Source organism: Simochromis diagramma, unplaced genomic scaffold, assembly GCF_900408965.1.
Source record: "Simochromis diagramma unplaced genomic scaffold, fSimDia1.1 OVJJ01000106.1, whole genome shotgun sequence".
Lineage (NCBI taxonomy): Eukaryota > Metazoa > Chordata > Actinopteri > Cichliformes > Cichlidae > Simochromis > Simochromis diagramma.
The window spans coordinates 932,818-1,054,713 of NW_024387121.1; the positions used below are offsets into that span (position 1 = coordinate 932,818).

The 121,896-nt window shown below is 42.0% G+C and overlaps 5 protein-coding genes across 15 annotated transcripts in view; 4 read left to right on the top strand and 1 right to left on the bottom strand.

Annotated features, from left to right (window-relative positions):
• Positions 1-6,127, top strand: part of LOC120743342 (RNA-binding Raly-like protein) — a 59,709-nt gene extending 53,582 nt beyond the window's left edge. Inside the window, exons 6-8 of one of the 3 annotated variants that reach the window (XM_040046955.1) lie at positions 1,592-1,743; positions 3,966-4,011; positions 5,891-6,127. In XM_040046955.1, coding sequence (XP_039902889.1) covers positions 1,592-1,743; positions 3,966-3,998 — 185 coding nt within the window. In that variant the 3' untranslated portion in view covers positions 3,999-4,011; positions 5,891-6,127. The remainder of the gene's footprint in view (positions 1-1,591; positions 1,744-3,965; positions 4,012-5,890) is intronic. The other 2 variants (XM_040046954.1, XM_040046953.1) reach the window with 2 other exon arrangements.
• A 3,200-nt stretch (positions 6,128-9,327) lies between these two features.
• LOC120743344 (5-hydroxyisourate hydrolase-like) lies at positions 9,328-14,250 on the top strand. 5 transcript variants are annotated; one of them, XM_040046961.1, is made up of 4 exons: positions 9,328-9,448; positions 12,591-12,721; positions 12,956-13,091; positions 13,558-14,250. In XM_040046961.1, the coding sequence occupies exons 2-4, from the start codon at positions 12,594-12,596 to the stop codon at positions 13,645-13,647; spliced, it is 354 nt and encodes a 117-aa protein (XP_039902895.1). In that variant the 5' UTR covers positions 9,328-9,448; positions 12,591-12,593; the 3' UTR covers positions 13,648-14,250. The 5 variants fall into 5 exon arrangements, with proteins under 5 accessions (XP_039902895.1, XP_039902892.1, XP_039902893.1 ...); XM_040046958.1 differs by having other exon boundaries at positions 9,330-9,448; positions 12,588-12,721; XM_040046959.1 differs by lacking the exon at positions 9,328-9,448 and adding an exon at positions 10,456-11,083.
• Positions 14,251-17,150: 2,900 nt separating this feature from the next.
• On the top strand, positions 17,151-37,312 carry LOC120743340 (AFG3-like protein 1). Its single transcript, XM_040046951.1, has 16 exons — positions 17,151-17,413; positions 18,945-19,029; positions 19,640-19,725; positions 19,994-20,143; positions 29,944-30,015; positions 32,398-32,522; positions 32,676-32,943; positions 33,821-33,958; positions 34,041-34,194; positions 34,278-34,385; positions 34,713-34,838; positions 34,957-35,067; positions 35,196-35,311; positions 35,435-35,635; positions 35,735-35,929; positions 36,094-37,312. Exons 1-16 carry the CDS (start codon positions 17,282-17,284, stop codon positions 36,319-36,321), a joined length of 2,295 nt encoding a protein of 764 aa, XP_039902885.1. The 5' UTR covers positions 17,151-17,281; the 3' UTR covers positions 36,322-37,312.
• A 1,565-nt stretch (positions 37,313-38,877) lies between these two features.
• Positions 38,878-119,426, bottom strand: LOC120743339 (voltage-dependent calcium channel subunit alpha-2/delta-4-like). Of its 5 annotated transcripts, none has more exons than XM_040046945.1 (40): positions 118,788-119,424; positions 110,676-110,757; positions 105,692-105,808; positions 104,208-104,267; positions 102,132-102,294; positions 101,909-102,040; positions 101,443-101,503; positions 98,209-98,359; positions 97,361-97,435; positions 96,862-96,951; positions 95,853-95,966; positions 95,284-95,362; positions 95,077-95,210; positions 94,857-94,874; positions 93,504-93,581; positions 93,004-93,084; positions 92,846-92,920; positions 92,530-92,616; positions 91,534-91,605; positions 91,375-91,436; positions 90,693-90,760; positions 90,489-90,534; positions 90,207-90,304; positions 89,999-90,089; positions 89,687-89,779; positions 83,487-83,608; positions 83,303-83,371; positions 61,428-61,489; positions 57,666-57,680; positions 57,498-57,542; positions 57,329-57,391; positions 44,254-44,324; positions 44,053-44,128; positions 43,814-43,866; positions 43,014-43,069; positions 41,715-41,735; positions 41,415-41,532; positions 41,157-41,272; positions 40,742-40,824; positions 38,878-39,732 (listed from the first exon to the last, which is right to left on the bottom strand). In XM_040046945.1, the coding sequence occupies exons 1-40, from the start codon at positions 118,913-118,915 to the stop codon at positions 39,637-39,639; spliced, it is 3,321 nt and encodes a 1,106-aa protein (XP_039902879.1). In that variant the 5' UTR covers positions 118,916-119,424; the 3' UTR covers positions 38,878-39,636. The 5 variants fall into 5 exon arrangements, with proteins under 5 accessions (XP_039902879.1, XP_039902884.1, XP_039902882.1 ...); XM_040046950.1 differs by having other exon boundaries at positions 112,006-119,424; XM_040046948.1 differs by lacking the exon at positions 41,715-41,735 and having other exon boundaries at positions 118,788-119,426.
• LOC120743341 (leucine-rich repeat and transmembrane domain-containing protein 2-like) lies at positions 72,199-82,604 on the top strand. Its single transcript, XM_040046952.1, has 4 exons — positions 72,199-72,471; positions 79,918-80,057; positions 80,430-81,095; positions 81,344-82,604. Exons 2-4 carry the CDS (start codon positions 80,012-80,014, stop codon positions 81,811-81,813), a joined length of 1,182 nt encoding a protein of 393 aa, XP_039902886.1. The 5' UTR covers positions 72,199-72,471; positions 79,918-80,011; the 3' UTR covers positions 81,814-82,604.
• Positions 119,427-121,896: the final 2,470 nt, after the last annotated feature.

The window sequence follows — 121,896 nt, forward strand, 5'->3', positions numbered from 1 at the left end:
TTTCATAAGCTCCCCTTCAGCGCTCAGGAGTTATCGTGTCGTCCCTGTGCATGTGTGTGTGTTTGGGTTTTATCTCCTCGGGTTGATAAATAGATGAGGAAATTATCCGATGTGACACGTTGACGGTCTTCAGTTTTTTGCGATTATTTCCTAGAAATGTGTTCCAACACTCAAATGAGAACTTCTCTCGCACACATTCAGCGAGTCGTCGAAGAGGGAGGTAATACTGCGGGTATTCGAGTTATGAGGGTTCAAATTCATTGCAAAACTGACATTTTTAGAGGTTTGCATTAGATCTGAAAATGTTTCAAATAAAAATTGAAATTACAATATTTTGTTATGACTTGTGATTTTGCTTTAATGAGACCTAAAATCATCCATAACCACGTCTCGACACTGTTGGACGTCCACTTATTTATCGACAGAGAACTGTCACAGTGATTACTTTCTGTATAATAAGGAGAAATTAAAGGCTTAAAGAAAAAAATTGTTAGAAAAGGACTGTATTTAAAAGATGGATGTAGCCACGGCAACGCCCCATTTGGTTTCTGGACTTTGAAGTATCAGTGTTAGCATTTTGACATCCTCCACCAAAAGCGATCGTATGAAATGAGGGATGCTATTGAAACGTGTTCTGTGATGTGACAAATCTGATGGACGAGTCTGGGTTAGGTGAATGGAGAACATTACCTGAAAGACTGTACCAACTATAACGTTTGGTGGAGGAGAGATAACGCTGCGGGGTGTTCTTCTGGAGTTGACCTGGGTCTCTTAGTTTCAGTGAAAGGAAAACGTAATGCCTCCACTTACCGAAACTTTTTGGACAATTCTGTGCTTCTAACTGTGTGTGAACAATTTGGGGATGGACCACCTTTGACTGCCCCAGTGCAAAACAGAGGCTCATAAAGACACACCTTTAGGATCAACTCGAAAATCAGTGTTTGTCTTTTCAAATGTTCTTCTAAATGGGCAAAAGTCCCCACACGCACTTCAAAGTCTTCTCAAAGGAGCGTTGTAGCTGCAAAGGGGAACCAACTCCATATTAATACCCAAGAATAGATGTAGCATTTAGGTGGCATGATATTTTTGTCCGCGCAGTGTAGTGTTTCATTTAAAAAGCTCCAAACAGCACAACAGCACCAAGGCAACATTTAAGGCCCTACCAGCACAGGAGAAAACTGCACACTGACATCCTGAATATGTACAAAAGTGGTAGATGATACAGCTTCAACTCCTGGATCAAACCATGAAATTCTCCCTGCTGCTGCCTTCTCCTGAGAATTGAATCCATCTGGAAACTTTCTTTTTAATCCTTGCCTTCTTTAGAAACATCAGGACCAGGCCATCATAGTTATTATTATTTCCACTCAAAATGTTCCTGTATTCACACACGAACAATTTTGAATTTTGTGTCATTTTCTTTTGCAGAACTTGGTGTTTAAAGCTCTTTACAAAAAGGTTTAGTCTAAACACGCCATAAGAACAACTGTGTGTGTGTGTGTGTGTGTGTGTGTGTGTGTGTGTGTGTGTGTGTGTGTGTGTGTGTGTGTGTGTGTGTGTGTGTGTGTGTGTGTGTGTGTGTGTGTCTAAGAGTGTCCTGAGAGCAGGGAGCCCAGTGTGTCGGATTCCTCTCGCCGAGGTTCAGTCAGCAGTCTGGAGCGAGAGAGTCCGGAGCCAGGGGAGGCCAGTGAGGACGAGCCGCTGCACTACCAGCACTACTACCCCTACAGCTACACCCACAGGGTAAATATATGCCCCTGCTTCCCCACAGCTACACCCATGCTACCATTGACTTACAGAATCAATATCAATCAATTTCACATACAGCCAAATTTTAGCTTTGCCTCCCGATCTTCAAATAGCTCCCAGCTTTCAGACACAGTCTCATGCTGAATAAATAGGAGTTTGTTTTCTTCTTTTAATGATATTAAACAGCTGTGGCATCACACAGCAGCAGGAAGCAGTTAACGCAGGTGTTACGGCAGCAGGGACTCCATCAGTTACTTTCCTGACGTTTCACTGTGGTCTCACAAAACCAGCTTGAACGGGTTTCAGTACAACAGCTGATGTGCTGTGCTTACACACAGCGATTATTCTTCAGTGCGCTAATATTTGCAGTAATGGTGTGACATTGCATTCACTGAACTCATCTAATTGCCTAAGTAAATGAAAATAAGACAGCAGATGGTAAGCCTAATAAAAAGTAATTACAGTAATACATTTGCTCAGTGGTTCTCCAACTTTTTTATTTTTTTTATTCCTTTTTCTTCTGCCTGTAGTCTGCTGGGGAATGTTCCCTTGTCACAAATTCCAAATTAAACCCTTTCCCATGGCACAACAGTACTGGATAAACATATATTACTCACTCAATATACCACCACTCCTACTGTTGCCACTACTGCAGAGCAAATATGGAGTATATGGAGCATAGTTTCAGTACAGACAGTTCACAAAATAAAGCTCAGCCATAATCCTGGCAGATGGAACAATCTCCTACAGACCTGTTGACATTCATTGATTTATAGTGACTTGTTTAGAAAGTCTCAATCCAATCTGCAAGCCTCTTTGCAACCGACCTCCAGATACTCCATTCATGCTCTTCCTAACTTAATCATTTATGGAGCTGTTGTTATGGTTGCCCTCTCTATTCTGTGCTGAGGTCTTGCTGCTCCCCTCAGAGATATACCACCACTATAAATGTCTGCCACTGGTAGCGTCTTTTGACAATAGCGGTCCTGACAATTAATATATAGGCTCCTCCGTGGAATACATATCACTATTACTCACCCATTCTACTACACAGGATAAATACACCCTCACAGGGTAAACACACAGTATGTTTTTCCCTTTCAGTTACTTTATAGGATGAATTCAGCTACCCATAGTGTAATTTTACATGCCTGCTACCATCACTGCTAGTACAGATGTTTTACTACTACTCAAACAAGTTAAAGCCTTTTAATACTCAATCACTATCCCACAGAATGCATAAGTATCCCTATTACACACTAAGCTAGTCAAACAAGACGATGTACCTCCCACAGGGTAACCTCAACAACCTCTGGGGTGCTCAGCTCTGCAATAGCAGCTAATGCAATGCTGCCCTCTTGTGGAGAATTGGCTAACTCTGACTCAGGTGCGTTAACAAAACTGTCAAAACTCTCAGAATTATTTTTCAGTGTTTCACTAGTTATTATGGAGATTATTTTAATAATCAGTCAAACATTTCTTTTGCCAAAGAGAAAGTAAGAAGTAAAAAATAATGTCCGCCACGATTTCCATATATCCAGTTAGAGTTTGAAAAAACAAACAGTTCATCTGTCCCAGTCCATCCCTTCACCTGTCTTCCTAAATCTCTCAGTCATATAGACTTACCAGCAGTAAATCTGTGACTCACCCACACTGCAGAGAGACCATCTGTATAATTCCTGGTGGAAGATGTGTTTACCAGTCGCCTCGCAGGTCTTTTGATTCAGGATCTCACCGGAGTGGAGCAGATCGGCCGAGCGGAGGAGCGATGCTTTCAGTGTTTCTGTTTCTTTACAGGGAAACATAATGACATAGAATTAGCCTGCAGGCTTCCTATACCTGCCTGACAGAGCGAAGCTGCCTCATTAATCTGAGAGGAGGCAGAGAACAGACTGGCCCTTAATCTGTCGCATTGTTCCTCTGACAGGAAGAAGCCGAGTGTACATGAATAAAAGAGTGTTTTAGCAGGCTAATTACCATTTACCTCTCTGTGTGTGTGTGTGTGTGTGTGTGTGTGTGTGTGTGTGTGTGTGTGTGTGTGTGTGTGTGTGAAACACAATGTGTTATTATGAACAGGAAATGAGCATTTACGTGGACTGCGAGGATAAAGGACTTCCGGCTGCACTGAACATGAGGCGATGTGCAAATAGAGGCTAAAGCAGTGTTTTAATTAACCCACTGTCCTGTTAAGAGTAACTTTCTCTTTCTGTTTTCAGATAAAGCCGACTGATCAGGAGGAGGACCTGTGATGCTGCAGTTCAGGTATGAAGGTGGCAAGCTGCCTGGCCTTATACGTTCCTTTGAAATGAACCTGCTTTGCTTTTCTTTGTTTTCTTTCATGTATGTCTATCTAATGTTGGATGCTCAAATTAAACACAAACTGAAAATTGGGTTTGGGTTTGGAGGGCGTTGTGCTTTAATTTATGGCTGTAGACATAACTGAGCTTTCTGTGCATTTTTGAGCATCTTCATTGAAATTATTTGGGAAATAATATTAACTGTGAAGGATTACACCCTTACAGTTTATGAATACAGCTTGTTAACCACTTCAGGCTCAATAATGCTAATGCACTCAGTCCAAAAGTAATGTGTTCTGTAACAGCTGTCTTTTTATTAAGCAGGGCCAAACTTTCAAATAAAGGATCCAGCATTTGTACAAGTATTCCTCATGAGACTTAGTTTTGGACATTTGTTCCTATTCTTCGAGCTGCATCATGTCAAAGATAGAGGTTATCCATAATATCGGTCATCTCAGGCGCACAGCTCTAGCTGTGAGCACAGAAGCCCCGCCTACATACAGTTTAAACCTTCTGTTTCCAAGGAGCAGCCAATCTGAAGGAAGATGGGTTAAAAATAAATAAATAAATCATGCAGAGCTACTCTGGTAGAGTCCATTAATAAAAATGTGCAAACCTACACTTTAATGTTAGGTCAATAAAGAATAAGTGCCGTGTGTACATGTGCATATAAACATACAGATGTTTGCACTCACTGTGCATTAAGCCATGTTTCTAGAAGTTTTTATCAAGATTTGTTCACTGGCTTAGGAGGAGATAGGGGACGTACAAATATAAATACACTACGACCTTTATAGCATGAGATGGAGCTGGAAATGAACAGAATATGTCCTCTTTAATAGGTTTTGGACAAAAATGGAGCTCAGAAGGAAGAGCAGTATGACATAATAATAATATGATATGACATAACTTTAAATATTCTTTTACTGTAGAATCATTTAAACTATTTCCAGATCTGTCCTCTACCGTAACGTAGCACTTACTTTGCTGTGGAAGACTTCAACTAGCTCTTACATCAGTTGATTTTTGCAGTTAACGTGTGTTTGCTCTTTGTTTTTGCTAAAGCAACAAAGAATGCAAAAAACGGACTGTTTCCTGTGTGTTTCTGAGTCTTTGTAAGTTTATCCTCTGTGAAACAAACTAAAGCCAATGACTGTTTGGTGGTAAAACACATGGAAACACATTCGGCAGTGGTCAGCAGTAATTGGAAGTTGGACATTTGCGCATTAAGTATCCAACCCTATAATGAAGATAGATCTGCTTTCTCTTTCCTTTACTGCCCAATACCTACAGCACATAGTTAATGGACTATAAAAGATTATTGTAGACACGGTAATCTCACCCATCAGTTTGACAAATCTTATTTTTGAAGCCTCGTGCTGACTTTTCTCACCATCTTAATTTTTCGAAACAAGACGGTGGTGAGTGGAGCTGAGAAATTGAGGGACAGTTAACACTCAAAAAATAGCAACAAGAATAATAATGGTGGCCAAAATTAACATCATATTGTTTTTAGTAAGACTTCAAATCCAATATTACGACTGTAAACTCAACAGCAAAGTGTTTCACCAAGGTACAAATCCTGGGAACAGATCGCACTTTTTCCTTGTACTGCTATGGAACAGCCATATTTTTGCAGCAAGAGGAGTCGCCCCCTGCTGGTCATTTAGATTTAAGTCACTTCATGATTAGTCATTTTGGTGGATAAGAAGGACACATAAACCTTATTGTAGTTTAAACCAAATCTTTAAAATCATCAGGCTCCACTGATATTGACCTTAAAGTGTATTTCATACCAACTTATGAGTTTTTTGCATGTTTTACTCTCTCTTTGTGTCCTGAAGATCCTTAGAAGTCTTGCTTCAGATTCCTCTCATGTTCACTCCCTTCCAGAAGCAGACGCTCAGATCTGTAACAGCTGGGATGGACGAAGCTTCAAGACGACGCTGGCAACACGACCTGCATTTGGACTGACTCTCCTCCACCCCTGATTTTTGATTTTTTCACATATCTTTGACATTTTTATTATGTTGCTACGGTGGCCCTGAGAGGCCAAACGAACTGCAACTTAAGAAAACACCAGCAATAAGAAAAACGCTGCAAAAGCAAACAAAACAAAACGGAAACAGGAAAAACAAAATATAAATAGGGAAAAGGAAACAGAAATAGGAAAAAAGCCAAGGGAAGTTTCTGGGGAGACAATAACCTAACGCAGTGGTTCCCAAACTTTTTATGCTTGTTTTTTATTCTAATAGTTAGGTTAACACACTTATCTCTCATCTTTTCTTTTGTCACAAAACCAATAGATCCTCAACTTCTTTTAAGTGTCTCCCAGTGCAATCTTAGCATATTTTGGTTCCTGCAACGGGTTATTGTCTCCCCAGAAACACTTCCCTTGTGCTTTTGGAAATCTGTTTTTTCCTATTTCTGTTGTGTTTTGTGTGCTTTTGCAGCATTTTTTGCTAATTGATGGTGTTTTCTTAAGTTGCAATCTGTTTGACCTCTCGGGGCCACCGTATGTTGCACTGCCTTCACCTATGTTTTCCATTCCAGTGATCCACATTCACATGTTGACACATTAGACAATATCTGAACATCATAGAAAAGTTTAATAAAACATACTGATGGTTCTGCAGCTAAATACCTCCTCACAGCAGATTATTTTATTTTGGCCTCTGGGCCAACACCTCTGCACCGCCAGAAAACACTGCATTAGTGGGCTACACAGGCAAGAGCAGACTCATGAGCTTGTTGGATTATTTCCTTAACGTTTGAGTCTGTTTCATCACCCTAACCTTGCTTCTCATGTCAGACTCATCACTGTTATTAAAGTCTGTGTGGCACCAGCTGGCGGCTCCTTATCGCACAGTTTATTTTCATCAGGCCTGTTTTCATTATGTGTAACCAGCTGTGTGACCACATAATGCTTCTGCGGTACAGGCTCAGTGAGCACGGCTTTATGACTTTCTGGGTAAATTTCACTGTTCAGTCCACTCAGGAAATCACTTATAAAGTTATATATAGGCCCAGACAATTTCCTGAAATGAGCATTAGCTCATTAGCTCCATGTAGTAGATACGAATAGGGAAATGTACTTTTTCTATGATCATGAGTGATAGTTGGTTTCATGTGCTTGTTTCAGTTTAGCTTGGGTTAACTGACAAATAAACTGACAAACAGTTTGAGTTCAGTTTATTTCATGGATTAGTTTGGCAGGTGTGGGTAACAATATGCTTCACGTGAACTAAAACTGTTGGGTTCATGTTTGCTAAGATATCTAGCTGAATGAAAAAGCTAAGTTTAACTTACAGTCCTGGTAAAAAAGAAAGCACAGCATCATTCCACAGCGAGAAAGTGGAAAACATTCAAGACAGCTGCCAGACTTCTCAGGAGGAAATATTCCAGCCAATTTACCCCAAAGTCAGATCAATTTAAAAAAGACTGAACAAGTGCGACTATGAAGGGTTCCTAGGAGGCTACTTCTTCCCTAGAAAAACAACATGGCAGCATATGTTAAGTTTGCTTTGTTTCTTCATAATATACAGCAGCACATTTGGAGAAAACCAAACACAGCACATCAGCACAAACACCTTACACCAACTGTCAGCACGGTGGTGGAGGGACGATGATTTGGGAAGCTTGCAGTCACTGAGTCGACCATGAAATCCTCTGTACACCAAACTGCTCTAAAGTCAAACATGCGGCCGTGTGTCCCGCAGCTAAAGCTTTGCCCAAACTGGGTCATGTAACTGGACGATGATCCCACACACAGCAGCAAATCGCCAACAGATTGGCTGAAGAAGCAAAAAAAAAATCAAGGTGCTGCAGTGGCCCAAAGTCTAGACCTCAACTCAACTGAAACGCTGTGGTTGGTTTAAGAGAGCTGTGCATGAATGAATGCTGAAAACATGAATGAACAACAGCAGCGCTGTAATGACGAGTTCCTCCACAATGACGTGAGACACGAGTCGCCCAGAAAACCATTGCTGCAACATTTTGCTCCTAAATTAGGTCCTAAAAGCAACTTAGTAGGGTACATACACTGCTTCTGCAGTTTGGCTTCAATTTTTATCAGTAAATAATGACACGGTGTAATATGTCATATGTTGGTGTTCATCTTAGGTTGTGTTTAAGTCATTTTAAGACCTGATAAGGACCAGATTAATACATGAAACCTAAGAAGTGACAGACACACCTACAGCTACAGAAACTGTACTTTTGATGCTAATAAGAATTTTTGAAAGACTCAACTGGTAATAGAAAAAAAATAGATCACCATACTGAAAAGACATGCTACTGAACATTTGATGACCCATTTTTACAATTTGATATGCCACTGCCAAATAAGACAGACCAGTTACACATAAAATATTCAATATATAACACATTACTGTTGTTCCCACTACAGTGTTGCTGGTTTCTGTTGTGGCTTTCATTTTATGAAATAATGTTTATCATTGGTTTAATGGCGAGCACAGACACCAAACAGTTGCTGAACCTTTTAAAAGGAACAACCGTCAGTGTAAATACGCTCTAAATATTTGTCAGTTTAAAAGGTGACACTTGAACACATTCATGTGTACAGTAGTAGCTCTTTATACTGAAACCTTATTTCAGACTTTAAAAACAAAGTGACACTAAATGTTTTAATAAGAAATCCAGCGAGTTTGGACGCAGACTCATTTTGGAAATCCTTGATTTGACGTCGCCGTAGCTTCTCCTGTCAGTGCTTTTGTGTTTGTTCAGTGCTGAATGTAACCTATTTAACTGTGAGTGTAATAAAGGTATTTTTCATAAACGAGGTGCATTTGGACCTGGTGTGATTCTTTTTTTATGAGTTCATGAATTTTATCTGTAGTAATTCAACATATCAAATCATTTGATATGTTGGAATGCTCTCCTTTGTTTTTAAGTTTACTGTATGGAAATTAGGTCTCCCCTTCAGAGGGCAGGTGAGTGGTCAGGTTTGGGTGGAGATCAGTATTACCATTTAGCCAGCTAAACTCAGAAACAGTTCAACATAGCTGGACAAAACCAGTTGCTCTCTGAATCTGATGCTGCTAATAAACAACCAGAGTACTTGAGGTCAAGTTTAAAAATGAGCTTCATGGAAAATCTTCAGAAAAACGAGGGTAACTGCATAAGTAGAGGCAGAAACATTAAGCGCCACCTACAGGAACTCTTAACAAAAGACAATCATTTTGAACCGCATCACATTAAAATAAAAACAACAAGAATCAAAGGTAAGCACCTCCCACATTTTATCCATAGGGAATAATCCAAACCTTTGGCAGAGTTGGATGAAAGGATATACCATATACCGTATATCATTGGACGAGTCACTGCAGCAATTTAAAAAATGAATCCTTCATCCATGTTAGACACAAAGACAGGTCTGAAAGGTAAAACCATCATGGAAGTGGAATTTAAACCTGCATTCTTCTTCGTGTCCTGCAGGGGGAGACTCTGGTGGTTGTGAAAGGAGCTATGCTCGCTAGCTAGCAACTTGTCAGATCCAGTTTCAAAACAAAAGAAGCAAAAGCTAGAGGTGGGCGAATTGATCCAAATGTCGATAGCATTAATGCCAATGCTGGTATTGGTATTGGGCTGAAACTAGTGCAAAAGGATCAATGAAACTGGGTCTGACAAGTTGCTAGCAGTGTTACCAACTTAGCGACTTTGTTGCTATATTTAGCCAGTTTTCAGACCCCTTAGCTAAAAAAAAAGACGTGAAAGCGTGTATCGCTTTTACTCTCAACAAGCAGCGGGTGCTGTAACGCAGTCAGTTCTTCTTTTACTCTTTTACTCTTATGCTGTTTTGTGGATCACAATGTTTAAAACTACTTATAAACACACACACACAAAGTAACTCCACCAGAGTGCCTATTTCGGGTCACTTTTGCCGGTCCAAGCCCGGGTAAAGGAGCAGGTTTGGAATTGTGACATTAAAAAAAACAATAATTGCTAAAAGAAATTTAATTTGTAGTTCTAAATAAACTCTAAATGCATTTAGGACGTTTTTTACTCACTTTATGTCTCTTCCACGATGTTATTTCTCTCTCCAACAACATAGGTTACAATTAGATTAGCATGACCAATTATGCAAATTAGGTGATGACGTCATTTAGCGACTTCTAGAGACTTTTAGGACAGCCAATAACGATTTTCCTTACTGAGGAGTTGGCAACCCTGGTTGCTAGCTAGCGAGCATATCCTGGACGATCGTAGCTCGTACTGAACTTAGAGGACAGTTTGAAAACACACAGACAGTTGAAAGCTATGATTTGTTGTATTAACTTAAGATTGTGGAGAGTAAAAGTCTCACAGTGATTTTGTGATCATTAAAATGTGTTTAGAATTTGCAAACTGATGATGAATCATCATTTCATACGTGTAAATCATGACGCACTTCATCCTCTAACATGATTTTCCTTTATAGGCTAAAAGAATTGATATCGGCATCGATATTGCCCTGTATGTGATTAGCATCTGATCGATACCAAAACCTGCAGCATTGAACAGCACTTGCAAAAGCCTGCTTTACATCCATCTTTTATGTTGCATGTGGGTAAACACTGTATTCAAACTTGTGAATTTACCCATGCCTCACCCAGTAGCTGTTATTCCTAACCTGCCAGTAACAATAGCAACTAAAGCTTCTGCATTTAATCTCTGCCTGCGAACTAAAATGCTAGCTGGCAGTGGGGATTGCTCCAGTCTCTTCCAGTCAAATGGTATCAGAAGAAATCATAGTCAGAGGTGCATAGTAGGGGATGTCTGACATTACAATGAGCCTAATCATGCAAAACAATCCCAGTGATTAAATGAATCACGTGTTGTTGACTGAAGGAAAGCTGCACTCTCTTGGCTGGTTTTAATGATTTATTAGAATCAGGACAACCTTTGAGACTGGGTCTGTTTAAAGTGCATGGTGGGTAGGTGTATGAGGGAGGAGTGTGCAGTGATACCACAGCTGGTTGGAGGAGTTTGGAATACTGAATGAACTGGCTGCAGCAGAGGGGAGAGCTCTCACACAGGTAAGGCTTCTCCTATTATAGACTACAGCAATGAGGCCTGAGGTGTTTCTGTTTCACACTGATGCACTTCAGTGTTTTAAAGTGTCACCAGTGCATGTATGTGCTGCTCTTGTCTCCACTTAGAAGTGGTATGTGTCCTCTGGTCATCTTATAATGATATGTAAGCTTCATATGTGAACTCTTTAGGCTTATAATATTCTTTATTCCTATTTTGAAGCATATTTATCGTTAATTCCTCAAGAAAGTTTCCAATAATTGTTTGTGTTGAGACCTCTTGATATGGACTCAGTGTCTTAACACACAGAAGGTGTCACATGAAACTTCAAAGACTTATATATTAGTCATTTTTGTTTACATTAAAGTGATCGCTGAGGAAAATAAACATGAGATACATGGTCACATGACTGACAGGTAATATCATGACATCATAATCCTTGTCTTCTGAGTAGTTTATTAAACTTGGAGCACAGAGCTGTAATCTGCAGGTGTCAGACCAGAGTCTATGGCAACATCTGTCCTTATGATCATTTGCTAAGATGGGACATATTGAGAAAATGTAGGTGTGACACTCAAACGTTGGACTGCTACATTAAACACTCTGATGTCGAAGAGCTGAAGTGTAAATTCAGTCTGAATCGCTGTAAATAAAGATGAGAATGTCACAGCTTCTCAAAAGTGAAGCTAAAGCATCTTCAGCTCCCTTTGGTGTCTGGCTGCAGTATAGAAAACGCTGCTTTGTGCTCCAGCCACACTATAAAAATAAGATGGGAGGATTGCTGGGTGATTGATTTCTTTTTTCTTTTTTAAAAAGAATTTTGGTAATCACTGCACACGCAGAGGCTGACCGAGGTAACTGCTTCTGATCGCAAGCCGATTGTGCGCATTGCCTGGTGGGAGCCAACCTGTCTCTGAACAGAAATCCCTCTCGGACAGATCACTAAGTGCAGACTCACTGCTAACAATTCTGCTCTTTCACTCTGTGACCAGTTGCAAACTATTGCATAAGTGGTGGGCAGCGATCATGAAAGCACCTCTGGCTATTTTTTAGAAGTTTTGAAGAGACAAAAAGGTTTTTATCCTTGTACTTTTATTAATCTAAAAAAAACAAGACACAAACAGTTATGTTAGACAGAGGAGGATTCCTGATAGTTTCTTTTTTTAGTTAGCAGACATAATATCATTGACCATATTAATAAAGCTTAAGGTTATTGTTGCATTGCTCTTTTTTCTGTCCTATTTGGTGTCGAGAGGACTGTGATTGCTGTACATGGAGGTGTTAGATGTAGATGAGCATCAGATGACCACCATAGACTGGTATTAAGAGGGAAATCATTGTTTCTATATCTTCACTGGTCACAATTTGCTACTGGGTACTGGCTTGGATCCCCTTTTGCCTTCAGAACGGCCTCACAGATTGAACATTCTTCCATACGATGGTGTCATGACGTCGATTACTGTAACTAAAGGTCCCACATTTAAATCTGACCTGTCCTCTGCCATCCAGCAGATCATGGCGGAGTCCAGTCCTCTGACCACTCACGTGCTGAACGCTACCGACGGCGTCCCGGTAGCCAGGATGGCCCTCAGCCTGCACCGACTGGACTCCAAGCTGATGATCTGGGCCATGCTGAGTGTCGGGTAGGCTTTCATACATTCTTACACGTAGCTTAATCTCCTGTTAACGTGTTTATTATTCAAAGCCTGAAGCCTGATAAAATCAAAAACTGAAAAGGCCAGAAATGGGGGGCGGGGGGGGGGGGGGGTGATTTCTTTTGACAACTAAAGAAATCAGGGAAGAGCTTTTCTTCCAGGTGAGCTGACGAAAACCTGCACATAGAACTAATTAATAATTTATTAATTATTAATTTTTAGGACAACAAACCAAGATGGCCGCTGCCCAGGACTCATCAACCAAGAAGCTTTCACCCCTGGCATGTACAAGCTCCGCTTTGAGACGGGTTCATACTGGGAAGGCCTTGGTCAGCCCTCTTTCTACCCCTATGTGGAGGTGGGTCATGAGGTGTCACTATCCTATATTTGAAAGAAGTAAACTGGTCTGATTTAGGTATATAGTAACGCACACATGTGAATAGATCCTTATAAGTGTCACGAGTAGGACAAGATGTAAAGACAACACATTTATTTGGGAACAGAAACAGTTTGGTAGCAGTTAGTTTGTTCACCACAAGGGGTCGCCAAATCTCCTAAAACACACAAATGTCATTATCGACAAATGAGCAACAGGAAAATTTAAATTTTAAAAACATTCTTACTTACTTATACTTACTTCAACAAAGTGTTTATAATAATGTCACAGCATTATTCACATCTTCATGTCCAATAAAAACTGTGACATCAAAGACAGTGGGGTCTACAACAACCAATGTTTTTGTTGAAATCATTTTTGTATCAAACATTAAAAGGCATTTTTCATCTTGCTGTAATCATTTGTGTGTGCGTTTGTGTGTTTCCAGGTTGTGTTCACCATCAGTGAGCCGGAGCAGAGGTTTCACATCCCTCTACTGATGAGTCGCTTCTCCTACAGCACTTACAGAGGAAGCTGAAAGCTGCAGAGAGATGGATTTCTGCTGTTTTATAGATTCATGACTTAGGTTTCTCTTCTTTTATATTTTACTCAGGTGTTATTGTGTGCTACATTTGTTATTTGTTGAGTTTCACTTCATGAGTGTATTTACACCAATCAAAAACAACATTAAAACCTCCATTACAGTCTGCATTATAGGTCACTTGCCACTCTGTACAAATACCTGATGATTCTCTGCGGGTGTCTCTTCTTCTTATTGTGTGACATGAATGAATTTAATATTTCTTTATCTTTAATATCTCCATGAATAATGTTTAAAGCAATAGTACACACACACTTGCTCTATTTATTATTATTCTTTAAGTGTTCCTTTAGTATAGCGAAAAGTCCATTTCTATTAGGCAATAATTTGAAATTATTTTAAAAGAAGGCAAACAAAACATTTGCTGGCTTTAGTTTTTTCTTTGTATTTGCTGCTTTTCTTAAAATCAGTGGCTAAAGAGCAATATTTGTCCCTTTTTCTAATATTTAATATACCAAACAGTAACTTATTAACACTTTGAATAGCAAGATCAATTAATAGTTAGTTGCAACTTAAACTTAACACTTTTTTCAAATTAACAGAAGCACAGCTTTTTGCTTAAAGTGACCAAATATTTTATTTAGATTGATTTAAAATTAAACAAAACAAAAGTCTAAGACAACTTGAAAAATGGCAAATAAATCTTATTTTGCATGGCTGGCTCTTAACAAGGTTCCAAGTAGAGCTTCAACATGCAATAAGAAGAAATGGGAGAGAGACCGGGTCGGGGATGAGTTCCTGCCCCAAGTGGAGGAGTTCAAGTATCTCGGGGTCTTGTTCGCGAGTGATGGGAGAAGGGAGCCGGAGATCGACAGACGGATTGGGGCTGCAGCTGCAGTAATGCGGACGCTGCACCGGTCCGTCGTGGTGAAGAGGGAGCTGAGTGTAAAAGCGAAGCTCTCAATTTACCGGTCGATCTACGTCCCTACCCTCACCTATGGCCACGAGCTGTGGGTAGTGACCGAAAGAACGAGATCGCGGATACAAGCGGCAGAAATGAGCTTCCTCCGAAGGGTGGCTGGCCTCTCCCTTAGAGATAGGGTGAGAAGTTCGGCCATCCGGGAGGGGCTCAGAGTAGAGCAGCTGCTGCTCCACATCGAAAGGAGCCAGCTGAGGTGGTTCGGGCATCTGACAAGGATGCCCCCTGGGCGCCTCCTGGGTGAGGTGTTCCAGGCATGTCCCACCGGGAGGAGGCCCCGGGGCAGACCCAGGACACGCTGGAGAGATTATATCTCTCGGCTGGCCTGGGAACGCCTTGGTATTCCCCCGGATAAGCTGGAGGAGGTGGCTGGGGAGAGGGAGGTCTGGGCCTCTTTGCTTAGGCTGCTGCCCCCGCGACCCGGCCCCGGACAAAGCGGATGAAGATGGATGGATGGATGGGAGAGAGACCAAACATTTTTTGAGCCTGCAATTTATTGAAAACAATGCTTAAACTGAAACAGGCTGTTTTACAGCTGATCAAAAGTTTAGGACCACACCACCAAAAAAAGCCCTGTAAACGGGTTGCAAGCATGAACTCAGTAATAAGTAGCGCCACTGTTGTTTTTGATCACTTCAATAATTCATTGCGGGATGCTTGTTGCAAGCATTTCCATGAGGTGATTGGGAACATTTTTCCAAGTGGTGATGACGGCCACACGAAGGGCATCTTCTGTCTGGAACTGTTGTCCATTTTTGTGAACTTCCCTTGCCATCCTGCCCCAAAGGTTCTCAATTGTATTTAGATCAGGGGAACAAGCAGGATGGTCCAAAACAGTGATGTTATTCTCCTAGCAGTGTCCCTTGTTCTGCAGGCATTGTGTACTGGCGCATTGTCCTGTTGAAAAACTCAATCGTTACCACACAGACGAGGGCCCTCAGTCATGAGGGATGGTCTCTGCAACATCTGGACATACTCAGCGGCCGTTTGACGCCCCTGCATCTCCTGAAGCTCCATTGTTCCACTGAAAGTAAAAGCACCCCAGACCACTATGGTGCCCCCTCCACCGCTGCGCGTAGAAAACATCTGCCATCAGGACCATCAAGGTTAAATTTCTTCTTATCAGTGAATAAAACTTTCTTCCACAATGGACAACTGTACCCTCAAACACACAATAATAACATGGACTGAACCACCACTCACAACCACCAGCACTTTATATAGCCTCTGTAGAATTATCCACATATCTCACTTATCTTAACTGCACTACTGTATAGCTCTGTAATAATCATTCTGTACATACGATAATTTTTAACCCTACAACTGTTTACAACTTGCATAGTTCCCATTTCTGTATAGCTGTATATCTCAGATTCTGTAAAGTTATTTATTTCATATTCTGTATAGTTTTTCATATTTATATCCTGTTCATATCCTGTACATAGCTTGTACTCACTACAGCCTGTACATACCTATAGTTATAGAATATTCACAACATACTTCATACCGTGTACATTATAACATTCCATAATAGACCCATTTCTGTAATATACTCACATATCTATATTATTGCTAATATTTATTGTAATATATCTATATCACTAAAGCACTTCTGGATGGATGCAAACTGCATTTCGTTGCCCTGTACCTGTGCATGTGCAATGACAATAAAGTTGAATTCTATTCTATTCTATTCCACCTTTCAGTGTCCCATGTTTGGTGCTCTCTTGCAAAGTCCAAACGTGGCGTTCAAGGAGACGACACCTTTGAAGACATTTTTGTTTTTGAAGCCCTTCAGTCTCAGATGCCGTCTGGTGGTTATGGGGATGCAGTCAGCATCAGTAACGGCCTTAATTTGGATCGAGGATCTTCCACTGTCTTCACGGACAGCCAATTGGATCCTCCGGCTCAGTGCTGGTGAACTTTTGGGTCTTCCACTTGATTTTTTTTTGTTCCATAACCCTCAGGATCATTTAAGAAATTGCAAATGACTGTCTTACTGCGTCCCACCTCAGCAGCTATAGCGCGCTGCAAAACACCCCGCTTATGCAGTTCAACAACCCGACCACATTCAAAAAGGGAACTTTTTTTCTCCTTTGCCATCAGTCATGACTCATGACAGTGTGACTACCTGACACAAAATGACAATGAATCCACATTTTGGCTTTTTAAAGGCATGTGGTCCTAAACCTTTGATCGGGACTGTATTAATGAATGTCATGAGGAAAGAAGCGAAGTCATTGCATGTTTTGGTAACAGCACTCGAGCCAGGCTTTCTCTCTAAGCCAATAAGTGACAGGCTGTGCTATGAGGACCTGTATGATGCCTGATTGTAATAAATTTATATTTAACACAAATAAATGTGATTTTGTTGAATAAATTCAAAATAGTAATATTGCTGTAATACATTTGAAAATGAGGAATATGACTATTTCATTATTGCTAAATATATTTCCTTCAGTAACAATTTCTGACAGGCATTTTATGGGAAGCCTCAAGGGCCTTTACATCATCCTCCGGTTGACATCTCACGCTGTTACTTAATAACACTTGCAGGCGTTACATGAAGGATCCCAGGGACAGAAGTAAGACCAACTAAATAAAAAAGTTGTGTTTTGTGGCCTGAAAATCTGGGTACGCGGCACAGCGGGGATGTCTCGGCTACTGAGGCTTCTCTCGGCGGCCGCTCTGCCTTTCTGCCGTGCTGGAGGAGCCCGGGCCAGGCTGTCAGCTGTGACCGCAGGACAGCTCTTCAGAGCCGGATACAGAAACTCCACCGGCCCGGTAAGTGACGGAAGGTGTCTTCGAAAGAGTTTTTAAAATTATCATTTTTTTACAGAAACATAAAAATCCACCAGAAACTTAGTCAACGCAAGTTTCCTTTCTGTGTGTTTTAGAAATTTAATTAACTAAATAAACTCGAGGCACGAGTAGCTACTAGCGAGGACGACTGCCTGCCAAGTTTAGTTGAAACAATTGTTTAAAGTCTTTTTTTTCTTTTTTTGCTTAAAAGCAAATTAGTTCAAGCTTTCATCGTGAAGTCATATTTATTTTATACTTGTACCTTTTTTGTTAGTCCCTGAGAAAATCCATTTCAGCAGCTAAACGTCATATGAGCTCAATGTCTTCTAATTGGCCAACTTCTGGAAGCCTGTGGAGGGGCAACAATCAGCGCTTGTGAGCTCAATTGCCTTACTATGCAGGAGAGAGTAAAGAATAGAAAAGAAAAACTTCATGAGTTTAACATTTTATTCGCTCACGGGCACTTCATTCGGTACATCTTGCTCCCACTGGGTTAGACCTCCCGGGTGAGCTTAAGAAATTAGCATGAGATGGTTTGAGTTTCGTGACGTGGTGCATTTTCCTGCTTGGAAACAGCCGTGAGAAGATGAGTACACGGTGGTCATAAAGCGATGATATGGTCAGCAGCAATACTCAGGCAAAGTTGTTAAGTTGTAGTCAATTGGTACCCAAAGTCTGCCAACAACATATTCTCCACTCTGTTACTCCACCAGCAGCCTGAGTCATTGATACAAGTGAGGATAGATCCAAGCTTTCATGTTGTTTGAATTAGATTCTGGCCCTACCGTCTGAATGTCACAGCAGAAACCGTGGCTCATCGGGCCAGCCAACATTTTTGTAGTCTTCTGTTATCCAGTTTTGGTGAGCCTGTGTGAATTAAATGGTCTGATTCTTATATACTTATTTCTACTCTCCTGGAGTACTCAAAGCAACTATATATACAACATGTCTCATTCACACAAGCACTTCTAAACTCAAGTGCAAACTAATAAACATTCACACTCTGATGAACGAATCTGAGGGCAACTTGGGGTTAGTATCTTTCCCAAGGGTATTTGGCAAGCAGACTGAAGCCAAGGATCGAACCACCAACCTTCCAATCAGAAGGTGATCTGCTCTACCACTTAAGCCACCCCGTAAATCCCGAATTACAGCCCTATTGTTAGACGACAGGAGTGGCATCTGGTGTGGTCTTCTGTTGCTGCGGCTTCAACATGTTGTGCGTTCAGAGATACCCTTCTGCATACTGAATGTTGGTTGTAAAAAGTGGTTATTTGAGTTACTGTTACATTTTCTCCCCAAGAACCAGGAATGTATTAGTTAGCTATAATATATAATACAAATATATAGTATTTGTCCTTGACTCATTCCCTAATGAGTCAAGGATGGACCCACTGAATGAATGTGACCTCCACTGATTAGAGGTTTATAGTTGCTAAAAGCCATTCTTCAGCAGGTTGTTGTTTGTAGATGGTGTCCAGTGTACCAGCGGTGACTGTGTGGTCTTTTTCAGAACATAACTCCGACTCCAGCTAACTTCCTGTCCTGTCGCAGATTCCAGTTAGCTCAGCGGCGACTCTACGCCACAGAGCCCAAAGGTGGGATCTGCTTTTCTGTTTTTCTCAAACATCAATAACTATTTAAAAAAACTCACAAAGTTTGTTTCATTTGATATTATTGTGAATAGTTATTCACAATTTTTTTTTTTATTACCAAGAATGTGAAAAACAAAACTAAATGGCTAAATACACCTGTGGTATAACGCATTTTAAATTATACATTTCAAATGCTGATGTTCAATATGAGGAATCAGCTTCTCGAGACTCACGCAAACCTGTGTCAGCCCTGTGACAGGTTGATGACCTGTACAGGTGTACCCTGCCTCTTGCCTTATGACAGCTGGAATCAACTCCAGCACCCCCTGCTGGTCATTTTCCTTTCCAAGGCCAAAATGTGTTTGGTGGCCATCAGAATTTTTTTTTTTTTTTTTTTTAATATAAATATGAAAAAGCCCTAAAAATTTACCCGAGTAGCTTCCTCAACTTGAGCCAGTGAGCAGGATCCGGGATGGGGCTGTAACTTCAGATCAAATGCATGTCAAACTGAAATAAGTAATCCAGTTTACAAAAGAATATCCTGATATTTCATGGATAAAAACTGAGAAACTAGAAAAGGAACTGTAGCTAAAATGACATTTCTGAATTTCAGATGGAAAAAAAGGACCAACCGGAGGAGGAGGGGGGAAGAGAGGAGGAGGAGGAGGAGGAAAGGACTGGTGGAGGCGAATGCAGAAGGTATGTCGTAAACATTGAAAGAACCATTCAGTTTTTATTTTACAAAATAAGTGTAACAGAATTATGAATACAGCCTCAGTTTTTCAATATATTTATTTTACGTAACGGGCGAGCAGCCCAACGCTGTTCTTACTCATCTCTTATTTCTTGCAGCTGACCAATCTTTCCTCAAATCAGCATCATCCTTTCCTCTTTCATTAGCGTGTCATCGCATTAACAAATGATAACCTGCAGGTAACTTTCCTCCTCTGCCTGTGTTGGTCTGCAGGGCGACTTCCCCTGGGATGAGAAGGATTTCCGTTACGTGGCGATCACGGTGGCCGGACTGAGCTCGGCTCTGCTGTATTTCTACTTCAGAGACACCGGCAGAGAGATCAGCTGGAAGGACTTTGTCCATCGCTACCTGGGCAGAGGCAAGGTGAGGATGTTTGCTCCCAGACTGCAGGGATATTTAGTCCTGATTGTAATGGTTGCTGACAGATGACATGGTACCAGTCAGAGTCACAGAGTGGCTCTAACCAGCCACCAACATGAAGGAAGCTGTTTTTACTCCCGTCCCTTTAACAAAGTGTTCACACAGTGCCCACAGATTGCAAAAATAGCAAAACACACAGACAACATTACATTTCAGTAAACACTGGCCCGTTCAATCCAAAGCAGAGTTTACGTTAAGTTTGAGAGTCAAGTTGAATTTGGTGAACCCCTATTATCAGAGTGCATCTTTGTAAGGTGACTTGGTGCTCAAACTCAAACATTGCCTCCAATCCTCTGTCTGTGTGATGAAATTAAAAGGTGGCTTAATATCAGAAATATTATAATTCTGATCATTTATCAGTACTGACAGTTGTGAGACTTGGAGGTGTAAGCATCACAGCAGATGCCTTTGTGACAAAGTAACTGAGAATAAAACACAGAAAAACAAGGAGATTTTCCTGGCTGGGCTTTTTATGGCAGATGACCTTAAAAATATTCTGCAATTTTGCATAATTTTAGTGTTGAACAGCAGAAATTAGGCTTTTTTTGTCCGAGGTCATTTGAGTAAAAAAAAAAAAAAAGAAAGGAAAGAAAGACAGCGGCCGACAGCGCTGTAAACAACGGCAGACTGGTGGGTAATAAGCAAGTGAATAATGCAGAAAACAGAGATTTGAGACGGGAAACTGTTCTTGAAGTACAGAGAGAGAGAGAGAGCTGTGCATAAATTGTGATTTTTATCGTGGTGGGAGCAGAACAGCAAAGTAAGAGGGGAATTAATGATGACATTTATCAAATGTGAAGCGTAGTTTTGATCTTCTTTTGCTGCTGGTTCAGTGAATTTTGGTTGGAGAGAGATAAAACCTGCAGCTCAGAATCTAGCGCAAAAAAGACTTAAACACAAAGCGCGGACCCGACGCATCAGAATCAGTGAGCTGTCGGCTTTCAGCCACGACGGCGTGTCCGTCTACGGGTTGTCGGGTGAGAAAGCCGAGAAAAAGAAAGCTGATTCTGATGCGTCGGGTCCGCTCTGTGTCTACGTCTTTGTGTGGAATCTGTTACCTGGGGTCCGTTCTTCGTACCTCGCTAAGTAAGTTAGCTGGATTTGATTGTTGACGATTTCGCGTGATCTTGGATCGTTCGGTTCTCCGAAGCTCATCCGGGACTTGCTGTCATAGCAACAGATCCGTAAGCGTAAACCTGCTCAGGAGCAGGCTTACTTTATGTAAACAAGATTAGATCGCGGCCACTCAGGTATGTCCGCTTCATGTATACGAAAGCAACAGCGATATTTTACCACTGTTTTTCCATAAATAAATATTATCAATGTAACTAAAGATAATGCAGCACTTGATCCTTTTATTGATTTCATACAGATACATACAGGTCATTTCCTAAAAAAAGGGAAATGTACTATTAATCATTCTATTTCATGTATTTGATTATTTCAGATGTAATTCATATTTTAGAGTAGTAATAGTAAATTACTTCATGTAATTAAGATGAGAGACCACGGCTATAAAAGCGAAGGTGGATTTGGGAAGTCTGTCGCAGCCATGTCCTGTCCGTATACGCAGCAGCCCATTGCGGAAGGTGCAAGATTGATAAGGAGAGTTTTCAGAATTCAGCGTATATTGCGGGATAGACAGGATCCTTTAGCTCACCGCGACAGTGTGCTCATAGAGAGATATCGATTTTCCCGTGAGGGTATTATTTACTTAACCAACTTGTTGACGAGGGGGTGCAGGACCACCACCTGTCTTTTTTTGCTCTGCCCTTTTCTTGGTTGTTGTTATAAACAAACAAACAGATTATTTCAGGGTCTCTTTCCAAGAGACTAAAAGCAATATAAGTGATAAATATTACCATTCTGTAGAATATTCTTATATTTCACTTTTACTTGTTCCCATGTTCTAGTGGGTCCTGTTGTGGCTCTAATGTGAAAGAGGATATAATGTAATATAATATAATATAATATAATAAATTTACTCTACCGCCTACTGGTGTTGGCCAGAGGGGCCGATGGCGCGATATGGCAGCCTGGCTTCTGTCAGTCTGCCCCAGGGCAGCTGTGGCTACAACTGTAGCTGCCTCCACCAGTGTGTGAATGTGAGAGTGAATGAATAGTGGTATTGTAAAGCGCTTTGGGTGCCTTGAAAAGCTCTATATAAATCCAATTTATTATTATTATTATTATTATTATTATTATTATTATTATTATTAAATTACTTACGAGTTTAATTTGTCAGCAACTTTCTGCCAGCCCTCTCTCCTTGCTTTTGCAGCCTTTGCAGTGTTCCCTTGCGTTTTAATTAAACTCTGAAACTCCTGAAATCCCTCAATCAAGAGTTCTTGCTCTGCTGGCGAAAAATACTGAGCGCGCTCCTTCGACATTTTCGCCGACCAATCAAAGGTGTTAAAAGTCCGCTTGTTCATTGTAACTGTTTATACTACGTTACCCATGATGCACCTCGGTATCTGTACTTCCGGTTGGGAACGTGTTCAGCGCAGTTCTGCACAGATGAGAGGTGTGTCGGAGGATAACGTATTTACTTGCATTCCTGTATGACCACACACACCCATATACACACTCACACCCCCTTTACCTGCATGTGAATACTGTAATGCCTCCCTACCAACGCTGTACATCCTGTTGATGTCATCTGCCACCTCCTTAGTAAAGTTATTTGAACTACCTCACTGTGGAGTACCATTCCTTCTGACCGAGGACGACTCAGTTGAAGCGTGATCGGCAATCAGTGCAAACATACATTACAAGTGGTCCTTCGAGCCGGATTTCGCCTTGGCTGAGTTAATGAGATGGCAAACCCTCAGGATAGAGGTGCATCGAATAGCCCCCGTCCAGCGCGGGAGAAGAAACTTCCGGGACATCTGGTGGACTATGAGCACAACCTAACTGAGCCATCTAGAGCTCCAAGTAGTTCAAGCAGCTCCAACTATGAAGAGGATGAGAGATGGCAGAAGATGGAATCAGTTTGGAGCAGTGTCCTCCAACACATGACTCAACTGCAAGTGTCTATGGAGGAAACTCGTGGGGCATTACTAAAGCGGGTGGAGCGTTTGGAGCAAGCTTCTAAACCTGGCAGTCCTCTTCCCCCAGAAACAGGAGCGTTAGAACAACCCCAACATATTTCCTCCATAACAGAAGTTGCACCACTACAACCTAGCAATGAGGTGTTACATGATACCACAGAGCCACTAACTGTGCTAGTAAGTCCCTCCGAGCAGGGCACCACAACACCTGCAAACATGCCGACGCCAGTGGAAACATCTGCTCCATCACCTCCCCGTAAAGTGAGCCTTCACATTCAGCCAGTGCTGCACCCTGCCACTTATGTAGCCGCATCGACGCCACTCAGGAGACCTGGACGATGCACTGCTGAACCCTTCTCATATCAGCGATCGGAACATCAGCCCCTGATAAACAGGCCAGGTGCAGCTATTACATTCTGCATCCCCAGCTGATCAGCCACTACAACATGCTCATCTTTCAGTGCACCAGCTATCACGGGCTGTGGACCCAATGAGTCTGCAGCAGATGTCACATCCCGCTGCTCCTGTCTTCCAAGTCAGACATCCAGCTAATCCTGTGTACTTGCAGCAACCTTCACGTCCACCAGCGCCTGTGACCCAGCCATCACAATGGACAGAAGCTCATCGCCCTGTGCCCACCATACTGCATCCTGAAGCTTTGCCTGATCCAGCTGGCAAGTACTATGTTCCTTATCCCTCAGGAAGTAACTATTCATCATCTTCCTCTGCTGAACACCATAATCCACAGGTTGCCACAACTTACCCAGCAGGAACGCCTCTACCAAACCTGATGGAGATGATGGTGGCATCTTCATACGGCATCCCAAAGCCTAAGCTGGTGATCTTCCGGTCGGGGAGAGAGAGTGACTTCGCCTTATTGAAGAAAGGGCTGGACAGCACCTTAGGGCCACATTCTCATCTGGGAGAAGATTACAAGTATCAGGTCCTACTAGATCATCTAGAGCATCCCAGCGCCTTACAGGTAGCCAAGCGCTACATTCACGACCGCACTCCCTACACTAGTGCAATGAGGGCGCTAGAGCAGAGGTTTGGACAGCCAAGGCAGTTAGTCCAAAGTGAGTTTAGCACTATATTAAACTGCCCCCCTATTAGAGCCGGAGACTCTCAAGCTATTGAAGACCTCTCCCTGTCGGTGTCCAGCCTGGTCGGGCTTCTCAGTACCATGGATGAAGTAGCAGCCAGCGAGCTTCATTGTGGTTCACATGTGGACAGACTGCTTACCAAGCTCCCTCTGAACTACAGGGACAACTTCATCGAGTACTGTATCACCCGGGGGATCATCCGCAGTGGCAGCAGCCGAACATACAATATGTACGACTTCTCAGAATGGCTCGAACGGAAATCCCAAGTCCTTCAGCTATCCAGACAAGCCTCTCAAATGCCCCCGGACAAGCCACGTCCAGAGAAGAACCTACTCAAAGCCTCAGCAGGGCTCAAGCCACACAACAGATCTGCTTCCATCTACTACGGCCCAAATCCAGCCCAAGCTAAAACAGGAGGGAGAATCTACAGCTCCAGATCCGACAGTCCAACCTAAGAAGAAACAGAAGTTCAAACCTTATTGTCCATACTGCGAAGGGACAGAGCATTATCTGAATGGCTGTGATGGATTCAAAAGGCTAGACCTCAAAGCTATGGCTACCTGGATTACCGAGAAGGCCAAATGCTGGCACTGTGGCCGTAAACATTCTCCAGAGCAGTGTACTCTGAAGAAGCCGTGCAGCACCTGTGGTGACCAGCATTTGTCGGTGCTCCATGACCTGGTTGAGGCCAAGAAGCGGGACCCTAACATACTAACTGAGTACTAGTATGGTCTACCTAGACTATTCAAGTCACTCAGGTCGTGTTATGCTTAAGGTAGTACCAGGTAGTACCCAACTACATCATGGGGGAAAATCACTGGATACATTTGCTGTGCTCGATGACGGCTCAGAGAAGACTGTTGTGCTTCCAGCGGCAGTTACATCTCTAGGTTTGGAACAGGAGGAAGCAACACTCTCACTGAGAACTATCCGTCGAGATGTAATCCAGATGAAGGGAGGCTTTGTCTCATTTCAGGTGTCACCAAGGGCTAAGCCCAAAGTGAGGTACAAAGTAACACATGCCTTCACAGCCCAACAACTGAGCCTAGCTACTCAGTCATGTCCAGCTGAACAGCTAAAGAAGAAGTATCTTCACTTACAGAAAGTCCAGATTAAGGGATTTAACCAGATCCAACCTTTGGTGCTGATTGGCTCAGATAACGCTCATCTCATCACCCCTGTCCGCCCCGTCCTTCGGGGGTCGTCCAAAGGGCCAGTAGCTATCTGCACCAAGCTCGGATGGGCCATCCAGGGGCCGGCCAGTAGTATGCCTACATCTGAGGGGGACCTGCAGTGCCTGAACATGTGCCTTTCTCCTGCAGAGGCCCTGCATCAAGATGTGAAGCGTTTGTGGCAACTAGATGCTCCCCCCTACAGGACAGAGAAGGAGGTCACACGGTCAAAGGAGGACGGAGAGGCGGTAGCTATGTTGGAGACAAAGACCATCAGAGTCCCAGTAGACGGTGTCGAGAGATACGCCACTCCGCTGCTGAGAAGAAGGGACTTTCCACGGATGTGTGTCTCTCCTGAAGCAGTAAAAGGCCTCCTCAGATCCACTGAACGTAAGCTGGCCAAGAATCCTGATCTGACCCTCACATACAGCCAGGAGATCCACAGGTTAGTAGATTCTAGTTATGTTGTTAAGCTGAGCCCAGATGAAACACATAGCTCTTCCGAGTCATGGTATGTACCCCACCACATGGTACATCACAATAATAAGGCTAGGGTGGTCTTCAACTGTTCGAGTTTCAGGGGGCCGTCCTGAACCACTACCTCTTACCAGGACCTCCCTTGGGGCCCACTCTGCTGGGGGTATTACTCCGCTTCCGCCAACACCCTGTAGCTGTGAGTGGAGATATCAAAGCCATGTTTCACCAGATTCGGCTGCTCCCAGAGGATTGTCCTCTGCTACGGTTTCTGTGGAGGGATTGTGAAACTGACCGGCCCCCAGACGTATGAGTGGAGAGTTTTGCCCTTCGGAACGACATGTAGCCCGTTGTGCTATTTTCGCCCTACAGAGACATGCAAGGGAGCACGAAGACACCCACAAGGACATCTGTGACTCTGTCCACACAGCCTTCTATGTGGATAACTGTTTACAGTCCCTGTCCAACCCAGAAGAGGCAAAGCAGCTCATCGACTGAATGAGAGATTTACTCATTCAAGGAGGATTCGAGATACGTCAGTGGGCGAGCAACATGCCCGAAGTAGTTGCTCACCTGCCCGCTTCAGCTAGATCAGAGAGCTGCGAGCTTTGGCTGAACTTCAAAAGTCTCGACCCACAAGAGTCAACATTAGGACTCAGCTGGCACTGCCCGACAGATGTCCTGGGATATAAGCACCGCCCTATAACCTACTCCACGGTCACGCTGCGCAACGTGTACAAGGTACTAGCTACCCAGTATGACCCCCTAGGTTATATTTGTCCCTACACTACAAGGGCCAAGCTGATTGTACAGGCCCTGTGGAGCACAGAGAGAGGATGGGATGAGCCCATCGAAGGGAATCTACTTCAGTCCTGGCTTGAGTGGGAAGGCGAACTGTCACACCTTCAGCATGTCACCATTCCCCGCTGCTACGCCCCTTCTCACAACTCCAGCAATGTGACATACGAGGCTCACATATTCTGTGACGCATCAGAAAAGGCGTATGGGGCTGTGGCTTATCTCCGAGTAATCGAGCAACAACTGCCCATCACCACATCATTCCTGATGGCTCGCTCCAGAGTGGCCCCACGCAAACAGGTGTCAATGCCCCGGCTGGAGCTTTGCGCAGCACTCACAGGAGCCCAATTGGCCAAATTACTCCAGACAGAGCTCACCATTCTCCTGCAATCTATCTACCTGTGGACAGACTCTACAATGGTGCTGCAGTGGATCCAGTCTAGTTCCTGTCGCTATAAGGTATTCGTGGGGACTAGAATCTGTGAAATACAGGAGCTGACATCTCCTGAACAGTGGCGGTATGTGACCTCTGACCTCAATCCCGCTGATGACATCACCAGAGGGAAACATCTTGCTGACCTAACTGTCCGCAATCGTTGGTCACATGGTCCACCCTTTCTGTCACAAACTGCTGACACTTGGCCTAAGTTTCCAACAGAGTTCCCGGCATGCAGTGAGGCAGAGCTCAGGAAGACTGCATTCTGTGGGCACGCTTCTGCATCCCCGACCTTACCGGATCCAACACAGTATGCCACGCTAGATGAGCTGATTGCTGCTACATACCAGACCCAACACGGGGCGGCTGACGCTCCTATTACAGCAGTGGAGCAACTAGAAACCAAGACCATGCTGCTTCGCTTGGCTCAGACTGACAGCTTCCCAGAGGAGGCCCGAGCCCTCCAGATCGGGCACCCAGTCCGCTCAGACAGCCGTCTTAGCGTGCTGTCCCCTGAATATGACAGTCTTACCGGTCTCCTCAGAGTCGGAGGCCGCCTCCGTCGAGCTGCCGACTTAGATCCAGACAGTATTCATCCCATCGTATTAGCAGCTGAACATCCCCTGACCAAGCTCATCATAAAAACTTATGATGACCAGCTCCTTCATCCAGGTGCAGAGAGGCTGTTTGCGGAAATACGGCGCACCTATTGGATTCTCAGAGGACGTCAAGCCATTAAGAAGCATCAGCACCAGTGTGTGGACTGTAGGAGATGGCGCGCCTCACCTTCTACACCCAAAATGGCTGACTTACCTTCATCACGGCTGAGACTCTATAAGCCGCCGTTCTGGTCAACGGGCGTAGACTGTTTTGGGCCATACATGATAAAGATAGGTCGTAGAAGAGAGAAACGCTGGGGAATTATCTACAAGTGTCTTACAACCAGATGCGTGCACCTTGATCTCCTCCCTAGTCTTGACACAGATTCCTTCCTTATGTCATTACGCAGATTTATTGCACGCCAAGGAAAGCCATACGAGATGTGGTCTGATCGAGGGACCAATTTCAGAGGTGGGCACAGAGAACTCCAAACGGCGTTTGAAAACATGGAGCCGGACCTCAAGCAGCAACTGGCCAAGCAGACTATCAACTTCTGCTTCAATCCCCCACACTCTCCTCATTTCGGAGGAGCATGGGAAAGGGAAATCAGAGCAGTGAAGTCAGCTCTGCAAGTAGTCCTGAAGGACCAAGTTGTGGCGGAAGAAGTCCTACTCACTGCTCTCATAGAGGTTGAGGGCATTTTGAACTCAAAGCCGCTCGGCTATGCATCGGCTGACATAGCTGACCCAGATCCCATCACACCAAATCTTCTCTCGATGGGGCGGCATGATTCGGCACTACCCCAGGCAGTTTACGGCCCCTCAGGCACTCTTTCGAACAGAAGATGGAGGCACAGTCAGGTCATCAGCGACCACTTCTGGAAGCGGTTCATACAGAACTACCTCCCAGGACTGCAACTCCGACAGAAATGGAGGAAGTCCACTGACAACATGGCTGTGGGACGAGCTGTTATGATTGTGGACTGTAACTTGCCTAGAGGCCTTTGGCCTGTGGGTACCATTGTCAAAGTTTTCCCAGGGATTGATGGCGTTGTTCGAGCCGCCGAGGTCAAAGTTAAAGATAGTACCTATGTTCGCCCGGTAACTAAGCTGGTGGAACTTCCCAAAGTTCCTGAGGACTCACATGACACTGTTTCAAAGTAGAAGGACTCTAGCGGGAGTGTATTTGCCTACAAATACAGGGGCGGCTGTTAAAAGTCCGCTTGTTCATTGTAACTGTTTATACTACGTTACCCATGATGCACCTCGGTATCTGTACTTCCGGTTGGGAACGTGTTCAGCGCAGTTCTGCACAGATGAGAGGTGTGTCGGAGGATAACGTATTTACTTGCATTCCTATATGACCACACACACCCATATACACACTCACACCCCCTTTACCTGCATGTGAATACTGTAATGCCTCCCTACCAACGCTGTACATCCTGTTGATGTCATCTGCCACCTCCTTAGTAAAGTTATTTGAACTACCTCACTGTGGAGTACCATTCCTTCTGACCGAGGACGACTCAGTTGAAGCGTGATCGGCAATCAGTGCAAACATACATTACAAAAGGGTTGCCGATCAATGTTTCTACTATCGATGCATAGCCCCTGTTAAGCCACCCAGTGATCTCACATTACTTCATCCAGCTATACTAATCGTCAACAACAGGTGTCTTCGGAGAACCGGAATAGCGAGCTCAAAGTTGGCGCGATGATTTGATCTTGGAATGTAGTAAGCGAGGTACAAAGAACGGACCCCAGCTCTCATTTACTGTTTGGTAGTTGTTGAAATAGTTTAACCTGAGTTTCTGGCAAAATACATTTATATTTAAAAGTCGATTCAGGATTTAATGAATCGATATCGCTTTATTCAAGCTACTCACCTCCCTCTTTCTGCCTGCACTTTCAAACGTGACCACACGGAGAGTTTCAGAGTTCTTTTTTTTGGTCGCACCAGTGCGACCTAGGATTTTTTTTTTTTTTTTTTTTTTTTTTTTTTTAGTCACGCCATTGAAAAAATGTGGTCACATTTGCGTCCAAATTGGTCACACTCTGGAGCCCTGTACCAATGTTTCTGCAGGTTAACAGTTTCATGCTCTTTCCAGGTGGATCGACTGGAGGTGGTCAACAAGCAGTACGTCAGAGTCATTCTGATGCCGGGAGCCGACACTGATGCGGTAAGGCAAAGCAAACCAATGCTCAAACTGATTTTGAAATAGATTTTTATCCAGCTGTCACAACCCCTAGTGGCTCTTCAAAGTATTGCTTGTGGTCAGTTAATTAATTTGTTTAATTAACCAAATTCAGTTAAATTTCTTTCCATGTTTACATTAAAAAAACTAAAAGTTTCTTGTTTAAGGATTTTTTTTTTTTTTTTTTTTTTTTTTTTTTTTTTTTTTTTTTTTAAAAAAAAAAAAAAAAAAAACCCTTGTGTGGTGTTCATATTTTTGTTACTCAGCCAGTGTTCATGGGTCTGGTGGACCCGCTAGAGTTTTGGCTTTCCAAATTAACACTACCAAACAATTTTATGTTAAATTACTCAACAGATGTTTACTTCATCCCAATTACAAGCCATATGAACAGCAAACATAGTTATTTTTTTCCCTTTACCTTTGTTAGATCACATTTATGAATTAATGTACTTCCCGTTTTGTTTTGTTTTTTTATAAAATGTTATAAAAAAATAAATCGGTTATAATCAAGTGGAGTGAGTGGAAAGACACAACACATTTACACGTGAAGCAATATGTTTCACAACTAAATGGGATCAGCTGCTCATCAATGGTGACATTAGGCCCAGGGTTGTAAAACAGGGGGAGGTGGTGCACACACTTATCCCACACTGTCCTGATGGCAGCTAGCTTGTCTCTCTGCCGTCGAGCTGGTCTGTTGTCTCGGTTATCAAAACGGATAATCCTGGAAATTTTGTGGAAGTTTTCCAGAGACATTGATGTACGGAAAGGTTCTTGCCGGTTTCTGCATCCCACAGGGATTCTGTGGATTCCCCTTTGGACCTGAAAACTCCTGCAAGGATAAGAACCCCAAAGTAGGCCTGTAGATCAATTTGGTCCATCTCCTTCCACCTCTCTCCAAAAACACAGCTTCCTTCTAGATTACTGCAATCCAGAAAAAATTTCTGGATGGAATCTGGGATGAAAGGCTCAAATGAAGACTTGATGTCCTGCACATGAGTAACTGTCAGCCGTGTTGGCCCTGGCTTATCACAGTAACAGCTCTGCAGGGTGGCTCATTTCTTGGGCAAGAAGACCATTCAATTTCACCAGTTATTGACATCCATATTTCTTCACTTGCTGTCTGGTGGGCTTGTTCTGGTCCTGGAGCTGGCTACAGATGGGGTACTCGTCTTCGTTTTGTTACTAAATGGTGCTCAACCTCATCCTCTTCTTCAAAGTCACTGTCAGACTCTGAATTTTCAGAAATGTGAAATATTCTGAAACCTCTTTGTCAACATCATCATCCGAAGCTCTTCTCTCTTCCAAAATCAATTGGATGGCCCCCGCAGCAGATAATCTTTTGCCATCTTGATCAGTTGTGATAAAGAACCACACTGGCAAAGTCTTATTTATAGTATTATGCCCCTAATTTGCAGGTGGAACAGGGTATGAGAAAATAAAATTTGGATCCCTCAAGAAAGAGGGTAAAATGTGCGGGAATGTAAGAGCAGACGGTGTTAGTTGAATTTTCAACAATGTTGCAACTTTGTGCGGGAGCAGGAGGGGAAGAAAACACTATCAGCAGCACCAGAGAGGAGGAAGACAGAGTGTGGGAACACAGGACCTACACTTTCAACACTTTTATTAGACCTGGGTCCAGTGGACCCGAACACCTTGTATGTAACGTAAATGCGTGGGGGGAAGTACAGCATGAGGTCATTGAAAATTAGTTCGGATTTATGTTCTTCACAGAAAATAAGCCAAAGCCAATGAATTTCAGGTTGAAAAAATAATTAATTGTTTAATTTTTCTTTTGAAAAAAACTGAAAACAGGTCTCACAGACCCAAACACCATACAAGGGTTAAAGGCACAATCTGGGTGTTATGTACATTTAGAGAAAGCCTGAAAGAGTTTGGGCAGCTAGAGAAGTTTAAAAAGTAAAACAAATGTAACCAGAGTAACCATTGACCATTAGTAGTCATGTGAAAACAACCATCAAATTCGCCCCATCATCCGACAGTCCAGTGTAGACCAAAGTGGAGATGTTTGGCACATTTGGAGAAAACTGAACAGAGCATATTCGCACAAAAGCCTCATACTAACTGACAGCACAGTGGAAAGGCTGATGATTTGGGCTTAAAGTGGAATCTTCAGATGTATAAAAAGTGTCACAGTGAGGTGCTGCTACATACAGTACAAGTCAGTATTAATTACTCTGTCAGACATTCCCTGAGGTTTTTTACTCATTAAAAATGTCAAAGTTGCACAAAGACTATTTTTATTTTGCATAGATTAAAAACACAAATGGCCTAGGAACAGGTAAGTCGCACAGTTCAGGCTACCTTTCTCTAGTTGAATGATGCATGAGGTTTTTTGTCCCTCAGAGTTACGTCTGGTTCAACATCGGCAGCGTCGACACATTTGAGAGAAACCTCGAGACGGCAGTTCTGGAACTCGGAATGGAGTCAACGCACCGACCTGCCGTCATCTACAGCTCTGAGAGTGATGGGTGGGTTTGGACACACAAACGCAGCATGCATTATGTCAGCCAGAGACTTTAATCAGGGGTAAAGTCTTTATTAAAAAGGGTCTAACAACCTCAGTTTCTATAATAACATTTGTGAAAAAGTAGCTTTCCTAACGCTGCTTTTTCTTCCTTCAGCTCTTTCCTGTTGAGCATGATCCCGACCATGCTGCTGATTGGCTTCCTGCTCTTCACGCTGCGGCGGGGACCAATGGGAGGAGGCGCTGGAGGTGGTAGGAATCCATTTAGCATGAGCGAGTCAACAGCCAAGATGATGAAGGACAACATCGAAGTGAAGTTCAAGGATGTGGCTGGTTGTGAGGAGGCCAAGCTGGAGATAATGGAGTTTGTGAACTTCCTGAAGAACCCGCAGCAGTACCAGGACCTCGGAGCTAAGATCCCCAAGGTAAAAATCTGAATTTTGCGGACGCGGACTTTTCATCTGGTGGAATAATTTTGTGGTACTGCTGCCTTTTGCAGCACGAGTTTTACAGCATGTTTTGGAAAATATTTTGTTTGACATCCTCCCTGTGAAACTCCCACTATCGCCATATTTTCCCTGTTTATATCTGGTAGTATATAAACATGCATGCTCAGCGCAGTGTGCTGGGTAGGAAATTTTCCGGTTGGGAGGGGCGATTAATGATGCATTTGCAGCGTGTTTGAGAAAAAAAACTCTCAGTGAATTAGGTCTAGACAACTTAATATTTCCATGGCAGCCTTTATTTGATGGTTACAATAAAGTCGTTTTAACCTCTCGATACATCAAGTGTATGCAATAGATCCCCCCCCCCAGTTTCTGCGATACCAATAACTTTGACTGCATTTGATCATCTGTTTTATTTATGTCTTTGCTTACAATCTTGTTTGTGTCTGCATTGCTTTGCTCAGATATGTGTAGAAATGCTTATGAAGAGTTTATTTCACATTGATGAGTCCCTGCTGCACATTTTATTAATAAAGCTTTTACTGTAGTCCATTTTTCAGTTTTGTTCCATTCTGAAGATAAAGCACTTTTATTTGAGCACATTATTAGTGTAAAAACACTGAGCTGTTTTCCCTGCTGTGTGTTGGAAATTCTGGACTCTTAACAGTTTTAATCCTGTAGTAGGATCCGAAAAGAAAAATCCAAAAACGAAACCTGAAATTAAATCAGTCATTATTCGTAAAGATACAGGCTAAAGACGAGGCATTTATAAATTAGTGCCGTTTTTTTGAGGGACAGTTTGTCTTGGATGTGAACTGCTCTCAATCACTTTTAACTGATGCCGTTTTTATCTCAGGGAGCCGTGCTGTCCGGACCTCCTGGTACGGGAAAGACTCTGCTGGCCAAAGCTACAGCTGGAGAGGCCAACGTCCCCTTCATCACCGTCAACGGCTCAGAGTTCCTCGAGATGTTTGTGGGCGTCGGTCCGGCCCGAGTAAGTGAATGAACCCGGAGCAGATCCTGGACCATCTGAGATGACTCTGTTCAGACACTGACTGTTCTCTCTCCTCATGAAGGTGAGGGACATGTTTGCCATGGCGAGGAAGAATGCCCCCTGCATCCTCTTCATTGATGAGATCGACGCAGTGGGGAGGAAGAGAGGAGGGGGGAACTTTGGGGGTCAGAGTGAGCAGGAGAACACCCTGAACCAGCTGCTGGTGGAGATGGATGGTAGGCAATCTGCATTTTTGAAGTGGAACATACTATCCCCCCAGCCCCCCATTAGATTTAAGTGTCATCATCTTTTTCTACAGGTTTTAACACCGCCACGAATGTGGTGGTCCTGGCTGGAACTAACAGACCGGACATCCTGGATCCTGCTCTACTGAGGCCAGGACGCTTCGACAGACAGATCTATATAGGTAAGCAGAGTCTTTACTGCCTTACTGCAGTCTCCACATCTTAAAGTATTGGAATGTGCCCAAATCATTCTCCCACTAACCACAGTGCTGCCAGTTGGTGTGAGGTGTTGATTTGCTCTTGGCATTCTCCGAACATGCCATTTAGAAACCTGATTAAGTGTAAACATGGCAGCGAAATGTACCTACGAGGGATATCTGGGTTTTCCAATGTGATCAGCCTGCTGGAGGACGCATGCTGTGCCCTGTAAAATCATGCTCATGTTGAAGCTCCGCAGAATAAGTTTTGGTTGGAATGCAGAGGAAGAATTCTCTCCTGTCTTCTGTCAGGTCCGCCGGACATCAAAGGCAGGGCGTCCATCTTTAAAGTCCATCTGCGACCAATCAAACTGGATCCCAATCTGGACAAAGACGGTCTTTCAAGGAAGATGGCAGCTTCCACACCGGGATTCACTGGTTTGTAACAGTTGGATCGAATAACAACAATGTAACGGCACTATCGCAAAAATGTTCTTTTATTTTGAATCATTATATTTGATGACTGTTTTTTTTTTTTCCCGTTTGAATGAATCAGGAGCTGACATCGCTAGTGTCTGCAACGAAGCAGCTCTGATCGCAGCCAGGCACCTGAACCCGTCCGTCAACAGCAAACACTTTGAACAAGCCATCGACCGGGTCATTGGAGGTGAGTGTGACATCACCTAGTACGTGACGGCTGTGTACGGTTGTTTCTTGTAATGGTCTTTGTGTGGTAAACGGGACAGTTTGTATCTGACGTCCTTACAGTCTGACTCCTGGGTTGTTTGCTTTCAGGTCTGGAGAAGAAGACTCAAGTCCTGCAGCCCACAGAAAAGAAGACCGTCGCCTACCACGAGGCCGGTCACGCCATCGTCGGGTGGTTCCTGCAGCACGCTGACCCTCTGCTCAAGGTAGGAGCTCTGTCCGTGCTTGGGCTGTGTCGTTTCTGTTATGACTCCAGCTGCTCTGTAAATCTCCACCAGTTACAGGTGTAGATGGAAGCTGTGGGTTAACCACACATGGTTTGTATCCAGGTGTCGATCATCCCGCGGGGGAAGGGTCTGGGTTACGCTCAGTACCTGCCTAGGGAACAGTACCTGTACACCAAAGAGCAGCTGTTCGACAGGATGTGCATGATGCTGGGAGGGCGTGTGGCTGAGCAGGTTTTCTTCGGACGGATCACCACCGGAGCTCAGGACGACCTGAAGAAGGTCACGCAGTCTGCCTACGCTCAGGTACGCACATGTGACTAAAAACACACTCCCTGTTTGATTCCCACCAGCAGAAGAGTGCTGTTTGTGCCGTGACGCATCGCTCTGCACCCTGATTTGCAGGTGGTGCAGTTTGGGATGAGCGAGAAGGTGGGACAGGTGTCGTTTGACCTCCCCCGACAGGGCGAGGTAGTCATGGAGAAGCCGTACAGTGAGGCGACAGCGGAGATCATTGACGAGGAGGTCAGAGAGCTGATAAATCGAGCGTACGAGCGCACCCTGCAGCTCATCCAGGACAAGAAGGACCTGGTGGAGCTGGTGAGACTGTCTAATATGCAAAAACACAACCTCAGATAAACGCAGAGTATTCTTTCCATGATTCATAGTTCAAATAAGGATTAACTGAAGCCCACATGTGGGGCTTCAGTTCATCCTCTGTCTGAAACAAACCAGTTAAGCTCCACCTCTGCTGTGATCCTCAGGTGGGGAAGCGCCTGCTAGAAAGGGAGGTGTTGAACAAGGCTGACATGCTGGAGCTGCTGGGCCCTCGGCCGTTTGAGGAGAAGTCAACGTATGAGGAGTTTGTGGAGGGGACCGGGAGCTTCGAGGAGGACACGAGCCTGCCCCAGGGCCTCCGAGACTGGAACCAGGAGAGAGGAGGGGAGGCGGAAGACAAAAATTCAACTCAGGACAAACGGCAGGCCATGTAGAGTCCAAAAAACACCCAACACGTACCAGCTGCAAAAAAAAAAAAAAAAAGGTCTGACAGAGTCTGGGAGGTCTGGGGGAGGTACTGGGTTTAGGAGGAGCACGTGGCCATTCACCCCGATTTGTTCTACCTTCAAGAAACTTTCTAGTTTAACACGTTTAAGATAAGGTGAAATTAACACGTTCATGAACTTAAACATAAAAATACCAGAATTCACCAGGTGATTTCAATAAAATTGTGCTTTTTATTCAGTCAACATTAACTTTACTTGTCCGTCCTGCAGAGGATCCATACCGCACAATCTGAGACAGCTGCACTGCTCGTTAGTGCTCTGTCTTTAAAATGTAAATAGTTGGTGACCTGTATAACTAATATGAAGCAAAATGAAGGTTGGTGGTTATAATTTCCTACTACTTGTTAAAAATTGTATTTTAATATATAACTGTATTGATATTCTGCTCTGGCATCACGTCCACGCGGATTTGATTTTAATTAGATGCTAAAATAAAGTAAGGAAGTGGGCAAACGGGCAATGTTGGGAGCACCTCAGATACCTCCTCCTCAGATCCACCAGTCTCTGGTCAGTCTCTGCTTGTAGAATTTGTCCAGAGGTTTCTTCTTTCCAACATCTGGACAGGAATTTGCTCCAGAATGCCTTTAAGACTCAAACAGGAGTCTAGAATGTACACGATGCGCATTTAAACAGTGCATACAGACTGACTCTTCCTTTATTTATTCTTCTAAAGGGGAGACCCCTTCCTGACCGATGCCTTGCTGATAATGAGGATTATTTTCTGTGTCCAGACTAAAAACACTGGATCGTTTTTAAACTTTTCTTTTTGTGGACAGCAGTTACTCTTCATACTGACACGAAGAGTCGTCGGACCGAAACACCTCAGCAGCATCCGTCACTTCGGATTTCTTTTTGTACAAACGTTTTGATCATATTGATTTTTGTGTGATGTTAACAGAAAATAAAAAATGAAACATTTTGCGTAAGTTATGCTGATTTAAAGTAAAAATCCCCCTAAAATACTGAAACACAGACCGTCAGTGATGGCTGCAGGCGTCGCATTTCAGCCCCAGCGCGAGCCGTTCCCCTCAGAGTTAAAGGCTCGTCTTATTTTATGTTTTAAATTTTCATCAGCAGCATCCCTGAAGGGACTGAAACTAATTAAACTTATCTCGCTAACGAATACTTTGAAGCCTGTTAGCATCCAAATGAGACGAGCGCCTCCTGGAAGTCTCCCAGCACAGGAGATAGATACTTCATGTCCTGATTTGTGTAAACTGATTTTTCATTTTTAAGATGGATTTGCAGGTTATTAATAAGCATTATGTTGGAAGGTGGAGCCCCTACAGTGTTAGAGGGGGAACTCGTACAGCTCCAGCGAGGAAGAACCCGCTGGTGTCGGGCATATGGAAAGGCAGCCTTATGTATAAACACATGGGGAGTGGATAAGAAGTACTGAGCCTATTGCAATAATAACCAATAATAATGTTGTAGAGTAATAACAAGAATCATAACTTAGATTTATAGAGCACCCTTCAAAGTACCCGAGGTTTCTTTAGACACAGAAAAAAGGCTTCAGTGAGCATGTGACATTTCAGCTGCTTTTTGAGATGGAGGATCACAGATCTCAGAGGGGAGCATGTTTCAGAGTGAAAGCCGCAGCGGTGAAAGCCCTGCTCCCAAAGGACCGCTGTCTGGAGTGCTTGATGGAGAGTGAGCATTTGTACTGAGGAAGGTAGAGTCCAGCGTGGGGAGAAGAATGTCTGATGAGTCCTGGGGAGCAAGAGCACGAAGGGATTTGCATGTGAGGAGGATTTTATAGGATATACGGGCTTTCACTGGGAGCCAGTGGAGGTGCGTAGCTAGGGGATGATTCAGGGTCACCTGATCCAGCCCTAACTACTCTGTCACAGACGAGCCTAATCTTAAAAGTGGGACAGCTGAAGGCTCTGCCTCCCATCCTTTTAAAAACTCAAAGAGTGTAGTGTAATGTAAGCCTGCAGCGTGAGAGCGACGCGCTCTGTCCTGATGATGAGGCGCTCTGAGGTCTTTAAGATGTGAGTCTGATCAGTCAGGACTTTGTATTTGAGGAGAAGGATGTGAAATTCAGAATTTAACAGGGAACCAATGAAGAGAAGCTAACATGAGCGTAACATGATCTCTTGCAGCACTGTTGTGCATTTACACCTGCTTCACATAGCAGCTGATCAGCGGTGCAGAGGTAAGAGAGCAGTGAAGATCATGAGCTCTGTAAGAAAAATAGGAAGGTCTCCGTTTCACCAGTGTTGTTTTAATCAGCAAATCAGTGTTACACCAGTTTTGGGAAGAAGATAAAGGTTGGAATTTCCTGTTAATGACAGAAAATATACAATGACGGTGACTCTGAGAATACAATGTTTGTACGAGCTCAGACAGTCGAGCCCCTGAAGATGAAAACACAAGTTCAATTCAATTTTATTTATAGAGCCAAATCACAACAACAGTCGCCTCAAGGCGCTTTAGTTTTCTTTGTAAATGTGAAAAAACCACAAATATGCTGCTGTGTAAAGTGAAAAATGTTTTTTTTATTGTGTTGACATTCCGAACAGTCCCAGTACATCTTTATCTATAAAAACGAATCCCTGAATGCTGTAGCTTCATTTCCACCTAAAGCCGCGACACCGCTTCTGTCTCAGCCAACAAAATCAGCGAGACTTTCTCTCCATCTTCATCTTTAACAGGCTGGCGTCGCGCTCCTCAGTGAGTCACAGCGTTTCCTTGCATATGGCGTGCGGCATCTTCTGTTAACCTTTGACCCTTAAAGCTGCTGAGAAAGTCTTTGAGTGTTTAAAGTTCAGCTTTTTTTTTTTTTTGCTTTTTTTTTTTTTTTTTTGTCAGAATTTGAGAGTTTTGGTAAATCGAGGCTGTAAAACTCTACATTTACACATCAGTTCTGTATCAAAAAGCTACAAAGGTGCTACATTCTTGTTCGGGTGTAATGGCAACGCGTCTCCACGCACAGGCTGCACTGTCCAGGAGGGGGTCTCCCCCCCTTATCATTTCTCCTCCAGCTGCAGAGCCACTGCAAAGCTGATCCAGAGTCCGTTTAGAGTCTATTACAGGTTTTAAAGAAAACCTAGTGTAGCCCTTTATTTGTGCTGCAAAGTGAGGCCGATCAGCAGCTGAGACAGTTTCTCCGTCCAAGTTTGTCTCTTATTCAAGTAAAAAAAAAAAAAAAAAAAAAAAAGTCCTTTGGCTACCTGCTGGATGTTTAAGTCTCCGCCTCACTGTCATGTTCATCTTGATTAGTGGGTTCATTTTGGTTTAGAACTCAGCGACCAATGAGACGAGCAGAGAGGCAGAGAACAGAGAGAGTGACAGGGAGATGGCTGCCGCCCCGCCGCAGTCCTTAGCGTTCTCCTGTAGGACGAAACAAATGTGATGCTCAGTCCTTTCATAGCAGTTTCTCTGAGTACATCAGCGTTCACCTGTTTCACCACACAATCTTTAGTTAGCTTTACAGAATGAACAGCAGATCATGGATGACTTGATGTATGAACGGTCAATGAAGTTGATTTTTCTGTCCGTACTCTGGACTCATTTTAGCATACATTATATTCTAACTCGTGCATACTTAAAGCGAGTATACCTACAGTATCAGTTTTTCTTTTTTTTTTGCTTTTCTTAGATGCACTCAAACTTTCTATTTACATGGGGCAGCCAATCAAACGACAGCTGGGTTAAAGGGAGGAGGAGCTAAAAACAGCTTACTTCAGACTTGAGTGCTAGAAAATAAGGCAACAGATTTTTGGTTTGGCTTCTTTAGTTCTGAACCAACTGATGATATGAGATATTTAACCCACAGTCTGAGTGTTCTTTTGGAGATCATCCTGAGTGCCCGGAGCTTGTTTCACATAAATGATGCACCACAGTCCAGTGTAAGCCAAATGTAGATTATTACAAGCTATGACCCATCATGCAAAGCTCTTCTAGGGGAGTCCAAGAATAAAAATAAGGAGCTGGAAATGTGCCCAATACATCTGCTTTAAACAGCCATCAAGTGTGACGGGACTGATGTTAGAGATTATACACAAGCTGCAACAACGACTGTTAAATGATTAGTGGAAGGTTTAAAGTGAAGAATTTGAATCCCTTAAAAAAATCACTCTTAACAAAAGAGGTGATGTTCTGCTTTTCAGCTGACTCAAGGATTTGTTGGATGTGCTGCAGGACAGAGGTGCATCAGTACCCGATTGACCCTGAGACCTGCTTCGCCTTTATTTCACACACAGACACACACACCTTATGTGTTGTTGCTAGTTTTCTGTGTGAGATTCTTTATTTGCCTTTAAAATCACCACGTTTGTGTTTGTTAAATAGTCTTGCAGTTCTTTTGAGTTCACAGTCAGCAGTGGGGCTCAGCACTGACCTTTGGGTGGTAGGCGTGGCATGACTCAGGGCGCCGCCGCACCTTCTGGGATTTCATCCTGTTGCACTTCACTGTGGCGTTATGTTCACAGATATTAAGGAAAACTGGAAGCTCGCTGTGAAATAAATATATAATGGGGACGAAATTTTGTAGAAACTACGCATGACGTAAATCTGAAGTTTCAAAGCCTCAGCTAAGAGCAAACAGATGATGTGAGACTGCTCAGATAATCTATTAATGTTCTCATTGGCTGTGGAGTGCCAGTGAACTGCATCACTGATCTGAGGGAAAATAAGGAGATTACAGCACAAATGTGATTTTCCAGGCTGAATGCAGTCTTGCCCTCCCTGCAGTATTTGTGGCTGTAAGCATCCAGCAGGGGGCAGCATTTTGCTGTCGAGTATGTGAAGGATATATTTGATCTCTTTGGGCTCCAGCAGAATGGCTCCATACTGACGGGAGCAGTCACAGTAGGCCTGAGTCACGACCAGAACCAGGTTAGTGTCAGGAATCTGCTGCACCACAAACATCCTGAAACGCAAAGAAGGCCGCAGTCAGTCACTGCCAATCATTCAATTATGCTTAAGATGAAACTTCCTCGATTTAAGACCAGATTAACAAACTATGAATGATGCTTGTTTTGATTTTTAAAGTGTGTGTGTGTGTGTCATACTTCTGGCAGCGTCCACACTTGTTGAGGCTGTTGGCCTCTCTGACAGACGGGTCGTACATGAAGCCTGGGTAAGCTGTGTCGCAGGGCTGCAGCGCGTCCAACTTCTTCTGCTTATGAGCTGTGGAAACCACACACACGCACGCACGCGCGCACACACACACACACACACACACACACACACACACACACACACACACACACACACACACACACACACGCGTTACATAGCATCGCTACACCTGAGATGGCCAGTCCCACTTTTTGATGAGCACAAGATGCCCACAGATGTGCTGTACTCACATGTGTGATAGCCAGCTTTGGCTGAACAGATGAAGATGGATCACAGTGACGACACAGACGGCACACAGAGGTGATGAAGGTGAGGATGGTGATGGAGAGATGATGATGAAGATGAGTAATTTATTAATGAGACCAAAATAAAACAAAACTTTTCTAATCGTTTTCCTTTCATAATTTTGTTCTGTAAAGTTTCAGCCTCTGGAGACACGACACTGACACCTGTGCTCACTAATGTGATAACGATGGAAAGGATCACCAAAGATACTGAGTTCATCCTGAGAGGAGCACGAAAACCTCTTGAATTGCTCTACATATTTATCCAGACAGCTACAGCATGCTGCCACCTACAAATATTCCTCCACTAATATGAGGTGCAATGATAAAGTTACGCACATAACTCTATATAAATAACAGAAAATGTATCCAGCCACCTCCTGTAGCTCTTTGGGGTAAATGCTGAGGTGCTGCTGAGCCAGCTGAGAGACATAGTTCCTCCACTTAGCTGGACACGCTTCCTCAGCCACGAGGCATCCAGGAAAATCCTGGTCAGATGCTGAACCACCTTAATGGACTCAGGTTAATTGGGAGGAGACAGAGCTCTTTACCCCATCTCTAAGGTGGAGCCCAGACACCCATCACATGGATTACTCTTTTGGTCAGGTCATGGTCCTACATGAGAGGATGATTTGCCGTTATGGTGGCGGGGTGGGTAGAGGATTTTTTCTGCTCAAGTAACCCCATGAGCTATGCTGTCTGAGGCAGTTTGGCCCCAGTAAGGTCCAAACTATCGATTGAGCAGGAGATCAGGATGTGATTCCCTATGAAGAGAAAAACAAGGGGCCTGTTCTAACCAAGCAGACTGTATCCGGCCTAACCCAAATGGCCCTGCCTTCCTTTGGCTCCCATGGTCTGCTGTTACTTTCAGGATCAGGCAGCAGTCAGAGGTGGAGCTCATGGTGCTGTGATCCCCAGTTACCAGTACTGGTTGTAGGGATACATTGAGAGTGGTTGTTGTTCCCCTTCACAGGGTTGTGCCGTGTTAGAGCCACTGTAATCAGACTGATCTCTACTGTAATGTCCTGAGCAAGCATTGACCTGTGGGACTGAAAATGAAACCAATATGCTAAAACGTGCAGCTCCACTAATGACCTCTTGAGGCTGCCTCAAAAAAAAAAGAGGCAATCCCAAACCAGCGCTCCTCATAAGATTTAACTTCCCGAGATACAAAGACTTCCCAGATTTGATGGTGATTAAGTGCACTGTCAGAGAACTTGACCAGTCAGGTCAGTCTGAGCTTACCATCCACAAAATAATCAGAGTGCCAGAGACCACAGAGGTTAAAGTCCAGCAGGAACCTGACAGAGACACAAAAACACCTTGTTAAAGACAAAAAAAGCACCTGACATCCAGCAGCAGTAAGTGCTGTGAGGGAAACTGTGAAACAACTGAGGCACAAAGCAAAATTTAACTCTGCAGGTTTCAGTCAGTAAAAGTCTTTTGGTTCGGTGATTTAAAAGTTTGAGTCCAGCGGTCTTTAAGTACCACTATTTGATTTATTTTTAAGCTTTAAAAATCTCTCAGTGGTGGAGGTTCAGTTTGCAGTTAAAATGATTTATGCATATTAAAAATGTGAACCACGCACACTGGCTCATTATCCACACGTTGTATTTCACACCCTGAAGACATGAAGCGGACAGAAGTCTCCCTGGACTTACAGTGTGTTTGCTGTTAACATCATTATGAAGACGTTTCTAATATAATAAGAACAGAAGCACATTAATAGTGACTGAGAGATGTAGATTTTATCCTATGTTATACCTTTACAACACTACAATGAAGTTGGAAACTGTATACAGTACAAAATATACGATAATATATATTTTTTGTCTGTCACAGATTGAGTGACCCCACAGATTTGTGTCCCTATTCTGTCCATTTCCAGCTCCTTCTTTTATTCTTGTACTCTACCAGAGCAGCTTTGCATGATCAAAAGTTCAAAATAATCCTTTATTTGATTCTAAGCATTGATTTACATTTGTTTGCACAATCCCGTCAGCGTAGGACATTGTGATAATGTGATGTTGCTCTTTAGCACTTACATCAGCGCGTTGGAGAAGAACCATCTCATCAAAGCCATGATGACGTAGAATGGCTGCAAAAGGGAAAACAAGAAATGAGAACTTTTGGTAGAATAAAATCTTAAAAACCATCAGAAGATTTCTTTAATCTTCTGATGTTAACCATGTGTTGGTATATAAGAAATTTACAACAGATAATATCAATAGTATAAGAGACAAGCCTCTGTTGTCATCAGTAGCTAAATAGTAATGAGACTCACGCTGAGCAGAGGTCGCGCGCTGCTGGCGTGATGGTGGCCGGTCTTGCACATTGCCTGGTAGTCGAACAACGACACTCTGGAAAAAAGAAAGCTCAGTTTGAATTGTGACAGGAGAAAAGCGTGTTCTATTCTTCATAGTTACCAACTTATTTTACAATAAAAAGAAACATGAGTGGAAAATATGCCTTGAGTTAGTCATACTTTTTAAACATTCCCATCTTGAGCAACGAAGCCATGATGGACCCATCTACCTCGCCAAAGAAGCGACCAATCTGTGAAAGACAACATGAAGCCAGCAGGCTTTTGTTATTAGAATTCAGCAACATGAAAATTAAGGATCATTTACAGTGTGGAGTACTTTTACAGAGCTGTAAAACTAACAGCAAACTGGAATGGGGAGTTCATGGACTAAAACTGGATGGTAATAAAAGTGTCACCCCTGTGCTGAGCACCAGTGATACCTGTGAGGCATCTCTGCAGGACCCAAAGGACACTAAAAGGTAAAACCCACAGCAGCCAGAGCCTGCTCATCTTGCTGCCATTGGTCAAGAAATACAGTTTCTGCTTTATCGCAAAACTTCAGAACAGTTTCTTTCCTCAGGCTGTGAGACCACTGAATCATCTTTCACAATTAGTTTTAATGTTGAGATTCAGTTTTGATTATTTTAGTTTTGATTTTTTTTTGTTAGTTTCATTTGGTGAAACAACACTACCCTGTCTATGTGCAAGCTGCTGTTTCATAATAATAAGTGGTCGTGAATCTCAAACAGCTACATTGGTTTGAAAGAGGAAATGAGAGAACTACAGTCTCTTGACAAGCACCTTTTAAATGACTTTAACTCCATGACAGTTTTTGCTGGAGACAAAATTCTAGCTATTCTGGTAAGAATAGAAATGAAACGTTATGTTTATTTTTATTTTTTTTGTATCCCAGTAGCACAAAACATTCACTGGGTACTGCTGTTTGAACACAGGTAGAAAAATCAGCTCCTCTTAGATTTTGCCATGCCCAGTTCATAGTACCATAACTCCCAGACCACTCTGGGCTGGACAGAAAATAAAAATGGTTCCTAAAAATGAGAATTATTTTGTAATCTTGCAGCCAAAATTACACAATAACTTACTTAGGTGTTAAACGGTAAAGTTATCATGCTGACCCATCCATCCACCCTTCCCTCCTCTGTTACTCCTGTTATTATTACTATAGTCACCAGAGGGCGCTATTGCCATAAAATGAAATTCTTGGTCATATGCTCAGGCCAAATGACTCTACATAAATGTCAACCAGTAGCCATTTAGCTGGTAATCTAAGTGCATGCACATCCTTAAAAAGTAGCCTCAAATTAAATTTCCTACACTCAACTTTCCTGAGTTTGTGGAAAACATTACTCTCTTGGCAGTCTCATCTATTCTAAGATAGCATGTAAATAGAACATGATCAGTCAGCAGGTTTACATGAAGATAAGGAATGTTTCAGACAGATTTAAAGTCACTGCTGCGTTCAGCCTGAGAGTCTGCAGTGTGTCGGCTCTTTCCGGCCCTCAGCAGCAGCAGCAGGACCAGAGTCTCTGAATTATTCAGAGCATTTTGTCTCAGCGGCTCTGTTCACGTTTACAAGCTGCTCTCTGCCCACACTTCATCTCTGTCTGGACGGATTCTCCCAGCAGCCTCGGAGGATTCACAGGTTGCTGAGTGTTGGCAGTTGGATGCTGCTTACACACCAAAGTTGACCCTCTGTTTTCCTGGCAGCAGCAGTTGCAGCAGAGTGTAAACACACTGAACTAAACAAAAGCACAACGAGTGCCAGGAGCTCGGCGGGCGCGCAGCAGCAAAGGCAACCAGGCAGGTTCAGGTTTCCATGCTGCCTCTGAAGGGCTTCAACCAAAACTGGCTCATTATATTTAACAGGCTGAGAAAACATCCACCAGTAAAGATCAGGATTCATGAAATCATTGTCTAAACAAAAAAGCAGAAACTTTGATTTAAAGAAAAACTAAATGTTTTTCAGACAAAATTTTTCTGGAGAACCTGCAAATCTGTGAGTTACAAGTAAGGCGTTCACAATAAGTTAAAAGCGGGCATGGTGTAAGGTTTATTAGAAGAACAACAGCATGCTTGGATCCTAAGTGTGAACCCTGAATGCTTTCAAATATATATATATATATATATATATATATATATATATATATATATATATATGTGTGTGTGTGTGTGTGTGTGTGTGTGTGTGTGTGTGTGTGTGTGTGTGTGTGTGAAAACTAAGGAACAACCTACATGACGAAAAAATGAACCCACTGTGAAAAGTGTCAAAATTGCAGTTCCTCTAATGTCCACTAGAGGCTGGAACATAAACTGAGTCAGTCCCCACAGACTCCCATGTTAAACTGTCCAACTTTGTGGCATTAAAAATCAACACATAAAAACAGTTTAGTTCATAGTTACAGTATAATCACAGTATAATCTCAAATGTATGCTTAGCCTCAGATATTTGGAAGAAAATGTACGGATATATGCGAAGCTTCCAAACATGGTCCAAGAGAGGAAAACACAGGAAGCAGTTAGGAAACCTGCCAAAATGTAACAACATTCAGGAATTTGGAGGCCAAGTCATATGGTGTATGACTTGGCCTCCAAATTCCTTAATCTAATTCGTTATTCAATGCAATCCAGCTTGAGATGGGCTGTAAAAACAAGCCTAGTATCCAATATCTCATATGTCATGTCTTGGTGACCTAATAGGATGATCTGATATCCTTGTGTCGGTGTTGTTCCCACATCATCATAATAAATGTTGTTCCAGGTTCAACATTGCAAGTGACCAATCACATTGTTGTGACGTCATACTTTTGCAAGCCAAGCGATTCATTCATTTATGAAATTCCAATGTTGTAAGGACAATATGTATAATGCTTAACGTTTATTAAAGAACAGTATCCTGAAATGCAAAGAATTCAAATTGCTGGATCGGTGGACAGAGGCGTTTTCTCGCAATTTATGTAGATTTTTTAAGGCGTTTTTTTTCCGGTCGCAAAAGTATGACATCACAACAATGTGATTGGTCACTTGCAATGTTGAACCTGGAACAACATTTATTATGATGATGTGGGAACAACACCGACACAAGGATATCAGATCGTGTGTGACTAATATCCCAGGACCTTTGAGGTCTTCTGAGGTCCTGAGGTACAGTGGGGAAAAAAAGTATTTAGTCAGCCACCGATTGTGCAAGTTCCCCCACTTAAAATGATGACAGAGGTCAGTAATTTGCACCAGAGGTACACTTCAACTGTGAGAGACAGAATGTGAAAAAAAAATCCATGAATTCACATGGTAGGATTTGTAAAGAATTTATTCGTAAATTAGGGTGGAAAATAAGTATTTGGTCACCTCAAACAAGGAAAATCTCTGGCTCTCACAGACCTGTAACGTCTTCTGTAAGACGCTTTTCTGTCCCCCACTCATTACCTGTATGAATGGCACCTGTTTGAACTCATCATCTGTATAAAAGACACCTGTCCACAGCCTCAAACAGTCAGACTCCAAACTCCGCCATGGCCAAGACCAAAGAGCTTTCGAAGGACACCAGGAAAAGTATTGTAGACCTGCACCAGACTGGGACGAGTGAATCTACAATAGGCAAGCAGCTTGGTGTGAAAAAATCAACTGTGGGAGCAATCATCAGAAAATGGAAGACATACAAGACCACTGATAATCTCCCACGATCTGGGGCTCCACGCAAGATCTCATCCCGTGGGGTCAAAATGATCATGAGAACGGTGAGCAAAGATCCCAGAACCACACGGGGGGACCTGGTGAATGACCTGCAGAGAGCTGGGACCAAAGTAACAAAGGTCACCATCAGTAACACACTACAACGGCAGGGAATCAAATCCCGCAGTGCCAGACGTGTTCCGCTGCTGAAGCCAGTGCATGTCCAGGCCCGTCTGAAGTTTGCCAGAGAGCACATGGATGATACAGCAGAGGATTGGGAGAATGTCATGTGGTCAGATGAAACCAAAGTAGAACTTTTTGGTATAAACTCAACTCGTCGTGTTTGGAGGAAGAAGAATACTGAGTTGCATCCCAAGAACACCATACCTACTGTGAAGCATGGGGGTGGAAACATCATGCTATGGGGCTGTTTTTCTGCCAAGGGGACAGGACGACTGATCCGTGTTAAGGACAGAATGAATGGGGCCATGTATCGTGAGATTTTGAGCCAAAACCTCCTTCCATCAGTGAGAACTTTGAAGATGAAACGAGGCTGGGTCTTCCAACATGACAATGATCCAAAACACACCGCCCGGGCAACAAAGGAGTGGCTCCGTAAGAAGCATTTGAAAGTCCTGGAGTGGCCTAGCCAGTCTCCAGACCTCAACCCCATAGAAAATCTGTGGCGGGAGTTGAAAGTCCGTGTTGCTCGGCGACAGCCCCAAAACATCACTGCTCTTGAGAAGATCTGCATGGAGGAATGGGCCAAAATACCAGCTACTGTGTGTGCAAACCTGGTAAAGACCTATAGTAAACGTTTGACCTCTGTTATTGCCAACAAAGGTTATGTTACAAAGTATTGAGTTGTATTTTTGTTATTGATCAAATACTAATTTTCCACCCTGATTTACGAATAAATTCTTTACAAATCCTACCATGTGGATTCATGGATTTTTTTTTCACATTCTGTCTCTCACAGTTGAAGTGTACCTCTGGTGCAAATTACTGACCTCTGTCATCATTTTAGGTGGGGGAACTTGCACAATCGGTGGCTGACTACATACTTTTTTGCCCCACTGTATTTGGGCTGTTTTGGTGTCATAAAGTTTAATTCTGAGAGACTAATGTTCTAAAATGTCCAAAGTATGTACAGTCCAACAGTTTCATTCAGTCAGTTTCTACTTTTTTAGTTGTAAGTAGTTTCCAGTAATTATGTTTCCCCTTACAGGGTCGCTAGCAGGCTACAGACTCCAAGACGTGTTCATTTCATCACATTATCACACCTTATAGTTGTACTTTTCAGTCTAACCTGCTTTCAGCCCCGAGGTTGAACACTGTACTCTCACAGCAGGTTCTCAGACAGGATCATTGATCATCACTCGGACGTTTCCTCCACACATGGCCAGCACCACCCAAAACAAGCCTTCTGTTTTGCTTTGTCACCCTGCTCACTACACCTTCTCTTGCTGACCCATTTCTTATAGTCAGCACTGACTTAATTTCTCTGCTGATTAAATATTTACCATGCCCTGCACAGCGGCTTCGGCATCGGGGTGGATTCGGGGCGTTTCCGCAAACTTCCTGCAAATCCCAGAGCTCAGCAAAACATCGAGGAAGTGCTTCATCATAATATCTGCTTAGTAAGACCACTGGGAATGCAGGAGGCATGCAAATAATGAAGAATGAGCTGATTCTGGCTTTAGGGTTACAGAATATTTTGCTGCTGCATGTAGCTGATGTTTCTCCTTTTAATCATACTTGAACACAGCTCTACTAGAACGTCTAGTTTTCATTTAACAGCAAATATCTCACTGCTACTCATCAGATATTGCACCAGTTGAACAAAAACATCCAGTGGCATTGCATTTGCAACAGCTCAACCTAAAAGCTTCTCACCTCCATGGGCACTTGTTCACTATGTGTTTTAGTAACGTTCTTTTTGTGAGGGACAATCCACAAAAACATTAATCTCATGTTTAGCTTGTAGTCAGCTTCCATCTGCACTTCCTGGACAGGAATGTAGAACAGTATAATACAAATACACACATATACATATACAGAGGGCATTAAACACAAATAGAATGATGTAATAATTAGCCTAACAGCACACTTTAATTTATTATTAACCTTTATTTAACCAGGAAAAGTCCCATTGAGATTAAAAACCTCTTTTTCAAGGGAGTCCTGGCCAAGAGGCGACAACAATAATAATATACATAACATTTAATAAACATAACAAGACAATTTCTCCATCACTGTCCTATCTGAATCCAAACATCACAGGCTGTGTGATATAACCATTTTTAGAGGTTTAGAATTAAACAACAGGGCACATGCTTCCGCCCTCACACTCGCTCTGCATCTCCATTTTGCTTTCAAAGATCTCCTGCAGCATGACCGAGATACCACCTTTATTCTTTGTACAGGCTTTATAAAGACATTATAAGGGAGTGACACACCTTTCAGGTCTGAAAAGTGCAGCCAAGGTGGAAAAGGCATTAAATCTGCATTCTTTCTAATGACCAGCAGTGGCCGACTACTCTGGCTGCAAGAAGACTTACGTCTGTGAGATTACAGGCTCTATTTGTAGATATCTTGCTTCATTAAGAGACTTCACTGACCAATCGTGATCTCACGGTGGCTACGTCAGTCACAGATATCTGGGTCAAGACTTCCCATTTCCTGTCCCCCGGACACCATTTATGAAATCAGATATGTGTTCATACATGGTGAATAGAAATGCAATGCAACTGCTACACAACTACAGACTGCTGAAACATGAAACATTAGAAGCAGCCCTAAAACTCTCATCCCTTGCCTGTAGATTGTTCATGGCCAGTTTGAAGAAATTAATTTTGATAATTTAAGATAAAGTAACTCACTTTGGCTTTTGTACAGATGTTTAAATCAAGTTTCCTGAAGATTTTAAATAGAGTGTCCCAAGGCTTAATTTTAGGCCCCATTTAATTTTTTTTTATTAATAAAATAGGAAATAGGAAATAATATGCCTACAGATAAAAAGAGCACCTTTATGCTGATGACACCATACGCTGCTTAGTTTGCTCTTCTCTGAATTAAACTGCTGAGGAGCTACAAGTTGCCTTTCAGCAGCTGAGGGTATTATTTTGAAATTTAAAATGGGTTCTTAATGGTAATCTTAAGAGCTTGAAAAATGTAGGTGTCTGGACTTCTGAAGCCTTTTAAATGAGAAATGTAACATCTTTCCAAACCTAAAGACATCCAGTCGCCTTCTTTTTTCAAGCCTTTCCAGGGGTGTCGAAGTCCAGGCCTCGAGGGCCGGTGTCCTGCAGGTTTTAGATCTCACCCTGGGTCAACACACCTGAATGAAATGATTAGTTCATTACCAGGCTCCTGGAGAACTTCAAGACATGTTGAGGAGGTAATTTAGCCATTTAAATCAGCTGTGTTGGCTCAAGGACACATCTAACACCTGCAGGACACCGGCCCCCGAGGCCTGGAGTTGCCCACCCCTGACCTACACAGACATATCTACGCAATGCTGACTAAACCAAATGTATGTTGTTTTCCACAAATCACTCCCAGATCTTAGATCTCAGGTTTTCATACCCTTTAAATAGATGTTATGTTCAAGAGTATAATCTTAGAAATATTTGGGTATTTTGAGTGAATATTGAGAAATTAGGGGAAAAGCTGAAGGCTGGATTGGGTTTTTATTATTGAAATATGGTTCGTTTGAATGTATCAGTAGGGAATGTCTTGCAGCGGGGACTCACAGGGTCTGGTGATTACTTAAAGTGTCACCTTTCAGTTTATACATTGATTAATGTAATTTTTAAAATAGAAATATTTAATGAAAAAAATAATAAAAATCAATTTTATGATTTGAATTTATGAAAATGAGTTTAAATTTCTTAAACTTAATAAGACTGATCTGAGAACTGGTGTTTCTAACGAGGGAGCTAGGGTGAAGCTTGTTTGGAGTAGAGACTAAATAAACATAGGTTATGAAATCCTTTTAACATCAGTTGGACTGCTGACTAAGTTACTGAAGTGATCCAAAGACACTGCAAGCTGACTGATCTCATTTAAGTCAAGCCGCTAAAGGTAACCTTAAATTATTTCTCTTATTGCAGCACACATAGAAAATTGTGTCCCCTGTAACCTCAAACTCAAAGTGCTTCTGGCAGCCAGAAGGTCAGCATACATTAAGTACGGATCATCTGGCCTTAAGATCACTAAGACTGTCATGTAACACAAACATCAGGCGTGCCCATGTACAGCTGTACTGGAGGCAAGTTAAAAAGCTGAAATACTTTAAGCGAAGCAGCAGATGTGGGATTGGAACATGGCCGCTCTGTACCAGAGTGTGTATATGTTGAGTTTGTGCATGTATGGAAGTTTGGTAGGTTCAGGATTAATCCTCAGTAATGTGGCTCTTAACAGGCTGGGTTAATCCAGAGTTAACGTGCAGCTGTCAGATGGACAGCAAACTCGCAGTCCTCACATTTCTTTACTGGATGACATCACCTTATGGTGACATGCACTATATTGCCAAAAGTATTGACTCACTCCAAATAATTAAATTCAGGTGTTCCAATATCTTCCATGGCCACAGGTTTTTAAAATCAAGTACCTAGGCAGACTTCTTCTACAAACATTTATGAAATAACTGGTTGCTGTCATTGAATTCCAGGGTGGTACTCGTGCAACGAGTTCAGCTGGGAAATTTCCTTGATGCTAAATATTTCACAGTCAACTTCTAGTGGTATTATAACAAAGTGGTGCTGAAGTGTATAGTGCTCAGCGGTCGCCAACTTTCTGCAGAGCCAGTCACTACAACCCTCCAAACTTCATGAGATTAGTTTAAGAATAGTAAGGATAGAGCTTTATGGAATACCTTTCCATGGCTGACCAGCTGCATCCAAGCCATACATCACCAAGTGCAATGCAAAGTGTTGGATGCAGTGATGTAAAACAGTGTTCTCTGGAGTGAAGAGTCATGCTTCTCCATTTGGCAATCTGATGGACTAGTCTGGGTTTGGTGGTTGCTAGGAGAATGAAACTTATCTGACTGCACTGTGCCAAGTGTACATTTTCATGGAGAGGAGATTATGATGTGGGGTTGTTTTTCAGGAGTGAGGCTCAGCTCCTTGTTCTTTCTAAACAAGTTTTAAAACTTCACTTTCACATAGCAATAAAGTACTGTGCAAAAGTCTTGCCCCTCATTTCTTTATATTTTGCTTCCAAGGAGCCAGACTTCTTGGTACATTTTTGAAATGGTCTTAAGCAATAACTCTGCGAGGAGGAAGCAGGAGTACCTAGAGAGAACCAACACAGACATGTGGAGAACATGCAAACTCCAAACAGAAAGGCTTCAGCCAGGTGATGGATTTGCACCCAGGACCTTCTTACTGTGAGGTAACAGGGCTACCAACCATGCTGCCCAAACTGGTCACCATTCCAGGGAGCAATAAACCTAATTCCTAGTTCCCATTTTCCCAGCAAAAAATAAAGAAATGAGGAGTGGCTTAACAGTAACGCCCACTCACATCTTGGGCCATTTGACCTCAGGAAATGGCCCAGTGGGCTCACCTGAAACCTTGGCTGATTATGACCCACACCCGTTTTCACAACTTGGCTCGTGTGATTAGGTAGAGGATCAATAGGGGGTCCATGACCCCCTTGGAGGACACTCCCATGGGGCTTAAAATCTGGGACTTGCCACCATTTGCTCTTAGACCTGAAGCTTCTCGGATGAAACGTCTTCAAGAAAATTAAAAGAGTCCAGACGCTTTTCTTTCCAAGCTCCTTAGACTACGATGACCTGGATGACTGAGAACCTTCGCAGACATATGTTTCACACAATGTATAACCAAAATACAACCAGAGTTAAGACAGCAATTATTTGTTGCCAATCTATCTGAGACTGATTGCAGTCAGTTCGAGCTGGACTGTGATTGTCGCACGATCTGATATCCTCGTGTTGGTGTTGTTCCCAGATCATCATACTAAATGTTGTTCCAGGATCAACATTGCAAGTGACCAATCAGAATGTTGTGACATCATACTTTTGCGACTTCGGGAAAAACCGGCGTAAAACAAAAAACTGTACTTAAGCTGCGAGAAACCGCCTCTGTCCGCCCATCAACGGACCCTGACCCTAACCCTAACCGTAACCCTTTAATAAACAGTAAGCAGAATTGATATTGTCCTTGCAACATTGGAATTTCATAAATGCACGAATGGCTTGGCGCGCAAAAGAATAACGTCACAACAATGTGATTGGTCACTTGCAATGTTGAACCTGGAACAACATTTTCATGATGGTCTGGGAACAACACCAACACGAGGATATCAGATCATCCGTGATTGTCTGAAGAAAGGTTATTGCCCTCAACCTGTGAAATTGCTGATTGATTAAAAGTGATCACCCAGAGGTTGAGGCTGCTGCACATTCAACTTCTGGGCATTGCAACTACTTGCAATCAGTTTATAACAACAACAAAAATTCATTGCAATCAACGAGCAACCACCAGATTTTCCAAGCTGTAATGAAGTTGCACCAAGATGAGGTCTGCAAATTACCACATCATATCATTATGTAACAGTTCTAATGTTTTGGTTCTGTTATATAAATAAATATTAATGGAAAAAATACTGCTACAGATTTTAAAACTGAAACACAACAAAAAACTATATAAAAAATATAATAAATGTCTGCTGTCTGGCTCTGCCATCAATCTGTGGAGTAATTTTGAAAAAGCTAAAAAAGGCAGCTGTGCTGATGCAGTAACACTGCAGAGGTTCATGAGACTTTCAGCTGTGTGGTTGCAGACTAATCTACTCTTTTTGCATTTCTTAATTTGCTGCATTCTTTGTGTGAATTAGCAGAGCGACTGTTATGTTTTCTTGTGGGATTAGTAGAGATGCTGATTGCATTAGCACTCTGGGTTGTACCATTAATGACGCCATGATGCCGCCAAGTCTTGATGCAGTTTAAAAAATATCAGATTTGAAAAGCAATTCCATACATAAGTTAAGAATCCAATAAAATGACTGGCCATAGGCCTGTCGAGTGGCAAAACGTCCTTCTAAAACTAAACTGTCAACATTAAAAAATAAATCCTTTGTGTTTAATTAAAGTGTTGTCCTTAAAACACAACTGGAGCTGAAATATCTGCAGCACAATCACTCAAGGCAAAGATTGCAGTCATTCTCATTTGAGAAACATGAAGTACAATTTCCAACCCTCCCTTTTCCTCTAATGTTTTTCATCAATACTGTAAATATGTGTGAGTGGCTTACTGTTCCTCTTCTGCAAGTTTTTGATGATGCAAGTGCGCACTCATGGTGCAACCATAAAGGGCTGATCCAAGAGTTTTTCCCACTTACTTTAACACTGGCCTTGATGGAAGTGGAGGTTTGAGTTTTAATGACGTAGGACAGAAAACACAGCGAGCATGCTTCAGGGAAGTAAGTAAGTTTTCCTTGTTTGCAAGAAAATTCTACTTGCAGGGCTTTTCTCTGAGAAGAGATGTGATGGACTTAAACCCACACGTAAACACAAGTGTGATCTCAGCCTGGTGAAGTCAGATCTATCCTGCTTCACAGTCGGTCAGACGAAGGAGGCAGGCGCAGCAGCTGTGATGTTTACTGTTAATGCATCACACACGCACACAGATTAAGACCCAAACTGTCCTCAAATCCTGTGAGGCATCCAGATGTTGTTTATGAGCACATTAAATGGTCCAGAGAGCTGCGTCAGGCTGAGAAATCACCTCCTGACTCTGACTGCAGGTCTGACAGACGGACAACACATCCACGACAATGATCGCATTTTAAAAATTTAAAAATAAAAAATAAACACAACTTCTTGACTCCAAGCAGGTTAAACAGAGGATTCAAAACCCAGTTTTTCTTGGTCAGTTCAATTCAATTTTATTTATATAACTCCAAATCTATAATAATGGTCACCTCAAGGTGCTTTGTAATGTAAAATAAAGACACTACAAAAATAGAGAGAAACTCCAACAATCAAACGACTCAATATTAGCAAGCACTTGGTGACAGTGGGAAGGAAAAACTCCCATTTAACAGCAAGAAACCCCTTGAAGAGCCAGAGCCTTGTTTTTTTTTCACATTTTCCCTTCATACACAACATCAGGATTTAAAGTCAACATTAGAAAAACAAGATAGGAAACAAGGTTTAGAACAAACAAACAAACAAACAAAAATCTGTTTCAAAACATGTCCTTGGGGATTATTTCAAATACTCTTATACCAAACACACTACATATTTACAGCCTCGATAAATTCGGTGTAAAGATACTTTTTGATACTTTTTTCACATACTCATCTTCCTCCCCAAACCTCCAAGCTGTCTGCTGGAGTTTCCTTCCTGTTAAAAAGGAGTTTTTCCTTCCCACTGTTGCCAAGCACTTGCTCACAGGGGGGGGGGGGGGGGGGGGGGGGGGGGGGCATTATTGGGGTTTTCTCTGTATTACTGTAGGGTCTTTACCTAAAAGTATAAAGTGCCTTGGAGCAAATGTTGTGATTTGGTGGTATTTTACCTCCTAGGACCTTGTGTCCACATATGTGGACATCACATTTTTCTCAAAGACAAAAAACAAATCTTGTAATTCTTTGTTTTTACATTTTTTAGGTCCCAATCAGCCCAAATAGCAAAGAAAAATTAAAAATGCATGCCATGAGAGAGCTTGGGTCTTAGGAGGTTAAAAAACAAACAAACCAACACTATACTATACTGAATATCGTACACAACTCAAGCTTCTCGGGCAATGCAGCATTTAGCTGCCCCCAGCGTCCTGTCTTTCACCCTCCCTTTAACTGTCTGTTAACCCGGATGATTTGTCTAATGCTACGTGTTGAGAAGCAGGTAGGCACTATTACTGAGAGAGAGAGAGAGAGAGTACTCGTGCTCCAAACGTCATTGTGAAAGCACACAGTCTATAGGAGAGAGTGACAGTGCATCCTCAGATGTTTGTCAACGCATCCCTGCTATTATAAAGTCACTGCTCGAAATCATCGCAGGCCAAAATGACTCTGCAGTGCAGATCTAAAACTGTAGGCAAGGGCACAGATACAGTTGCTGGGTATATTTAAATTTTAAGCACACAAAATTCTGACTTCAAAATACCCACCAACAATTTTTATATATCCAAACAATGTGTAACAGTCATTTAGAAAACAGGGAACTGATGCGGTCATTTGATATTTTCCATCTTTTTCTGCTGAAGTAAACTGAAGTGTGGATGTGACTTTGTGAAAGGACGTAAAGTTTGGTTGACAGAGCAATCAGAGAAAAGTTCGCGCCATGAAATTCTTCACAAGAAGGTTTATTTTATTTGGATCATAGTTTCTGCTGCTGACGTTTTAGTCTGTGTATTTCTTTGGTGGACTTTGAGCATCACAAAGCAGACTGATGGCTCCTGAACAAAATGATCCAGATGGATAAATAGTCCAAAGGGCCAGAGGAAGAATACAGAGATTTGATTCAGAGGTGAAGTGTCCCTTTAAAACGAACTGCCCCACAAGCATAGTGGTAAAGAGTGGTGGATCTTACCTCTCTCCTCTCTTTGGACAGCATGACAAAGCCGTTGTTGTCGACCAGGTAACAGCTCAGATCCTGAACAGGAAGAAGCAGAAAGAAACGGGTCTCTTTAGGATCTTCTAACACAGAGGATGATTGTTGGTGATGAGCAACAAACAAGAAACAACTGCTGTGCACTTACAGCACTGTCACAGCTGAGAGGACACACACCTTCAATGTCTGAACACTGGAGGAAGGGAAGGAAAAGGAAAGTGTGGAGATTTGAGAGAATTTAGTCTGAATGCTTCTTTTTATGGAAAGTAATAAACCAGTAAAAACAACATAATTAATATAATTAATGTTTACTTACATCTGTGTCGTTGGGCTGCAAGATGAAACAGACAGTGAAAAGAGTGATGCATAAATTAAAATGTAATTATTATAAGAAATTAGAGATAAGAAACATTAAGCAACATTTATGTTGGCATCCTGCAGAAAACTAAAGCTCGGCTGTGAATCCATTTCTGTGATAAACACAGAAAATTTATACGATGCAGGTGAGGACGGATGACAGCAGCTTTCACCCTCACGCTGCTGCAGTTTTTAAATTCAGATTTTTGAATTGAGCTTCCTTAAATGATCCCTTTAATCTGCTTAAACTGTCACAAAGAGCATCTACTTGCATAAGATGTGGTTTTATTTTGGGTCACACACCATCATTTGGTTTAAGAGCACCAACAGCTTCAGTTTCCACTCGCCAGGATCAGTTTTCTGCTATAAAAATGCAAGAAGGCATACTTTTACATCCTGTTTTGAAGACGAGAACCTCTAATCCCCAAACTTTAAACTCCACCGAGGCTGAGAGGTTTTTACTGAAAGGGAATGACACGTTACGAAGCTCAGAAACTGTAAATCAGCTGCAAGAGAATGTAAATGTGTTGAGTCGGTCGGATGAGTTAGTGTCGGCACTGAAGCTATCCTGTAAATACATTAATCCAGCCCGTCACAGCTGTCAGCTCCTATTAATAACATTATCTACATCATCAACCTCCACGGGACATCTGCAGCTCTGCTTCTGCTTCACTTAACTGCAGGGGGGGACATTTGCAAGGTCAAAGACCTGCGGAGAGAGTGTAATACTAGCCGGCCTTCTGGGGACAACTTTTTCAACAGGATCAAAAGTTTGTAGCCAATTTTCAGCTTATTACACAGCAGGAAGGAAACCTGCAGAGCTCAGTTTGCTTCTATTAGATCTTCACCATCAGGGGGAAAAAAATAAAGTCTGTTTCCTAAATTATAAGGGGCTCTTCTTGTGCTCTGCAGTCGTTCCAGTCCATGACAAAAATACCTCTGCTTGGAGTCACTAGGTAGAAATACAGCAGCAATCTTTCCTTCTCTTTATCAGATGGGAAAAAGGTTTTGTAATTAGCACCTTCTTACATCTATTACAGAGACGATCAAGATCAAAACCATTAACTATTAGATAATGTGTGGCTGGGATTTGGTCCTGTTATCTCCTGTAGCTCCTGTTCCTCTGATTGGAGACACTATTCCTCACCATACCAGGTGCTGTCAGGTCAATGTTTTGTGGGGATTTTCTCAAAGCTACAGGATAAATACAGTCAGAAACCAGATGAATAATCAAGTTGAGGAGAAAGCCACTTTTATTTACTTCTGTCACAATCCTGATCTAATCACACCTCGATATTTTACATGAAAAGGCTGCAGCACCTTCAGAGTGCGGTTGGCAAGAAGCAGACTGTGTTGGAGCGCTTTACAGCCCATTTCCACAATGCTAGTTTCTTTGAAACATTTAATGTTCAGTCCTTTTCACAGCTCAGGGAGAGGTTGGAGGGCCAGACTGGAGTTGGGCCTTCATCTCTTGTTTGGTTCAACCATCTGAGGGATCATCTGCACCACAGTTCATTACAACCAAAGCTCATTGTTATAATTTACTTAAGGGTCTTTCTTGAAAAGAAATCAACACTCTGTTTTGTGTTGGGATAAACAGACGTCATTTACGATGGTGGTCTGCTGTAGTACCAACATCACCCACTTTCTGATATTTCTGTGCAAAAGCTTAATAAGTCCAAGAAGAGACACATGGAGAAGGAAATGAGCAAAAATGGGACCTCTTTAGACTAAATGACCCAACAGGACTAACTAAAGAGCACAATCCATTTCTGATGTATTATTAAGAATGAAATCCATTTGCTTCTGATCTTATTGACTTTATTCTATATGCACATTTTGGTTTAATCTTAATGAAAGGTCTGAGAGAATTATCGCCTACACTTAATGATTTTTGCTCTCTAATGAACAAAAAGGAAAATTGAAAAAATGACCTCTGAATCTGGAGGATTATAACTGAACAAGCAAGAATCTCTTCTGTGTCCTTGGAAACTTGGTGACATTTGGTGCTGCTTGTTAACTACCTGGAAGACTCTGGCCCAACTGCAGACGAAGCTGCATCTCCACCACGAAGACGTTTATGATCCCACAGGGGGCGGCGATATAAAACTTGGATGGCTTGATAGCTTATTTACATTTTAGCACCTCTGGCTTTAAATATTCTCAAAAGTCTGCACTGTTTCAGATCAAACCTGCAACAGCAGACAGTTTGTACAAGGTCACAGCCAGAATACAGTTCAGCAGGGAATTAGGATGCTAAAAACAAGCCTCTGTTTGTCCTCTGATACTGTATATTCAGTCAGATCTTAGTTTTTATATCAGAGGACATAGAAAAGTAACACAACTGTGAATCGGTTACTCTTCAATTCTATTCTGCAATGAAGTTATCAGTGCTGTAACATCAATATCCGATCAATGCCAGACTCCCACCAGGTGCATGTTGAGGAAGTCTCTGTGTTCAGGGTCAATTTAGCAGAATTTGACAGAAAACTAGTGCCGTGGTCTTTGAAATCCCAGCTGCTCCATCCATTGAAAATGATGGTGTGAATAAGAGTTCTGTAACAGGAAGTGCATGTTTCATTTCACCAAATCAGGGCAGGAAATAAGAAAGAAACAAAGAAATTAAAATACATCCGCATGTTTTATCCATTCTAGAAAAAAGGCAATTAAAGCCTTTGAGCTAATGCTAACGTCAGCTTGAGTTGAGCTGCTGGGCCCTTAGTCTTGACTGGCAGGTGTTTGTCTTTGCAGTTTGTTGCTCCAGTTCATCTTTCTCATATACACACATTTACAAATACCAGTTTCATAAGCCAACTGTTTTCTTTTTTTAGAGATATTTAATTAATTAATAAAAGTCAAATACAAAGCCCATTCGAAGTCAGAATGCTATGTTAAATATAAAGAGCACTTAACCCTTTATTTAGAAACTGCACAAAAGGAAAAAGTGGGTTGCAAAGACGGTTGTACATGTGCAACAAATAAAGCAGCTAACTATACCAACTACAGTATATCAGATATACCAGTTAAATGTGTGGTAGGATGTGGGCTGGCATGAGACTCAAATATATTTAGCAACTGATTTTAGTGTCTTTTTTCTTTGTCTTTTTCACTCCTCCAATACGCTCTGCTGTCCTCCATGCTCTTATTTTGAAAGTTCCATCTCTGATATTAAGAAATCCTCAGCCCCGGTGTGGCATTTGTCATCCTGCAGTCTGACAGACATCAAATCCACTATCTTGAACTGTTGCAGTTTCTATTTCTGCTCGGAAGAACCACTGCAAGGTGGATGGTCTCTCTAAGCGGACCCTGCATTTGGTTTGAAATTAACTCGTAACTTAAAGTGCTTGATTTGAACAGATGCTGCTGCCTGTCACATTATTCTGACAAATTCATATGGTGACCCCTAACTGAGAGATTATGAGAGAAAATCTCTACATGTAAACAGCAAAGGTTACAAAATAAGGAATTAGAAACATTTCAAAGGTTTTGGTAGAAAGCAAATGCCTGGCTGTGATGTTCTAAGGTACACTTAAAACACAATCTCCACCAACACCTTTAACTGGTTTGTGTTTCTGTAGTCAGCTTCAGCCCACCTTTTAAGGGAAAAGTCACTTAAACTTCCTGTCAACCTCTAGACAATAAACACAGGTCAATGAAATGACCTCAAAAATGAAAGAAATCAGACAATGTGTGTTTGTGTGAAAGTGAGTCCTGCGGTCACCTGCTTGGCGATGGCCCAGAACCGCTTTTCCAGCCAATCCAAGGACATCTGCAGCCCGACAGCTAAAAATAGAAAACACACAGAGACACGCGCAGCATTAAGACAGACGCAGGGTAAGATGGACTCTGCAGAGGCGGCGCTGAACATTTAGCTGTGTTTGTGGAGGAAAGGGAGGTGGACAGGAAATCAATTCGACCCTCGGTTCACCTCTGTCGTGTCCTGACGCCAATGAAGGGATGTAAACACTGATGAGCCTGATGGTGTGTGTGCTCCCTGCAGGCTGGGTAATGACACATCTCTGGGTAATGCTCTGTAGCAGCTTCATTACTGTGAGCATCAGACTGTAGTACACAGCAAGCATTTAGGAGCATGTTGAACGGGGAACAGTTTATATTCTGTTGAGAATCCGTGTCAAGTTAAATCTGGGCTGATGTGTCTAAAGACTTCACTAAAACCCAGTTGACCACTTGCTGAAACCTTCGCCTGAATAACATTGGTTCAATTAGTGTGTACAAACTGTAACTCAAAGCAGATTCATCTAGTGCTTTTCTAGAGTAGCTCTACACGATTCATAGTTTAGATGAATCCTTTATCTTTCAACATGTATATTAAACAAATATGCGAGACTGCTTTCTTTAATTTTTGCAGTATTGCTAAAATTAGAAGCATCCTGTCTCAGAGTGATGCTGAAAAATCATTTCATTTATTTATTACTTCTAGGCTGGACTAATGTAATTCATTGTTATGAGGATGTCCTAAAAACTCCCTGAAAAGCCTTCAGTTAATCCAAAATGCTGCAGCAAGAGTCCTGACAGGGACTAGAAAGAGAGAGCAGATTTCCCCTTCATTGGCTTCCTGTTAAATCCAGAATTCAAAATCCTGCTCCTCACATACAAGGTCTTAAATAATCAGGCCCCATCATATTTTAATGACCTTGTAGTACCATATCACCCTATTAGAGCACTTCGCTCTCACACTGCAGGCCTACTTGTTGTTCCTAGAGTATTTAAAAGTAGAATGGGAGGGAGAGCCTTCAGTTTTCAGGCCCCTCTTCTGTGGATATAATATAACATTCAAGATGATCATGCTCACACTGGATTGGCTGTGTTCAGTGAATGAAGCCTACAGAAGTGTGAGTGAGTTAAAAATGTGCCAACCTGACAGCCAATCACTGATCTTGGACACTGTAGCCATCCCTGTAAGTACATATAAGTACAGTAGTCATATAATGCACTGTAATTTAGTTTGTGTTTGTTTGCTTTTGAGCTGGTTTAAGCTGATGTTTTTTCATTTCTGTCACGCAGTAGAACCAAACCAAAGCATCTAAAGCAGGTAAAGCCTTAGATGGTGTATGTCACATGCTAAATTGTAGGTAGTCTGTGGTAATTTCTTGTTCTTTGGCATCAGTAAAACATCCCTCTAAGGCCTTCAGCTAATCTAAAAGTATGAGGCAATGAACGCATTTTGGACGACACTGCTCTGATTGTTTGTTCCCTGCAGAATTGATTTCAAATATTATTAATTAAGCCCAGAGATTTCTAACCCAAAGTTATTAATCAGATCTGCCTCCTCTCTCAGCACGAGTCTCCAGGATGACTCGTTCCTTTTTGTTTTGAGGTTAAAACTGGTACAAACTGATCTGAAAGGATTCCTTTGTCATGACTGAAGAGATGAAAGTTTCAAACCCTGCCATCACTGAAAACACTTTTAAACCATTCTTTTGAAAAATTATGTTTTGTGAGTCATGACATTTCATATTGCTTTACCCTTCATTCTTTCAGTGCTTTAACTATAGGTTTTTTTTTAAAATACTTTTCCAGGAGTCGTCATTTTTATGGTGAAAGTAAAAGCTGATAACTAAAATTAAAAAGCTGCTTTCATCTGTCTTAAACTCTTGGTCTGTGTTTTAATTACCACCATCCATTTCAAAGGTAAAAGTGCTGTGTGAGAAGAAAAAGCTTGATGGATGAGAACAATTACACAGCTAATGGACAAGGAAAGTGAGAATAAGACTTGAACAAAAACACTATCAACCTGCAAAATATTCTTCTTAGTGCTCTATAACTAACAACAAGGACACTCGAAGGTGTTACCGTCACCATAAATGAGAGTCAGTAAGTGTGCACAGATCTGAATGGATTTAAGCTCACATGCTGGGTTATTGTGAAGATATTTCAAACAAAGTCTAACATTCAACATTCAAGTTCACCGGAGGCGCCGAGAGAGGCACTGCTGAAGGCCTTTAATGAGCAGTAATGAATGAGTGTCTACAAGGTGGACAGGAGGAACACGTTATAGTTGACGGGAACAGATGGACACGGGAAACAAAGGAAATCAATCGAAACAACAACATCGAAAATGAGGAAAAGAAAACTGGATCAACTTCTGCTTTGTTGTCAGAGTGAATGATCTCGTTACCATTCGTGCCAGCACGGGGGATTTCAAAGTAGAATGGGAGGCAGACACCTCTCCTGTGGGGCCAGCTCCCAGCTTGCTTTCAGGAGACACACACCCTCTCTACTCATAAGATCAAAGTTTTCCTTTTTGATACATTTAGGGCTGGATAGGTGGTCCTCAACCCTCCCTTATTTATTCTGATAAATGAGCCCAGTCAATACTGGATTTTGACAAAAATTGAAGCAAGACTCCAACATCCAGTCAGACCTGGCATCTCCGCCCTCCATATATTAATTGGTAACCTCCCCGTTACAGGACCTGTGGGAGTCGTTTCACCTCACAGCAACTTAATATCTGAAACTGTTTTTGTCACTTTCATAATGAAAACTCTTCTTCACGCAGGCAGCTGGTCTGCAGCCTACAGATGAGAGATACGAGGCGGCACGTCAAGCCTCTTGTGTTCTGGTATTATTGGAAAAGCCGAGCAGCCGTAAAAGCTTTTATTTGTGGTCATTGCTTGTTATCGAGCTGCTAGTTATTGAGCCTTCCACCGACTGCAGACTCTGCTCTGATGCTGCAGTATGAAGAAAAAATAATACACTTTTGTCTGTTTGGTTGCTGCAGAGAGTTTCATCTCCATTCCTGCACTTTAGACTAAATTTTAGTCTAGTTTCTGAAGAACAGAGAATACTCAGTACTAATTGGCTGTGCAGAGGCAATGAGGCACCTCGCCGCGCTTTTAATACAGAACCGCAACTCATCATTAACGATCTCTGACACACTGACCTCCAACCTTTTACTTTGAGCCACATTTTTGCTCCTGGTTCTGCTGTGCTGCTGAGAACTGTGCAGTTTGTGATCCAGAGACTCTCTCAGTTTTGTTCGGGTTGATTAAAGATCTTTCAACTTTGAGCTGAAAGATGCTAGTCCATCCTGTGGGAAGAAATGCATTTGCCTCCCTCACAGGAACAGATTGTTTGTTCATTCATTCTCACCTCGTTGAATACAAATACCCAGCATAAAGTACTCTAAGAGCTTCCTAACAATTCAAGAAATATCTGTATAAACCTAAGTGGAAACTGTCTCTGGCAGCATTGGACCTGACAAAGTGTTTTCAGCTCATTTGGTGGTTCTGCTCAGTTTTTAGGCGTGCTATAGTGAGCACATTGATTAGCTGTCTGGACACCATTTTACCCTCATTTTTGCTCTTATTAGTTTCCAGAGTAAGAGGCATAAAAAGCCCCTTTACACTCTCTTGGCAGCCAGAAGTGGAAAGACTAGAATGAAACGAGTATTTTGCAGATAAAAAGCTCATTTAGATATTCCCCACAGAGAGTGGTGGAGACTGAAAACAGAGCTCAAAGAAGTCATGTGCAGGAAGGCTGTTTGGTTTTTCATGTTACAGGTAACGTTGCCAGTGGACTTGCTAAGTATCTTAACTCCAGACTCTGCAGCTGCTGGCAAATGAATCATTGACCTCTTCAGAATAATCTGACTGACAGAAGTATCTTTGGTAGTATGTCTGTGAAGATTCTCAGTCATCCAGGTCATCGTAGTCTAAAGAGCAGTGTTGGGTAAGTTACTTTAAATTAGTAACTTAGTTACATTACTAGTTACTTCTATCAAAAGTAACTCAGTTACTTCAAGTTACTCGTTACTTTCAAAGTAACTAGTTACTAGGGAAAGTAACTTTGGTTTTACTCAGAATTCTCTTGTTAATGTGTTGCTTCCATAACTTTACCAGTCTTCTAGCTTGCTTACTTGCCACAGTGCACTGTGCCACCTACCAATAGAAAGGAAAAGATAATGTGCACATTTCCACGAGAGAAATCCCACGCCTGGACCGTCATTGACCGCTGCCATGATTCTAGCCTACGTCACAGCGTCATGTGCGCCTTTTACATCCAACACGAAAACTGCAGTCGTGGTGCTTTCGATTGTACTCGGAACTCTGAAATTCTGCCTTCTGAATAGGAAGATGTAGGTAACACCAGACTGCAGATGAGCTGCATACAGGGCTGGACTGGGACAGAAAATTGGCCCGGGCATTTTGACTAGGAAAAATCATAAAGCCTTTGAATGAAAATAAACGCTGTTGTGACAGTGATGTTCACTGTTCTGATGGTATATATGTATCAATCTATCAATCGTTTGTTGTAAGATTCAGATAATTATTTTTTAAAAGTGAGACATTTTAAATGAGAATAAGAAAGAAAAGTATTTCTTTGTGCCCCCCACACAGAATAACTCCACCTTTGTGTCTTTTTCATTGTAGCTGAATTACTGGACAAACTGTGTTCCTTTTCAGCTCAATAAGAAACGCTAATATTTTCTCTGAGTACGAGACGATTCTGTTTTTTAAGGGATGGCTGGCATCATAATAATTAACCTTATGAACAAAATAAAGTTCAACATCAGTAACATCAAAGCACCCACCCAGCTGTATAAACTCCGTCATGCTAGCTAGTAGGCAGTACGAGTTATTGTAACTGACTGTAAAAAGTCAGCATAACGAAAATAAACTCCACCTAAACTTGGTTTATATCTGACCCAGATAGACTGCAGGTCATAACTTCTTACCTGAAGTTCAGTTCACACTTGGACCGGCAGCCGCCTCGGGTCTCTCCTCCTCCTGCGTCCTCTTTCCCTCATCCACCTGCTGGCCTCCACCACTTGCTAATGTTACTAAATCTGTGGAAGCTCCGCAATAGCCACCACACGAAGTAACGAATAATGAGCCTATCTAAATCCCAGTAACGACTAACGCGTTCCTGATTTTGGCATATTAACTAGTTACCGTGCTCGTTACCACAATAATAACGTAGTTACTGTAACGCGTTACTTAATAACGCCTTAGTCCCTACACTGCTAAAGAGCTTGGGGAAAAAAGCGTCTGGACTTCTTTAAGTTGCTTGAAGACGTTTCACCTCTCATCCGAGAAGCTTCTTCAGTTTTAGGGTCAAATGGTGGAGAGTCCCAGATTTTAAGCCCTATGGGAGTGTCCCCAAGAGGGTCACGGACCCCCTATTGATCCTCTGCCTAATCAAACAAGCCAAGGTGTGAAAACGGGTGTAGGTCACAATCAGTCAAGGTTTCGGGTGAACCCATTGTGAGACCTAGCCCCCCTCTATCATGTGACTTACTGAGGTCAGATAGCCCAGTATCTGAGTGGGCGGATTATAGATGGCAGACAGTTGGTGTCGTAAACCACCGCCTCCGTTCAAAGACGGTCGCTCACAGTGGACATACAGGGAGTGCAGAATTATTAGGCAAATGAGTATTTTGTCCACATCATCCTCTTCATGCATGTTGTCTTACTCCAAGCTGTATAGGCTCGAAAGCCCACTACCAATTAAGCATATTAGGTGATGTGCATCTCTGTAATGAAAAGGGGTGTGGTCTAATGACATCAACACCCTATATCAGGTGTGCATAATTATTAGGCAACGTCCTTTCCTTTGGCAAAATGGGTCAAAAGAAGGACTTGACAGGCTCAGAAAAGTCAAAAATAGTGAGATATCTTGCAGAGGGATGCAGCAGTCTCAAAATTGCAAAGCTTCTGAAGCATGATCATCGAACAATCAAGCGTTTCATTCAAAATAGTCAACAGGGTCGCAAGAAGTGTGTGGAAAAACCAAGGTGCAAAATAACTGCCCATGAACTGAGAAAAGTCAAGCGTGCAGCTGCCAAGATGCCACTTGCCACCAGTTTGGCCATATTTCAGAGCTGCAACATCACTGGAGTGCCCAAAAGCACAAGGTGTGCAATACTCAGAGACATGGCCAAGGTAAGAAAGGCTGAAAGACGACCACCACTGAACAAGACACACAAGCTGAAACATCAAGACTGGGCCAAGAAATATCTCAAGACTGGTTTTTCTAAGGTTTTATGGACTGATGAAATGAGAGTGAGTCTTGATGGGCCAGATGGATGGGCCCGTGGCTGGATTGGTAAAGGGCAGAGAGCTCCAGTCCGACTCAGACGCCAGCAAGGTGGAGGTGGAGTACTGGTTTGGGACTGGTATCATCAAAGATGAGCTTGTGGGGCCTTTTCGGGTTGAGGATGGAGTCAAGCTCAACTCCCAGTCCTACTGCCAGTTTCTGGAAGACACCTTCTTCAAGCAGTGGTACAGGAAGAAGTCTGCATCCTTCAAGAAAAACATGATTTCCATGCAGGACAATGCTCCATCACACGCGTCCAAGTACTCCACAGCGTGGCTGGCAAGAAAGGGTATAAAAGAAGAAAAACTAATGACATGGCCACCTTGTTCACCTGATCTGAACCCCATTGAGAACCTGTGGTCCATCATCAAATGTGAGATTTACAAGGAGGGGAAAACAGTACACCTCTCTGAACAGTGTCTGGGAGGCTGTGGTTGCTGCTGCACGCAATGTTGATGGTGAACAGATCAAAACACTGACAGAATCCATGGATGGCAGGCTTTTGAGTGTCCTTGCAAAGAAAGGTGGCTATATTGGTCGCTGATTTGTTTTTGTTTTGTTTTTGAATGTCAGAAATGTATATTTGTGAATGTGGAGATGTTATATTGGTTTCACTGGTAAAAATAAATAATTGAAATGGGTATATATTTGTTTTTTGTTAAGTTGCCTAATAATTATGCACAGTAATAGTCACCTGCACACACAGATATCCCCCTAAAATAGCTAAAACTAAAAACAAACTAAAAACTACTTCCAAAAACATTCAGCTTTGATATTAATGAGTTTTTTGGGTTCATTGAGAACATGGTTGTTGTTCAATAATAACATTATTCCTCAAAAATACAACTTGCCTAATAATTCTGCACTCCCTGTAGATGGCTTCTTTCACTCCTCTTTCAAACCATCTGTCTTCTCTGACCTAAATGTGAACATCCGTCCAAAAACAGTGGCAAAAGAGAAGAATTATTGGACGGATGAAGTTGATCTGTCACTGTTGGATGGGGAAACAGGCACCAGCAAGCTAATAATGAACAGAGCCCTGCTGTTAAAGAGAAAATTGCAGATAGGCGTAACGTTAGACTTCATTTAGCCACAGGCTAAACAACAACAGCTCCTAATAGGAACAAGATCATATTTCTTACATGCATTTTACACTAAAATGTCATATTTGGGTAGACAAATATGTGAAAGTATCCATATAAAGGCACAGATGTGAACATAACTGTAATCTTAAGGGATTAAAAGATGATGTCACATCAATATTGTGCCTAAAATTTGTTTCTGCTAGTCCCAAAAAACAATCAGCTTCTGCCAGTTCAAAGGTTGCTGGCTGCAGGTTGATGATGCAGCCTTTGGACAGCAAGGAAATTCTGTCTGTACTTTAAGAGAGTACAGTACTGGGACCCCCCCCCCCGAGCTCAGTGTGTAATAGCAGGCTCGTAGCAGAAGGGGGAAATGTGACACTGCATTTGTGTTTGGGGAGTGTCCTGACCTTTGGGTCTTTTAAACCTCTTAAGGCATCACTCTCAGTCATTCCTCTAAAATAGCCTCTCTGCAGACTCAGTGGTCTGCGGCTTTGCTCTGCCGTTTGATTTCATTTCTCAGTTTTTTTCTCCTTTCCTGTCAGCAGCGTCCTTATCGCCGCCCTTCAGAGCTGCAGCTGAACTGTTTCTGCTGCAGTCTGCAAGGACGGGACAAAACAAGCACCACATTTATTCATGCTTGTTGACATAAAGTAAAAATACACACAAATACTGAGGGATTCATGTAACAGTTATTCTCCCTTTGTCTCTGAGTATTTTAATCTGTAGCTGAAGCCTGTGTTTTATTTTAATAGACCACCAACTTCTCATTTGTGTTGAGTGTGCTGAAAAAGTGAGAGCACCACTCAGAACATAAAAATTTTATGATCCAATTTATTGTCAGCTCTGTTTATAGTGTTAATCTTATTCTTTAATATTCCATATACTTATGCATACCTTTACTGGCCTGTACATATGAATTTCTACCTACATTAGCAATCTTTGAAAATTTCTCTTATTGTTTTTGATAACTGCATTTGTAGTTTCTGGATCGTGCTACAGTGTTGCTGAGGTAAGATGATTTCACCACAGTGATCAATATAGTTTATCTAACCCATTTTTATGAATGTGAAATGCAAATCTGACGATGCAGTAAGAGCCCCGAGTGGCCTGCTCTGTTTTCTTTCTTTATCTTTACTTACATCTGCTATTTAATCTTTCACTGTGCTTCAGTAAGACTCATTATTTTTAGTTCAGTCAGGACCACGTTAGTACAAAGAGGGTGGTTATTTCCTTCTCTTTCCATTTCACTAATTTATACTTGTCAGCATGTGTCTGTTCCGAGACCTCCCTGCTCTTTCACACACATACACGAGCAGAGAGGCAAACCCCCCAACACAGACCACAGCAGGCACTGATAGCAGCAGCAGATATAACACTGATGAAGTCACACAGCTTGAAAAGGGGGAGCTGGGTTGCAAAGCAGGCTGCAGAGTCCCAGTAACAGTCAGGCTATGGCCCGAGACAAACAGAGACAACCAATCAGAGGTGAGACCCGAGTGCCTGACAGGTGGTTCCAGAAGGTTGCTTGCGGGGTGAAATTGGTGGAAAAGAGGTATATGGTGCTGCTCCTTGTGATTGCTTTTATTGCTAACAGGTTGCCGTGGTTGATTGTAGTCTGTATAATGACTCTGACTTTGAAAGTAAAAGTTGTTCCATTTAAAATGCACTAGTTTCAGCTTAAAATTTTATATTAAAAGGTGCACATTCTCAATTTTTGGTTGGTATCACTGTTTTTAAAGTTAATCCTTGGTGGTTAGTTAGCAAGTGCATTTAGACAAGTGCAATCACCAGCACCAACTGGTCGGGTCATACATATTTTCCCTCGCAGAGGTTGGAGATTAACAGAAAACTGACATATTTTTAGAAATGCATATTTCAGCATCTGGCATCGGAGAGCTAACATAGCACGGAGGATGCTAACTGCAAGGATCAACAGTTTGGAGGTATTCCACATCGTCACATACACCAAGAGCTTCTCTCTGACTGTGTACAAAAGCTTTTGACTTAGCTCGTTAACTCATTACGTCCCATGTAACCACAGACAGTCTGTGGGTGGAAACTTTAATTAAGCTGATGTAACAAGTTGTCATCGACACATTATTTTATGCCACCTGTGTCTCTCTGCTCCACTCTGTGTATGATTGTCTAATTATTAAGTAATTTTCCTTTCTTTTCTTTTTTCTTTTACTAACAAAGAGAAATTCAGTACATTTATATTCTTGAATGTGATACACGTTTGGTATACTTTGTTGCTAAGTGAGGAGAGAAGTGTTTAAGTCGAGCCTAACGTTGCCTCAAACATAAGAGGATGAGTCCCAGCATTTTCCTCAAAGTGATAAATAAAGTTTATTCCAGGGATGTCAAACTCACTGCACAGTAAATCCCTGATATATTTAAATTGAAGGAAAAAAAGTGCAATTTCAATAATAAATCTCGTTTTTTTTCCCTACATGACAAAGAAATGCTGCTGTAGTACATTAAAAGTCTGTCAAGCATGACTCTTTGGGCATAAATTGTAAGAAATGAATGTGTAAAATTACAGACAAGGTCCTGTTAGCTCATTGCACATACTTTCTTGTAATTATAAAATGGAACATTTTGATTTTTTTCACAGTCCATTGTCCATTTTTTACTGAAACCACACTGTTAAAATTAGAAATTTATCTTGTAGATTGTGAAAAACAAGAATTTTCTGTCATTTAATTATTCATCTAGTTCTTATTTACTTTGGTGTCAGTGGGGGAGCTCCTTATCAGCAGGAATTGCCATAAAACAGTTAAAAGTTTATGCCCTCACACACATTTCCATAGCCGTCCAGTGGACCAGATTGGGGTCTGCCTTATTAATTTAACACTGATATGGGATCAGTGCTCTGCATCAGCAGTTACCTGAAGTCAAAGTTTTTGTATCGTCTCCATAAATCCATCTGATGTCTCATATAAACACTAATACTTCTGACAAATTAGATTGTTTTAGTCTCTCTAGCACGTTGTAAATTTGCCGCCCTGGCACATGCAGCAGTTAAGGTACCGTGAAGAAATACTACCGATTACTTTCTCTCCGACTCTCTTCATTCAGAGCTCAGCCTGCAGCTGCAACGCACTCTGCTGTTACTATTTCTGTCAAACAGCTTTAATGCACATTACACACTCGATGCAACACAGAGAGGACGGGTGCTCCAGCGCACCAACACACACACACCCACGCGCACACACGCAGCATTAGCAGCAGCATGTGGCTTCCCTAGCCCTCTCTCTCTCCCTCTTTTTTTACACACAGAGGCTCGCCCGTCCTCAGTCGGTGGGCTGGGTGTGTGCTGGACAGAGCGCACAACGATCGGAGGAAGCCAAGACAGCGAGCAACGTGAACGAAGACGAGGAGAACGAATGTGAGCCGTGTTTGATCCGGAATAAAACTCCAGATTCTGGTTTGAACAAAGACTCGAGCCTCTGGCTTTTAAACCGAAACCACTTTGTGCCCTTGAAGAGAGAAAGCTGGTTCAATCAGAATCCAGAAATCGCTGCCTTTAGAGCTGCTCCTTTACCGAATGCTGCAGATGAAGGAGAAAAAGAACAGTTCCTCTCCTCTTTCTCTCTTTGGAGGCTGAAACTGCAGCAGATGGTGAGCGGCTCTTGTGTGTGTGTGTGTGTGTGTGTGTGTGTGTGGGGGGGGGGGGGGGGGTATACTCAATAACATGCCTTTGAAAGTGTGTGTTTTTGTCTATACAACTGTGCATGAGGGTGAACAATAGGTGAGCAGAAATAAGTGGACACTCGTCCACTGTAACTTTAACTTAGTGTTTGTTTCAGCCTGTTTCATCTCTCTGCCAGACCTGCAACTTTTCATTTCATTCATGATGATTATTTCCATTTTTAATCCATTGTGAAACTGGACAAACGTGTCCCACAGATTAAAATAGCATCTTGACTTACTGTTGCAGCTGTAGGGCATGTAATGAGTACTTTGGGTTTCCACAGTTTGCCCCTATTCCTGTTTCAACATGACATCTCCCCCCACGCACCGGGAAATTGCCATAAAGGAATGATTTTTCCAGTGTGGTGTGGAGATCTGCACAGAAACCTGCCTGTGAGCCAGACCTCATCACCATGCATCAGTGTTTGACTTCACAAATTTTTACGAGCTTGAATGGGAAACCGGGCTGTTAGTGACGCCCGTTAATGTCCAGACTTTGGAGTCCCCCGTTCATCCAACACACACGGCTGAAATCTTTGGGTGTCCACATCCTTCAGGCCATGCAGAGTACAAGCTGATGCTTTTAATAGAAAGAGAGTCTAAAAGCGTGTGGGAGTGAGCTTGTGTGTGTGTGTGTGTGTGTGTGTGTGTGTGTGTGCGCGCGTACGCACACGCTTTTGGCATGTATTCAGTGTGTGTATGTGTGCGTGTTGTTTACTTGCTCCCTGTTGTCTCCCTGCCCGCCTCAGTGTGGATGCTGCAGTGTGTTTGTGCTCTCGGCCTTTTGGACCCAACGCTCGGATGCCTCATTCTCAGGCTGTTTGGAGGAAAAGTGCAGCCACGGGGGGGGGGGGGGGGGTGGGGGAGAGACTGCCTGTCAGAGGCCATTAAGCAGCTCGCCGGATGCCAAGTTAGAGCCCAGAAAAGCATGGCGATGCACTGCAGATGAAGCGGGGAACGTCACATGGCAGCACTTCAATGACAAAATCGGAACAGTGGAGTTTTAAATCGAGATAATAACCCTCCACTTTTCCACATAAGTGGAAAGCTGTTTGCTGATTTGTCTTACACCATTTCAGCCTGAGCAGATAATGAAAGGCTTAAAGAGAGAACTTTAAGTGAGAAGGCTGTTGTTAGAATCACTGCACAGTCAATAAAAAGATGATATAAAGAAATAAGAGCAGCATTAACGATTAAGAGGTTTTTGAGGAAATGTTTTTGAAGCCTCAAGGTCTGATTTAATGACCAGAACCACTGCTGGCAGTTACAGCGGGACAAAAACTTAATTTGATCAGAGAGACGTGGAGCTGAGGGGGAAACTCCAGTTCACCTCAATTCAACAACAGATTTTTGGAGCACTGAGTGTCTGTAAGAAACACTGTGGTGTTACAGCTTGGGGATAAGTTAATAACTAAAGGTAAAATGTCACAGAGCCCTGCAGCCTTTTACCTTCAGCAGATGTCAGGAAGGATAACTGAAACATCAATTTCACCCAGTAATTTAGCACATGCATATAACATAATGCTTTCAGTCACTCATTCAAGTGACTTTCATTCATTAATGGTTGAAACAAAGCAAAATCCTCTGAATTATCCCCAATAATTCACACACGTCACCTGCATTGTGAAAACATCGCGGCCTAATTCAAACCTCACTGACGCTCGCTTCTTGAACCCCACTAATCTCAGAGTCGGGGGGAATGGTGTTAAGGTCAGTCCATTAATACAAATGTAACCTGCTAAATGATAAGAAAATATTTATTTTGACGCACTGGAATTAACCTATTAAAGCCCAGGTAGAACTCCAGGGTGTTTACTAGTCACTATTTGTCTGTTTCTTGTTTAAACTAGTGATAAAAAGCAGTTAATTAACCCTCATAATGTCCTCCCGATTGCCATACACCTGTTGTCCTCAGGGGTCAGAAATGACCCCAGGACAGCACATGTGTTAAAACAATGCTAAACTTATTTGAATGTGTTAGCGAGCAGCGATTCACAGCAAAAGACTGGCAGAGGCTACAGTGCTTGTTGCTAATCTACCCCAGGAGCTAACCATGGTACTGAAATAAAGACAAATCCTGTCAAGCATTACACTGTTATTCACCAATATTAAGTAAATATTTGGATTTTTGGGTCATTATTCCCAACAAGCAATTTTACACTAATAAATGGGTGTAAAACTGGTTGTATTACAGCTACCAATCGCCAGTATGTCTGATTAAACTAACCCAACTACAAAGCAACCATTTAGGGTTATAATAACTGAGCTCGTGCATCAACTTAAATAAACCAAGGAACTCACTTCCTTGATAAACACATAGGAAGACCCACTCAGTGTGGAACTTAGACTGCTGCAGAGAAACAACCAACAAGGTGACATTCTCCAAAAAGAAAATCATGGCTGCATGATGCTAGCTGTTACCAGAGTGGCTCAGTGTGTATGAGGAGATCGGCTGTATATTGTTTACCGCTGTGAAAGTGATTTAACTGACAGGCCAAATAAAAACAGCAGATGTGTGTGTGGTAATAGTACGATAATAAAAACCGAGACAGCGCGGGTCAGAGGCTGGTCGGGTCGGGTCGGGTGGGCGGGGTGGGAGGTGGTGTTTTCTGGGATCAGATGTTTAAACAACATCTGGACTCCTGCACAGGCATCTGCCCTGCTCAGGGATTGAAACTGGAGTTCTAATCTGCGACCCCTCGCATCTGTGTGGGTGGCGTCTAATCTGGCTGATGGTGCATTTGACAAGCTGCTTCAACTCAACAGCCGTTTGCTCACAAAACCTCCATAAAGTTGAAACACAGGAGGGACGGAGGAACATTTTGCTTCAGTTTTTATAACTGGGAAAGCTTTTACTGGGACGTTACTGTGGGAGGATCCATGCTGTGTCCTGCAGAATGAGGAGGAATATGGGCTTCTGGGGTGGGAAACGTTTGAACGTTGAAGAGACATAAAACCCACAAAGAATATTACAGTATAGCTCAAACCACAGGAACGCAATTATTTCAAAGACTTCTACAACCCAATATTGTGTGATTAGTAGAGCTGGATATTAAACTTTAGTACTTTATGGCCCCAGAAAATATATACACATATATATCAAAAACATGCTTCTCCGGGCTCGGTGTAGAAGAGCATGCAAAGTGCACTTTTACACTTCTAACCTATCAGAACGCAGGAAAGCACAGGAGAGGATGAAATACTTTCTCTGCAGATCCTCAGAGGCCATACTGGCACTGCAAGTCTCAGTCTCTGGGGCGTCTCCAGGATTTTTTAAATGGTGCGGAAAAGAGAAGGAGACCAAGAACAAGGCAGAGATGTCCCACAGGAAATCAGAATATTTGCTCTGAAGTAAATGCAGTGTAGAAAACTGGCATAGAAGTAGCACTACACCAGAGACTAAAGATTGTAAAATATGGTTTCAATGCCAAACAAAGTGGGGAAACAAATATTTACTCTGTACTTAAGAAAAAGTCATAATAATTCTTAATAAGGAAGATGTTTCAGCATCCTGATAGAATCAGTAGTAGTCATGTGAAAAGGAGGATTTCACAGGACTTTGTACTTTAGCAGCAACAAGTTGCAGAAACTGTTTTCTGTGCGACTTTATCAATCTCTCACATCACTGTGGAGGAATTTGGTCCACTCTTCAGTTCACTGAGGTTTGCCACATTTAGTTATGCACAGCTCTCTGAAGGGTCCACCACAGCATCCGAGATTATTGCCCTGTAGTGTGATCCATTTTGGACAAAGCTTTAGCTGTTGGACAGTTGGCCTCACGTTTAGCTTGAGAACACCTGACTCAGTCAAGGTGCCTGGATCCTGTGGCTGCACAACAAACCCAAATCATCAGGCCCTTATCACCGTGTGGACAGTTAGTATAAGCTGTTTGTGCATTACTGCCAAACAGCTCCACTTTGGTCCAGAGAACATCTTTCCCAAAGTCTTTTCGTTTGTTGAGATGTAGCTTTGCAAACCTAAGCTGTGCTGTCCTTTTTAGAGAGAAGAGTTTTCTCCTGGCAACCTTTCCAAACAAGCCATACTTGTTCAGTCTCTTTCTAACTGTGCTGTCATGAACTTCGACATTTAACATGCTCACTGAGCTAACCTGTAGAGTCTGAGATGGAGCTTTTGGGTTGTTCTCTGACCATTGCACCGGGTGAATTTGCTGAGAATGTGTTAACACAGAACACTTAAATACTTTAAATCAGCAAACTGACAAAACTTGTGCTTTAATAGAGCTGCTCACACTTGCTGATGATCAGTTAATCAAGTAATTTGATTAGCAGCACCTTGCTGCTACTTACCCTCCCACTTCCCATGGAAGAAATAGGGGTGAACTTTATTACACATTCCTGGAACATCAATTTTGATCCATTAATATATTCATCGGTTTAGCATTGTAGCTATAGATGACTTTAACTCATTGTACACTGCTGATTAGTATTTATTTATTTATTTTTTAATATAGAAATCAGCGGTCTCCAACCCCTGGGCCATGGACCAGTACTGGACCATGAGTCGTTTGGTACCGGGCTACAAGATTTGAGGCTCGGGTGTGAAGTTTTTATCGTTATTTTTTAATCGTTTTTATCGTTAACTCGGTTTCCCTGGGTCTTTTCCCGTGTGTTATGAATAAATCTTCCTTTTTTGGTACCAATACTGGTTTCATTTGTTGTATTTATCTGTGACACCTTAAAGGCCGGTCCGTGAATACATCGTCCGACATAAACCGGCCCGTGGCACAAAAAAGGTTGGGGACCGCTGATTTGGAGTTTAAAATCTGCAAAATAACATGCAACTAAAGCTTTATCCTATTTATATTTTAAATATTTGCTTCCATTATATAGACATTTTGATTCATACAATAGACTAACTCAGGTATTTACCAGAGCTAGCATCAAAAGCCTCCATCAGAAAAAAACCAGCAGTCTTTCCTTGACTGTCTCAGAGACTGTATTTTTTTTTATGAATAAACCCACTGGGAAAATTTGATTTTGGACCTAGCGTCCTCGACCTACACCCAGCAGCCTCTGTGCTCTCAGGGGTGTCCTTAAAAGTCCAAAGAAGGAGACGCCAAGTAGGGCAGAGAGGAGGGCGAGCTACAAGGAGCGAACGACTGAGGAGAGAAACAGCAGAAAAGCAGCCAGGAGCAACTTCACAGATTGATAAACAGAAAATGACACACCAGCCCCTACGTTTGTTTTTGGTCCTCGGCTCGCAGCTGCGCATGTGTTTGAGTGTGCAGCGGCGGGCGAGTGTAGAGCACCGAGGGTGCTCACTGGTACTTTAATCCCAAAGTAAAGGGATCTGGATAAAGACATCGAGTTCAGCTCTGCCTGAAGGATTTATACAATGTGAGATTTTGTTCTTTCTACAAATACTTCGGATCCAGCACCAACATCAGAAAGCATCAGAGGTGATTCTGCATGCTCATCCTCTTAAGGGCAACTCTGAAGATCAAATGCAAATGACAGCTGTCCCTCAAAGTCTGGTTGCAGGATTCTCATTTCACTCCCCTTCACAGTGTGCAGAACACAAAAGCCAACACACTGGGGTTACTCTGCCTCTGCTTTGGTTTTGTTGAGGTGACGGCTTCTGATGAGGACAGTCTAATCCTGCAGACACTCTGAGCACCAGTACTTACAGTACATTATCTTCTATTCATACACAGAGGATGTGCCTGTCAATATCATCCTGGGATGAAGGCCCTGATTTTTTCCCCCTGGTCTCTTGATGATGTAAAGTGACGTCAAATATTCTTTGAGGGAGCCATTATCTCGCTTCTATACCTGCATTGTAATTTCCCCTGTTTTCTAATGTCAGTTGTGCCCCGAAGGCGACTTTCTGCCTCACACAGTTCACAGCAGAGTGACGGACATCTTTGTGCCAAGTTAACAAAAGAAGGACCTGCAACAAAAGAAAGACCTTGAGGCAGCGTTTCTCCAGCTCTTTACAGCAGTTAAAGATGGATGGTGGAGTGACAGCACTTTTCTTTTTCCACTGCAGCTTTATCTCCCCCTGCACACTTTCCTCTGCATATCAGAAGTGCCCCAAACATCCAAAGATATCAAGAGAAGTAAAGTCAACGATTTTTTTTTTTTTTTATAAAAAAGAGAGAATCGTCAAAAAATTTAAACAGTTTTCTTGATTGCATGTGTGAAACAATGCTCTACTGTATCCACAGCGTACAGGAACTGCGAGTGGGCGTTAAGAAGACAAAAGTTGGCAATGACTTTTCCTCTGATGTTGGTGGATGAAAACACAGAGGATTATTCCACTTCAGCATGAAGCGCATTGTGCGTTTTCTCTGAGCAAGAAAGGAGAAGAATGAAAAGGATTGAGGGCGTGCAAAAAAGCTGCCCATTACAGCACAAGTCTGCAGTTTTTAATCTGACATACTCCACTTAATCTTCCATACTGAGCTGCACTCTTTGTGATTTAAATTAAAAACAGGCTTGTAGAAAGGAAACAATCAGTTTGAAGCCCTGGACCAGAAGGAAAAGATAGCAGTGAGTGGATAAATGGAAACCTGAATAAAGATAAAGCATCACAAAGATGACCTGTTATTCTAAAAGGGCGGCTTTTCCCCCCAGTTGTCCAAAATTCCCAAATTAAAGTCCAGTTCACCTTCTCGTCTTACCTAACAGACATGGCTAGGACGGTCACTGGACGCTATGAGTATGTCTGTATGTAGTTTCATATTTTCTTTATCTAGTTCCAAAACCACTCATAAATTCTCTTCAAACTATCTGTGTGTGCGGCTGGGAGCCCGAGTAAGTGGAGTGCCGAGTTTGAAGTCATTTGAATGAGTGATTTTCATATTTTGGATAAAATTTGTTCTCCACTCTGTGTGTAGGGGGAGGGGCGCATACACACAGGATACATGAACCTTTTCCTTTCACTCTGAACCCTACATTTGTTTCAGTAGCCTTAGTAATGGTACTATTACAATGCCCATATACTATATATACACAATACTTATACTCCAGTATTTCTTTGCACTTTTACCTTACTTTTGGATGGAAATATCTGACTTTATTTATTTATTTATTTATTGTAAAGGTTTAGTTCATCTTCATGTTTCAGCATTAAAGAAATATACATTCTTATGAACTTAAGTTACGTTAAGTTCTTTAAGTACATTTTGAAACTAAACATTATGGTAGTATTATAACTTTTACTTATACTCTTTGACTCATATCATAAAATATTTTTTTTGTGTTTATGAAACTAATCATGTACCTAATCCTTTAGGCTACAGTCTTGTGCTGATTAATAATATTTGCAACTATTTTTTGTAAAAGATCTCAATAGTAGTTCACAATTTGCAACTCCAATTCATGTTTAGCTCTGCATGTACATTTTTTTCAGGACACTCTCCAAAGCTGAAAGTTTGCGTGACCCAGCCGAGAGAAAGAACAGCTGGATGGCAGCCTGAGGTTTCAGTGGATTTGATGTGGCAGACATGAAGAACCAGCACCAGTATGGACGAAGTCATCTGGAGAGACTGGGTGAGTCCACTTCATATACTATACAAAACCTATATCTTCACCTAAATATAATGTATAGTTTACCTACCAGAAAGCTAAAATTAAGTGTGCCGACAAACCTGAGCGACTCCAGCACTGGTGACTGAGACGTCAACATGAATCACTGCAGGAATTAATCTGCAGTGATCTGCTTATAACAGAGGAAAATCTACTATGATTCATTAAAAAGCTAATTTAGGTGAACTGAGGAAATAGGCTTGCAAGTTTACAACATCAAACTGAATATAGCTTCACAGAGTTAATGCATGAGGTTTAAATGTTTCTAAAATATGTACTGATAGTTTTGGCAGTGTAAAAGACGCTGTTATTCTGTTCGTTTCTCGTGTCTTCCAGTCTGCGTGGCTCTGTCCACTCTGGTGTTGGTTCTGCTGGGACTTCTGGGTTCCGTCACAGGCTGTCCTGGTGTCTGCACCTGCTATGGCAATACGACTGACTGCACTGCTGTTGGACTCCTCTCTCTGACGCCTATCCTTGGGCTGCTCGCCCAGGACTCTCTGGCACTCCACCTACCCCAGAACAATCTCACCTTCCTGGGCAAAGCTGAGCTGTCCAACCTCAGCAGCCTGGAGGTACTGGATCTTTCCCAGAACCACTTTTCAACCGTGCAGCCAGGAGCTTTCCTAGGCCTGAACAGCCTGCGCCGCTTAAACCTGTCCACCAACTACCTCAGTAAACTCAACAGCAGCGCAGCGACAGTCGATGCCTTCAATGGAAGTCAGGGGAGTATTGGATTGAGCAAGGAGGTTTTCAAGGGGCTATGGCAGCTGCAGGAACTCGATCTGTCCTCCAACGGCCTCCTGTGGCTGCCCAAGGGCCTGCTGGATGGGCTTCAGAGACTCACCTGGCTGTCTCTGGCCAGCAACTGGCTTGTCACCCTGGACAGAGTCACATTTGAACCCCTGGTGGGGCTACAGCACCTCCTGCTGGTAGGAAACCCTTGGAAATGCGATTGCAAGCTGAGAGACTTCAAGCACTGGATGGAGTGGTTGATTTACAGGGGTGAGCAGGGCTGTTAGCAGGCCTCTCCATATCTCAAATACTTTAAGACTTTACCGGAGCGAGTCTGGGGTGTATAATCTAAGCAATTAATCTCCGCTCTGCAGGATGGATGTATGCTGAGCAAAGACATCTAAGAGTACATTGACCTCTATATCTTTCAATCCTTCCCTGTCTCTCCTGGTTCCCTTCTTTCTCCCTTCCTCCTTCTTTCCCCTTGTTTTTGTGTCCCCTCTCCATCTGTTTTATAGATGGGCAGGTAGATGTGATGCAGTGCAGCCTCCCGGAGGATTTGAAGGGCAGGGACATCCGCAGCGTGCCAGCAGAGATGTTCAGCTACTGCCTCCAGACTTCAACCAAGGAAGGCGCCACCCGGCCTCCTTGCCCGCCCGGCCGGGTCGGAGGTGCCGATGATTGCATCCGTCAGCGCTACAGACCCGCGAGCGTCCGCCGGGCACAGGGCACGCAGGTAGTTGCGGCCGTTGTGTGCGGCACAGTGTGCGTCATGATGGTGGTGGCAGCGACTTACGGGTGCGTCTACGCCTCGCTGGTAGCCCGCTACCAGAAAGAGATGAAGAGCCGCGGGCAGCCCCTGATGGCTGAGTCTGGAGCTGACACCGACCTGGAAGACGGGCAGACGTCATCCCCGACCTCACTGGAGGAAACGCCGCCCAAAGAGGCCTGCGGCTTCGTGCACAGTTATCGAATCAGCAGTTTCTAACACACTGATTTCTGCCTCTGTACTTCAGCTCTCATCACTGATGAGACGAGGTCTGCAGAGAGAAACCCTGCAGCTCACTGGGCGAAACTCTCCAGGTGGGGACTGATTGTGCAGCTTAATGGAGCGGACTAAATCCAGTGAAGCTGTGATTCTGCAGTACTTCTTTTAATGTATGGATGCTCTGTGAATTGTTATTCCCTGCGCTGCATCCCTCAGCCAGCTTTGAAACTTCTCTCAAGCTGCTGTTTGGCACTTCTGCACCTTGACTTTCCCTTCATGTGTGTTTCTTCTTTAGAAATATGAATCTACATTTAGTTCCCGTCTTTGGATCTAAGCCCAAGAAGCACAAAGTCAAAAAGTACAAACGTCTGTGAATGTGTGACATTTCTCTTGATGTGAGCTGCAAAAAATTACTTTTCTCTTAATCAGCTGTGCGTGTTTTACATTCCCCATTCTGCAGAGTAATTCTTTGTACCTGTGTTAGGTGGATGCCCCCGCTGAATCTCCTCAGAACAACAAACACTTTGAACCACATCAGAGTTCTGCTGCTGTCAGGTAAACGCTGCTTTAAGCTTCATCACAGGTTAACTGCATTCAAACAATACTAGAGCTGTACTGCCACCTAGAGGGCAAGCTTAGAGCTGCAACAGCTTCTAATCCAGCACAACGAAACAGCGATGACTATTATCTCCAACATTGTGAAGTAAAGAAAGAGCGTGAGGAGATCAGCTCACATGTGATAAGCACATGAAATAAATTGAAGTGTAATTGAACTCAAGGACTGTTAATCATGCTGAAGGTAATAAACTCTTTATTTATCTAAACTGGGTATTTTTTCTTTTTAAAGAAGTGTTTTTGGTCCATTTCACAACCTCTAAATCGCTGTTCTTAAATGTGAGTGAGAGGACTACTTCCTTACAGAGTTCTGAGAGTCGTGTTCTCCTTTGCTTTTGACCGGGGAGGAGAAGTTACCTTGAACTTCATTTCCACTGCATGTTACAGTTTAATTAGACGATAGCCGCTGCTGTTGCAGGCAGCGTCACCACATGCTTCATGTCACATGGTGTAAAAATCGCACACAAAGCGATTTGAGTGAGGATTCTTGCTGACCACTGTATGACCTTCAATGTCTTCATCATTATCTTTTGCTCTTGCCCGACTCAAGAAGAACAACTGAAAATGGTCAGCATATGGCCACTGCTGTTCCTCAAAGTGCCACTCGCAGCTGGCTTCTAAAGTGACTCCGCCCACATAGACTCCCATGTTAAAATGTCTTATTTTCCAACAGAAATAAACATGTTTGGTCTCCACAGCTAACTCCAGCTCCCTGTTAGACGCTGATCTGCTTTGGCTGTCACGGATTAATAAAGGAAACAGTAAGCAACTAAAGCAAGAGGAAAACGCGATAATGACAGTGCATGCTGTGTTTTTGTGATGAAGATGAAGAAGGTGAACATCATAGCTCTTCCACCACTTGTTTGAAACTCACCTCCAGCCATGGCCGTCTTTCCCTCGGTTGACACGGTCACTGATGTCGTCGCTATGATGTACTTCACTCCTGAGGGGCAAAACATTTCGCCCAACATTAACTACAGATCACCTTATCAGTTATTCAATGATAACGAGTTACTTTTTGTTCTGCAGACGTGTTCAGGGGTTCGTCACAAACAAACCTTTGTCATTCACTGGGTAGTAGTAGAATTTTCCAGGAGTGTTTTCTACAGCCAGGCGGTACCACAGCGGGAAGTGATCGATGGTGAACAGATTATCTTTATCAGCTGGAGTCAGGAACTTCCTGCAAAGTGAGCAATCATCCTCAGATAACATTTTACTTTGAAATTCACTCCTAGGCTCATTGACTGAACTGGTCAGTGTGCAACTGGAAGCTCTAATTTTACTGTTTATTTCTAATCATCTACTGTTTCAAACACAAACCTGTTCTTTGTGCTACTGATGAACATTTTTTTACTTCACTCACTTCAAAGAACTCACAACGGTTACACACTCTGATAGTCCACAGCAGGAAGCAGCTATAACAACAATTCTTAAACCAGCTGGAGTGTATCAGCTGGGATCGTGCTCTGAAGTGTGACATTATTATTTTTAAAGAAAGAAGGAGGGGGGGGGGGGGGGAGATATGGTTCCAGCAGTTAGTGTTATAACACAGTTTTCTTTATGGTAATTGTACAGATGAATTGTCTAGCTAATAATGAGCACAAACAGTGTTGAAAAGCTGCAGCTAGGAGAGCAACACAAAAGGTGCTGTTCTGAAAGCAGAAAGTATTTCGCCACATAAACCTGAACTCTTTGCAGAGGCACGTAAGATATATTTGCTGTCAGGTCCAGACCACCTGTTGGAGTTACACCGTAACTGTGTCACGTGAGTAAATGTGCACATTGCCAGTCATTTTTTTATTATTTATACCATGTAAAAGGTAAATGGACTGATTTTTATATTGGATTTTTCTTCTCTATATGAGCACTCAAAGATTTACACAACTTGCCTCATTCATCCATTGCACAAGCACTAGAGCAGACAGGAATCGAACCACCAACCTTATGACCTGCTAGGACCTGTTAGGTTTTAATCAGGTGACTGAATGCTCCCTTAGTTACACTACAACAGGTCTGGGCTTCTAGATTTTTCTTCTTCAGTCCCCTTTTCCACTTACACCTCTCTGTATTAAATCATTAGTTGTTATTAATCTCTGTCTCTCTTCCACAGCATGTCTTTTGTCCCGTCTTTCTCCCCTCACCCCTAACCGGTCATGGCAGATGGCTCCGCCCCTCCCTGAGCCTGGTTTTGCTGCAGGTTTCTTCCTGTTAAAAGGGAGTTTTTCCTTCCCACTGTGGCCAAAGCACTTGTTCATAGGGGTCATATGACTGTTTGGGTTTTCTCTGCATTATTGTAGGGTCTCCCTTACCATATAAAGCACCTTGAGGAAACTTTTGTTGTGATTTGGTGCTGTGTAAATAAAATTGAATTGAATGGAATTTAATTATAATGGCTTGAGTTAAACAGATTCTACATCTTATATGCATTTGGTCTCAACCTAAACTACACAGTGAGATATTTCTGTCTTTTCAGCTTAATTTACTTACATTCACATAAACAGTGACACTTATCTGCAGAGTCTGCATAAATGATTAGCATGCTGAACACATAAAATCTGCCCATAACATGGGAATACCTACAGCCCCACATCTACACCTTTCGAAGTAACACCAAATGAAAAAATCTAAACAACACAAGTAATTTTTCAGTTGGCGCTCTTACTTAAATATTCTATGATTTTGTGAGGCATGTCAGATTTCTAATTTTGCCTCAGGATATCAGTGGATCTCATCTCAACTGCTGTTTTTATGTACCTGCCATTCACCACTCTGGTTTGTCCCCACAAATGAGAAAATCCTGTATAACCAAACATTTGCTTCAGCTTCACAATCCACTGTGATTCAAAAATATCTTTATCGAAAGGATCATTTATTCCTACTGCCATTCGATGATCTACACCAGAAGCCAATCATCCTACATCTCTCTTTATCAGCCCACTTCTCCATATACAGCAAATAAACAGCAGCATTTGTATTCAATTTAAGTAGCTCCCTTTAGAAATAAAGCATGAAAAGATTCAATACATGAAATTTCTTCATGGCCTCACACCTCTAGTAAAACCACACGGTGAAACAGATAACAGATAATCCCAAATCTCTAGCTTCAGTTCACACACTATAAAGGGCTTTCCTGGCCTGCCCCACTTGTATCTCAAATCTGGTGGTAAATAATGTTTGGTGTTCTTCTACACATCACACAGGTCAGCTGTTCCACACAGATTTCAGGTTTATCCGGGAGAATAGTTTGTAGTAACGCAGCTCTCCTCTAGATAAATCCAATGCTCCACCTGAGGGGCAGTCCTCAGGACCTCACACAGCAGTTTTTATTAAACGAGTTTTTTAATTTATTTTACTTTTGTTTCTCTTGTTGGAGATAACTGTGATCATTACAGAGCTTGTAAAAAAAGGCTCTGATTAACCTTACAGTTATTATCATTCGAGTTATTGCAGATAAAGTCGATCAATATACAGGGAGTGCAGAATTATTAGGCAAATGAGTATTTTGTCCACATCATCCTCTTCATGCATGTTGTCTTACTCCAAGCTGTATAGGCTCGAAAGCCTACTACCAATTAAGCATATTAGGTGATGTGCATCTCTGTAATGAGAAGGGGTGTGGTCTAATGACATCAACACCCTATATCAGGTGTGCATAATTATTAGGCAACGTCCTTTCCTTTGGCAAAATGGGTCAAAAGAAGGACTTGACAGGCTCAGAAAAGTCAAAAATAGTGAGATATCTTGCAGAGGGATGCAGCGGTCTCAAAATTGCAAAGCTTCTGAAGCGTGATCATCGAACAATCAAGCGTTTCATTCAAAATAGCCAACAGGGTCGCAAGAAGCGTGTGGAACAACCAAGGCGCAAAATAACTGCCCATGAACTGAGAAAAGTCAAGCGTGCAGCTGCCAAGATGCCACTTGCCACCAGTTTGGCCATATTTCAGAGCTGCAACATCACTGGAGTGCCCAAAAGCACAAGGTGTGCAATACTCAGAGACATGGCCAAGGTAAGAAAGGCTGAAAGACGACCACCACTGAACAAGACACACAAGCTGAAACGTCAAGACTGGGCCAAGAAATATCTCAAGACTGGTTTTTCTAAGGGTTTATGGACTGATGAAATGAGACTGAGTCTTGATGGGCCAGATGGATGGGCCCGTGGCTGGATTGGTAAAGGGCAGAGAGCTCCAGTCCGACTCAGACGCCAGCAAGGTGGAGGTGGAGTACTGGTTTGGGCTGGTATCATCAAAGATGAGCTTGTGGGGCCTTTTCGGGTTGAGGATGGAGTCAAGCTCAACTCCCAGTCCTACTGCCAGTTTCTGGAAGACACCTTCTTCAAGCAGTGGTACAGGAAGAAGTCTGCATCCTTCAAGAAAAACATGATTTTCATGCAGGACAATGCTCCATCACACGCGTCCAAGTACTCCACAGCGTGGCTGGCAAGAAAGGGTATAAAAGAAGAAAAACTAATGACATGGCCTCCTTGTTCACCTGATCTGAACCCCATTGAGAACCTGTGGTCCATCATCAAATGTGAGATTTACAAGGAGGGAAAACAGTACACCTCTCTGAACAGTGTCTGGGAGGCTGTGGTTGCTGCTGCACGCAATGTTGATGGTGAACAGATCAAAACACTGACAGAATCCATGGATGGCAGGCTTTTGAGTGTCCTTGCAAAGAAAGGTGGCTATACTGGTCGCTGATTTGTTTTTGTTTTGTTTTTGAATGTCAGAAATGTATATTTGTGAATGTGGAGATGTTATATTGGTGTCACTGGTAAAAATAAATAATTGAAATGGGTATATATTTGTTTTTTGTTAAGTTGCCTAATAATTATGCACCGTAATAGTCACCTGCACACACAGATATCCCCCTAAAATAGCTAAAACTAAAAACAAACTAAAAACTACTTCAAAAACATTCAGCTTTGATATTAATGAGTTTTTTGGGTTCATTGAGAACATGGTTGTTGTTCAATAATAAAATTATTCCTCAAAAATACAACTTGCCTAATAATTCTGCACTCCCTGTACGTTCTAATAAACTGTGCACACGTACAGGTTAATGATAGCAGCTGTGCAGTGAGATGAGCTATACGACCAATTTAAAATGAGCGATGGCACAGGAGGTTAGATGCAGGTTTGAGTACAGCTATAAAGCATCCGAATGAGCCACAAGTGCGTGCTCAGGCCACTGTAACACTGCAGATGCAAGATAAGTTTGAACTGTAATACAAACACGGCTGCTTAAAACAGGAAAATCGCTGGAATATCTGCACGAACAGAACCATGCAGACAGAAGGAAAGAGTCCACATAGTGGTCTAAGAGTTAAAGACACTGATAATGTGAGTGTTCAGGATATTAGTTTCATGTCTGCTGTCTGAGTTAGGATAAAAGTGCTCTAAAAACCTAAAAACGTCCCACTGTGGAAAAGGAGAGAAATATACAGTTATAACCTGCATGGGAACATCTGAAGCTGTGGACTGCAGCACTGCGGTAACATAATCAGTGTTTATGAAGCTCAGGCCCTGCCTGAACACAGAGCTTGACTGACTTGACTGATTGTCTAATCCTTTAATATTACGCAGAAGATTGCATCAGCTAAGAAAACACTTCCTGTATATTTAACTGCTGCAGGTTCTGGCTCCTCCTAGCAGAGTTTGTGTGTGTGTGTGTGTGTGTGTGTGTGTGTGTGTGTGTGTGTGTGTGTGTGTGTGTGTGTGTGTGTGTGTGTGTGTGTGTGTTTGATGGTGACACGGGTCACATCCACCTCTTTCCTCTCTTCACCCCTATCTGCACCCAACAATCAGCCAGCATCAAGTTTCCTGTTTAAACTGCGAGTTTGGAGGAAATAGACTGAGTGGAAATCAGAACTAGAGTTTGTAGATGCTGGTATCAGGCTTCTATATAGCTGTGAGCCACTTGTAAATATTCTGTAAATAGCAAATTAAACCAGTGATCATACACTGTAAATAAGAGCACTTAGTGTCAGGTTAGCGGGAGTGAGAAGTATTTGCTGAACACCTTTTTCTCATATTCTTGGTCACAGAAATCTCAATATTTTGCGTTTTCCTTTCTGGTAGGGCAAATGGGGAGACATTAGTATTCTGTTCATGATTTTGGGAACGGCTCATCTCTGCAGCAAATAATCTGTTGCTCAAAACTCCTGGGAGCAGGAAAAGTAGGGAATCTGTGTTTAGGTAAACCCTATGCTTTAGTGATGTGTCGGTCGCGAACGAAATGGCTCTTAGAGCCGGGGCGGTAGTTACACTCAGTAGCTCAGGAACAGAGCGGGAGGGAGAGAGAGAGAAAGAGAGCCAGGGACAACAACGCCACATTAGAAAGGTATAGTAATCATCCACAACTATTTTCAGTTGCAGATGATAAAGGATTCAGAAAGTTTATTCATGCAGGCCCATATGACAGAGAATATGCATGTTCTTTTTGTTTTCATATTTTAATTTATATTTAATTGTGTTGTGGTTTGCAGTGTTTTGTGTTGTTTCACTTTAAATTTGTAAAAGGAAAAAGCTGAAAATTTAAATAGTTAAAAGTTGAAATGTTAATAGTTGGTTTTTGTATTATATGATTTATTTATTACATTTTATGTGGAGTGAATAAATAAAAGTATATTTACGGTGGCCCCTACAGACAAAGCACGTACAAAACACAACAGAAGTGCTCCAGGATGCAGGCGCAGTGTTGAGCTTTTGTTACCTAGTGGCTGCACAAGCCAGGAAGCACCAACGACCGGATATGGTGTGTGGTAGTAACAGGTAAATGAACTTTTTTTTTTAATTATTTGAATTTATATGAATGATTGTGTATAAATACACAAACAATACAAACATGCTTTCAATTGTGTAATTTAACTGATCTAGGTTGCTCTGTTTTGGAAGTTCAGTTAAAGCTAGAAATGTGTTTTGGAGTTTGGACGTGCTTTGTCTCTAAGGGCCTCCGCATATATTTATATATAAACATATATAAATAAAACCACTTTTGTTTTTTACATTAGTAATTCATTTTGTGCATAATTTTATGTTATTGTTAATAATAAATTAATTAAAGCAACAAAATAACCTGAAGAGCCGGTTCGGAGCCGAAAGAGCCGGTTCTCTAAAAATAGCCGGAAATCCCATCACTACTATGCTTGCACATTACATAACTGAGTTGCTGCCATTAAAAAATAAAGTAAATTGCCATCATGTTTTCCAGTATTCAGGTATTTTTTTGTGCTTCTGTTCATTTTGGGTCTTACTTTGCCACTCTGGTCTCCACTCCTGCATATCTCACAACCCTCATCAGGCCGGATCGAGTACCGAGGAAAGCCGTCTCAACCCCTGGCTCCACCCTGCATACAAACAACAGTAACACAAGATTAAAAGGGAAATCAGCTCTTTATCAGGAGCAAAAATCGGACAAACGTCACACGTTCCAAGAAAAGCCCCAAAAGTTTTTACAAGTAAAACACCTCAATTGATCTTCCAGATATTTTTGGTTTTATCTGTTTAGGTTTTAGGACATCTCATAACCAATAAAACGTCAGGGCATGTCATGTCTTCTGCCTGACCTGTCGTTCAGCATCAGGGTGTTCCAGTAGGCCTCAAGCGGAGCTGTGACCACGGCGTCGAACAGCGTCTGCGACAGCAGCACCTCGTCACCTGGTTAATGGGAAAGCTTCAGTTGAATGAAAGCACATTCAAGGTCAACCTGGACCAAAGCTTCTAACTGAACACAGAAAAGGGGAACAAACTAAAGCTTGAGTGTCAAAAACCTACACTCGAGGTCAGGCTCCTTCCCCAGCAGGTAGCGGATGGCGGCCTGCAGCTGTGAGTACTTTCGGTGAGCAGGGTCGATGTCCGTCTCACAGTAAGTCCTGAGGAAAACAGATCTATTAAACCAGGTTCACAGAACCTCCGTATTCTGCAGGACGTTTGACAGGGTTTCAGGCCAATAACATTAATATATTTGTAGGCTGTCTGATCAGTGTCAGTGTCAGAACAGATAAATGAAATGGCTGAAAACGTTTGTCTTAAATCATCATCAAGGACGGTTTTTACCACTCAGAGGCGATGGTGAGATCTGGTGAGGTCAGATCATGCAGCCCTGAGAAGCAAGGTAGAAAAAGTTTAGTCGGTTCAAATGAAAACACAGAAGTTTACTTCACGTTAGTTTAAGAAATGTGTTGCAGAGCATGTAGTTAACAGGCTCCACACAGCACACGATTTCAAGTCTGTGCTGAGGGCAGTTGTGGGAAACCTCACCTTCTTCCACAGATACATTTCCCATAAACATGAGCTTCCCGTGACCTTTGGTCAGTGCCATGCCGAAGCTGCGGAGACAGGTGGGGAGACGGTGACACTAATTTGATTTCTGCACCGTACAGTGTGCCATGCTGCCCTCTAGAGGCCTCCTGGATGAAGCTCAAACACTACAGGACATATTTTCTGTACTAATATACAATAAAAAACTTTTTGATCCATCCCTCTGTATTTTTGATTATCTTTTCTTTTCTTTAAAGACCATAAGCACATACTACAGGCTTGTGAGATGAATTTATGCTGCTATCTTCTTCAGGGGGTCCGACTATGACCATTCCTTCGTAAAAGCTGGAGTTGTGCGCCCTTTATTAATGTTCCAGTAGAATAAAATCCAAAATTAAGCAGCAGGAATTAACATTCAACATGTGACGACCTAAATTTTATGTTGTGTAAATTATGTGATATATTATAAGTTTTCCTTCTTTTACCCTGACTAAACATTACGTCAGGATGCATGAACCGCGTACAGCTAGACCCTACATGCTTTCACAGCTGACTGACAAGTTTGACTGAAAATTCAGCGAGTGATGATGTCACTGTGCTACGCGTGAACAACCGGAAGAACAAACTGTCAGACAGGGCACGAGAGCACTGATGGACAAAGCACAAAGCACTGCGCGTTTACCTGAAAGGCGTGTCGTCAATGTTGGTGTAGAAATATTCGTTGGTGAGGTACAGCGGCCTTTTCTGTGGCACAAAGAATCATTTTATCAGTGATGCTGCAGTTTATCGGCACATTTAATAAGCAAACTCTACGATCGACTGACTGAGACATCAGTATTACCCCTTTATCCACCGACGCTCTGATGTTCAGGCTGAGAGTGCCCGTCTCTCCTTTCACCATGGCCGTCCTCAGCTGAAAGTAGAGAAAGAATAAACTCTGAGATATATTTTAAATGTTTTTCTGCCTAAAGAAAAAAAAGACACTGATGCTACTGAACCACTCTAGAAATTCTCTCATGCAGAGAGAAATCAGGGATTACTAAACGCGAGGGGATTTAATAATAATTATAATAATAATACTACATTTTATTTAAAAATAGCGCCTTTCAGAGCTCCTAAGGACACTGTACAACAAAATACTACAACAAAATAATAAGAGTAACAGATAAAAGTTAAAAGCATGCAGAGGTTTAAACATAAGCAATTTTAAACAGGTGAGTTTTGAGGCTGGACTTAAAAAGAGGGAATGAAGTAATGTTTCTGAGGTCAGGGGGTGAGGAATTCCAGAGTCGAGGGGCAGAGCAACTAAAAGCCCCGCCCCCCACTGTAATCAGACGAGCGGAAGGAACAGAGAGAGAAAGAGAAGATCTGAGGCACCGGGATGGGAAGTTCATCTGTACTAGATCAGAGAGGTATGGTGGGGAGAGAGAATGAATAGCCTTAAATGTATAAAGAATTATTTTTAAATGAATGTGAAATTTAACCGGGAGCCAGTGAAGCTGCTTCAGGGTTGGGGAGATGTGGTGGGTAGAGGAAGTCCTAGTAATAATACGGGCAGCAGAGTTTGGAGCTTGTTAATGGATTTCTGTGTAAGGCCAAATAATAGTGAGTTACAGTAATCAATTCGAGAGATAACGAGATTATGGACGAGAATGGCAGTGGCATGAGGAGTGAGGAAAGGGCGGAGGCGATTGATGTTACGGAGTTGAAAATATGCTGCACGTGTGACATTATTGATGTTTCCCTTTTCCTGCTTTTGGAACTTTTGACATTCACATGATGATATCCGAACAAACCCATCAATAATTGTGTCCTGAAATAATCTGTTTGTGTTTACCAGCTCGTCTGTGTCCTCCCACTCCACCTCTGACAGATCCACACTGTTGTAGTTTGGCTTCGGCTTCAGTTTCTTTCCGTCTTTGTACTGCAGGACAGAAGAGGCACTGTTACTGAGTGTGTGTGTGTGTGTGTGTGTGTGTGTAATACTGTACAACCCTTCTCATAAATATTTGATACCGTTCCCTCTTAATGCACCCTTCAGGAGATTTGCTAAACTTTTATTACTTTAAATTTAGCTCAAGTAAATCAGAGCAGCTGCCACGGAGCCCGTGAGCTAAATGTGTTTTCCAAAGTGGCCTTGAAACACAGCTCACCAGAGGTCGAAGGTCGGGGTGAGACAGGATGTAGCCGTTGTTGTTGATGAGGAAGGCGTAGCCGTGAGCTCCCAGCTGAGAGGAGAGCAGAAAATATTTAAAGCGTTTATTTTGGAAATAAAATAAAGCAGAAACAGAGTAAACCGCCCAGAGCTCACCATGTATCGGGGTGCCAGCTTCATCACCTCCATCAGCGGGATGTCGGAGCCAACCACACCGAGCAGGATGCCATGGGACAGCTGGAGACAGACGCACAGTCAAAACTCAGAGTTATAATCAAGCACCAGCCTTTTGGTTTGTGCTTCTTTCAGACACATTCAGCCCACTTTGACCTTCAGTGGTGTGTCCCAGTGAAACTTCCTTTTCTGTCACTGTAAAGAAGTTTAACTACACTTTTAATGCCTGTGCAATTTTAATATAACAAAAGATATGCATTTTCAACAGCAGGCTATTTCTGCAGCAGTTTTTAGTGTTCAAAAGTACAAAATATTTGCTCTCTTTCACATTTTCCAAAGCAACGCAGAATTTAAAATGTCATAGTAAACGTACGGCATGACAAGTCATCTGAACTATTTATCGATTTATTTCTGTTTTCATTGACTGCACAAACGTGCTGCTCTTCATCGTCAGGCTGATGTGTATCAGAGCTGACACTGACCGTCTCCTTCTTCTTGCTGAAGACCGGCATGGCCACTGAGGTCATGAGCAGCAGACTCTGAGCCTTGGTGGCGAAAAGCTGAGAGACGAGAGAACATTGGGCACAAAGTGTGATTATCTGAAGTACACAGACAAACACTCAATATAATGAACAACAAATCTGTAACAGGTGCACACAGTATTACTGTCCACATTACACAACGTGTCGCTGGATAGACTCTGACAGACGGGACCGTACAGGTTTTACATTTTTGTTTTTATATAGTATGTTGGCATTTTGGGTCATTTCTTAATTTTAAAGGTGTTTTGCAGACAATGTTATTTGTCGGTGTGTTGATTTCACATTATGTGCACATCTGAGGTTGAACTCCAGGTGGTGGTGTGGTCCTGATGCGGACCTGCCAACCGACCATGATATGAGCACTACAATCAGTTTGAGAACACTTTAGGGAGGCCTCCAGCAACTTTCAGGAAACTATGAGAAGAAGCCACCTTTTTAAAAGTCAACCCATATATCTATTTATTTGAATGTGGGAATATGGGATGGATGATCTTCTACATGAACAAAATAAAGATAAAAGAATCTAAAAAGTCTAATTTTCTGAAGCTCAGAGCTGATAAGACAAGAGGTTCTAGTTTCTGTGCCAGAAAATATGCCCGTCCTGATCTAGAATAATCTAGACCTTTGCCCTCAACTGTTCCTGTTAGTGTACCTAATCTAAGACTTCGTGTTGATCAGTCCTTGTCCTTCGACACACAGAGTTCTCCAAATGCTCTTTTTTCCAACTCACTAAAATCATCAAGGAAAAGTGCTTGTTTGTGTTTTGTCTCTTCTTGTATAGACTTTTGTAACTCTCTTTTTCTGCACTCAGTAAGTCGACACCCTGGGTTGCCTGGACGCAATTTTAAAAATGCTAATTTACTACATCAAACAGACCGTCTCATATAACTCCACTTTGATGACACTTCACAAGCTCCCTGTAGCACTTACAATGCTGTTTAAAATCCTCACCCTTACCTACATGGCAGCTAATGGCTATTTGAAAGGCTTCTCCTGTTGCACAGGAGGAAGAACATGGCCTAAAACCTGAGATGCAAACATGTCCATGCAGTTCTCAGATATCTTCACACAGGTGTGTCGTAGTATTTGTAAGCTGTGTTTCTGCAGCTTTGAACCATTGCAGCTTAAAAAGCTGAACTTTGCGCTGATCCTTTGGATCTTCTGATAACAGAAATGCCAAAAATAAACTCCATGTTATATACTGATGGTAGAACCTGTAGGAGCTTCACACAAGTCCAACAGATGAAGAACTAACTATTAATCTAAAACTGCAACTTCTTTTTTTTTTTTTACCTCCTCTGTGTTTGGAAGCTGTTGGGGTGATGGAGATGAAGGCCCAGAGAATCATGGGATAATGGGTTCATGGAGACGAGGAAAAAAAACACACATGACAATAATGACATTGTTCTGATTTAAATGAGCCCTTCACAACAGATTTAAATAGAATGGTAGTGTATACTGTAAATATGTTTAATGGCTTCTTTAAGCCCTTTGATTGGCCAGGCAGGCTCACCACAGTGTCCATGTAGGCCTCTGTCCAGATGATATCGTGGTCATGGTTGATGACCATTGGCCGACTGAGCACGTGCAGGTACTCCATGACGTTCTCCTGCACATCTGCCAGTGTGGAGATGTGTGTGTAATAACCTGAAAAAACACATGTGAGCATATTAGTGTCTGCATGAAGAAAAAGCAGGAAAGTATCACACACAGGACCGACCTTTGTTGTTGCAGGCGATCCACTTGGTGTTTTGAGCAAAGGTCATCTCTCTGCCAATCAGGTAGGTGAAGACTCGCACCTGAACACAGTGGCACACCTGTTTATGTCCGTGTTTGGCTGTTTACAAAAATTCAGCTTCTGATTGGCTTTTCAAAGTTACCTGCTAATGTTTTTGTGCAGGCAACTGTAGTTAAACACAGGAAGTCAGGTTTAGAGCACCTCACTTTTACTCAGTTTGAGTAAGAATGAGGTGACACTTTGACAATAAAGAGGTAATAATCAATAAATTACCAAAGTAATACACAAGTAATACGCTGATACAACAATTGTATATAGAACTGTCTAACAACAGACAAAATACATTCAAAGGTTACAGTATATAGAGACATTTAAGTGACGTCACTATAAAATATATTCATATATTTACATATTATTGTAACAGTAACTTTTTAAGAAACAAATATGGTGATATTAATGGTGTAATAATAGTAAGTAATGAGTTGAAACAAGCTATGATGTAGAGTTAATTTATTTCTAATATGGAAAAGCTCTCAGCTCGCGGTCCTCACCCTGCGCTCAGGCCAGTTGAACTCCTCAAAGACGGACTCAAAGTCCTCCATGGCGCCGTCTGTGATCAGCATGATGGCCTGGTTACACATGCTGCCCTGACCGTTCGCCCTCGCCTGCACACAAATGCACAACTTAGACACAGCAACAACTCCATCATCGATCTCTACTCTTTGAAAAGAGAATAAAAAAGCACTTTGTGATGCTAGATATCATTTTTTAGATTTAAGCCCCTTTTTAAGCCAAGGAAACAACAACTTTACTGTAAAGAAAATCTTTTTGAGTCTTCCCGCTCTCCAGGAAGCTTGATGTGAACATTAAACCAGCTTAAAATTGTTTTAAACCATGAATATCCAAACAACAGTTTAACAAAGTATTGTACAGAGCAGCAAAAACACCCAACAGAGAAAACAATAAGTGCATTACAGTAGTCCAAACATCTTGTCATAAAAGCATGGACAAGATGTTCAAAAACATAAAAAGATAAAGTAAACTCACTAAAAGCCTCAACCATTAAAAAACTAGTTTTAATAAGAGAATTTATCTCCTTATCTTAGATTCACAGTCCAGTTTGACACCACAGTTTTCTGCTGGGTCTGAACACCTCAGGTTACTCTCAGTGAAATAATAAAAACAAACAGCAGCAGTCAGCAGTGTTACTCAATGCACCAAAGGTAAAAATGTGAAAAATCCAAGGTGATTTTCAGAAGACTTGACCTCTGACCTTGACTTTGTCGAGGTCACTCAGAATTACTCAGCGGGGTGACAAAAATACCCCACGAGCCTTTGATGGTTGAGGGATAAAAAATGATGGGAATGTTTACTTTGATGTTCTTTAGAAACTCCACCTGTGGTTTAGGGGAGTTGATATTTTCATTGGTAGGTAAATGTAAGTGTTGTTAAAAAAAATGGTAGACACGGCCATGTTATTTAGAAATCAGGCCAAGATGGAGCAGATAAAATCAATATAAGTTAGGAGAGTGGTAAAATGCGGGCTGAGCGGACACTAACCTCGTTCAGGATTTTGAAGGACTCCTTCATGGCATTCTTGATCTTTGCTTCGCCTTTGACATGAAGCTCCTCCACCAACACCTTAAAGTGCTGAGACGGGAAACGAGTACAAAGAGGCTTTGTATACAGACAGACATTCATTTTTATTGCCCAGATTCAAAGAAATTCAGATTTAATTTAATTTGAATATATGTGCCTGTCAGTCAACTACAACCAAGTTTCAATCATTTATTACTTAGGTGACTAATTTTGATCTTATGTTTGAGGTAGTTTTGAAAAATACGGTACCTTCAGCCTTAACACTGAAACTCTCACAAGCACAGAGGCTCTCTAGCTCCAGCTTGACCTGCTGTGGTTTCTGATGCCACTTTAAGAATTAGGCTAAGAGGCTGATCTGATAATGACACTCTGGGTTTTCCTCTGTGTTTGCGTCTGTGTGATGGCTGCTAAGATGCCTCCTGGGCTCTTTAGGCTTCCATGAAGCAGATAATGGTCTCACCTCTCTGTTGTCCAAGTCGGCCTGGACCAGAGTTCCTCTGAAACACGGCTCCACGTAGCGAACGTAGTCTGTGTACTGCAGACAGGGAAAGAAACACAGACGAGGCAGGTTCATGAGCAAAAACAGGGAGTCAGTGGTTCCATTAACTAATCCAGTAATTGAACCTTTATTGTTTTAGTGATAAAGCTATGAATTCACAATGATGTTGATGTTACCCAGACTTAAAAAGTACTCACACCAGCACAACACATGCTTTTCATAATGAAACTGAGAAGTGATTACAGTTTTTAAGATGTGAGGGGTTTCCTGACCAGCCAGGTCTTAATCCAACATCAAATTAACGTATTGGTTCCAACACGTTAATTTGATGATCTTATAGTTATTTGGTTATAACTTGTGACATTTCTATGTTAGGAGTTCTTCCTTGTTCTTGTTTAGTTCCTTTCCATTTCATTTGGATAGTGTTTGTGTCTGGTACTTTGTATGTAGTTTTCTGAGTACTGCATCTGAATCCTTTCAGGGCTTCAGGATATGCACGATATGAGAACTTATGAGCTTGTAGCCCTAATGAAGCAGGCATGGATTACCATCACTGTAAATACCATCTCTTTGCATAAATGTGATTTATTATCCAATAAGTCTTAAAAAGAAAGGAAATAATTATGGTTATTTTTTAACTCTAGATACCAGTAAAAATAATTTAAATTGAAAAAATGTATGAAACTCCAAATTTATGCCACTTGTGAAACTTTTGGTCATGACTGTTGTTTTCCTGCCATTTTTCACTTAAACGCTGCTCAGAGTCACAACACTGTAATAGTTTTTAAGTAGATGTGTGCATGTCTCACAGCAATGACGTTGACAAAGTCGTTCTCTCCCAGTGTATCCAGAATGGTGTTGATGGTGTGTTTGGCAATGGTCATCTTCAGTCCCTTCATACTGCCGCTAATGTCCACCATGATGATGATGTCTTTGGGAGACGTGGCAGCCTGGATGTACCTGTACACAGGAAGTGGAGACAGCCAATGGCTGTTGGGATCAATAACATTGGTCCAAACTCCACAGAGTAGTGGAGCAGTGCCATTGACATTATACCTGTATACATATATTATATATTATTAGCATACACTCAGAAAAATGAAATTGGTTGGTTGTTACATGTACAAGATTCAAACTTGTAATTTGAACTAAATAATTTCATGTTTCTATGGTGAACGTGATTAAATCATGCAGCATCTGCATGAAATTCAGCAACTTAATTTGTTCTTGTTGAGATGACCTGATACGATCTAGTAAGAGTGGTTAGTTGTCTGGAATCACGAAATTCACAAGATCATATTAGAAGTCAAACTGCAGGAAAATCGCTGGAGTTTTAAGAGGCAGACAACTACACCCACACCACGTGTATGCTATCGCCATTTATTGTGGTTTAACCTGTCAAGGACAAAAACGTACAGAAAATTCTGCATCAAGCCTTGTAATCATAGCTTTCCTACTTTTGTTAAGCCTGGAGTGACAGCTTGGAGGTGTGATGGTTACTGCTGTTGCCTCACAGCATGAAGGGCCTGGGTTCAAATCCACAATCTGGCTGGTTTGCAGTGTGTAATTAGAGTTACGTTAAATGGTGATTCTAAATTATCCATGAATGTAAGTGCAAATGGTTGTTTGTCTCTATGAAATCATCAACCCCCATATTGGTTCATTAAGCAAGACTAGCAGTAATTGCCTTGATTAACAAAGTAGTTGTTCAAACAACAAGATTTCATTGTGTTCTCCTAAAGTTTTTAACTTGTGTCGAATGAATTAAAACAAATTTCACTTTAAATACTTCAATAAATCACTTCAAGTCAATGTAAGTATACTACGTTGATCCAACGTAATCTGATTACATTAAACCACCAAATGCCAAATGTGTTGGTTTGACATGGTCAAAAATGGGTTATTGTACTTGGTTAAATCACGTGGAAAAAGGTGCCACGATTAAATTGTGTTCATCCAACAACAGATTTTTTTGAGCGTACATTATCATTGCTATGCAGATGATACCTAGCTGTATCTATCCACCAAGCCAGATGACACACACCAGTTACTTAAACCACAAGAATGTCTTAAAGACAAAGGAGTGGTTGACCTCGAATTTCCTGCTTCTAAATTCAGACAAAATTTAAATGATTGTAGTCAGCCCATAAACCTTGGAGACATGATGTCTAACCCGATACTTACTCTGGATTACACTGGCCTCCAGTAACACTGTGAGGAATCTTGGAGTGTCCTTCAACATCCATTAAAACAATCTAACTGCAACAGTTCCAGCAGCCAAACATCAAATGTGAACAGGAGCATCAGGCAACCTCCGAGCCTGCAAAGTACAGCCAATATAGAAGAACCGAAAACTGCACTTCCCCTAATGGCCACTTTAAGATGGCTGCAAAATGTCCAACTTAACTAATTATGATAACACATAACAATTAAAAGCTGAGCAGTAAATCATACTTTAAGCTGTCACTCTCAAACATGGACAGAGATATTAGAGGGAACAATGAACTGCAGATCTTGTCTTCTCTGGGAAAAACTGTGTGGATGCTCCTGGGCCAATTTTTGAAGAAAAAAAAAAGAAAGAAAGAAAGAAAAGAAAAGTGGCCTCATCATATAACTCACAGAAATCTGGTTCTCCTGTACTCCTTTACTTTGCAAAGGTGAATTTAAACCTTTAGACTGTGACTGTCCAGCACTGAACAGAATAAAATATATTTATGGTTAACAGATTGTTAGCTTCATACAGGGGAACTGGGGATTTGTGTAAAAATCAAATCTTTATAGTTTGGTGAATTCTAATCAACGTAAGGAGTTTGTTATTAATTTCTGGCAGAAATGTCTGATTTCCAGCGAACATTCTCAACAGGTTCTTTATGAGCTGCTTTTAGAAAATCCAGGAATTGCCCCTGCAGAAAAAAACGTATCATCTAACATCACAAACTCAATCTGCATGTTTCACAGTCTCTCTCAATGTAAGTCCCTGCAGATGTATGGCAGCTCAGCTGCAGTAATGTGGAGCGATGAGGCATTCAGGGACATATGCAGTTCTCTGGTATTATTTAGAAATGCATGAGCAGTCACATATGGTGCCATGTGGGCTGCAGTGACCCGGCTAAGGAGCAGCTTATCGTCTTTTCCAGAGGATCAGTGTCTGGCTGGCCTCTGCTCAACCAATGCAAAGCCAGCGGAGTGGCCACTTAGACTGACTCAAATTCAGCCTCATGGAGGGATTTATTCCATTTTTGCATTGTACTAATTCCTGCTGTTATATAGATAAGACTATACACAGTAGCACAGTTGGTACATCCCTGATAATGAGGTTTTACTCTTAAAGATGATGATTCTACAAGTGTTCAGAATTTTGGAAGCTTTTCTATCTCCCACTGGAAGAGTAAGCACCATGTTTGGCTGGTTTACTTTCAGGCAGAAGCATTTATGTCTTTAACTGAAGCAGCTTTATTTGTGTGGGGAGCTGAAGGCAGTGAAATATAATGACGTCTTCTTCTTCTTGCATCTGTAAAAAGATTAAATCCACACTTTGACTGAGGTGCTTCCAGCCTCCCTCATTAGTGGATTCTGTGTTTCTCTTTCTCTGCTGCTGGTGAGTTGACACCTTTAAAATTAACATGCTAAACTTAGCAACCCAGCTGCCTCAGTGTTTGCCTGCAGGACATTTAAGTATTTAATATCATTCGAGTGAGACACAACCCTAATCAAGCAGCCTTCAGTGGGTCATCAAACCAAACAGCCAAGGTGAAATATAGCCCTTGTTATGCTTAAGCACATAACCTCAGAAATGATTATTTTACTGTTCCAAAAATAGCAGAGCCCCAGTGAGTAGTGTGACTTTGTCACTTCAAAGCCTCTCAGAGATAAAAAGCAGGAAAACCTGAGCCCATTAAGCTTTTGAGGTTCTCGGGTTCTGGAGTAATGTGTCCCCCACATGATTATCACCACTGAACTTTACCATTTACCATAAATACAAAAAAATTCAAATGAATTGTACCTCAGAAGGCAATGACAAATGATTGGTAGAACAAACTCACCAGTTTCTGTTCCTGCAGTCGAAGGCTACAACACCGTTGGAGTCTGGAGTCCATTTAATACCTGACCAAAAGACAAGGAGTCAGTTCACAGAGTGACACCTGTGATATCAATAAGAAAAAACGTACATGGATACAAGGATATAAGAAATATTGAAAGACAAACAGGGAAGTTTGTGTGGATTGTATGGAATTGTATTATATGATCATTCCAAAATGATGTCAAACTGTCTAATTTCACTTGTTTTATTTCAGTCAGGACCATTAGGGTCAAACAAAGACTGGTATTTCCACAGCAAGAGCCCAGAACAGAACAGAGGCGCCATCAGTGGCAACAGATGCATGAAAAAGAGTAAATTATACCATAAGGATTATTTTGAATTGTGAAATAATGCAAAGCTACTCTATTAGAGCCAAAAATAAAATCATGGAGCTGGAAACGAGCAGGACACTTTATGGCTGAACTCACCAGGGTAGATCCTGAAGAAACCCGTGGAGCTGCCAAAGTACTGCCAGGTGAGTGTAGGATCCTTCTGGAAGTTACCGATGAAGACGTCGTTTAAAGCCTCTGTGTTGTAGATGGCATTGAGGATGTTAGGATCTGCACACAGAGGAAAAACATGCTGATTTAGAGCTTTCTTTTAAAGAGCCATGGCCTATGTTGAGGGAGTCAGCCATGAAGCACCTCTGACCTTTGTTGTACACATTGGTGGGAACCTGGATGTTGCTCATCTGAGTGTTGACAGGCAGTTTATTAAAATGTTCATTCTCCTCGAGGGGAAATTCTCCACCCAGATCCACATAGTTCCCATCCTCATCCGCAGTGTTGATCATCATCGAATTGTAGTAATCAAACTGGGAGAGGCAGCAACAGGAAATTCAGCTTGTTTTTTTTTTCACACAGAAATCCTGATTTTCAGTTCATTCAGATTATTGAGGAGTTAGAATCTGGTCTGATGTGTTTTTGTGTTTTTGACCCCTCAGGGCCACCATAAGCATGCAGAGCTTGAAAACTGTCAGGTTTTTGGCAACAAAGGCTGAGAAAAAGTTTCTGATGTTGACAGTAGCTATAAAAACATGTTGCATCTCACATTTCCTTTTTAATAAGGTTTGACTGGATCAGGGAGCCTCTGCCGCTACGGGCTCATTAAGGTCCTAAACGTCCCATAATGCATGAGTGCCTCTTGTGTACTCTCTCACCAATACTGTATATCATTAAGCTTTTATCTCGTGGTTTTTCTTTCTGTCCTCTCTCTCCTTGTACAGGACCTTCCTGCATCCCTTCCTGTCAAAAATGAGTTTTTCCCCTCTTCTGTCACCAAGTGATGGTAATGGTATTGCTGGGTTATTATTTGGACCTTATGATATAAGGTGCTCTGGTATAACTTTTATTTAGTGTTGCTTAAATGAAGCTGAAATGACTTAGGACTTCTACCATGTACAACATCACAAACTCTATCATTAGGTGCTTGTGTTTGAATATACTGTTTAACCCTTTAAGACCTACCATAGAACCAAGTCCGCCAGAGCTTATATTATATTTTTACATGCTGTAGTGCCATTTTTGGGAGCATTTCAAGTTGCTATACATCAATACAACCATTACAGTCCAAAATTTAATAATATATATGGATTAAGTGCATACTAATTACATAAATTGCAAAAAAGTGCAATAAACTACAAAAAAAATTGAAAATCGTTTTTGTTTTTTTAACATATATTTCTAGTTAGAGAAATTTAAGAGGCTTAACCCTCAAAACTGTAAATACAAAAAAGTTGCACAAAATAGTTTCCCAACACAGGAAATTTATTTTAAGTGTCTTCATAGTTTTATTTTTGAAATACACCAATTTTTATATACTGCAGGAAAAACGAAAATAAATATTATACTGCAAATTATAAAAAAAAAAAAAACACCAGTATAGGCTCATAAGGCCCTGATGGTAAAAACTACATTTCCGCAAAATGACGTCACTTCCGGTTTCGGGCAGGTCGTGGGGGACATGCGATAGTTCACGCTGATGGACGTAGGAAGTGTTATGAACAGCGATCGGATCAGCAAAGCCTGTTTCTGGAATATTATGTTTTTGTTGCTGCAAGTGCTTTTTATGCAGTTTTTGCAAAGCTATATGTGGAAGGAAACTGTGACCTAGGACAAGCTGATGGCATAAGATGTAAGTACAACTCTCCGGCTTCATATGCAAAAAAAATTATTGCGCTAGCTTACGTGGTTGCAGTGCTACCAGGATTTAAAAATAGTTACGCAAAAGGAGCGTGCCCGCTCCGACTGGCTTTAAAGGGTTAAACATCTCTGGCTTCACAATATGAAAATGTGTACAGAACAAATTATATTTGTTTCATTCACATAAGTTTACGGCAAAATATCAGAAATACAAACCCACAGATGGAAGAATCCAGAAATACTTAACTTCCCTGATGCTTATTGTGCGTTTCTTTGCGACCCAGTTTCCTATAGGATCAGTGAAGTTTGACCTAATCTAATTTCAGGAGTCAGCTGAGGTTTAAACCTCCAATCTGCTCCGGCCTCACAGCCCGCTGTCAACTCTGATCCACGCACAGTCAGCTAATGATAGCATTCAGCTAAAGACAAGGAAAGTACAAATGCACCAGACACTGACACATGACAGACTTGGAGGTTTTATCGTCCATCAGCATTAATTTAAACATGCAGAATACAGAATACGTCCTGGGTGATTCCAAACCAGCCAGTGAATCAGTTATCATCAAAACCAAAGAGTTGCACTGACCTTTAATGTTGCATTGAATTCATGGTACAAATCTGAGTCTTCTGCAGATTCTGCTAACCTCTGGCACAAGAAAAAGAGGAGAGAAATAAAACTGAGACTAAAAGACTGCACTGCACATGCACAGAAAAGCAAACCAGTGAAAAATTATGAAACGTGCAAAATCCAAATTTTAAGGGTTCATTAGCTACAATGAGCTAAGAAATTATTATTATTATTATTATACAGTCTCAAAAGAGTATAGAAAGAAAAGGACTTTGGTGAGCAGATTCTTTTCATTTTTATTATCAATATTATCAGGACTCCTTAGAGCCACAACAATATGAGTTGTGGCTCCATGAGTTGTGGCACTTCCTTTAAGAAAAATTCAGATATGACTGACTTTAAAGGAATATGCACAGCTGGATTTAGCTGCGTTGGGAAAAAGTCAATTAGTTACTGTAGCGCAGAGTTCAACACAAAGGAATTCATCAACAAAGGCAACATTTAAGCACCAAAATGATTTTTATCAAGGCTAGTGTCACAGTTCTGGGTCATTTTGACGCAGCTTTTTCTGTTTGTTATATTTTGGTGTTTTTCTAGATTATTATTTATGTTCTGATTCTTGAGTTGTGCTGGTTTGATTTTGTATTATATTTTCTGTCAAGTCTGTCTGTCTCTGTCAAGTCTGCGTCTTTGTAAATTGTTTCCTGTTTTATTTTGATAGTTCCAGTCCTATGTCAGCGTATTCAGTTAGCCCTAATTTCTCCCAGCTGTGTCTCCCTCCTGTTTTCCATTCCCTGATTACGCCACTGCGTATTTAAGCCCTGTGTTGGCCTTTGGTCTTTGTTGCGTCATACGGTCTACATGCTGTGTGTTTGTAGTGTTCCAGTGGTGCAATTCCTCTGTTCTGAGTTTTGTTTTGTTTTTGTGGGAGTTATTTATAAGGAGATTTTTCCAGCATTAAAGTTGTGTTTTCAGTTCCAGTCCCGTCTTTGAGAGTCCTGCATTTTGGGTCCTTTTTCCTTCCTGCCTGCCACACAGCCTATCATGACAGTTAGAAACAGATCATGATTTGAATGCATAAATAACAGAGGCTTTATTAAAGCTCGGTTTTCTGAGCTTCCAGCTTGATGCACAGCCATGAAACATTCTTCCAGTTGAAATACATTTAGGACCATCACACATTTTTCCATAAGACCAGTCAGATCCAACTACTTCTACTTCAACTGCTCCAGCTGCACACTTTATACAAAGTGTGCAGCACTTTATACAAAGTGATCACAGTGATATTGTTCATGCCACAAAGAAAACTGTCTAACGGATCATTCTGCTGTATTTTGTTAGGCAGCAAACTAATGACACAAATTATAACAGCATGTACTAAAAAACACAATCTTGTAATGAAGATGCAAAAGCAGGAATCACATTATTTTAAAAATCATGGGTTCAAATTAGTTCGGTCTCCCAGGAATAGTCCTGAAAAACCTCCTTTTAATGATCCTCACCTTCACCGACTTCATCTTACTTCCCAACATTCGTTCGATTTCATCAGAGTAGTCCTTCACCAGGTCTTGTCCATCCACCTCTACGATCTTAATGATTGGCTCCACATCCTTCAATTTCTGAGAGAAAAACAAAGACAGAGTCAAGAACACCAGAAGTTTTTTTTAAATATACAATAACAACACATATAACATATTTAATATTTATTTCAAAGCACTTTACACATCATCCCCCATTCACCCACGCACTCACATTCCTACAAGCACTTTCTTCAACATCTAACTGCTTTTCTATCTAACATTTAAACTCATCCGCGCTTAGATGAATGCATCAGAGAGCACCTTGGAGCAGCCAAGGCTCTAACTCCTGAGCTGCAGCCACCAAAATATCCATACCGTTCTGGTAACAACAAAGAAAAGCATTGAATCTGTACATTAAAAAAACATTAACTCTAGAAAGACAAACTTGCAGCGTGTCATCAGTTATTACGACATTTCAGGATATTCCCAACAAGGTCTGATGTCTTATCCTGTGTTTACAGTATAAATAAAATGCGGCTGCCTTTTTTATGAGATAATTCAGAGTAAATCAACTCCAGTGGAGGCGTCTCTCTCTCTCTCTCTGTATGTGTGTGTGCTTGCGTGTATTCTTATACTGAGGGGATATCTGAGGTTATTGGGTCACTTTCTTTGGATCAAGAAGCTCGAGGTGGATAAACCAGCTGAGTGTGCGGAGGGTCAGCCCAGTCTGGGTATTTACACTCTGAATCTCTTCATTAAGTCACTCCCTAATTCCAATTAGTTCAAGCTGCCCAAACTGAAGCAAATACACAAGCAGAGCCAAACATTGAGTCCAACCTCTGTGAAAATCTTCTATCTCAGTCCTGCACACTTGCTGTACAGTATAATGAGCACAGAGCTCTATGGAGTCACAAAATGGATTTCTCAGTGGTTGTTTTGCATCTTAGAGGAAGGGGCCTCAGTGGAAATGTAACCTAGTGTACCTTTGATTATGATGGGTTGCTGCAGAGTGACCCATCACTGAGAGGTCAATTCAATTTAATTTTATTTCTATAGCACCAAATCTCAACAACAATCATCTCAAAGCACTTTATATTGTGAGGTAAAGACCCTACAATAATACAGAGAAAACCCCAACAATCATATGACCTCCTATGAACAAGCACTCTGCAACAGTGGGAAGGAAAAGAACCCTTTTAACAGGAAGAAACGTGCAGCAGAACCAGGCTAGGGAGGGGCAGCCATCTGCCACGACCAGTTAGAGGTGAGGGGAGGAAGACAAGACAAAAGACATGCTGTGGAAGAGAGCCAGAGATTAATGATATCCATCCATCCATTCACTTCCGCTTATCCAGAGGACACCCTGGACAGGTCGCCAGTCTGTCGCAGAGCTAACACACAGAGACAGACAACCATTCAACCATTCGCACCATTATGCCAGAGTACACGGGGAGAACATGCAAACTCCACACAGAAAGAGCCTGGCCTGATGGTGGGATTGAACTCAGGACCTTCTTGCTGTGCAGCAACAGTACTTTCCTTTGGTGTGATACGGTACTATGAGGTCTTTAACCTCCTAGGACCTGATGTCCACATATGCGGACATCCCATTTTGGGTTGTCTAGACCAAAATACTAAATTTTGCTCTACAAGGGCCTGATATCCACTTACGAGGACATTATACTGCCACATGTATGCTTTGCCTTCTGAAGATACTGCCAAGGGAAACCATGTATAACATGGGTGGGCAACTCCAGGCCTCGAGGGCCGGTGTCCTGCGAGTTTTAGCTGTGTCCTTGATCCAACACAGCTGATTCAAACAGCTAAATGACATCCTCAACTAGGGATGGGTATCAAAACCCGGTTCTTGTTGAAAACCGGTTCCCACTGTTTCAATTCCTTGGAATCGTTTGCCATTTTTGCAAACGATTCCCTTATCGATTCCAGTCGCCCCGAATGACGTCACCACATTGCGGAGCGTCATTTACCCGGCAGGAAACACGGCGCCAGCGGCTCAAATGCTCAAAAGCTTGGTTATACTTTACGAGAACGGATGACAACAGGGCAACTTGCAATACTTGCAAAGTAGATATTTCATTTAAGGGAGGAAACACTACGAATATGCAAAAGCATTTGCTCACAAAACACGCGATGACCTTAAATGAATGTCGTGTTTTTAATTCCGCTCCGGACTCGTGAATCTCAACCCAGCAGCAGCGGTAACGTTTCCATGTCCTCTCCCGTTAATGCGGCAGATAAATAATCAACTAACAGTGCATATTATGTTAGCGCGATCTGCCTTATTACAAAACCTGCCATTACTGTGCATTTAGGTGACCATGATGAGAGAGACAGAGTCTGGCTGACTCAGATGCTGGCAGTTCTCACTGCAGTCTACCGGTAGCGTCTCCTTTCAGGCCAGGATAGACGAATGTCACCGAGCAGTGACTCAGTTTGTGGTCAAAGGCTTGAATCCATTTGCCACAGCAGATGCCCCCGATTTCACTTTGGTAAGTGAATGTGTTTAATTGTAGGCAGGGATATTACTGGATATTCTTGTGTAATTGCTACAGAATAATTTATGTTATACTTTGTTATTGCTACAGAAGAATATTTATTTTATTATTTTACATTTACATTTTTTTTCCTGGGGACCCGGTGACACCCATTGAAGAGCCGTAGGCTGGATCTCTTAAGATCTCACTGTTGGGTTTGTAAGGCCATGTTACTCCTAAATTTCTATCTTGTTCAAAGAGAAGATAAAAAACAAAGTTCTAAGCTAATCGACCTTAGTGTTGTCCTTTTTTAAAAATAAGAATCGATAAGAGAATCGATAAAGAATCGAATCGTTAAACAGAATCGAAAATGGAATCGGAATCGTTAAAATCTTATCAATACCCATCCCTATCCTCAACATGTCTTGAAGTTCTCCAGAGGCCTGGTATTGAATTAATCATTTGATTCAGGTGTGCTGACCCAGGGTGAGATCTAAAACCTGCAGGACACAGGCCCTCGAGGCCTGGAGTTGCCCACCCCTAACGTATACTGTTAACAGAACTGGTCCTAGCACCGAGCTTTACAAAACAGGGATCCAACGCAAGAATTAAAACAATGTTGAAAAGTAGAAGCATTCACAGAGTGCAAACCAAATGTACTTTAAGAAGTTTGTAGTGCAGTAAAAACAAGTGCAAAGTGCAGGCTTTATTAAAATGTGCCTTCTTAAAAACAAAGTAAATATACTTGACATCATTTTAAGTGCAATTATTTTCTATCATTTATGTGGATTATTACATGTATGACATTTATTGCAGTGTTTCGTAAATTGGTTTTGTTAAATTGTGACCAATAAATCATTAAGTTGACTTCGAAAACCTCGATGGATGTAAGCCAGATTTTAATGGACTGCTAACATGACCCCACTCTACACCCCTACAGTTTTATCACAAGATCATTCAACCCTTTTTAAGCTGTGATGTTTACAGAATGATGACACATGGATGCAAACACTACCAAAAAACATCCTTGTAAGTACCGTAATTACCCGTAGCATCATTTTTCTCCTAATAAATCTGTGCTAGGGCACTGAGCTGCATGTGCTCTTAGTTTTAAATGCTAGTTTCCAAAACTGGATTTATTTCAGGATATTCTGGCTTCCTGTCTTCCCCCACACTGCTGAAATGCACAGAGTGATGCTGATGATGTAATGTGGGCTTAAACTCCCTGAAAAAAAGGTTTCTTGATCAGCCAGTTGGGGATGTTTCAATCATTTTTTGGTCCCAGTCGTGGCCTGAATCCTTTCAAGTAGCTCTACCCTGCTCGTCTCTGCAAGCGAACCAGACTTTAAGTGTGAACAACACACAAACACAACTCACCATTATTAATGTGCTTAGCTATTGCTGAAATTGGCATTTCATTGTTTTTTTAATTTATGGTGGATAAATGTGGTTTGAATCTTTGTTTAATTATTTTTATTTCTTTGTGTTATCTTTCAGATGTCACTGAGGTGAGAAGGATAAGGAGGCACATAAAGTAATCCCATAGAGTTTATGGGATGGTTATTATACAAGATGATCTTGAAGGTCAGCCTTTTAACATCATTTAACATTCATTTTAGCACTGATACATTCATAGATTTGCTCATATAGCAATCCTCCAACAATTGCTGTATTTTATCTCTCATTCATGGCCAGAGAAAACGTACATGAAAACAACATGAAACCCGCAAGGCAGAAAACAATGTTATCTGGGGGTTATTTTGGTTCCTATACACGCATGTTGTGTATTCTGCAGGAGGTGGATGTGTGTTTAAAAGCATACAAACTGCTGACTGCCTCTGACGGCTCTAAATCTGACAGATAAATGGATGAATGTCTAAAATCAGAACAGGCCGCAAATCCTGACGCTGGTAAAGAGGGCTCAGTCCTCAATCTGGGCATTATCATGATCCCTGGGTGTGTTTGTCCTGGCAAACAAGCATAAATGTGCACACAGACTCACACACACACACAATGATAGGCACACTCACCAACATACACGAATGCACATCCGAACTCTTCCAATTGCTCTTTGTTTCCAGTTCTAACAGTCAGAAGCCTCAGGACCAGTTTGAGGGTAAGAAACTCACATCTAAAGTAGACTTTGGCCATGTTTTAATTATTAAAAGAAAATTCAACCCAAATGAATACAACACCAGAAAAGACAAATACAAACCTCAATGGTTTATGAGACTTCTTTGTAGAACCTACAGAGAGTGAACGCTCCAGAAGTATGAAAGGCTGAAATAGAACCTCTCAGTTTTGGACACGTTGGCCAAACCATTGCTCAGTCAGTATTTATGCTTTCTTGCAGCCTTGTGCAAATGTTTGGTAAAAGTCTGAGGCTTGTCGAAATGACAAATCCTAGAACATTTTTTTTAGGACGACTTTTGAATTTGAAATTTGCTTTTACCAGTTCTGGCTTCATTTACCTTCTGCAGCAGCAGAGATCCAGAGTATTTGGTTGCACACTCTCGAAGTTCTGCAGAGAATCTCAACGCCCACTGCTGCACCCTGCAAGACAGAAAGACAACAGACAATATCAAGGACTCACATTACAGACTGTTAGAAAACCACAAGAAGAGACGCAAACAAAAGATAAGGAAACAAAACGAACAAGCAAAAAGAAAAGAAAAGAAAATCTCATCACTAGATATCAGATGATTGCAGTTAAATGAACTTCATGTATTATCCTAACTAAGATGGCTGCTGTAAGACAAACAGCTCTGGCTGTAAAGTGAGTGTTGGCTCTTAGGCTGTTGTTTACCTCAGCTGTCAATGTGTCCATGTCTATTTGGACTGTAAAACATTGTGAAACGAGTTTAATACAAGCCAATGACTCCGAGAAGCTCATCAAGTTCTGCTGTTTTTGCTATTAGCCACTGTTACATCCACTTCAAAGAAAGTTTCACCAACGTTGTTAGACTCTGAAACTTTCATACAATGTGAGAATGTAATCAAACTGTTTATCAAGGGAAAGCGTGAATTTTAGAACAATTAAGCCAAACATTAGCTGAAAACAAGAACACTGCAGGCAACAAGGACCAGCCGGCTCATTATCGGTATTCAGCTCAGTCCGCCTCTCTGATGGTACGGAGGTGCGTCAGTGTCTGGAACTGGCAGCTCGAAAATCTGGAAAGGTGAAATCAATGCTGACAGAAATATACACTTTTTTACAGATGATGTCTTTGTCAGAGGTGCCTTGTATATTCCAGAAAGATAATCTTATACCGCATACTTCATCTACTCGAACAGCATGGCTTCATAGTAGAAGAGTTTGGTTGCTGAACTTTCCTGCCTGCAGTGTGTGAGAACATTTGGAGCATCAAGAAAGCAAAAATAGAACAAAGACGAGCCAGGGCTGCTGGGAGCTAGGATCCTCTATCAGACAAGAATGGGAAAACTGTCCTCTCCCAGAAGTAGAGTTAAAAGTAGAGTGGATACTACACAGTGGAAAAAATGGCCCTATTCCAACTTTTTGAGACGTGTGGCTGCCATCAAAATTAGGGAGGAGATCCTCTAGGACACCATCCATCATCTCATTACGAGCACGGCCCAGGTCAGGCATGCATACAAGCATGCAGGCCGTAGAAACTACTGAAACGATGTGACATCCTTTTATTCCCAACACATCATGCAGTCCATATCTGTATCGATATGCAGCATGATTTTTTTTTCCAGTGTTCTCTCAATTTGTCGGAGCAGTGTGTATATAGTGTCATGCCACATATTATTTTGTGTTAAGTTTCACTGTGTACTTACCGATTTGAATATATGAGGTTTATCAGTTTTTATTCCTTTATAATATGACTCATCCCGCTTGGTTTCCTGATTCTTGTGGATCGCGTTTGACCACCTGGGTTGGCTGGCCTGATTTGTAGCACCTGTCTGAGCTGCTATCGATGCCAGCTGGGTTTGAATAACGCAGTGTGCTGGACCTTTTGATCTCCATCTGTTACATACACGCTCTCCTCTAACTTCTTTGATTAAACATTAAAATATTGGTTGAGGAAAGCATCGCAGCAAAACGGTCATGAAAGAAGCCCATGTTTAAAATTTGCTGTTAGCCACTGCATGCTAAAAATCATTGGTGCACTCAGACAAACTGGACTCGTACTGAGCTTGGAGCACTTCTCATCAATGGTCTATGTAGCAGAAAAGCAGGGACCCTTTGTTTGTGCTATACCACCACTTTACCTCAGGATAAAAAGTTCTGTTGTTACGTTCTTGCGCTTTCAGGTGTTTAGCGTAAGCTTGACCGTGTGTTTCCATGACAACGCTTGGCTCAGCAGCGGTGCATTACAGCAGAAAAAGGCCCTTAAATATGACAGTGATGAAAGAGATTTAGATAATCTGCTCCTCATCTGGGTCACAGCAGAGAGCTGCAGGGGTCCACTCAGCACAGACCCACAGCAATGCAACAAAGCTGCAAGTTAAAGTTTTGGTTTGTGTCGCAACAGCAAAACGGACAATTAACACAACAGACACTATAATGTTTCTATCATATGATATAGAAATATAATATAATAAAATATGTACAGAGGAGGTCAGGAGAGATGTAGAAGAGTGAAGTACTATAACCATCTGTGAAAACCAGTGAAAGCTTTGTCGTGGTTTCTGCATTTCAGCCATGTCTCAAAGCTGATGATCACTGATTGTGAACTAAGGCCATGCACACAGGCTGGTTAAAGCTCCATCATGTCATAGATGCACATGATCCAGAAACACTGCCTAAACAGTTTGTTTCAGACACAGGATGACCTGAAGGCCCATTTTGAACTATGAATTATTCAAAGTTACCCCTGGAATTGGAAAGCAAAAATATCAATCTGGAGATGAGGAGAACAACGTTCACTTTAACCATTCTGAGGGAAAACATCATCAGAATATTCCAGGTCCAGGTGATGAATAATTACACATAATGAAGACAGTGTGAAGTGCCTCAGTCACAGCACTTCACACAGACAGACAGAGGAGAGAGAGAGTTTACCCAGCATGTGTTGAAAAGGAGGGTAACGCTCCATCTGTTCTGGACATTAATCCTCTAAGTTCAGTGCAGACACACACACACAGTAAATACACTGTGGGCTTGTAACAGGTTTGACAATAACCCATGTAAGACACACTGCTCTGCTATAGATGTAACTAATTACTGTTCATTTAAATTCTGGGTGCTAGATTCCTTTGATGAATCATTTAAACTATGAAATGCTATGTACCATCATGCACATGTCTTATTATATATGAGCAACTCTCAGCGGCAAAGAGCTGCCAAAACTGTAGTTTGTTAAAACTCCCGATGCCATCAGTGATCATGTGATTTAAGTGCTGGATGCTTTGCCCTTTTTTCTTAGATTTTTATCTGTTTTTTCTTTAATCCCGGAACTCTTGACAGTATAAAATTTTAAAAATAACAATAATTTTGTTTGAATCATGTTTACCCGTGTAAGGAACTCTTCTTTCCATTTTCTCTTTACTCTTTTACACATCAAAAATGGCAGATTTTGACCACCATGAATAGAATAGAAATTTGACCCCGGAACATGTTATCAGTATAGGCTGGCTGGATAGCATCTTATAGTTACGTATTTTAAAATGTAACATTCAGCAGAACAACCCAAATAATTCAATCTGAGCTCAGAGAGATGATGGACACTGCTGGAAGACTGAGCTGGAGTCATGGTAGGCACTGGTTTGCTTGTGTTTCTGTCTCGCTCCTGTTTTCTTTCTCAGGCCTTGGCTGGGTTGGGCAGGTGGAGCTCTACCTTTGGGTGGAGTTGCCACCATCTCCTGCACACCAGCAGGAGATGGTGGCACACCTGTTGCTTATTTTCCTGTCTCCAAGTATTTAAGAACCAGCTCACACATCCAGTCTTTGCCCAATTGTCTGTTTTTCAGTGTGGTATTCAAACCCTTCCTTGTGACCTTCCTTGGCACCCCTCCTGGACCTTACCAACAACCCTCACGTGTAAGCCTGCACCTTCAGTCCTTACTTCTCCTGAACTCAGCCTTCTGGATCTAATACTGCTCTCCTCTCTCCCAGTGAACCTTCGTCTAACTGCATCTCCGGAAACTCAGGAATTCCGCTTTTGCCAGTGTCCTCTATCCTAGAGAAATTCCCCCATGGAAGTTATTCTGTGTTTTAAAATCAGTGCTTCTTGTAAACAATAAAGGTCTTGAGTTTGATCAGTTCAGCCTCTTTCTGGTTGTGCATTAGAGTCCACTATGCCTTTGGTGTTCATGCCTTGATAAGCGTCTGCCTTTAGTTTTCCAAACTGTTTAACTTAAAGCAGCAATCCTTGATGAATCTCTCTTGTCCTTCAGCTCTCTGCAGATTTACGTTTTACTTTAGTTGCTGTATTTAATCCTTTATTTGCTGCCTTTGAAACACTTCAGTCGCTCATCCTGTCCTCCTTCAACACATGCTTGAATCTTCTGAGGTCTTTCCCTTTTCCTCCTGCCTGGCAGCTTTATCTACATGATCCTTTTCCCATCGTATCCACTATCCCTCCTCTGCACATATCCAAACCATCTCAGCCCCAACTCTTCAACTTTGTCTCTAACCTGAGCTGTCCCGCAGATATACTCATTTCTAAGCCTGTCCATCCAAGTGACTCCCAAGAAAAATCTTACCATTTCATCTCTGCCCTCTCTATCTCCACCTTCTGTGTTTTTGTCAGCACCCTTGTGTTCCAAATCATTTGACTGATATCATTGATCGAAACTATAAACTTCATTTATTCAACACTCCTCCCAGAGCTTCGCACTGAACAGGTAGCAATGATTACTCTGACATTTTTCTACCTGTTATAACATAAAAATGTTTTCATTTTCGATACAAATTGTGCCAGGCCTGAAAAAATAAATAATAAATGAATCACTTACACTGCCTATAAACGTAAAATGTCACATGTCAAACATCTGGGAGATGTCAATAACAAAGAATGGGTAGTGCTCATTACATCCCTGTAAACTCATCTGCCCCGAGTTTCCTTGTTTTTCTGACACATTGTTTAAAACGTCATAATTTTACTTACTAGCCTTTTCCAAAAAAATAAATAAATAAATAAAATAAAAATGTAAAAATACATTAAAATAAGTACTGCCAGGCATGGGAGCCTTTAAAATCTAAATAAGAATGTTAAAGTGTATTTCATGTGTTCAGAGGTATGAATGGAAGCAACTGAGATACTGGGTTGGTATTCCTGCTACTGAAAGTCTGATTGTATGGGTCATGAACTCCAGGCAATGTTGGAAAAACCAGGTCGGTCCAAAAAAGAACTAGAAGCACGCTCTTCGGTTCAGGTCTGTCCACGCCATACCGCTGTGCAGTTACTGGACAGTTACTTGTTCTCGCCTGCGTCGATGTTGGGTAACGTGTAGAAATGTTCTGGGCTGCAGTCCACCTGTGAAAACAGCTTCCAGTATAAGTCTGAGGGGGCAGAGCCCTATAAAGCAATTTATTTTCTCACATTTAGAGTTCTAACAGTACCAGCTGATCACTTTATATTCACTGTTAGGTTTAACAGTCCTAAAATGCTGCAGCATATATGAAAGCAACGGTCTCCCATCCGTCTCCAATTCAATCTAAAAATGCTCCCAAAATAAATCCTCCATCAAGATCACCTCTGAAGTCTATTCAGCTAATCCCCTGTGCCGAGGGTGATCTGCCCAGCAGACTGACTGACAGAAAATACACAGCCATCATTTCATTTCACAACCAGGTCAAAGGTCAGCAGTCCAGACAGCAACCTGGAGCGATGTCAAAGTTTTTTTTTAACTGCTTATCTAACTCATCGTGGTGATGTATGGCAAAAAAATCGGGTTAATGTACTGTCTAATACAGCCGATAAGACAGCTTTATGATTAAGCCTGGAGACAAGCTACAGTTAATTGTGCCAACCCGTTGTGCACTATGCAGCACTTGCATTAAATACTTGTTTTATTGCTTTATATTAAGTGTTTATAACACAACCAAAAAAATAAGACTTTCCTCTAGTTTCTTGGCTGCTTCTAACAGCCTGTAGACTGTGTGCAGGTTGGGTTCAAGGCACAAGACTTTTATACTCGCTCCTGCCTCTGTGAACCTCATCTGCCATCTTATAGAATCACAGTTAGCAACACTAGCTCATATCAGCCAACAGACACCATTAATCACCAACATCAACAAACGAGCCGCTACCACAGATGAAACACAAACTTTACAAAAGGGGCAAAAAAACAGTCAGTTTAATCTAGTGAAGCACTTTTGCTCAAGTGGTAATGTGACCAGTAATGAGGCAGAACTGGTCACTACATCAGCACAGCATCTTCCTACTTTGATCCATGCATGGGTGCATGAGCACGCAACCAAGCAGCAGCAGGCTGGTAAAAGGTGACAACTACAACTATCTGGATGAAAAACAAAACATTCAATAGATCGATACTTTACATGCAAAATAAAAAAAGTAAATCCTAGAAATATTATTATTGTGTGTGAAATACATGCCTGATATTCTACATCAGAACTGCCAGTGAAAGTGAACTCTGCAGCTTCTCATTTCATTTTGTTGGTGCTGCCATCTGTGACGGCCTGCCAGAAAGTCTGACAGTATCGCGTTACCTCAGTTATTGCTCACTGAGTGTCACTGGTACAAAGTCCTGCCTCTTTAGCTCTGCATGTCACAGCGGCTGAGGTGGATTTGCAGGGGTTTAGGTGCATTTGTAGCCAGGTGACGTGGCCCTGTTTGTCCAGGCCTATGGCGGTTTGGTGGAGAATGTGGGTCAGGCTTGGAAAGGTGACCGTGGCCAGCGAGCCATGCTGGCCCACAGATGGTGATGCGGAGGGAGCGTGTGAGGAAGCTGTAGCCGTGCAGGACTGCAGCTGCAGGGAGCTGCTGCTCTCTAACTGCCTCACAGATTCATGATAATGAGCTTCAACGGCAGCAAAACAGACAACACAAAACCACAAACATGTTGGGTAGATAAACACACTGCAAGAGCTTTGCATGTCACAAACAGTACATAAGAGAAAAGCAAAGTTGCTACAATTTTAATGAGCTTGAAAATCAATATTTGGTACGACCAGCTTTATTCTTCAACAGCCTGAACTCTCTTAGGCAGCTTTCTTATATATTTCCTTAAGTAGTCTTCAGGAATTGTTCTCTGAAGGGTGTTCAAAGCTCTTTGGATGTTGGCTGCCTTTTTTCAGGCTCTCTTGAGGTCCAGACCCTGCGGAGGCCAATCCATGGCTTAAAGTATTCCAGTGTGTTTTTCTATCCAGGTGTTTTTATTGCGCTGGCAGTGTTTGGAATAATTGTCACAATAAAAAATGAAGCCACTGTCAATCAGACACTTTCCAGATTGTGTTGGTCGATCAAAATCTGTGTTCTCCATAAATTCTGGAAAGATCTCAGACACCACTGACTGAAACGCGGCCCCAAACCAAACAAAGCCTCCAGCATGTTTTACACATGTAGACAATCAGTCTTGCAGTTCTCTCCTGACCTCCTCTGCACATATCAACAATAATTTAAACCAGAAAGTCAAAATCAGAAAAAAAATCAGGGGATAGAAGTCTACCATAGTGGAGATTATTCGTATGATGAAAACTATAGAAATGTACTGGAAACCCTCGATTCATCCATATTGTCCTGCTCACCTGGGTTGCAGGGGCAACAATCAATGCAGAAATTCCCAAACCTTTTCAAGCTGCTGAAAAGTCAGCTGAAAGGCAGAGTCCTGGTTCTGCCCTGGATATGTCTGAAACTTCTCACCTAGGACCCACCCAATTAGCATCCTAGTTAGATGTCTGAACCTTCTCCAATCACTTCTTCCAAAGTAGTTCTATTATGAGCTCCTCAACCTCTCTCCAAGAGTGAGACCAGGCATTTTCCAAAGAAGGTTATTTCCGCTCCTTGCTCATTTTTCCAGTTGGCTCCCACAGGTCCCACACATAGAGGAGAGCAGGGACATGTAGTCAAAAATGTGCAATGCAATGTATTTCTTATTTTAACAAAAGAAAAACTTTATAAACCACACAAAAAACCTAAACAGCTTAGAACCTAATAGCAAAGTAACTGTTTTTTTGGCCAAACTGGATGCTGTACTCCAGTTTGTGTGACCCATGTTGAACAGCTGAGTTAAAATAAGCTTTTGGGTTTCCTAAATCTGAGTTTTTAGAAGTGTTACATCACTTTTAACTGTCACACCTGCAAAAATCAAAGACAGCGGAGAGCAGATTTCAGGGAGTCCTGAGGGAAAACAGCCTGCTGAAACACAGTTATTCTCTCGGGACCTCCATGAAAGCGCAGTGCACTCTGGGAGTTGACTATCAGAAGCTGGAATAAGCCCATTCAGGACTATTTTCTACAAGCTACATGCTTACTATATTCTATATGCGTTCATATTAACATGTCAGTCATGTTGCCATAACTGCGAATGACATTCAACTTTCCCATCCATGGGTTTCTAACGATATCTACAGTCTTACAATAATGCAGGCCTTTAAAAAAACATTTTTAACCCTCTGCAGAGGTTATGAGACGTAAACACTGTGCACTTACGTCTCAGGTGGGATCTTCATCTGAGCCTCAGCTGTGATCAAAAGGCAAAAAATTCCCATTAGCCTCAAGAGGATCCTCATTCCCAAAACATTAATGCTGTCCATCCTGTATCCCTGAAGTCCGGACATGGAGCTCCTTTAAAGAGACTTTAAAGGAAGATTCTCAAACTGGGAGAAGCTCTGAATGTTCAAGAAGATGATAAAGAGTTTGTAGGAAACGGTTTCCTCATGTTGGCTAAAGACAGGAAACGGTGACATTTATAGTTACAGACTTTTGACCCTGAACTCTTTCCATCACGTCTGAATAAACTGGTCCTGCTGCCAGCATCTTCTCTGTTTGCTTCAGCCTCTCATCTTCATCAGAGCAACTTCTAAAAGATCCAGAGAGACTCAAAATCATTGCACACCCAGACAAAGAGTTAAAAATCCATCCTACTGTCCACAGGAAAGACTACTGTAGCAAGTTCCTCCAGGTTACTCCTTATGGAACCAGGAACAGTGAGTGGGTTCATTTCACCACCTTGCAGATATTAAAGAAAACATAAAGCTGGTTGTGTGCAGTAGACACTGCGGCCACTTGCCTTCCCTGTCGCCCAATTTGTGGTGTAATCCACTTGGATTAAAAACTCCTCTTCCTCGTGGAAGAGAGCGTCACAGAGAGAGAGAGAGAGAGAGAGAGAGAGAGAGAGAGAGAGAGAGAGAGAGAGAGAGATGAGTGGGGAGGAGGGATTGGATGCAGGCTCTGTTTTATCAGAGAGGATTAGAGCAATTTCTGGAGACAGACTCCCCAGCAACCAATCACAGCTGCTGTAGAGAGAAAAAAAGAAGAAGAAAAAAAAGCACAGGCTCAGTTTGGCTGCTCAAAGAGAGAAAGGGAGAGAGAGAGCAGCTAACAAGACATAATGCCCCAACACACACACACTCAGATAATCAGCTGATTGACAAAAAACCCCACACTCAAGCATTCACATAAATTACATTTTATTGACACTCTTTAAAGTCATGAAGCTAAACCAGACACACACAAAGAGACACACAGTCCAAGGTTTCACTCTACTATCTGATCCAGATCCACCAAGACTTTAAACCTTCAGTAAGCTGATAAAAACCCACTTAGAGGTAAAGCTGCTGACCAATTACGGCTCACCATTATCTCACCATCGTCATCCCAACCCATCAACAACATTATCTCCACAACTGGAAAAGGCAAAAAGAGGTGCAAATGTTACACTGAAAACAGGGGGGAAAGAATCACGAGAGTGATTATGACTTGCGTCTCTCATGCAGTCGTTTATTGCAGTGAAAATGAACAGAAATGTTTCACATTCTGTACTGCTTAATGTCACATGGTGGAAGGAAAAGCTAAATAATAAACCAAAATAATAAAGTGCTTACTATACATATACCTGAGCAGGTTTTCCGACAAAATGGCTGACAATAGCGGCGTTTTTAGCTCCTGACGTTAACCAGGCGAGAAATTTGGGTGTAGTGATGGATGCAGACCTAAACTTAGAAAAACACATTAAGACAATAACAAAATCAGCTTACTATCACCTCAAGAATATATCAAGGATAAAAGATCTGACGTCTCAACGGGACCTGGAAAAACTAGTCCATGCATTCATCTTTAGTAGGCTTGATTACTGTAACAGCATCTTTACAGGTCTACCTAAAAAATCAGTCAGACAACTACAGCCCATTCAGAGCTCTGCTGCTCGAGTCCTCACTAAGACCAAAAAAGTGGACCACATCAGTCCAGCTCTGAGGTCTTTACACTGGCTGCCTGTCCGTCAGAGGATAGACTTCAAAGTTCTGATGCTGGTCTATAAAGCTCTGAATGGTTTAGGACCAAAATACATCAGTGACCTCCTGACCCAGTATGAACCTTCCAGATCCCTCAGGTCATCTGGATCCGGTCTTTTATCAGTTCCCAGAGTCAGAACCAGACACGGAGAAGCTGCATTCAGCTTTTATGCTCCTTATATCTGGAACAAACTCCCAGAAAGCCTCAGATCAGCTGAAACACTCAGTTTATTTAAATCCAGGTTGAACACTCACCTGTTCTCAGCTGCATTTGAATAAAGCACCAAATCCACACTTTTAAGCTTAAACACTTAAACTCCCAGAGAGCAGCCATTTGGCTTTTCTACCTATAAAACCCGGAGAGCAGCCAAATGGCTGGTAGGCTTTTAGCTAAGCTTTAGCTTCAGCCAAGTGGAAGCTAAATTGGCTAGTCATTCATATGTATATTAGGTTGTTACCTGGGAATTCTGGAGGGAGGGGAGTGGGGGTGTGTGATTGAGGGGGTGGGGGAGCTGCTAAAAGCTGTGCACTTCCTTTTGTGTTTCATCTTGATGCATTCTCAATCATCCAGGGAAATAAATCTCCAAAAGTCACCAACTTGGAGTGTTTCAGTTTGCCATCTTAGGGAGAAATCAACACACATGGGTGTAGGTCCTTTGTTGCTGAGATTTATTGATAAAAACAGTACAAAAAACCAACCATTTGCACACATATTTACAAATAATAATAAAAAGTGAGTGAGTACATTTCAACATTTTCAGCAATCACTCACAATCCTGGCACTGCCATGGTATCTGTAGTCTGCATTTACACAGTATAAAACTCGGGCTCAAAACTGCCACGTCTATGTGCACAAAACTGTAATATAATGCTTCTAAAGCTTACAAAACAATGAATGGCTACCTCTTAAATACCTTAACACAATACAAATTGAAAATGTATCAACTTTTAATCGCTTCTACCTTAAAACGGGGAAAAGAATCATGAGAGTGATTATAACTTGCGTCTCTCATGCAGTCGTTTATTGCAGTGAGGCGAACGCGCGAAAGCCCCCTAGTGGAGAATAGAGACACTACTAATCGATCCCAGAAAAGGCTTACTAGGCGATCAGTGATGTATAGATTACAGTTCTCTTAAATAACATGAAAGCAATTAATATAACATGAAAAATAATAACCTCTTAACCTTTTTCTTACCATATTTACATTATCTTTGTCCTTATATCAACTGATATGAATTTGTATTAACTGAACCCTTTTATATTCAGTAATCCTTCAACCTATCACACAAAATTCGTAGAAAGCTGA

Bases quoted from the DNA above. Each gene is read 5' to 3' on its own strand.
- LOC120743344 (XM_040046956.1), top strand. From the start codon at position 12,525: ATGACGTCGATTACTGTAACTAAAGGTCCCACATTTAAATCTGACCTG. The intron at 12,722-12,955 runs GTAGGCTTTCAT...ATTAATTTTTAG, and splicing joins TGGGCCATGCTGAGTGTCGG to GACAACAAACCAAGATGGCC. The intron at 13,092-13,557 runs GTGGGTCATGAG...GTGTGTTTCCAG, and splicing joins CTTTCTACCCCTATGTGGAG to GTTGTGTTCACCATCAGTGA.
- LOC120743340 (XM_040046951.1), top strand. From the start codon at position 17,282: ATGTCTCGGCTACTGAGGCTTCTCTCGGCGGCCGCTCTGCCTTTCTGC. The intron at 17,414-18,944 runs GTAAGTGACGGA...GGTCTTTTTCAG, and splicing joins ACAGAAACTCCACCGGCCCG to AACATAACTCCGACTCCAGC. The intron at 30,016-32,397 runs GTAAGGCAAAGC...TTTGTCCCTCAG, and splicing joins CGGGAGCCGACACTGATGCG to AGTTACGTCTGGTTCAACAT.
- LOC120743341 (XM_040046952.1), top strand. From the start codon at position 80,012: ATGAAGAACCAGCACCAGTATGGACGAAGTCATCTGGAGAGACTGG. The intron at 80,058-80,429 runs GTGAGTCCACTT...CGTGTCTTCCAG, and splicing joins AAGTCATCTGGAGAGACTGG to TCTGCGTGGCTCTGTCCACT. The intron at 81,096-81,343 runs GTGAGCAGGGCT...TCTGTTTTATAG, and splicing joins GGAGTGGTTGATTTACAGGG to ATGGGCAGGTAGATGTGATG.
- LOC120743339 (XM_040046945.1), bottom strand. From the start codon at position 118,915: ATGTCCGGACTTCAGGGATACAGGATGGACAGCATTAATGTTTTGGGA. The intron at 97,436-98,208 runs GTGAGACATGCA...CCCTGTCTGCAG, and splicing joins ACTTTGTCAACGTCATTGCT to TACACAGACTACGTTCGCTA. The intron at 61,490-83,302 runs GTGAGTTTCAAA...TTCTATTTTTAG, and splicing joins AAAGACGGCCATGGCTGGAG to CTGTCGGGCTGCAGATGTCC.